Source organism: Phragmites australis, chromosome 13, assembly GCF_958298935.1.
Source record: "Phragmites australis chromosome 13, lpPhrAust1.1, whole genome shotgun sequence".
Taxonomy (NCBI): Eukaryota; Viridiplantae; Streptophyta; class Magnoliopsida; order Poales; family Poaceae; genus Phragmites; species Phragmites australis.
The window spans coordinates 29,608,177-29,728,764 of record NC_084933.1 but is presented as its reverse complement, the minus strand read 5'-3'; the positions used below and the strand labels follow the sequence as shown (position 1 = coordinate 29,728,764).

At 43.4% G+C, this 120,588-nt stretch overlaps 13 protein-coding genes, 1 non-coding gene and 1 pseudogene across 17 annotated transcripts; 5 read left to right on the top strand and 10 right to left on the bottom strand.

Moving 5' to 3' along the window:
• Positions 1 to 4,236: 4,236 nt before the first annotated feature.
• LOC133888647 (vacuolar cation/proton exchanger 3-like) lies at positions 4,237 to 9,100 on the bottom strand. 2 transcript variants are annotated; one of them, XM_062328963.1, is made up of 12 exons: positions 8,663 to 9,100; positions 8,153 to 8,374; positions 7,738 to 7,805; positions 7,640 to 7,668; positions 7,355 to 7,551; positions 7,068 to 7,280; positions 6,661 to 6,795; positions 6,252 to 6,368; positions 6,113 to 6,166; positions 5,706 to 5,822; positions 4,927 to 5,020; positions 4,237 to 4,637 (listed from the first exon to the last, which is right to left on the bottom strand). In XM_062328963.1, the coding sequence occupies exons 2-12, from the start codon at positions 8,369 to 8,371 to the stop codon at positions 4,627 to 4,629; spliced, it is 1,254 nt and encodes a 417-aa protein (XP_062184947.1). In that variant the 5' UTR covers positions 8,372 to 8,374; positions 8,663 to 9,100; the 3' UTR covers positions 4,237 to 4,626. The 2 variants fall into 2 exon arrangements, with proteins under 2 accessions (XP_062184947.1, XP_062184946.1); XM_062328962.1 differs by having other exon boundaries at positions 8,153 to 8,379; positions 8,663 to 9,099.
• A 7,300-nt stretch (positions 9,101 to 16,400) lies between these two features.
• LOC133889856 (U5 spliceosomal RNA) lies at positions 16,401 to 16,517 on the bottom strand. The gene has a single exon (XR_009903938.1). It is a non-coding gene; the product is annotated as a U5 spliceosomal RNA (small nuclear RNA).
• A 611-nt stretch (positions 16,518 to 17,128) lies between these two features.
• On the top strand, positions 17,129 to 22,054 carry LOC133888761 (protein FATTY ACID EXPORT 7-like). Its single transcript, XM_062329108.1, has 3 exons — positions 17,129 to 17,525; positions 21,425 to 21,559; positions 21,673 to 22,054. The coding sequence occupies exons 1-3, from the start codon at positions 17,183 to 17,185 to the stop codon at positions 21,813 to 21,815; spliced, it is 621 nt and encodes a 206-aa protein (XP_062185092.1). The 5' UTR covers positions 17,129 to 17,182; the 3' UTR covers positions 21,816 to 22,054.
• Positions 22,055 to 24,640: 2,586 nt separating this feature from the next.
• On the bottom strand, positions 24,641 to 28,897 carry LOC133888758 (protein TIFY 3-like). Of its 2 annotated transcripts, none has more exons than XM_062329104.1 (5): positions 28,659 to 28,897; positions 26,716 to 26,818; positions 26,399 to 26,621; positions 26,240 to 26,297; positions 24,641 to 25,020 (listed from the first exon to the last, which is right to left on the bottom strand). In XM_062329104.1, the coding sequence occupies exons 1-5, from the start codon at positions 28,799 to 28,801 to the stop codon at positions 24,924 to 24,926; spliced, it is 624 nt and encodes a 207-aa protein (XP_062185088.1). In that variant the 5' UTR covers positions 28,802 to 28,897; the 3' UTR covers positions 24,641 to 24,923. The 2 variants fall into 2 exon arrangements, with proteins under 2 accessions (XP_062185088.1, XP_062185089.1); XM_062329105.1 differs by having other exon boundaries at positions 24,641 to 25,017; positions 28,659 to 28,896.
• A 7,992-nt stretch (positions 28,898 to 36,889) lies between these two features.
• LOC133889730 (uncharacterized) lies at positions 36,890 to 40,139 on the top strand. The gene is made up of 7 exons (XM_062330191.1): positions 36,890 to 37,442; positions 37,551 to 37,609; positions 38,780 to 38,839; positions 38,962 to 39,031; positions 39,505 to 39,574; positions 39,666 to 39,692; positions 39,785 to 40,139. The coding sequence occupies exons 1-7, from the start codon at positions 37,047 to 37,049 to the stop codon at positions 39,832 to 39,834; spliced, it is 732 nt and encodes a 243-aa protein (XP_062186175.1). The 5' UTR covers positions 36,890 to 37,046; the 3' UTR covers positions 39,835 to 40,139.
• A 1,319-nt stretch (positions 40,140 to 41,458) lies between these two features.
• Positions 41,459 to 44,116, bottom strand: LOC133889065 (endonuclease 2-like). Its single transcript, XM_062329512.1, has 8 exons — positions 43,873 to 44,116; positions 43,609 to 43,780; positions 42,699 to 42,791; positions 42,456 to 42,595; positions 42,261 to 42,353; positions 42,084 to 42,151; positions 41,929 to 41,999; positions 41,459 to 41,826 (listed from the first exon to the last, which is right to left on the bottom strand). Exons 1-8 carry the CDS (start codon positions 43,981 to 43,983, stop codon positions 41,708 to 41,710), a joined length of 867 nt encoding a protein of 288 aa, XP_062185496.1. The 5' UTR covers positions 43,984 to 44,116; the 3' UTR covers positions 41,459 to 41,707.
• Positions 44,117 to 50,174: 6,058 nt separating this feature from the next.
• Positions 50,175 to 54,830, bottom strand: LOC133889064 (uncharacterized). Its single transcript, XM_062329511.1, has 13 exons — positions 54,620 to 54,830; positions 54,100 to 54,165; positions 53,903 to 53,974; positions 53,405 to 53,506; positions 53,210 to 53,296; positions 52,863 to 52,928; positions 52,711 to 52,794; positions 52,490 to 52,630; positions 51,342 to 51,376; positions 51,179 to 51,234; positions 51,004 to 51,104; positions 50,709 to 50,794; positions 50,175 to 50,534 (listed from the first exon to the last, which is right to left on the bottom strand). Exons 1-13 carry the CDS (start codon positions 54,761 to 54,763, stop codon positions 50,318 to 50,320), a joined length of 1,257 nt encoding a protein of 418 aa, XP_062185495.1. The 5' UTR covers positions 54,764 to 54,830; the 3' UTR covers positions 50,175 to 50,317.
• A 750-nt stretch (positions 54,831 to 55,580) lies between these two features.
• LOC133888553 (golgin candidate 2-like) lies at positions 55,581 to 59,896 on the top strand. 2 transcript variants are annotated; one of them, XM_062328835.1, is made up of 10 exons: positions 55,581 to 55,763; positions 55,856 to 56,416; positions 56,888 to 56,998; positions 57,153 to 57,212; positions 57,683 to 57,740; positions 58,032 to 58,087; positions 58,178 to 58,270; positions 58,723 to 58,848; positions 59,256 to 59,303; positions 59,388 to 59,896. In XM_062328835.1, the coding sequence occupies exons 1-10, from the start codon at positions 55,710 to 55,712 to the stop codon at positions 59,736 to 59,738; spliced, it is 1,518 nt and encodes a 505-aa protein (XP_062184819.1). In that variant the 5' UTR covers positions 55,581 to 55,709; the 3' UTR covers positions 59,739 to 59,896. The 2 variants fall into 2 exon arrangements, with proteins under 2 accessions (XP_062184819.1, XP_062184820.1); XM_062328836.1 differs by having other exon boundaries at positions 59,392 to 59,595.
• A 159-nt stretch (positions 59,897 to 60,055) lies between these two features.
• On the bottom strand, positions 60,056 to 61,309 carry LOC133889615 (uncharacterized). The gene has a single exon (XM_062330068.1). The coding sequence runs from the start codon at positions 61,307 to 61,309 to the stop codon at positions 60,056 to 60,058; it is 1,254 nt and encodes a 417-aa protein (XP_062186052.1).
• Positions 61,310 to 63,562: 2,253 nt separating this feature from the next.
• Positions 63,563 to 64,771, bottom strand: LOC133889614 (uncharacterized). Its single transcript, XM_062330067.1, has one exon. It carries the CDS (start codon positions 64,769 to 64,771, stop codon positions 63,563 to 63,565), a length of 1,209 nt encoding a protein of 402 aa, XP_062186051.1.
• An 11,767-nt stretch (positions 64,772 to 76,538) lies between these two features.
• LOC133888586 (probable sulfate transporter 3.3) lies at positions 76,539 to 82,573 on the top strand. Its single transcript, XM_062328882.1, has 13 exons — positions 76,539 to 77,100; positions 77,378 to 77,426; positions 77,535 to 77,742; positions 77,861 to 78,032; positions 78,183 to 78,248; positions 79,901 to 80,014; positions 80,113 to 80,229; positions 80,393 to 80,519; positions 80,631 to 80,917; positions 81,020 to 81,210; positions 81,339 to 81,418; positions 82,038 to 82,114; positions 82,205 to 82,573. The coding sequence occupies exons 1-13, from the start codon at positions 76,735 to 76,737 to the stop codon at positions 82,352 to 82,354; spliced, it is 2,004 nt and encodes a 667-aa protein (XP_062184866.1). The 5' UTR covers positions 76,539 to 76,734; the 3' UTR covers positions 82,355 to 82,573.
• Positions 82,574 to 94,005: 11,432 nt separating this feature from the next.
• Positions 94,006 to 95,845, bottom strand: LOC133889613 (wall-associated receptor kinase 3-like; annotated as a pseudogene).
• Positions 95,846 to 98,835: 2,990 nt separating this feature from the next.
• LOC133888599 (peroxidase 2-like) lies at positions 98,836 to 101,747 on the top strand. The gene is made up of 3 exons (XM_062328899.1): positions 98,836 to 99,147; positions 100,720 to 100,911; positions 100,995 to 101,747. The coding sequence occupies exons 1-3, from the start codon at positions 98,938 to 98,940 to the stop codon at positions 101,550 to 101,552; spliced, it is 960 nt and encodes a 319-aa protein (XP_062184883.1). The 5' UTR covers positions 98,836 to 98,937; the 3' UTR covers positions 101,553 to 101,747.
• Positions 101,748 to 103,567: 1,820 nt separating this feature from the next.
• LOC133888846 (D-3-phosphoglycerate dehydrogenase 3, chloroplastic-like) lies at positions 103,568 to 106,731 on the bottom strand. The gene is made up of 5 exons (XM_062329218.1): positions 106,042 to 106,731; positions 105,085 to 105,461; positions 104,851 to 104,961; positions 104,677 to 104,772; positions 103,568 to 104,598 (listed from the first exon to the last, which is right to left on the bottom strand). The coding sequence occupies exons 1-5, from the start codon at positions 106,631 to 106,633 to the stop codon at positions 103,927 to 103,929; spliced, it is 1,848 nt and encodes a 615-aa protein (XP_062185202.1). The 5' UTR covers positions 106,634 to 106,731; the 3' UTR covers positions 103,568 to 103,926.
• Positions 106,732 to 110,796: 4,065 nt separating this feature from the next.
• LOC133888938 (probable isoaspartyl peptidase/L-asparaginase 2) lies at positions 110,797 to 114,410 on the bottom strand. Its single transcript, XM_062329338.1, has 3 exons — positions 113,908 to 114,410; positions 111,644 to 111,730; positions 110,797 to 111,547 (listed from the first exon to the last, which is right to left on the bottom strand). The coding sequence occupies exons 1-3, from the start codon at positions 114,301 to 114,303 to the stop codon at positions 111,038 to 111,040; spliced, it is 993 nt and encodes a 330-aa protein (XP_062185322.1). The 5' UTR covers positions 114,304 to 114,410; the 3' UTR covers positions 110,797 to 111,037.
• Positions 114,411 to 120,588: the final 6,178 nt, after the last annotated feature.

Sequence of the window (120,588 nt, the reverse complement as noted above, 5' to 3'; positions counted from 1 at the left end):
TAGAGATGTTGCCCACAGCATGGCTTCTTGCCTTCTTGTGAGCGATCATGCCATGCTGGCCTGCTGGGCGCGAGGGGCGGCGGGGGCGGCGGCGCGAGGGGCGACGGCACGAGGATAGGACGATGAGGCGTCGGCTCTATCAGACTATCACATCCGAGAATATGCCCACAGTACCAGGCCATATATCAATCTATTAGTTACGATCTATTTAGACACTTTTAGAAATTAGGGCTATATCGAGGAGAACTGTATATGATTTGAATGGGCTCAGTCAAAAGTGGCACACGCCAAACGTCTGGATGACTTTCCTGTGTTTCCGTACACCCGTTGCCAGTATATTATTATATACCCCTGCTCCGTGTTAACGTTTAAGACATATTTGCAAGTAGAGATTTCAGAGCAAATACTTCGACTGTTAAGGAATTCCCGGATATTTTCACTGTATATACACTGAAACCCTTTCAAATTATTCAACGTTATCGCTTAAGAGCTAGCTGTTTGAAAGGCATTCTTTCAGGAAGAAAGCTGTTTGAAAGACATAGAGGTTGTGTTTGTTAGTCAGGCGAGATTTTATAGAACTATATTATATAAGTAGATTGAGAGCAATTAGATTGAGTGAAGTTATAAAAAGAAGAGTGATTAGTGGTATATGTTTAGATATGATGATCTGAATTTATATTTGGTTCACTAAATTTGAGATCACATAAATAGATGTAAAAGTCAAAATTTTGATTATTTATACGTATAAAAATAAATTTGTGATACTGATAAGTAGATCAGTCTGTATAAACAGATGCAGAGCTTGCATCCACCAAGCCAATCTACGGAATAAAGTTCTTGGACTAGAATAAAACTGTATATTTATATCTATCAAATTAGACATAATAGTGAATATAGAAGATAAATCTAGTTTTTTTAAATTCTATATATCTGGTAGACCTAGATGTAGATGCGAGAGATGCGGGAAACCAATATATGGAGTTCTCAGGACAGACATATCGAGCTGGACACTTGATTGAAATTAATATCCTAACCAAAGAGCAGTAGTAGGACGATTGCTTGCAAGTGAGAAAGAGAGCGATCGATCGACATAAGGCATACGCATAAACTAAGCTCAGATCAGCCATGGCCCGCGGCACAGTGCGAGGCATCGATGGCCGCGTGTTCTCATGGGGATTGGAGACGAGCGTGTGCGTGTGCCGGTTGAAAACCACCACCCCGGTAGCGAGAGAACGGATCGACGTAACAGCGCTCGAGGACGCGTGCAATTAATCTCGACTGCGCGATCCTAAGTTGTAGCTTGCAATCCATGCCAAAAGCCTACAGGATAGAACAGTGCAGCAGCAACACAAACTGTATAACGAAAGGAAAAATTCCACAATCTAGTACGTACGCGTATCTTTTATCTTAACCGTCTATTTATATAAAAATTATATTAAATTGTTAAATAAAAAATATAGAGTAAGTTAAAAAAATAACAAATAAATAAGAAAAAAAAGATCGAGATAAAAAGTGTGCCACTGTTTTACGGAGTTGCTTTTCCCACTGCACAACGATCTGTGCCTATCCCTCGTTACATGCCAAGGACGACCAAGGAACAGGTTCCACGGTGGTGCGCTACTACAATACGTAGTACCCAGCTTCGATCTTGAATTCGGGTTGACAGCTTGTATCGATGGTTCACGTACGTGCATCATAACGATCATAGTAGACATATATACTCGTACGTACGTACATGACAAAGAACAATGTCTATTCACCTTTTTTGTACAACAGACTGCATGTATACGTGTGAGGGTCGGTAGTCTTTGTCTTTAATTTTGGCTTGCTGCCTGCTCGAACAATTAAATTTCTGCATCACGGGATCCATGCACCGAAACAGTTATTTCCTGAAAACAACGACAGCAAAGTGTCCATGATACGCATGCTTCCACACGCCCGCGCATGTTTTCCTACACCGGTCGACGTGCGCTGCGCACATGCACATTCAACGAGCCGCCATTCCAAACAGGGACGGATCAGTGACCACTCTAGCATTTTCAATTTAAATATATATATTCGTCATATGCGTAGCAATATGCTTCCCATCTCGCTCATACCGCGTCACCGCTTCCCGCCTAGCTTGAGCCCACGTCCATACCACACCCTGCCACTATGACCCCTACCTCGCTCGCTCGCACCGTCGTCACCCTTTATCTCAGGAACGTGATCGTCATGTAGTCACATACATGGTCTCAGACTCTCAGTAATTGACGTACTCACGCAAGTGGTCGTCACTCGTGCCTCGAAGGCGCCTAGACCACTATGCATAGATGTGTGGGTAGTGGATCGTGAGATGTGGTCACGTCAATGTTGGTCAAGTCGTGACGATATGAGCTTGAGTCGTTGTGGACCGTAGTTACCAAGCACACTTACAGAACATAACACTAGATAAGTGTTTGCGCGTTGCAATAAAAATATAAATATTATTAGACACAGTAACATCAAGCATACACTTATGGTATGGAGATGTGGATGCATCATGGGAGCATCGCTGAATGAATATATCAGGATATTTTAGTTTAATTCAGATGATATTTGAAAAAAGAGTATGAGATTATTTGCTAATTTTCCTCCTAATTTCTTCAGTTATTTTTATTAGTAAAATGAGCTACATATCATACTTGTTAACGAGATGGTGAGGCTAGAGCACGAGAGTGGATAGCAAAAGTGGGTAAATTATTTGAATTTTAAAAAAATTTATTAGATGAGAGAAAAATGAGTGAACAGGTGACGCAAGAAACAACTCGTGTGTTTATACAGTTGACATATAGAAAAAAAATATACAAAATTTTAAATGTCCAATGGGATGGATATATGTTGCATGCATGAATTGTGGCAAATAAACTGCGATTACTAAGGAGGAGAATGCATGTATATTTGATGTAAAATTCGTTGTCTAGCTCATTACTTTTATATGGAACTGATCATACTTTTATTATTGCTATTATAAATTAAACCTTTAGTTTTATACGGAACAGTACTTCGATATTATCGTCAATGACTCCGATCACCCATCTCTAAAATTCTGCTTCCGCCACTGTTTCCAAAGTTACTGCTGTTACTTTCGTGCCAAATTTGATCATGCTAATTATACACGCTCTACTCATGATCAGTTCCTGACAAGTTGCCAAAAAGATGCACGGGTAAGAATAAAATTTCTTCCAAGTCGCACCAAGTACGTATGGGGCTGGGCGCTGGACGCTGGTTGTTCCACTGCGCTGCTGGACTTTGAAGCCGCCGAGTTAAAGTTCAGCTGGTACACGAGCAAGGCGAATGTTCCTCTGCGTGTACCCGAGCAATGCGGCGACCGGGCCGGCCGCCTCTCCCGGGCGAGCGCCCGACGAGGCGGACGCCGCGGGCCGCGCCACACACGCCGGTCGGCTTCATGCGTCGGTGTCTCGGCTCGCTGTCCGCCGCACGTGCAAGGGTTGCGTGCGTTGCTCGCCTGTCTGCTCCGGCGTCGGGAGGCGATCGACCTGGTAGGAGGAGTCTTCCGGTTGGGCGACTGTTGCCTATATTTTTCTCAAGTTCATGCACGGCTTGCTTCGACTTCACTGCTTTTTTTCTCGTCGTTGCTGATATATAGTAATGTTCGGCTGATTGAAGATCTCTTTTCTTCTTTGCTTTCCAACGTATTGGAGACTAGAAAACAAGTGAAAGGACAAGCTTTTGTCGGTGATGTTGACTAGGTTCAAAGATACTTTACCTTTCACTTTTGCTATTTGATTTGTCTGTGAAGCTATTTTTCTTTGCAAGTCTACCAAAATTTTTCACTAAACGGGGCTACAATATCGTTGAATTTTTGTTAGGTTGCCAACGAGTATTGGCAAAAACAACAAAAAACACGAAATTTGAGTGATATGGTTTACGTTTTGACTCGAAAGATTGTGCTAATAGGAGTGGCCTGTATGACCATAGCATGCCAGTGCCAATTGACAAAGAAACTGGACACCAGGATCGGCATCACAAGGTGCAGACACATGTTCAGGTGCAATCGTACATGCAATTTCCAAATATAATCAAGAAATTGCCAAATTGATTCGCTGTCTCATGTAATACCGAAGAAAAAAAGGCAACCATCTCGAGGGACCATGAGCCACACAAACTGATTTGCCATGACATTACACATGGCCACTAGGAAAAGCAACTTGAGTCCAGAACCATGAGTATGCAGACATCATAAACCATAGAGAGTGAAGAAAGATCTCGCTTCTGCCAGCATCAATCATACCCATATAAACGTATTCAGCATCTGCGGCCCAATAAATAAACCCGAGGGAAACAGGATAAAGAGCCGCATTCACTCAATTAATCGAATACAGCAGGCTTACTTGAACGTCATTTCTTGTTTTTGTATACCTTGTGACTACTGACTACCCCTAGCACCCCTCAAACCCTCAGTGTACACACAATACAGGAAATCCTGCTGCAGTTCATGAAGGAACCAACGATTTGTGATGTTCCCGTGTCCTCGTGTCAATGCTGCATCACACAGGCCGAACTTTGCTATGGAGGAGCACCTCAACAAAAAAGGATTAGCAGTCTTCAAAGGTATCAGGTACATTACTTACAACGTTTGTGGCATCAGTCATCACCTGAAAAAGAATTGCATGTTCATATTTATGGTAGCATATATGTTTGCTGTTCAAGCAGTCTCAAAATATAGCACAGAAAATAAGCAACAAGTTGGCAAGAAAGAATGAAACAACAACCAACACGCGCAAAAAAGAGATGATATATTGAATTAGTATAAATGAGCTGGAGAAGTATAAACTCGTCTCTTTTCATGAACAGTTCATTAGTTCCCAACAGGAAAATTATTTAAACTGACTGCAATGCGAACACTAGAGGAAAAACATGACTAACTGAGAGCATGCTACTCACTGGATTGTGGATCAACATGAACAAAGAAACTGGCAGCGACTATTAGATAACACAGGATCAGCATTAGTCCTTTCAAGTAGTTTGCAGTGCCATCCTGTGAAGAAACACATTGCACAGGTTCAGATATCAAAAGCAACTCTAGTTTGTAAAAGATAGATCTCAGTGAAAATGAAACAAGACAGCCGGCCAAGTGGCCAACCATATCCCTATTCAAGGAGAGAGACCATACAAATCCCCAGTTATAAATTGGGAATGGAGAGATGGTGAGGTGATTTTGTAAATAAAATACTCCTATGGCTATATGCAAACCTAAATAGATCAAAATGAGCTTATGGAACCCTAAAAAAACTCGGAAGGAACTTAGCTGCACCAACATTTATATGCATCACCGTTAACAAAAACATTTTCCTATGTACAACATGCTGTATCAGTGATTGCGGGGATGACGTTGTGCCTGGCATTTGACAGCCTTGGCTTGATGGCATTTACAAGAAAAAAAGGAGGAATCCAGATAATTTATATTGTTCAAAGTTACTGTTGATTTAAAGAGTTAACATAAACTTCGGTGGACAATATAACCACCAATGCACTGCAGCTAATAACAGCTACTTAACAAAAACGTGGTCAATGCTAAAATAGTGCACAGTGACACTTCAAACAAATCTACTCTATAATCTAGATGGATGACAAAATGTTCCCAAGATTTGCATCGTACCACTGCCCAAAGGGCAATGTCATGTTTATGAAAGTATTTCTTAATATCCACCTTAAGAACCTACCTGTAGCATAAATGCCACCACAAGTACTGTTATGAAGAGAGTTGCTGTCTCGAATAGTTGAAAATTCAAGTCCATCTTTTGTCCCATCATCCAACCAATAACAACGCAAAATGGAATCTGTATTAATGGAGAATATCATGTCAAACATCACAAAGAAAGAAAAAAAAAATTGAGGTAATTTCTGTAATCGGTAATGTACTTTTTGTTTCTTTAATGGAAATTTAGGTAAGGGTCTCCCCTCCTAATTGCTTCAAAGAAAAGAAGAAAATGATATGATAATCAAGTAGAAAGTGAAGATCAGTAATCTAAATAAGGCATGGGCCAATCTTTCAAAAGGTGTATACTTAACAAGTGAGAATGTGGAAGCACAGATCATAAAAAGGATAATAAGTTCAAAAGGAAATTACCGCAAACATTGATATCTGTGTTGATGAACCAATTGCAACACCTAGCGTTATGTCCTGCAGAAGAGACAATCACATGCATGAAAAGTTTAGAAGCGACAGAAGAACGAAAATTAAGCACATGAGAACAATGAGCACTTACAAGCTTATCTTTCATGGCAAACATTATTGCGCTAGCATGCTCAGCTGCATTGCCCACAATAGGAAGCAAAATAACACTGATAAAAGCCACCGGTAGGTTCAACGAATCAGATGCTCCCTGACAGCAATTGAGCAAAACAGTGACTAATTACATCCTTGCAGAGGTATACAGATGACCTGTAAGACTAACAATGTACACTATGGTAAGATTAGTTAGTATGTCCTATGGGCTAACTATAGATACCCATTCCCAAACTTAACACAAACATGTTCCCTGATAGTGATCGGTATCACCAAAATTTAATTTCTTGTCAACTGTATGAAGTTAGCTTTACCAAATTTCACTTGCCACAGATGAATAAAAGCTAATGTTTTTATTCTGTCTTGTTCTATTTGAAAAAAAAGAATACCTCAATGGCATTAACTAGGTATTGAGAAAGGACGGACACCCACAGTGTTATCACTGTAAGCCATGTAATGGCCTCCCACATACCAATCTCGGCTTCTTCATCTTCTTCAGTGGCATCTTCATTGGGTGCCTCTTCCTACAATATTGATGAATATGGTGAAAATATGAGCAAACGAAAAAGCATGAATTGCACCTTTTTGTTTTAAAGCATTGCAATATTGCAAGCAGTTCTTAATCAGATGTATTTGGTTTGTTACATGGAGTTCCGACTGAAAGCGCCAAGATAGTGTGCACTATACTTGGGCTAACGTAAACTATCATATCCATACCCATAATACAAATTCTAGCATCATGGTTACAGCCCATGTCACCAGCAAGAATGAAAATAAAATGAGACACTGAACTTACACTGCCAATTGGACTATAAACATTGCTCCGCCCACTTAGTTGGAAATAGAGATAGCTTGCATATGCCACGAGCATGATGCAACTACTGAACCTTGAAAGAGAAACCTCAGATGCTCCTTGCTGCACTTCTGAATGTGTGAAATGAAGGACAGCAGGAAACATCAAGCCCATGACAGCCATCAACAGTAAACCTGAGTTGACAACTGCAGTTGCCTGCAGTAATAAAAATATTAATCTCACTACAAGAGATTTCTGTGGAAGAACAATAAAGCTGTCACAAACATCACCTTACTGAAGACTTGGTCTTTGTTCCGATGAACAATACCACCAGCAAAGAAAGCACAGCCCATAACCAACAGCATATTTGATAATATGGAACCCAATAGTGACTGCTGCACTACTCGGATCATTCCATTTCTCAAAGCATATATTGCGATTATCATCTCAGTTGCATTTCCAAACGTAGCATTCAGAAGGCCCCCAACTGCAGTTCAAGGAAGATGAAATTGATCGTTGTTTGAGGACACTCCGATTTCTAGTTGGCTATTAGCAAAGAAGAAAAACAAACATACCTGTTGGGCCAGTGAATAGCGCAAGCTGCCTGTAGAACAATCATTGGCATCATTTTTCAATAAGGTGGGAAAAATAAGTAGAGAGTTTATCAACTTACTCAGTTGCATAACCCAAACGCTCTGCTAAAGGTGTTATTCCTAGCATGCTGAAAAGGAAAACCAAGCCCTGAAATTTTTATACCGTGGAAAGCATGTCAGCACTGAGCTGACAATAAGAGAATCACCGATAACACTACCATTGAACTGAATTGAAGAAGGTTTTTCAAAGATGAGAGATGTAGCATAACCAAGACTATTAAACCAACCATCTTATGGAGGAGCAGTGAGTAGAATCATTGGTGTGCAAAGATTGTCTACTCTTAATTTTTCTTGTACATGTTATTTGAACCCTATATTTATCGCAACTGAACAAACAGACCTCATACAGTAACTCCCCGCTACCCTGCAACTATCCAAACAAAGCCCAATTGGACAGCACCGCATTTGAGATCAGTTCTCACTTTCAACACTTACATGCCTCCTCGAAGTGAAGTGGAGAATGATCGATGCAGGCCCGAACGGCAGAAGCAAGTTGAGCTTTGAGGTGAAAATGACGATCCTGATGCTCTTGAGCGCCCTCTCGAATGTCCTCCGCGAGTTCCAGGACCCAGCCATGCTCGGCCGCAGCCCGCCGTTGGGCACCTGCGGGCTGTTGACCTTGAAACCCCCCATCTCGATTTGAGGACTCTCCATCTTCTAGTCTACCAACACAGGAAAAAATAGTATGGGTGAGCAAATATATATCAAAAATGGAAATTCTGGTTCAAGGAGAACCAAATTTGATTCCTTTTCTGTTAGATGAGCCTCAAGTCCTACTTCAATTTCGCTGCTTCTCGAATCTAGGAACTAACTAAGGTAGGCAGCTGAATCGGCCTCCCAGATCCACTACACAGCGAGCCTAGTATAACCCAACAGCGAATAACCACGCATCCACCCAAATTCCAAAACTTGGCAACCACTACGAATCCGAGCCAACCAACCGACCTGAACACTGCTAACGGAGAGGGCCGCTGCGATCGGCCGGGGAGCCGGGATGAATCAGGAGTCGGAGGTGGGCTCCGGCCGCCGCGGCCCCGAATGGATCGTCATTCGCCGCCACCGCCGTGCGAGAGCGGCCGCTTCGCTGCCGACGCCGAGGGGCGCGAGGGCCCGCAGATTGGTGGAGTGGTGAGCAGCGCGGAGTCGTCGTGCCCCCAGCGAAACTGCGGGGTTTCCGGGTGGGCGTCGGGTGTTTCACTGGTTTCCGCCGATGCGGAGTCGCTCGCTGCTCGCTGCTCGCTCACACCGCCCGCACCACCGAATACCCTGCTCTTCTCCTGCCTGCCTGCCTGCCTTCGTTGCTAATCAGGCGAGGGCTTGGGAGTTGAGAGGGCAGCGACCAGCCAGCACGTCGTCTATGCGTGCAGGGCGCTTCGCGTTATTTTCTACGGAACCTCTCTTTTTGTGAGACGATTTCTATCATTTTTTTAATATCAGAACAACACGCAGACGCAGACGAATGCACGTAGACATATAATAATACAATATCTACAGAAGATCAGAGATAAATTTAAAGATTAATAAAATTACTATATATATCTCGTTGCCGATAAAAACATCGTCTATTATAAAAAAAAATCTATCATAATAAGATAAACAAGTAATAAATCTAAATTAGATATGATGAGTATACGATACAACCATCTTCACTGATTGCAGATTCTCGTTTTCAATGTGAACTGTACCGCTTGTTTTTATACTTTCATCCCGTTTAGACTCGGTTAATAACGACTTGCGGAATGGTTGGCTTGATACGCGTTCGAGTTGGTAAACGTTCAGAGTCTTGAAACCATTTCCAGGCGGAAATTGACCAAAGGCATCGACGTGGGTAAATTCTACGTTTCTACTCAGTCCTCACGAAAGTGTAAATAAAATTGCCAAGCACAAGAACCTGCATTGTTGGTACTTGGTACAAGCAAGCAACATTTCTTGAAAGATGTCCGAGTGGGACGAGACGACGATTGTGTTTCTAGTGGTGCACTCGAGGTCAAATTGTCTGTGTGTCACTAATGGATGTGAACTTAAGTCGGCTAGACGGTTAGCTGTATTTTTTTCCCATGAGGGCACTACGATAGCACAATCTTCCAGAGTTCCAGTACACAATGTTACTATGTTTGTCTTTATTTTGTCAAGGAGAGTCAATGTTGGTGCCATATTTGGTAAATTTTTGAGTTTAAGCAGTTCTCTTTGGCCATTTCGAAGTTCATAAATTACTATATTTTAGAGCGGCGGGCGCTCGGCATCACGCCAGCCAAAAATCGCGCACGCTCCGATCCCACATCGTGCGGCTCCCAGCGCTTGCGAAGCGCTCTGGTCAGCGTGAGTCCGGAGCTGCTCGCTCTGCGCGGTAGCCCAGGTGGTACGGTGCTCATCCTGCGTTCCAAAGTCGTCCTTCAGAGGGCCTTTCGACGCGGAAGAAAATTTTATAGGAACTCTTTATAGAAAGACTTAAGATTTCGATTCATATAGTTTTTTTTAATTTAATGACTGACACATAAAAAAAATAAGTACATATATCAGATAAAGAAAATCTTTCAAAAATCTTATCCTATAAAATTTCTGCTGCTTGCATACACGTCGCCGCTGCTTGCATACACCTTCTCGCGAAGGCTCCCCAAGGCAAGGTTTCATTTACCGACTGGAGCTCGGTTACCAAGCTCCGGCGGTAACCGAAAATACGCGATAACCGCAGTTATCGGTCAAAAATTCAAAAAAAATCGGAGAAAATTCATTTGGCAAAATTTGAATTTTGGAAAAAAAATTGCGATTTTAGCTGTTCGGTAACCGCTCGGTTTTGGTCGGTTACCAAGCGGTTTGGGTCGGTTACCGAGCGATTTTCTCGCATTTTTGAATTGGTCGGTTACCGAGCGGTTTGGGTCGGTAACCGCTCGGTTTTCTCGATTTATCGAGCGGTTTTATCGAATTTCAGCGCAGTTCAACAAAAAACCTAAAAAAGGGTTCAATCTTGTAAAATCAATAACTAATTCATCCGAGCTTCAAATCAAGTGAAACAAATTTTGTTGGCTTTCTTGTAACATGATCTACATGATAAAAGTATTTCTATTCATAAAAAAGTTCAAAATTTTCTGTGAGAAATTTTATTTGTTAAACCAAGGTAAATGCATAGTTTACTCTTTGCTAATCCAAAAATCATGAAACTAATTTTGTTAGTCTTCTTACATGATCCTATGTCTTTTAAAAATATATGAACTCATTAATTAGTTATTGTAACATGCATGATTGTGTAAATGTGTTGCGACTAGATTAATTCATAACTGACCCATCACACCTTAAAAATTAGTGAAACCACTTTCATTAGCTTATTTATATTATGGTTTACGTAGAAAAAATAATAGTAGATATGAAAAAATTAATTACAGTGATGTTTCTTAACATATTCACTTTATGCTTATGAACTTTGTAAAAATCATAGAGAATTTAATAAAACTCTAAATAAAGTGAAATGAATTTTAAAGATTCTCTTAAAATACGTTTTATACAAGAAAAATATGTGTTTGCATGTTACATTTTTCGTTAACGTGAGTTAATAATTGAGCCGCACGCTTCAATTTTTTTTCATTTTTTTCAAACTTTCTCCCTATAGAATATGATGCAAACGACATTATTTTTGAATTTTTTTTCACATAAGTTCTTAGAATTATGTCTAGTTTTTTTAAAGATTTTTTTTGAATTTTTTTTGAATTGTTTTATTTTTTCGAATTTTTTAATTCAAATTTCGGTTACCGGCGGTTTTTGAAACCGGACCGGATCGGAAAGAGCGGTTTTTGAGCGGTTACCGACGGTTTTTTAACCCTGCCCGAAGGTCGCCGATTCTGCGGTCCTCCACACTATTGCTCGCTCGGTTCGTATCCCAAATCGTTCGCAACTCAAATCCCCCCACCGACAGCGGCCTCCGCGCGACTGCGCCATGGCCCACCCGTGTGCGTGCGCTGCAGTTGCCGTCCCCGCACGCGGCCCGGCTCGCCGTCGCGCCAAGACACCCCATGCTGTGGCAGGAGAAGAGGAGAAGCGGCAGGGAGACGAGTGCACGACCCGCCTAAACTTTCAATGTGACGACGGCCAAAATTAATTGCAAAGCACTGATGGTCATCAAACTGAATAGGTGTGGTGGCCTCTTTCTCCATTTAAATCCCATGCCCCTAAAGTATTCGATGAAATGCCAAGGTAACACAATATGAATGACGTACTTAACATTGCCTTTTATACCCTGTTTGAATTCTAATTGGGAGATAATTTTCCCAATTTTAAGTATGCTGAATTTTTTTTGCTCTTCTTTTTTGCAGAACATACCTGATGTTTTTGAAAAGTAAGCACTGTTGATTCTTCATGCTATTATCTCGAATAGGATGTTTTCTCAATGTATCTCTAATCTGGAATGGAATACTTTTTTATTATTAGGAATGTTTTGGACAACAAGGAGATTTGCAAAGGCGTGGCCTTTTAACTGTCTTAGGCAAAATCACCATTTCCAATTTATTGCCTACCAAGGCACAAGTTCTTTCCTTCATGAATTAGCAACCAGGTAAGTAGATCTTACTGTATATTGTCCATGCCAGCTTCTTTTGCGAGATTAAGTGGTGCTTATAGACTTTTAGTTATCTGACTGTATCTTTTGGTAATTTGTGTGAAGACAAGTGTTAATGCTTCCATCTAAGCATCCTAACTTATCTTGTTACTATGTTGAGAGTCTTACTGGGTGATTGCCATCTTCAGTGACTCCAATGACTCCAGTGAGAGAGCATCCACCTGCATTAGTACAATCCGTAGGTTAGAACAACATGATTTAGGAAATAGAAACCCATGTACATTTCTAAACGCACGTTTAAGCTCCATGTCGTGAATGGATGCTTTGATTTATTGTCAGAGGAATAAAATGATCTGAGAAATTCTTGTTCAGGGTACACATTTAATTTGATATTTATCGCTATTTATAAGCAAGCAATTCATTGGCATAAAAAAACTTAATGAGTTCATTTCGTCGGATTAATTCTAAAAATGTCTTTCTACATTGTTACCGATTAATTGATTAGCTCTCAAGTGCTAAACGTTACATGTCTAATCGTCTAGAGGCATTATAAACATCGATGTCTCCAGTTTTATGACTTTTCCTTTATTTCTCTCATGAGAAGTGAGGGCCAATCTGTCGGTCTGGAAGATTATGTTGTCGGTCTGGAAGATTATGTTTGTAACCCATAATCATTTGAGATTTTCGTCTTGTGTCTGACAACTTCATGCAATGATGTGTTTCACATTTTTCCTTTCTTCTATTGGGAATTCATATAGATCATTCCATTTAAACATGACTTCAAAGTTATGCCTGAGGGCACAACAAGAGATCCTGGTGAGGTTCTGTATGAAATTTCAATGAAGGAAGACCAGATGTTGTATGAAGAGTTTGTTCAACCCTTGGAGTTCAACAAGAATAAGGTAAGGGCTTCCATTGGCCTCCATCCTCTACCTCAGTGCATATGTGAGAAAACAGAAGGTGGCTTGGTAGGTCTGCTCCATCGTCCATTGTGACAAAAAGTGCCAGTAAAATTCTTCTTCTATGGTTAACTAGACAAGTTGAACAGAGATGCTGAAGCACTCATAACATCTCAAGATCTGGGTAAACATGTTCCAGAAAGACTCACTGATTTAGCCAGGTCTAATTTAAGTTGAAACAAAATAGAAAGAAATTTGTGCTTTTTCGATAGCTGAAGAAATTCAAGTAACCGCTAGATTACTGGTTAGTGATTGAGTAGTCAAGAGAACATGTAAGTACCAAATATCCATGATATTCAGGAGCGTGAGCATATGGACAACTCTCACCACTAAATAGGAAAACCTCACAACAATTACTATATATTCCAGGTTCTATTTGAAGTTTGAAAAGTCTTCGTGCTTATCAACTGTAATGTCAGATTGTACATATGGGTACATATAATGTTTAGGATGGGCATATTAGATTTTTAATGAAAGTCTGGATATTGTACTTTTTTATTGGGACATTATCACTTGCTATTGCAAATGTTGCCATTTTCACATTTCAAGAAACATTGCTTTGAGGTGCATTTTCCCATTGTTGGTAAAATAAAAAATCAATGCCCTCCATAATATACCTCTACGTGATAGCTCTCTAGGATGATGCCTAGCTCCACTTTGCAATTGACAGTACCTTCAGTGCACTTTAATCTCATTTTTAATTTGATACACCTCCTATTAATGCAATTTCCATGGCCTATAATTTCTTTAGTTATGTTGTAAATGCCTAGATAATATTCATGTCATAGCCCCTAAACGCAACTTATCCCCAAGACTAGAAAAAGATAATGCCAGATTCTTTATGGATGTATATGAGTCATCTGTTCAGAAAAGAATGTACGAAATTACGATCTTCAATGTGGATGTGCTTCTTAGTGATTTTGTTAAGTATAAAGAGATCTAGAAAGTGCAGTTGTGACTTGGTAACTTGGTGGGAGTGGTTGGTGACTGGAAATTTTGGCTGCCAGTCCGAAACCAGCTACTTGCCAGCAATTCTATGATTTACCCACTTTGTTGCCAAGTGATTAGGATTGTTTTAGAGTTGAAATATGTAATTTTTTAAAGAAAAAACAACATCAATATAAATTTAAGTGGTGGTTGCATGCAGAAGTACTAATTCATACCAATTGTATGAATATAAAGGCATGCCTTTATTGTCTTCTACTCTTATTTTCAGATTTTTAACGGATCGAAAGTGTATTACCATGATGCCTTCTGTCTAGAGGCCCGGGCTTAAACAGGTAAGAATACTAAATCAGGAAGCAACGTGGATTTAAATCTTAGTTTGATAGTTTTAACAATTCATCCAAGAGAGGCTTACCCTGTCATGATTATTATTCCATCCAATAAAAGTTTTGTGTGCTTTTCAAGGTTCAAAAGTAACGCAAGGGTTGGTGGTTGTATGACAGAAATAAGCTCTTCCTTTCTTCTTCTCTTCTCTCTCTTAGCTGGTCACATGATGTATCTTGCGTCGTACACGCTGTTGAGTGGCACTGAGTTATGCTTACAGCCTTACTTCAAATTGTACTGACAGCTTCCGAGGCTCTTCTGATGTATAGTTTGCTTCTAAAGTGCCTGAATGTGTTCCATTTTGCCACACCAAATAGTTTGTATTTACTACTATGAAAGATACATCATGTGGCTCCAAAACCAGCCACGATGTGGACGTCAGTGAAATTCTTCTTGGTCATCCGATTCGAATCGCCTGGTTCTGCTGCTGTGCAGCGCGCCCCGCGCGCGCAGGGGTGTGCGCAAGCCACTAGTATAGTGGTGCAGGTTTTGAGTTGCAGTCAGCTCACCACTAGTTCTTGCCAGTCGTAGCGCATCCTTTTAACGAAAAAATGCAAAAACCCCCTCAAAAGTTATCTGGATTTTAACTTTTCTCTTCAAAAGTTGTTTGGTTGTAAAAAACCTCTAAAGGTTTGATTTTGTTGAAAAAACCCCTAAAAATTAAAAAAATCTAAAAAAAACTATAGATAATTTTAAGACTTTGTGATTTTTTTTCAAAAATAATATCCTTTGTATAGAAAAGTTTGAAAAAAAAGAAAAATGTGTAGCTCATTTATTAATTCAAGTTAAATGCATAGTTAATTATTTAATAACCAAAAATCATGAAACTATTTTTTTTAAGTCTTCTTACGTGATTCTCTGTCTTCTAAAAATACATGAAATTTTAAAATAGTTATTGTAACGTGCAGGATTGAGTAAATGTGTTGTAGATAGATTAATTCATAACTAATCTATAATGCCTAAAATTAGTGAAACTATTTTTATTAGTTTACTTAAACAATTATTTGTGTAGGAAAAATAATGATAGATATGATAAAGTTAAAATAACATGAGTTAATAAATGAGCTGTACCTTTTTTTTACTTCCTCGACATTAAATATGATGTAAAGGATATTATTTAAAAAAAAATTCACAAAATGTCTTAGAATTATCTCTAGTTTTTTAATTGTTTTTTATTTTTTTAGTTTTTGGAGGTTTTTTCAACGAGGTCAAACTTTTAAGGTTTTTTTTGCAATAAAATAATTTCTGATGAGAAAGTTAAAATACAAGTGACTTTGGGGTTTTACATTTTTCCCTTCAAACAATGATGGTTCTGGTTATCCAAAGGTTCACAGCATCACTATCTGATGCTTACACGTGCTCACTCTGATGTGTTATAGATGTTATTAAGGACAACTCTCGTTACACCAGTAGCACTAGCTTATAAACATCTACCATTAGCACATCCAAATGAACTATTTTACACTAACAAAAATATGTTTTTTCTTCTATTTTTCCTGAATTTTCTGATTTCTTTTATTTTTCCTAATTTTAAATTTTTGGCACGCCCACCAGAAGGGTGGGACCTGGATACACAACGCCCAAAATCGAGAGTCGACCTAAATGACACAACAAGAAGTTCAGGACCTAAATGACATGTTTGAGAACTGCATTTTACTGAAAAAACAATGTAAAATGGTGAATAAATTTTACACCCTACAAATACTATAGATTTTTTTACAAAACATAAGTTCTGAAATTTGGTACAAGCTGACCGTGAACAAACGACATTAGTTCCACAGAAACGGCATGAGGGGAACGTATCTGATGCTAAAACTCGGGACTCATATATTTTGATTGAATTGTTGGGGCTCTCCTAAAGGAGAATCCCCTCCAAAAATAAGCGTATGCTGCTATTTGCGGCGCGCACACGGTATTCTTTAGTAAAAGGCGAAAGAATAGTTCGCTTTGTGCTCACCGCGCAGCTGCGTGAGTTTGAAACGCAGCCGTGGCCCTCTTTATATTCCTCGCCCTCGGTTGGCAGCGGTCTCCAAGCAGCGGTATGGTGCTAATCGCTCCAATGTTCTCACGCGCCCTGCCGCGCTGTTGTGCCAACCAAATTGGGCTAGGCCCGTGAGAGCTCTAATCAGGCCGACACGAACCATTACTGGGCGGGCCCGCTCAGGATAGCACGAGGCACAAGCATTTTGATTTTTATATTTTTAAATAAAAAATTACAAATATATATTTCCGTTTTAAAAATTATAAATAAAAAATAAAATGTTTTGTTCCAATACTCACAAAATTGAAAATATTTTCAAAATAATTATAAAAAATGGATAAAATTGTAATATAGGGAATGTTATTATCTAACTATTAAAAAAATTCAACTCAAACCATTACGTGTGAAATGAGAAATAAAAAAATTCATATTTACATTTTTTTTAATATGGACGTATATATTTGCACTTTCTTAATTTAAGAAATATAAATATAAAAAAATCCTAAGCGTTTTACTGCTCGAGAAAATAATCGAAAAATATTTTCCTGGACTGACCCCACTTGCAGTGTCACATAAGTTTTCGCCTGGAAAGATCCCCATCACCACCTCCTCCCCCAGTGAAGACGTCAAGTCAGCTCTAGCACAAAGCCATGGCCCTCGCCCTCGCAACAACCCCACTCGTGCCCCTCGCCCTGCCCCCGATCTCCGCCTCCCAGTCCTCGCTGCTGCTCCTGCCGCGCCGCCCGTCTCCCGTCCCCATCTCCCTGCCCCTCCGGTCCCGCCTCCTCGTGGCCGTCGCGGCGAAGGAACCCGAGCTCGGCGGCGGCGGATCGGAGGGCGGTGGTAGTGCAGGAGGGAGCGGCGGCGGAGGCGGTGGTAGTGATCCGCGAGGAGGAGGACAGGAGGGGGAAGGGGAAGAGGAGGGGAAGGAGATGGGTGAGGGGCTCTCCATGTCGCAGAAGCTCACACTCGCCTACGCCGCGCTCGTCGGAGGTAATCTCGCAAAGCTTCTCCCTTTTGTTTTTCCCGTAGTAGTCCGTTACAAATTCTCAGAATTGGAGTGAGGCATGCTGTTTTATTTACGATTTAAGATCAGTTCTTGCTCTTCCCAATATGAGCCAATCTGGTCCATATTATAACTGTTGTACGGAGGGTTAATTTGAGGAGACGGGCAAATGGGCAATCCTGCACTGCCCTGCGCTTCTTCTCCCATGAACCTTACGTACCTGAGTACCTGACTTCCTTAGAAATTGATGATTAGCCACTGTTGTTATTGTGCACATTCAGTCTTCTGCATACTGGGCCATTGCCAGATGCCACCTCTTTAGATGGCACATATTTCTTAGCTTCATCCTCTGCAAAATGAAATCTTGTTGCTCCTGAAGGTCAGTGAACGACTAATTTGATGGCATTGATCACAATTGGCTTGACACTGGCACAAATTCATAATAAAGATTCAGCAACGCTCTTGTGATTTATCAACTCCAGATAGTGTCATAAGACTAACAATGGTGGGACCGAAAATGATGACTAGAGGGCGGTAAATAGACACATCAATAATTTTCTTGCGAAATTGATGGTCTTTTCCTATTTAGATCACCTAACGCACCTCAACTTAAGCAGAAGTAAAAATAGAGAGAAGTTTTAACAAGAGAAAATCGATGCAACACGACTTCACGGATGATATATGAACCATATGTTTCATTTAAGATTAATCCATATGTCTTAGCACTTGAATGATCACAACTTTCAAAAAAACAAGAAAAGATAAATACCGAGCAACGAAACTCTCCAAGTTGATTGTCTAAAGGCAAGAGAATTCAAGATTCCATCACATAAGCGTGTGTATACGAATTTTATGTATATAGCAACAAGAAGAATGACCTTACAAGGTTCTGAAATTTTAGTCCAAAATTCAAAATGAAAATCAATTCCAGAAACCGAAAAACTTACAAACTTGCAAGAGAATCAATAAAAGGAAACTAGAAGGAGGTGAGCACAGTAACATGAAGAAAAATAAACTTCGTTGCAGCAGAGGTCAGTCATATTTTAGACAAATTAGAAAGATTTTTTCTCACAAAACTCTCACCTAATACATAGGCTAAGCATTTCTCTTCCTCTTCTCTAAAACCTTAGCATAAGGCTCTCATATGGATGACACAAGAGGTTTAAAATGGTTGGTTCATCTCCTCCTATAGTCATACCATTCTATTTATAAGCCTAGTAAACTTGATTCCTAAGTTTTTTAGTTTTTTTTCCTCTAAAATACAACTCTATTGTAGTACACTCTTACCTACTACCGAGGATATTTTGATCCATTTTCTTCTCGATTCATCGGACGGTCAAGACGTCTTTACGACTTAGTTTCGCCTCGACGCAAGCTTCGCGATGGTGCAATGTATTCCTCCAGTCCTCCCACGGTTTTAAGGCCAAACTGCGAAACCTTAGTATGCTTCTCAAAGCGTGACTCTCTACTTGTTTACACCTTAAGCAAGCGCTCCGATGTCGACTCGTGTACTCTGTCTTGCGATCCTTACCGCCGGCAAGTCTCTCCCGCTCCTAATCCCTCGGACTGTCTTGTCACTTGCACCGGTATCCCCTTCGCTTGATTTTGTCAACACGTTATCTCCATCCGTCTTCTATACTTTGCTTAGCCTCCACGTGTTCAGTTAGGATCACTCTTGACTCCGTTTAGTCTCCTTGATTGTTCGGCACCAAGCACCTCATTTGGTCTTAATCATCCCGCCGTTGTCCGCTAAGTTGCATCAATCACCTGCACATCATGAGACAAGTAAACACATATCTCTAACTCTAATTCCAATTAGTCCATGATCAATATACTCAAATGAAATCCCAAATCAATTCAAATCACATCAAAGCTCATGTAAAATCAAAGATCATCAAACCAAATAAATATCAATGTCAATCACTCATCATAAGTAAATCAATGTATATTTTAACTTGGTTTCTTAATAACAGTCATGAGATTGGGATGTCTTGGCAAAGTTAGATGTATGTTACCTCTCTGTGTGTCACATAACCCTCTTCTTGCTTATAGTAACTCTATTAATGGCTTACGAAAGATAAGAATGTGTCACAATCCTTCTTGACCAAACCATAGTCACCGGGAACGTGGTTGATGCCGCGATCCATGACCCCGGATTGATCGATCCAGATCAATCGATCACGGAACTAGTTTGTCGCCGGGACGCCGCTGGGACGAAGCCCCTGTTGCATCTTGGCGTCGCCCGCTGGGAGAGGATGGAGCGCCAAGCCGCCATTGCCTCTTGCCGTCGCCCATCGGGAGAGGATGGCGAGAGTGCTCGGAGCATCCCATGGCGAGCAAGCCATCATCCTCTCCCGTAGCAGCTCTCTCTCTCATGCAAAATGCTCCACCGGATAGCTGCCACGGGAGAGACAGTGAGAGGACTGCTATGTGTGGTGGAAACTGGAGAGTAGATAAGGTTCTGAGTGGGCTTGTGGAGATGCTAATGGGCCACTCAATGTCCTTTATCATCGGTCCATTATCATCTCTCTACAACATGGCCCACAGAATAATATACATCTGGGCCATCGAGTGGGCTATGGAAAATATGTATGTATGTATGTATATATATTCCTGATATATACATGTGTTGGTTAGCATCTATATTTATGGCATATGTTCTTTAGTCTTTACAATGAGGTATTGACCCGGATGAATTAGGGTCATGTTCCGCGTCGTTAGTTTGTCGTTCTGAAGAGGTATCCCCCTTTCGTACCATATTTTTGTTAAATGTCGACCCACGTCCCATGACCCTGTTCCTCGACCCGATCAACCCGAATTTCTAGCGACTATGGACCAAACCACCGAATCAGCACAAGAGCACTCAATTGTATCCAGTTCAGGGGGATTGTATTGCCACCAAATCAACACACAGCAGTTTAGTTACAGGTTTGAGGGAAAACAGAGAGCATAGAAAGGGACTAGCACAGCTGACTGGTAGAAGACAGAGATGGGGATTAGAATATGAGATCAGCAGGGGATCAGAGAGGAGATAGCTCTGGAGAGGGAAGCGAGAGCCCGAGGAGGAAGACGAGTATGGACTTTTTTCTTCAATGCTTGCTTCCGTTCCTGCCTTCCTTCCTCTGTAGATATTTTCTCACTGCTGGCTTGGCCCCACCCGACAGCGATGGCTGGGCCCACTTGACAGCCAGGTCCGTGACAGAATGTAGAATATTTCTTATAGGAAGAAGGATATCATGAGCATCCAAACAAGCTAGAGGTGGTTGAACTTTTATTCAACAAACGAGTGAGGGATGAGTTCCCCTCACAGCACATTAATTTGGTGCCTCCTAGCCTCGCACTCAATTAAGAAGAGGGTTCTGTGACACACAGAGAGGTAATACACATCTACATTTTATTCTACAAACGATTGAGGGATGAGTTCCCCTCACCACACAGGAATTTGGTGCCTCCTGACCTCGCACTTAAAACTGGGGATTTGTTCCCCAAATGTAGTTGAAAAAATAAAGGGGGGCTGGGATTTGTTCCCAAGTGCAAAAGGAGAGAGGGATGGAGATATCTTAGAAAAAAGGCGGGATGTTCCCAAGAAAAAAAAAAGAGGACTTTAGCAGTTGGGTTCAATCCTGACTTAACCAGGGGTGTAAAAAAATCACCCTAGGTCAGAAAAATTTCTACAAACGAGTGTTTTAATTCCATAACGAAGCTGTTGGTAATTCATTCTATTGCTACGTTTGATATTTGGAATTCCTCTACCCCACATCTATCTTGTTTACTAAAGTAGCAGAAGACTTTAGCTCTGTCAATCGAGTTCTACAATTTCTAATTAGTGTTTTGCTTTTAACTCCCGGCATATGGATACTATTTTTTTTCCTTTTAACCAATGTAGCTGGTGGTGTAATGGGATACATGAAGAGTGGAAGCCAGAAGTCCTTGGCTGCAGGAGGCCTATCAGCCCTGATCCTGTTCTTTGTCCACACTCAACTCCCAGTGAGACCCATCTTCGCATCATCGATCGGTTTAGGTACGGCGTTTTCTGATCCATCTTTGTTGTGGTCCTTTGGCCCTTCTCACCTTTGCTTGGGCAGTTTCACCAACCGGGGTTGTCACCTTATCTCGTTTGATTTTGCGTTCTAGGTATATCGGCTGCGCTACTGTCAGTGATGGGATCTCGCTTCAAGAAGTCTAGGAAGATATTCCCAGCGGGTGTTGTGTCTCTTGTATCCCTGGTCATGGTCGGAGGCTACTTCCATGGGATTCTGCGTAGCTCACATGCGTGATAGAATCAGCGGCGCGTCACCATATGCGCTTCCTACTTGAGCTTATGTACCATCTTTCTGTTTCATGCACTTTGGCATCATTTTGGTGTTTTTAGAGTCTGAAGGAGCTGTTCGCCTTCACCTTCTTTCTTATTGGACGTTTTAGCATACTCGTTCTCAAGTTTAGTTCATGCTATTTTCTGTGACTCTGGGTAAAAGCATGTGAGCTAATATCGATGGAGAATATGCATTTGGGAAAATCATGTCTGTAATCTAGATGCAGATTTTAAGTTTTAGATTGTTCACCAAGCTTATATAGATAGCTCTTGGTGTACAGGTGCAGTAGATAGAGAACGCTATCAGCATTCCGACTCATGTTTCTGTTGAATAATTTGTGATATATAGAGCATATATAATATTCCACAAGTATAATTACAAGAATGAAAATTTGAGCTAGCTAAACACATGATAAGGAAGGGTAACAGCTGAGTAAGAGCAAAAACAAAGCAACCCTCCATGTGTAGCTTCAATAGCCGAATAACAACATGAATTAAAAGAGACAGTACCTCAACATTAGGACAGCAAGTGAACAAAGATGTTGCTCTCATATTTAAGCTTAACAATTGGCCCCAAGCCTTTGAAGATTTGCTCCCAAATTGTTCTAATGATCTAATCAAATATTGGGCTATCCTTAAGATCTCAACTAACAAAAGGATCTTAGACAATATACCAAGCATGAGCACTGGATTGTGAGCTGTGCTAAACCAGAGGTATCCCAACAAATAATATTTGGTCATTACAAGAGTAATACTAGCAAACAGATGATGAAACCTACTGAATTTTACCAGTACAGAGCATATCCAGATATGAAAGAAACAAGCCATCACTGGAATCTGTGGCCAAAAGACCACCAACAGTGATGAAGATATCACTCAGATCAACACCTGAGACAAGTAAACTGCCGCACAGACCAACCACTAGTTCACAGCTCACACATCCACAATACCAAAGATCCTAATGCTATTGTTCTTAAGCAATAACCCAATATAAGATCAATTATATCATCACAGAGCATTTAGAATTCAGCATGCTGTACAGAATGTGAAAACAGGATAAAAACTCACAGTGAAAGGAGATGAAGGGATTGAATAATCGGGGCAAGGTATGACTCGTCGGTCGCAGTCCCAGAAATCCGATTGCCCGCCGTAGCGCCGACAATAAGGAAGACGGAGATACAATCCCCAAACCACACTGCAGCCGGCACGTGTGGGCGAACTTCCGGCGTATGCAACTCCGGACCAACACCGCTTACTTCCAAATCTCCGAAAACCAAGTCTAGCCGAGAAAGACTCGGATTCAATCGGCCAAAGATCACTGGGAAGAAGAGAAGATTGGGGAAAAACTCACAGAGAGAATCCTCTTCATTGGTCTGCTCTTCAGAGAGGGGAAGGAGGAGGATCTATATCGGGGAACCTGCACCGGCCGGCCGGATTCAAATCCAAACCGAATTGCAGCTCCTCCGGCTCCCAGGCGCACAAAGCGGACGACAGTTGCCGCCGCCGCACGCCCAGGTGCCCAGCCATCCCTTTTCTCCATCTCTCTACCGCAACCCTAGCAGCCAGCTGCCTTTTAAGGCTAAGAAGCCATGGGCTGGGCCAAACCACGAGCTCAAGCCCATATCAACTGCAAGATTCAGCCCAGAAGAGTTCCAGCACATTGAAAATTTCAGAAATATATGCAACAGTTTCTACCTTTGCTCACGAGGGCCGCAAGACTAGAAAGCCTGGAAAACGCTAGGCACGCACGCAACGACCACGCGGACTGGGTCGCGTGCGAGCCCGGGCGAATGGGCGTGGCTAGCCCAGCCAAATGCGTGCTTGCCGGACACGCCGCAGCGCAGCGTCACGGCTGGCTTTCAAGTCTGCATGGCACCACCCACGCTGCGGCCACGCATCGGCCGGCTGCATCCGGCGGGAGGCCGCGACATGATCGGTGCGCTTGCCGAGGGGTCGGACCGGGGAAGTTTGCGCAGCCGCGTGAGCGCGGGGAGTAGTGGTGTCAACGGTAAATTACCTGTCGGGGAATGGTTCCTTATTCTTATCCCCGAACAAAGAAAATTTTCCTCGTTCCTGCCCCGCTCGTGAAGACTATTTTCTCTCTATCTTCATCCCCGCGCGGGGAATAGGAACCCGACGAGAAATCCATTCCCACTAACAATTGAAGAGCCAATCATCCATCTAGGCCTTTTCTACGTCCCGACCTGGGCCACCTTGCCAGGCTCCCTCACGCACGTACACCTGAGCTAGGCGCTCCCGGTCACGCACGCCTGTGCCGCCTTTGATGAGCTAAAACAGGTCCCTGAGGAAACAGGGACCGAAAATAATTTTCCATACCCGTCCTCCTAGATCTGGTAGGATATAATTTTTACCATTCGTATCTTTACAGGGAATAAAATCTTTTTATCCTGTTCCTCTAATAGAGAAATTTCCCATGAGAAATCAGGGATCGGTCCCTATTAACATCCTGGCGGGGAGGTCGCCTGCACCGCGCCCTTAAATGGCAACTGACGCGTCATTTGGTCGACTCATGACAGGGGATCGGCGGAGCAAGCGCGCGACGCCGACGAGAAAACCGAGCCTCAAGCTGCAGGCCAGGCACCGTATAGCCGCGGCGTCAGTTCGCACAGGCACCGTGCCAGTCCTTGATTTCTAGTAGAATCACAGCCAGACACCGAGATCTTGGGCTGGTGGATCGCAAGGAAAACCATCCCTGAGCTCCATTCCAATGGACTAGAACCATAAAATGGAACAAACAAGTGAAGGCCAACCGTAAACAAAACAGGAGGATGACAATAGATGTTACTATATCATTACTAGACGAACATTGTAACATAGTCAGACAGATGACAGGCATGATATACATTGCCATATTATAGCGGTTCGGTATGCGGGTAAACAAATTCACTGCAGAATAAACTAGCGCATGACAACGGAACAAAGGTAATATAGGTTCCGGTCCCATTATTAGTAAGGTTCTGAGGTGTGACATAAGCTAACACACACATCTCCCTGCCTCCAAACATCAGCCTTCATCATTCATACTTCCTGGTTCGCGGCTCTGTCTTTCAAGTCACTCTGCCTTGCCTTCGGCAGTCACATCCATCCCAGCTGACTCCATGCCCTCATATGACTTCACGGGGCTGTATGGAGCTTTGTTCACAATCCTGCTTCATGTGATCATTTAATCAGTCGAACCCAGAACTCCAGAATAAACAAGGACATTGGAAAGTGGTTCCAAACTACAGATTCAATATAACTGAAAAAAGGTTTGCCATCTGAACCTGATGTCTAGTTTACTGCTGAGATGTTAGTATGCAAGTTAATAGATAGCACCTCGATTCCACATAGGCTGCTTTTCACATACTACCTCTGTTCTCCAACAAGCATGTTTGACCAATACTTTTGACAACTACCTCTTGGTAAAAATTGATACAAATTAGATGATGCCAAAGTATTTTTCATGACAAATCCGAAACTATCATTTTCATGTATCAAATCCTAAGAATTTTGTGTATATTAATGGTCAAAGGTTCTAAAGTTTGACTGCACACATTCTTGGACGACATCTATTTAAGAACGGAGGTAGTAGAATAAAAGAAGATACATTAATGCACAAATTCTAAAATTAACCCTAAGAAAAAAATTATGCAAGTAAATTAACTATAGTTTGGTGTCCTCTGTTGATCGGCTAGATGCAAAAATACCGATTACAAGCTATACATACCACCTAAAACAAAAGACTGAAGAGGCAAAAATATGAGCTATAAAATGCATGACTACTCAAAAAAAAAGTTTGCATATATTGCTAGTCCAGAACTAGCATCAAGTATTAGTCTTACTAATGATCATTTAAATTTGCAGATACTAAAAAACTCAGAAAGTTACATGATCCAAGGCTATTGGCTGCTATGTTTTGTATTATGGAAGCATGCTCTGTAGTGATCTAACTATAACCAAATTTCAGACATGTTACTAGAGATCTACGTACAACTCAAACTAAAGCGAAGATTCACTATTGTACAGGTCTGCTTGCAGTGGACTAGTCACATCTTCTATTCGTATGCAGTCATAGAGCAGTCGACTGAAAATAGAATGTACCACATGCCATAGCTGCCTTATCAATTTTTAACAACTTTTTCATGCTAGATCATTCCAGTTGAAATAGACAAATCTTTCAAATACAATTGTAAGGCCGAATGAATTTATTTGTTTACTCTATCTAGAGGAGAACACATAGACGGTGCAAATATCCTATTGATGACATGGCCTCATACAAAATATACCGTTGAATGCTGTGGTAGACTCAGAATAAGCTTAAAGCTGTAGAAGAAGGTGCCAAAGAATAAGCTTCAAAAGAACATGGGGTGCTATTGCAATCATGCTAACCTGTCACGGCGTTTCTCCAGGAAGCGCTGAAGAGAGTGCCTCCTGGCAATGGGGAGATCTGCTCAACGGATTGAAATTATTTAATGATATGTTAGACAAAACCAAGATTGAGAAAAGCATTCCATTTCTGGATCTCCCCAAAAGATGTAGTGGTCTAACCAGCCTGAAGCTTGCACATTGAGCTAGGGTCAGCAACAACCTGAGGCTGTCCAGTTGCTACTGAAGTGCTCTGCAGTGAGAGAGACCGTGTGAGCACCGGAGAGACCGCTGCTTGGGCAAAAGTGGCGGCAGGCACAATTGGAGGCTTAACAGCAGTGGCAGTATTGCTTTTGGTCGCCGCCGCAGCTGCAGCAGCTGCTGCAATAAGCATGATTGCTTGAGCCTGTCGATGCCAAATGTAGCAGGTCGCATATTAGCATAAGCACTTTTGGTCAAATAAAGAACATAATAAATGTAAAAGGTGCGGATAATATGACCTTCTCTGGAGGCACTGAGTCATACACACATACAGATCCACCAAAGAAAATTGTAAGCTGTGCAGGATTTGCTGGAGGGGTCGACATTGGCAGCATTCCAGACCTTATGATTAAAAAGGTAGAAAAATAAGACACACAAAGATAAAATAATATCACATAATTGCATAACTGAATTAGAAGGTAAGCAGATACATGGCACTCCAACTAAATGCAGATGATAGTATATAAGGACATGAAATGAGTTCAACACACTGGCATGAGATAGAATATGCGCGCGTACTTGTGCTATGAGTTTGGTTTCTACTTGGCAATCAAACGGTCTGTCACAAATTGCATGCTAATCTTGCCATTGGCCATGGGGGCAACCCACAACTGTCAGAACCTCAAAATTGTGACGTTCAATGCCTATAGCTACTTTATTAGTGCCCAAATTCTGTGTTAGCGCTTAGCAGCATCTATAGTTCTACACTGGAAGATCTGGGATCAAATAACAACAGACTAGGCCTGAAATTTTGTCATCCCGGGACTCCGGGAGTTTGAAGTAATCAACACAGGCAGCACTGGTAGCCCAGCCTTCACTCATTTACTAGTTCAAAGGTTGTCAAACATGGGTGCAATCTGCATCCAAAGAAGCTATTTTTTAAGTTGAATCCTAAGAATTAGAGCTATCCAATCATCTGTAGTGGTATAGATGTCCAAGGAAGCTGCTAAGGACAGCTTCACATAGTTTTATCAGAGCCTTGTCTAAAAATAATGTAGTGCAACCAACACATCAGCCGAAAAGCCCGAAACTGGTCTCAGGTCTAGTAAACCATGCCATTTGCACGTTTGCAGCAAACAGGGAAGGAAATTGGTATTTTGACATATCAAGGATTATCTGGAGGAGTGGTTCTATGTTTGGAATTGGTGGCCAGAACCTACGTCCATGGGTCCCCTGTCACAGGTCTAATCTTGAAGTACAGGAGGGAGTGAGTCCCCCCCCCCCCCTCGAATTATTGTTAAATGGCAGTGTTAAGAAGGTTGCATGTGTGCTAAACTCAACATCTAAAAGATCTATGCCTGTTTACCTTTTTTTTAATAAAGAAAAAAAGGATAGCCCGAGGTTTGCATCCCAGATAATAATAATGCAAGTGACTTAAAGAAGTTCTCCATTGCTAATTTAATCCTACAATTCAATTGATCCTTCAATTCAATTGAATAACTTTTCATAAAGTTTTTAATAATTTCTACAAGAAGAAACTGAGCCAACGAGGGGGGAAAGATTGCTTGGATCTGTACCCACTTGGCCACTTGGCCAAAGTTAATTCTTAAGTTCTAACCATAAGGAAGCCAATCATGTTGATGCTGACCTAGGGAGAAAAAAAATCTCACCTAGGGAAAAGAACCAAATCGTCTCTGCTAGATAAGGAAACCTTGTTTTCAGGGTGTCCAAGGGCAAAACAAGGAAATTGAGACGCCAAGTTTTTCAGCAAGTCATCAACGTCCTCCCAACAACTGGATAAGAACACGTGCCATGGTAACAGTAACACAGGTACACAACAACAGGGTTGCAAAGAGCAAAAGAGACCCAAGAACAGGGAAGGAAATTTGAGGACTTTGGCTGCAAGGAGATGATGAACAAGAACGAAGACGCGTTCCCGAGCCCACTCCGACTCTGCATCCGCGCTTAGAGCCTCTGCAACCAGATTTGATCCACCAAGACTACAGCCACCGCTCGTCCATGCTAACGCCAAAGCCCGGGGTGCCAGGTGCTAAAGCGCATGACGAACAGGCAAGGGGAAAGGCCTGGGAGAAGGGGGGAGGGGGGGGGGGGGGAGAAGGGATGAACACGAAGAGCACTCCAAATTTGATCCAACAAAGACCAAACAGCTAATTATCATCCCATATATGCAGAATCCTCGGAGAACCTTCTCTTGATTTCAAGTGGTGGGCAAGGAGGGTACCTGCTGCTGCTGCTGGCGAGTGAGAGGCTCAGGCCTTGGCCTTGCTGGGAGTCCTGGGTCGTCTTCTTCTCCTCCTCCTTCCTCTCCTGTTCCTTGCCCGTCACCTCCTCTCCCTTCTTAATGTTCCTCTCCAACAGATCCATCTCAACCAACTCGCGCCCTCTGCCCGGCGCTTGGGACTTGAAAATGAAAAAGGGGCAAACAGAGGGGCGAGAGAGCGACCGGGATCCTCACTTCACTGTTGGTCATTAATACTTAAATGTCAATGACAAATTCATCGTAATTTTGATGTCAGGGATCCAATCAGCAAACGGCGCATGTGAATGTCGTGATGGACTGCAAAAAAAATTGATTTTTTATTCTATTTCTCTATTTCCATTTTAATTATGATTTATTCAATAGTACTACCTCTAGTCATAAATACTCATCATTTTATCAAGGATCCGATTAAATTTTTAAAACTTTAATCATCAATAGTTTTCAAAATATTTAGTTTAAAACATAAAAATCACACGTGTAAATTTATCTTAAAATATATTTTATAATATTTAATTTTTTTAGTATATATTATAATTATATTTTTAATAAATAATAATAATTAAAGTTACATATTAAATATCATAAAATCAAAAGCAACAAATATTTATGGCCAGATGGACTATCGTACATGGCTCTCTAAAACGAGGCCCAAAGTACTCCCTCTGGTCGTATTTATCACCGTGGTTTTTTATTTTATGATAAAAAAAATTGCATAATATCATATGACAAGTGTTCTATCACACCCCATTTATGAAAAACAAATTAACATGATATCACATCCCATTTGTTCTGCTCTTCAGTTGTCAACTAAGCGCTTCGTGGTTTTTGAACGATGTAGGCAGGTGCTTCATTTTGAGTGCTCAAGAAATTCAGTTTTCGGATTCTCGAGAGATGACATACGAGGATGACTCTAGTCACATGACGTTTGACACCACAACTTACTTGACACGTAATGAGCGGCCCAAGCGATCGACGAAAACCGTAGCCAAAGACGTCCTCACTTGACTAAAATCACGTCGAGTGAGACGTGCCTCCTTATCTTATGACACAGAAAGGGAAAGGGGCACAGGCTCAGCCCTACTACCTCCAAAGCTTATTTATGAGCCCTGAATCCTCAATTATTTCATGTTTTTTGTTAGAGAAGAAGAGACAGATGAGGTGAAGAAGGAAGAAAAGAGCAACCTCCTAATGGGGAAAGGCTGAGGTTTGTTTACCCAAAATGAGCTCAAGTTGCTGTCCAATCAGATCCCACTGTCACACATACCGCTCACGTCCTGGAGTCGGAGCATGGTGTGGTCGCGTCTTTCGCCAGGATGCCACTTCGTCAGGCAACAGGAACAGGCCAAGAGGCTACCCACAGATTAAAGGAAGAATTGTTTCGGTAAACAAATAAATTTCATATGATTAAAGTATTAAACCACGTGCTCGGACCATTGGCGAGTATTTCTATGCCGTTTCCGATTGAATATTTTAAACTTTGCTGCGTGACAAGGTCGACATCCGTATGTGGTGATGGTACCTAATGCATGAGCAATATAAAAGGTACCTAACCACACCAAAACGAAGGATTGCGATCACAAAATAAAGGGTTATCTCCGCGGGAACAGTTCGACCGGCTAATCATTCGGGCAACCACCACCTCAGGGCCATTGTTGTTTGTGTTGTTTAGTTATCACAACGTACCGTGTTAGCATCAATAGTTATGATGTTGTAAAAAGAATCAATATTTATGCATTGTTTTCTCGTGAATCCATATGCAGAAAAAGATTTTGAAAAGTGCCGAACTCCAAAAAAAAAAAAATCCACGACCCGTCTCATCGATCCAGCCGTTCGGCAGCAACGTAGTGCTGTGTTGCCACGGCTGTCGACTCTCACATAAGCTGGGATGATGAGACAGAGATCGTGAGCCTCGATCGATGGCATCCAATGCCCAAACGTATGCACGCGACACCGCGTGAGGCAGCAGAGAAGAAAGACGTGCTGCAAACACTGGTGATCTCCTGCTCGTGGATGGTGCTGAACTGCTGATGGACAGGAGTAGCTGTGGTTAGTGGGGAAGATAAATAGGTAGTTTAATCATTTCACTTTTCCAGTGCGTCTAACGCACTCAAGAAATAATCTAAGACTCTATCTTCACGAGTTTTCTACCAAAGCAAATAAAAAATAAGCTCATTATACATATCACCACGCATTATTTTACTCTCAAAGTTTGGAGCGATTCAGGCGAGCTCTTGTCTGTATGCTTTCAGCTGGTTTACGAACCTTCAAAATTCAAGCATGTGTTTGGAGTTTCGACGACTTATATAGTACTCCTAAGTAGGAGTAGTTCGTAAACAAGGATTAGAAGAATCCGCCACACACGCTACCTCTAGGTGAAAAGATTCCTTGAAGTTATTAGGGAGACATTGGGAATCATTTGCCTCATTGCCGTCCACGCGAGTGTACGTACTCGCACGAGCCAAAATTATTTGGCTAAAGCACCTAGCCAGGGCACGCTCTCAATACACCTTTATTAGCCTCGGCCCTATGAGTTGTGCACGCCTAATCAATTGAGCTCTCTAATCTAAAACTAATTAAAGACGTGTCGTCAACCTTCCCTTAAAATTAGACAAGGTCTCCGCTGCATATGAATTTATGTTATTATGAAAGATTTTTTTCTAGATAAATCTCATATGATTTTAAGGTTTTCAAATAAAATACTTTGAAGTCTATTGCTAGTTAAAATATTAAAAGTTTGATCTAACATTTTTCAAAATTATATGTATTTATAATCAGAGAATGTACACACGTCTTTTGCTGAGTGAGAGATATAATATTTGAAAGCATGCAACTAGGTAGCTTTTGTTGCTTGTGGGATTGGAAAATGAAATGCGAGCTTTAGATTAGTTGCACGATCTCATCAAAAGGGCAGGAAACTGGCAAAGTTTCATCCAGGTGTGCCCAAATCCAATACATTCGAAAAAAATGTACTAAAATGAAAGAAAAAAGAAAGAAAAAGTACCCTAATACGCTGAAGAACCTGAGGGACTCAAAGTTTCAGAACCAAATGCTGACCACAGAAGTAGAGATAACAGAAGAACACAAGTCCCTCTCGCGAAACCAGGGACAAAAGGGTTACGGGCGACGAGGGAGGGCCCACCTGAAAGTGACATAGCGAGAGGCGACGCGACGACCAAGAGCATACTGACCGGGAAGGTTCCCATACTAAACGCACGTGCGGAATCCCGTGCCCGCATACTTTAACAACTACGCTCCGCTGTCAGGCGTGGGCCCACCATCTCCGCCTCGGGACCACGCGGACGCGTGCCTGGGAAATTTATTTAGGATTTAAATATAATTTAGTCTTATGTATTTAGGATATCATCACATGTGATAATTTTTTTTATTATGCATGATGTTTTATCTTTATTATAAATTTTATAGTAATTTTTATGAACTATATATTATGAATATTAGATCTAGTCTCTAAATGCATAACACGCATGACCGGTTTTATTGTTGTTTGGCGAGTTTCACGGGGAACCCGGTGTCTTTGTGAAATCATGGGATGAGAAAATAGACGGCGCAGAGGGGCCAAACTGCAAAAGAAACTCTCGTGAGTCGTGACTGTCTCGTCTCGTTGGTGAGATTGAGATCGAGAAAGCCTCTTCGTTACGGGGAAACCTGTTTGTTTGCCCGGCAGACAGGGACGTTACAGCGATGCTCCACTGACTGAACATGGTGAGCAGATGGACTACTGTTTCACTCACTTTAAAACACGCACGTTCCTTCGCGTGTGAAACATTCATTATGCCCTAAACCACGAACATAGGTTGGGTCACTAGGCGAATTAGGGTACGTAGCTAGTTAGTACAAATTATGGACCTAGGATTCTGTTTACAGGCGCTGCAGCTTTGCCAAAGCGAGAGAGTAAGCAACTTGAACAGAAGCTATGGATGATGGCTTAATGGTTTGTGGATGTGGTTCTATCTTCTAAGCTATAAGAGATCAAACTTCAAATTTATTTTTTATGTGTTTTATTAATATGATTTTTTTTTCAAGTATCACACGACGTGCAATATTCGGTGGATGTTGTGTGAATACATACATATAACATTATAAACGTATATGTATGTATACGAGTTGTATTGTTGTTGGAAAAAAATAGAAGTCATTGGTAGTTTCGCACTAAGCTAAGCCAGCTGGCTCTAGATTGTTTCGCTGTTCCGCGCCTGTCACATGCCAAAAGCATGTGAACTATTTTAAACGGTCGACGAACGTACATGATCATTGTTGTCGCTCTTGATGAGCAGTACACGGGCCCATCGATCCATCCACAACCACCAGCATGCGCCGGTCCCGTTTGAAATCAAGTGGTCCATCGAACTGCTACCGAAAGCGACGGTAGTCTCCCGTACTCCCCTCTCCTGGTCCCTAGCTTGGGGCGTATTGCAAAACAAAAGGATCCGATCAAAAAAAAAAAAACAAAAGGAGGGAGAGAAATGGAGTATTTGGCAATGACATTTGTGTAGTGGTGTACCAGTACGCTGTACTGTACATGCAAGTCTCGTCACACCAACTCACCAAGGATTGCAATTAAGTTAAATTAACCAAGAGGAGAGGTAGAGAAATTAATGCAGTACTGGCAAACTACCGCCCCACAATGAATTCCTTAATCCATGGCGTTTTGCTCATGCGCCTTTGATGCTCTTATGCTAAGTCTAGAACTCGGATCTATATGTGTATATATTACTAATCGTATCCATATGTGTATATATTACTATTCTCGAGATTTAATTAAAAAGATACAAGTACTTATGCTAAGTCTAGAACTCGGATCTAGATAGACATATTCTAGCACAAATTTTTTAACCAACTAAACTATGCTCAACCATACTATTGTAGACCTAATAATATAATTCATGAGTGCTACTGTATTGCAAGCAAAAGTTATTGTAGTAGCTACTTTTCTATGCTCGAAATTCCGATTTTGGGACATACGTGCGTACTTGCATCATTGCGGTTATTCGAACGTATTCCCTCCTAATAAAAATACATGATATCTTTTACTTTTCATGATATTTGACATACAACTCTGACTATTATTTTTTATAAAAATTTAGTTATATCTAATAAAAATATAATATTATAAAAGTATTTTTAAAAACAAATATGCACATGGGATTTTTATATTTCTAAATTAAATATTTTAAGAGCTATTAACTATTAAAATTTTACATTTTGATTAAAACAATGAACATTTATAACAGAATAACAAGAGTAATTGCCTTTGCTTCACGACCATGATCTGAATTTCTGATTAGGTCATTTTTAATAAATATTTTGAAAACCTATCTCTCATAATATTATTATAATATTCTCTAAGATCAACCGAGCAGTAGAGTTATCCAGTACTACTCTATAAGTACTGTAGCATGGAAATCGATCTCCAACGGCTTCATCATCCGATGCTACAGTGCCGCACAGTGGAGAGTTGATCCGTATTTTTGCGGTGACTGTAGCAGTACACAGTACTGTAGCCACACTGTAGAAGTACTGTTTGCAGAGTCTGACAGCAGGATCGGAGAGAAAAAAAAAGAAGAGTAAAAGGTAGGAAATAGGGTAGTTTCTGGAGATGAAAAAATAAGGATTGCTGTAATATTGATAGGGAATGTTATAATAGTATTTTTGATTATGAAAATTTGAGATAGCTGCTGGAGATGATCTAATACTATTACAGTATCATTTATTTTTTTATCTTCAACATCTACTCTATTTATTGCTTTTTATTATTTTTCTTATTCCTTTGAATTTATAGGCATATTTATAAACAGTGTAAAAAAAAAAGAGAACCTCATATTTGCCGATGCCAGCACTGGGCTGGTTGCCTCCCGCATCGCTCTAGCACTGAAAAAAGGGTTCTGGTTTGCGGGCCGGTCCGATCAGCAAAAAGGCGGCACAGTACACGTTCCTCGAAAACCGGGTGGTCATCGATGCGCCTTTCAAGACGAGTGCGGGTGTCCTATATATGATGTATAGGACATGTGCGTGAGATACGGATGGTCGTTTTAATGCTGAAGATTTCTCTCATGGGTAAAACATGGTCTAGATTCCTCACAGGATCACTGACAACGAGTTAAGTGGAGTATATTAGGGACACTCTACAGCGGATGAATTAGATCAATCGCTACGTGATACAGTACAAATTCAAGCAATGTTGCTACATTGTCAATGGTTAATTAATGCAAGGACTGTAGCATTAAACTCATATTACTGTTCACGCACAGCGATCTTTTGCATTAATTAATGCAGAGCATTTGTGTCCGAGCATGCATGCATTCCGATATGATAGATTGTTTAGATGTGCGTTGTAAGAGCGTACAGCCTACGCCAATTAGTTTGCTTTGCCCCGCTCCAAAAGCAAATTGGAGATCGACGGCAAGCCGGACATGCGCATCACGCGCGTTCATCGTAACGTACCGGACATGCGCATCACGCGCGTTCATCGTCCCGTACCGGACCTGTTGGTCCCAATGCAAGCACTTAACGTGCGCTCGGAGATGTGACCCGTCACGTACGTAGGGGGCATGGACCTCGCGCAAACGGATGGGTCGTGACACAGACACAGTGCACGTACTGAATGCCGAATATATCGTTTCACGCAACGGATCTCTCCCGTGATTCGGCCTGCAGCGACGTGGAGTGAATGATGATGTACCACCGGAAAGTAGGCGGCAGAGATAACCAATATCGATAGATCGGCATCATCAGCCAGCAGCAACTATCGGTCTGATGCCGGTGCCGCCTTGTACCGTGTACGGGCATACGTGCATGCCACGGTGCCGGCCTGTTCGTTTGTCACAACTTGTCACGGTTTTTTGGTGGTACACTGCGCCCGCGCTTGGCAGTTCAACTGAAACCGCCTTTTTTTCCGGCAATCACATGCGCTTTAATTTACTGAAAGCTTTTGTTTACCTTAACAGTGGTGTGCAGTTTCCTCGTGGTCGCTGGGCGTGCTCGATCGCGTCATGATCTCATTTGATCCCGACGAATATACCGGCACGGTTTTGGATTGTTCCTACCGGTGCCCTTTTAGTCCGTTTCAGCTAGTCTTCTCATGTTATGTTTGGTATAATATGTGCTTTTGTATAACCCGTTTTCGAAAGAATTCTATGAAAAACATAGTTTGTTTTTCTAAATTGTACAGTCCATTTTTATAATCCATTTATTGATAATTTACTATAAAATTCTACTGTTTGACATAGTTTTTGCAAAATTCTTCAGAATCCATCGGTAGAAGCTGTGTCAAATAAGATCTTAACGTGGTCCATCTATCTTCATTCCGTCCACAAAATAAGTAGTTTTGGTTCGTTGAGGTTAGCTTTTCTATGGCGCACAAGCTCGTCACGCAATTGTGGTGCTCGCAACATAAAGTCTATACTAGTAGTGGAGTACTAACTAGAGCTGTCAGATGACATGTGATTGGGTTGGGTCTATTCATGCAGAGCCGCACGCACTTGACACTAGGCACGCCGCATGCGACGTGAGTGCTGGCAACCGTGCCAACGAACAGGGCCAGTTCGTCAAAACGGGACCAGACCAGAAGTCTAGCTATCTTAGCGGTTGGCGCGCAATCTGTCTTTCTTTTCTGGTCTAGTCGCTTGGCATTGGGCTTTGCTCTCGGAAGAATGGAGATTCTCCAACTCGACGTGTCGTGTGCGTTTGCTTGCCATGCAGGTTACATTCGTACAACTCTTCCTGCAGCTGCGGGACCAAAGCTGTGGACGAATCACGGAACCTAGGAGCGGACGCAAAAGTCTTCTGCGCGCGTGGCTCGCCAACTTTGGACCTGCCGCCCCGCAGTTGGGCCAAACAACCCTGCTTCTTCTCCCACAACTCCCTCCACTTCTGAGCGCTCGCACCGTGGCTCGGCCCGAGGGCGCTCGCAGGCCACAAGCTCGGGGACACATGCCAGTGCCACCCTGGAAAAGCCCATGTAGGCATGCTGGCTGATTGCTGGATTTTTTAAATAATTTTTAAATAAAGAATTATAAATATATATGTCCGTTTTGAAAATTTGCAATTTTCTGGAACGAACGTATATTTGCAATTTTCGGATTTAAAAAATATAGAAATAAAATCTCTCGCCGTTAATTCTGGACGCTTGATTCCAATCGGACGATGTATCTCCCCGTGGAGCCTTGTGGCACCACTGACTAAGAGGCCACACCTGTCAGAGCCCCCCTTCCCCCACCCAAAAACCACTAGTGCCCAAGGCCCAAACCCCACGATACCGTGACACCCTAACCACCCCCGACTCGCTTTCTCCGTCGCCGCCGCCGCCGCCGGTGACCGGCGACGGCGATCCCGATGGGCGCGTCAGCCTCCGTGCTCTATCTCCCAATGGCCTCCACCCTCCCCGCGGCCGCTACCACCGTCGCCGGGGCTACCGGCTGCTTCGCGCTCGGCTACCTGCTCGCCCTCAGCCGCCTCCCGCGCCACGCCACCGCCCCCACTTCCGGAGGGCTCTCCGATGACGATTCCGAGGGTGACTCGGAAGAAGATGACGACGAAAATTCCAGCCGCAGACGGACGGCGAAGCGAGCGGTCGGGCGGAAGCGGACTGGGCTCCGGCTGCTCTTCTGGGCGCGGAACGTGGTAACTAAGTCCGACTCGGCCAGGGAGGCGGAGAGGACCCAGTTCCAGACCGCCGCCAGCCCCCTGGAGATCGAGAACCTGGCCGAGATAATAGAAGATTTCAAGATGGTATTGGAGATTTAGTTCATGATTCTACCATTTTAGATTGTTGGATGGTGCTTTAGTGCAGGAAGAGGATAAAAGGTTCAATTATGCTTGTCGTTGCTGTGATGGTAGGTGCTGGTCGTGAGGAATGATTTGAAGATGGGGAAGGGGAAGATCGCTGCACAATGCAGGTGAGCCATTTTTCATTTCATTGTAACTTCATGTCAATTGATGTGTGGAAACTGCAAGAAAGGAACCGAGCTCACTAATCAACACAAAATGGTTGACTAGTTAGTATACCGTGGTTTCAAAGGTTTTTAGTGGAGGAAGAATTCTTTGCCTTTGAGCCAAAGCCTGCCTGTCTCACCTTTAGCATAGGAGTTTTTGATATGTAATATCTGTTCGAGAGGCTGGGCTGCTGTTAATGGCTTATTGCTGCTGCTGATGTACTTTCATGGGTGTATCATGAATTAAACTAGGAGTTTATAATTAACAAACATTGGCTCTTGTATTGATACCACTGTTGGTACAGAAGAAGAGTAGTAGCAAAAACAAATTGGTTGTGTCAGGGGCACATGGTGCCACTCTCTTGTTTCCCTTTCTGCTGATGATTGTTCTCTATTTTCAGCTAAAGAGTACCATTATGTCCTTGTCGTTTGGTCTATTTTGTGGCTCTGGTGTAGTCGGCGAATGTGCATAATCTAATGTAGATTACTTTTATGTCAAAAGTCAAGAGAGATGGAGGGAGTGATAGAGAATATTAGTCTGATGCCTAAACAGGATGGCTCCCTCATCTGATTCAAATTGGAATTTTATTTTTCTTGGCTAAAATATGAAATTATTTGCTCTAATAGCTATACCAGCTACCTGCCTTTCCAAGGCAATTTTATCAATTGCATCTGGCTAGCGAAATCCCAGGCACTTTTTTTTATCTTGGTTGCTTCATGTGGTAGGACTTGTGCGATGTCCAAATGTTGCTGCCTGTCACAAAGTGAAAACCAGCTTATATATATCAACCAGAAATATTTGGCCAGACCTAGACAGACAGATGCAACTTTAGTTGTCAAAACAAATGCATTGTTCATGTCTATGGTGCATTTCTCAATGTCACCAGGTGCAATGCTCCTAACACAATATGGCTTCCTTAAATCAGCATTTCGTTGGTCAATTACGAATTTATGATATATATTTGGCAATTAAACATGTGGAACATTTTATTGTCTCTACATCCAGAACTTCAGTCATTACCTTCAGTAGTGGAGTAATCATGATTGCAATGCATTTCTTTTATTTATGTTTATTTATTTCTTGAAATATGAGTGCTGTGTTGATTATGTTGGCTTACTTTTCTGTTCTTGTAGTCATGCAACACTCGGCCTGTTTAAAAAACTCCAACAGAGAGCACCAAAATCACTAAGAAGGTATTTCCAAAGCATTTTCTAATTATGTTTGAAGTTTCTTCCAAATGTTCAACTTCTTATTGCACATAGATTACAAAACGGATGCTCAATTTCCTTTGTTCTATATTTTGCATCTTTTGCAGATGGGAGTGGTGTGGGCAAGTTAAGGTGGTTGTGAAAATAGAAAGCGAGGAAGATGTGCTTGTTTTACAAGTAAATGTTCTTCCTTGTTGCATATAATAGACTCGCTAGTCTTTGAAACGCTTTCCAGAGATGGAAAAAAGAAGTTAACACAGCAAATGAATAATACATGTAGATCAACATGATCAGATAGACATGAGGTAGAGTACAAAGAGTATTAAAGAGATTTCATTGCTTGAGGCAACTAAAAATTTCAAATGGAAAACAATAGATCATTTAAATCAGTTCCAGGAATTTGATGGCTTTATTTTCTTAAGAGAAAGAAAAGGAGCATTTGATTCTTTCATTGTATGATGTTTTATGCTGTTCATTTAGATTAAACTTTACTCGTCTACATCAAACTTTTACCTTGTTCAAAACAAAATGAATGACAGTTGTTAATTCCCTATTGCATGATTAGAACCTGGTAGATTTTTCTTTTGTTACGTTTAATACTTATATATATTCTTTATCTCACAATGTCTAAATTTGCTTTTGTTATACAGGGAAGAGCAAAGTCTTTGAATCTGCCAACTCACATAACCATAGATGCTGGAAGAACACAGATTGCACCAAGTGAGTTTTTCAAGATTAAATTAACAGTTCTCTTAGTCTCTTTTTTTTAATGTTGGATTGACTGATCTTTTTGTCTTTGTTTTTTTTGTAGATTCGAGAACAGTTATGGCTATTCTTGGTATGTAACATTCAATTCATAGTACCATGATATTCAGTACTGCTATATGCTAACTGATATTTGTTGCTGGTTCTACTGTTTAAATCGAGCAGGGCCGGCTGATATGGTCGATGATGTCACCGGTGGTCTGAAGCTTTTGTAAACATCACCTTCTCAGCGTTCTCAAACGTTGGGGATGTTCAAAGAGCAAAGCTCGAATTTTACAATCCACATTGGGATTTCACTTTCACTGATCTGCTGCTGAAGGATGAACCTTGGCCACGTTGGTTGACCGAAGCATGTTGTTCGAGGATTTATATGAAAGGAGGTTGCATTCTTTCTTGTATCGACTGTTGTCATTGGAGCTCTGATTTCACTTGTTCCAATGCTTTTTGGTGATGAGAACTTATGAACACTTGTTTCCTCTGTAACATAGATAAGGAAAAAAAAAATGCTAGCGTATCCCCATTCTGTGTTGACTTTCCAAAAAAAATCTAGCGTATTCCCTTTCTGTGTTAACTTTTAACTTAAGGGTACCGACATAATATCAGAAACATGTCAGAAGTCTAGTTTGATTGCTTCTGTATGTGGGAAAATTCAGAGTTTCAATAGGTCTTCTAAGTAGATAGTGTGGTTTTGCACTATTGACACGGCCTTTGGATTAATACCACGAAATGCTGGCTTGCACAGAGGTTGGCTGGGTGAATATGGAAAATACTGTCGCAAAGATCATCTAATTTAGAAAATATCATCGATGTGATAATTTATGTTACCATGATTCACATGTTATTCTCACATCTGGTGATAATTTTTAATATAAGCATCTTTGCAAACAATTCAGCAGCCTTCGCCTCGGGGAGGTTAGCGGTGAATGGACGACTATGACCTCCCAAAGCTTTACATGCATCGCTCGCGCTGAATTAACCGATGGAAGGAACGCGAGATCTGTGAAAATGCCGGTGAACGAATGCCGACCCCGACCTGGGTACTTGCTCGGTAGCGCCGCGGCCGCTCGGCGTCCTCGCCGGCGCCGCATCCCGGTTCCCCGCCGTCGTTGCGGTCGGCGTCACAGCACCGTGTTCGGCGTCCTCGAGTTGCGCTCGGAGGCGGCCTCTAACTTCTTCGCCGCATCCTCCCTTGACGCCACCTTGTTGGCCGGCAGCACTACAACCAGCGACCGCGTTGCCCACCACGTCCCCGAGCCTCAGTGTCTCCTCCCCGCCGTGCGCCACCGGCTTCATGTCAGACTCCGCTGCCTGCTGCGCCGCCGGGGAAAAACTTGAATGTAAAACCGGACTATTCACATAAAAATCTTGAGAATGCGCTGAGTATGAAACTCTGGTGTCTAGTGAATAGCGATGGAATTGTGGCATATTTAGTTCAGAGTTCAGTCTGTAAAGCATCCTCTGGTCTCTGGAGAGTTCCTTCGATACCATCTTGCACCAACATTGTTGCCATTCAACATCGCATGGATCCGCAAGATTGAACAGCAGCGCTAGGAACAAACAAAGCTGGTGCGTTCTACATCGTTGCCATCGCCCGACGATTTTTCGCCTGTATCAGATTAAGAGGCATTCAGGCATGGCCTGAAAATTTGATGGTTAGAGACTTAGTAAGGTTTCTTGCAGAAGGCATGTACTAGTAACGGTGATGTAAATGGTGCGATTTAACAAGATCATTTATGGTTAACTATGAAGTTATATGTTCTCAGGTATTCGATGCATATATTATACTTCTAGTTGAATTCTTCTCTTCACAATTCGCTTGTCTTGACATTTGTTCATACCTCAGTCTCAAAGATACTTTTGTTTGAAACCAACAATCTGAAAGATATGGGGATACACATATCAATACATCATCATCTACTGCATAGTGCTTCAATTTTCTAACAAATCGTGAGATACTTCTGACGAATAGAAAATGCATCTAGTCGTGATCCTGATTGCTGAAGTTACATTGTCAGACAAGAGAATATTATTCTAATTTCGGAATGACGGCCAATTTCTCCCCCTTTCTCCTGTTTAATTTCTATCGGATCAACTGCTCTGCAGCCTGCTGTTCCCACCGAAGATCCCGTTGAGTATAGCAGCAAGCCTCACGCCTCCTTGAGCAATTCTCTTCTGAACAACCGGCAGCGCAGAGAAGAAATAGTCGTCTGCAGTTTAATTCCAAGAGCATCATCAATCGCATTTCCTCCAAGGAAATCATAAATTAAATTGACTACTAATTCACAAATGTTTTAGTCTTCAGAACCTACCTTCTAAGGTGGAGTCTTGATCAACGCCCTCGTACGCGTGGCACGCAAGTTCTGCACTCTCCATGGCGTACCTGCAGTTGCTTTCAGATGTTAGCCTCTGAAGATTAAGTTTACTTCTGAAGAACTATGCCACTTCAAGCAGATCACTAGCTTACTTGTCAGCGCAAGTCTTTGTGCGACTACGGCACGTCTCCCACTGCTTCTCTTCGTTGGACCACTCCTCCTGCACGACAAGAACTCAATCAACACTACTTGCTACTGCTAATACGGCGAAAAAGTTGAAGTGATGGACTCAAAGCACTGCAGCAGAGTACTTGACTACTTGTACTTACAGTGATGTTCTGCTTGATGGCCTCTATCATGGTGCTCAGGTCGTCATCGTAGAAGTCTTTCATGGCTGTCTCAATGACGTTCACATCCCATACCTGGAAAAACCACAAGTTACGGTACTGAATGTGTGAAATACCAGCCCAAAATTTGAAGCAGTTGGTCTATTTCATTCGCTTGTGTTACTGAATTTAACGTACATGGTGAAGGTTGCTCTTCCTTGTGTACCAGTGGACGATGATGGTGTTGCCGCCGAGATCGTAGGAGTGGCCGCAGTGGAGGGGCTGGTGGACGTCGCCGACGAAGTGCGCCAGGAACATCAGGCTCTCGGTCGGATCAACTGACGGCAGCGTAGATAAAGATGTAAGATGCTGTGGCCAGAGCTCAACTCATACAGTGCTTGATAGGGTGGTACATATGGTTGAGAGTCAGTTGATTCTTACATGGACTTGATGAGTCCTTCAGCGCCGCGGTGTAGTTGTTGATTGCTCCGACCACACACATGTTCTCCTCTCCATTCGTGTTGTGGCAGTCCCCTGCTCAAGACAAGACAACACAATACCATGAGGCTGCGTCTCATCTTCCAGGCAACACGCACTATCTAGCAATTGCCAAGGATGAGATAAACTCTGAACTTCTGATACAGCTTCTGCTGTCACTAGGATTTCTGTAGCTACCTTTCGTCTGCTCTTGTTTTAGTTCTGATTCTTCAGGCTTTAACTCGTAAACAGTTTTCATTTTCTAAAAAAAAAAGGCTTTAACTCGTATGATTAATAATTATACAACGATGCACGAAACCTGCTACGGTTCATCAAATTAAGCTGTGAGTTCGTAAGAAACATGACATCTGTGGCTGTGAGTGACGCATGCCTAACTTGCTTGCCCAACCAAACAAGCAATGCAACCCATGCTCCGACGCAGAAGGCTATCGATTGGCAGGCAGGTCGCGAGCCAATCCAATCCGGCCCCGCCGAACTACGTATGTAACTCCTGCCCGAATAATAATATTCCTCGGAGATCCTGAAAAGATGGCAGCTTGCCCAAAGCCTTTTTCGTCTGAAGCCTGAACTCCAACCACCTGGAAGACCTCGGTCGCTTCTGTAGCGAGTAGACGTACGCACGAGGCATGACAGCAACGTGTCATCGAAAGCCTCTGGTGGTTAGCCAGATCAAAACAAGTCCGCATCATTGTTTTTCTTGAAGCAAAGTTCGCGCTAATGTACTATCGCGACATGATTAAGAGGTCAGCTAGCTAAGATTTCTATGCGTTAATGGAGGAGAGTAGGAGAGGATCGAACTGGAGACTCTGAAACAGCAAGATTGCATAGAAAGTTCAGAGTCGGAGAGCCTTACTGTCGTAGTCGAACTTGCAGTCCCCGGGCGTGTCGGCGAAGTGCAGGGGGCTCGACCACCGGTACCGGAACCGCTGGGTGTCCGCCCACGAGCACGTCTCCGCGAGGTCGCCTTCGGCCCACCCCGGCAGGAGGTCCTTCACCGCCGTCGAGGCCATTTCCGTCAGAAAGCTCTGCAGAATAGTTCGGTCCAGTTATAAATTCAGCTTCTCCAACGCTGCTGGTAACGAAACAGCCAAGCAATGAAGCAAATTAGCTCGTTCACCTCGGCGATCTTGCAGACCATGTAGTGTCCTTCCTTGCCCCATGCCTGAGCAGCAGGAGCCCTCGCGGCCACCGCGACGAGGAGGACATGAAGGAGCAGGAGCAGGCCCATCCTAGCTCAGCTTTACCTGGCGCGCTTTGCTCTCTTTCTCTGTTGTCTTGCAATGAGAGATTCCTTTTCTCACCTCAACTACCTCCTGTCCTGGTACTGCTCCCCTATTTATACTCCGGCTAGCCGATGTGATCCGTAATTTGATCCCTTTTTATGATCCATGATGCTTTTTGATGCGACCAACTGGAGGACTATAAAAATTCTCTAAATGAACCGGATACGTGCATGGTTTTTTAAGTCACTAGTACAATTTGTAGATAAACGCAAGTATTTACATCACTAAACACGTAGCTCACAACATCATACGTACATACTCACCCAACGCCTACTGAAGACTAGAGATGTGATTTTTTTCTCGAATACGCAGAAGAGATACGTATCGTTGTATTAAGAAGGAGAAACGAACAGAATACAGCAGTTAGAGTACAACGACCACTATATGGATTACACAGGCCGCTAGAGCAAACAAACAAGCCGACAGGAAACTAGGATTTGCGGTTTACTCCGGAGGAAACGGCAAGGTTAAAACAGCAACTGCATACCGGATGGCTCACAGGACCGAACCATTGGCGTGCAGCCAAGCCATGGTGACCGCTAGATGTTTGGCGCCGACTTGGCACCAACTAGCGATTTCTTCTCTGATTAAATCGATCAAAGCGTCTGACGGAAGGCGGCGATTGCTGAAAATGATGGCATTCCGCGATAACCAAAGCCTCCAACAAATCAGGAGAACAAGCGAGTCCAGTCCCCTTCAAAGATCCGCATTGATGCGTCCCCGTAAATCGGACCACCAATCGAAGATTTTGGTCTCGGCCACTGGTGTTTGAACCCTAAGGAGCTGCCACCACACCTCTCTAGCCAAACTGCAATGAAGAAACAAGTGATCGGTGGACTCTGGTAGCTGCAGACAGTGGGCGCAGGAGTCGTCGCCCTGAAGACCCAGACGATGTCTACGCACAGCCATCCAGAGCCGATTATGGAGCCCAAGCCACGCAAATAATTTGACCTTGACCGGCGCCCATGCTTTCCATACCAAAGAAGCTCCCTCGAGACGGACTGAACCCAGAAACATGGCAGCATATGCAGATTTGGTAGTGTAATTTCCTGACGTCGTCCATTTCCAGACCACACGGTCGATGGCAGAGCTCAAGACGACGGAATTGGTGTGCTGCCAAATTTGCATGAACTGGACAAACGTTGTCGCGGACAAAGGCGCAGTGATGTTGCGCACCCACCGCCTGTTGCACAACGCCTCCTTCAGAGTCCTCTTCTTAGCGACCGAAGTAGAAACATAGTGAGAGAGAGCAGGCGCCAGCGAAGTGATGGACTGTCCATTGATCCAATAGCCAGACCAAAATAGAATTAAGTCGCCAGAACCAATTTTGAACCTGGTAGAAGCTTGAAAAAACTCTACAACCTCCTTCTCATGCTGGATTGGGAGAGCGACCCAAGTTTTGGAAGGGACTGATCGCTGATACCATAGCCATTTGAGACGAAGTGCGATCCCAAATAAACGGAGGTCCTGAATACCGAGGCCCCCAAATTCCAGAGGTCGACAAACTCGTCTCCAGGAGAGGGTGGCATGCCCTCTGGCCGATGAACTATGGCCGGCCCAAAAGAAGGCCTTGCGAATCCTATCAATTTCGTTAATGACCCAAGGTGGAATCACGATGGACATAAGAGTATGCAACGGAGTGGAAGAAAGCACCGACCGAACCAAAGTAGCGCGCCCTGGCCTGGAGATCAGCTTGTCCTACCAAGTTGGCAGCTTAGCAGCGACTCGATCAACCAATGGCTGCATGTCACAACGGCGGAGGCGACCGGTGGACAGAGGAATATCGAGGTATTGGATGGGAAAGGAAGAACATCCGCAAGGAAGCAGTTCGCTGGCGCAAATGGGCACCGCAACACTTTTGTTTAAATTGGAACGCAACCCAGAAGCCATGCCAAAGAATTCAAGAATGGCTAGATGGGCTAGAATGTCCTGACGAGACGACGACAAGAAAACAACCGTGTCATCGGCATATAAAGAGCAACGGTGAAGGATCGAGGCATGTCCTGTTGGCTCGATGACGGCCTCATTTCCTGCCAAGGTTAGCAGGCGGTCCAAAATGTCCATAACCAGGACGAAAAGGAATGGGGAAAGAGAGTCCCCCTGCCGTAAACCCCTGGCATGAACAATCGTTGGACCCGGCACTGAGTTTAGGAGGATTTTGGTTGTCGAAGAACTGAAGACCGATTCAATCCAATCACACCAACACGGTTCGAAACCCCAAGCTTGTAAGACCTCTAAGAGGAAGGCCCAATTGATCGAATCAAAAGCTTTGGAGACGTCGAGCTTGAGAAGGATCTTCGGATGTTTGATTCTTTTAAGCAACCTTGCTATGGCATGGACAAGTTTGAAGCTGTCATGGATGGAGCGGCCAGCGATGAACGTGCTCTAGCAGGCCGACACCATCGAGCGCAGCCGCGGAGCGAGGCGAATGGCCATGGCTTTGGTAACAATCTTGCCAAAGCTGTGAATAAGACTGATGGGTCGGAAATCAGAGGCTGCTGCCGCCAGCTCCTTCTTTGGCAACAGGGTGATGAAGGCATAATTAAGGCAAGGAAGCCCCCGGCGGTCACCAGAACAGAAGGCGCTGATCGCCTGAAGGACATCGCACTTGATGATTGGCCAGGCGGCACGGTAGAAATCCACGATGAAACCGTCTGGCCCCGGCACCTTGTTAAGAGGCATGGACTTGATAGCAGCCTCAATTTACTCCGCAAAGAAAGGAGAATCAAGCGAACTCAGGTCTATGGGTGTAAGTCCGAGCTCCGGGAGATTGATGGGGACCTCCCTGACAGGAACCTCCCCGAAGACTGAATTGAAGTGCGCGAACAACTCGTCCTCCATAGCCGGATGAGAGGAAACCGGACCCGACGGCAAGGACATGGAAGTGATAAGTTTATTCCGAGCGCGGAATTTGGCGAAAGAATGAAACATCCGAGAGTCAGCATCCCCATCCCGCAACCAGGCGATTCAAGCCCAACTCCTCGCGATGGTGCGTTCGAGGGAGGACAAGCCAAGGCAGAGAAGCTTGAGATGCTTACAAAGGTCAGCCTCAGCCAGCGAGAGTGGCCTGCATTCCAAGGCGGAGTCTAGACGCGCGACCACCTCACGAGCCAGGAGAAGCTGCTCCTTAATGTTACCAATACATCAGCTGTTCCAACGCGATAGCTCTCTTGCCACGCGCGAGAGCAGAATATGCAACCGAGTCAGCGGAGGCAAAGCAAGTTTGTTCGGTTTCAGTGACCACCCTAATTCCACCGCCTGGAGGAACCCCAGCATCTTAACCCAAAAGGATTCAAAGTGGAAGCAGGGCCGGCTTCGAGAAGACACTGAGGTGGAGAGGAGCAACGAACAGTGATCTGAACAATCGGAAGCCAACGCCTGCAGGAGGCAGTCCGGGAAGGCCAAGTCCCAATCCGTGGATGCTAGGGCGCGGTCCAGGCGGACGAGAGTGGGAAAGGCCCTTTCATTAGACCACGTGAAACACCTCCCGACGAGATGCAAGTCCTTCAATTCGTGAGTAGAAATGAAACGCTGAAACCGAGAGATAGACCGCACGTTAATGTTGTTGTTACTCTTGTCCGCGACCGAGGAGATCATATTGAAGTCTCCGATCAGCAAGGAAGGGTCGGGGCAACACGACAGAACCCCACCGAGCTCAGCTAGGAAGGATTCCCTTAAATTGTCTTCGTTAGGACCATAGACTGCGGTAACATGAAACTCGCCGGCGTCCCCATAGATTCGAGCGGTGACTAAGAACCTCTGCACCTGGACCGCAGACAGGGAACATGGGTGACGACAGGCGATCAGAATGCCATCCCGAGTATTACTTGCAGGAAAGAAAGTGTAGCCTGAAACCGCAGGGCCGCAAATATCATTAACGACAAATGGGGAGAAGTCAGCAAGCTTGGTCTCCACCAAGCATACAACCGAAGCATTATGATCCCTGCACAATGATCGAACATACGCTCCTACAGGCCTGACAGTTAAGACCGCGAACGTTCCAACACAAGATGTTGATATTATCCATAGGCCAAAACGACAGAACACAGACACCCCTCAAGCAGAAGGTGCATGGCTCTGTGCCGTGACGCTGGCAAGGAAGCCTTGGAAAGGAAAAAGATCTCTGATAGCCTGAATATGATTATCCGTCAGAGGCTGCTCAAAGATGCGAAGGTAGCTCTGGTGGAGTTGCGGTGAAATGCCCTCGCCATCCTTGATGAGACCCAGTCGACGCATCAACAGGTACTCACCCCGCATGGACGGACGCACTGCAGCGAGACGGGGCTGGGATGCTAGACGAGAGCTCCTTCTGAGAGTCCGCTCAGGAGTGCACGCGTGCCTGCGGGGAGGAACTGCAAGGGGGGAGGGGATCTCCCTGGTGAGCCCCAGAAGGAAGGACTGCACCGTTAGCCCCGTGGTGGTCGTGTGGCCAGTCACACCGCTCGCGCCGTCAGCCTGGGATACACCAGAGAAGTAGGGTGGGTGGAGCGGCCACTGCTACTCGCCCGACAACGCGACATGGAGCATCGCCTGAGGCCCGAACGCGACAATGAGCCACTAACGTTGCTGGGCCCATGCGAACGAACGGGCTGACCGCCACGGCCTGCAACGGATGGGCCAACTGGAGGTGGACTGGCAGCGTCGCGTGGAAATGCAGTCGATGTGGCGGACACGATGGTCCCCGGAGACCTGGGCAACCTTAACTCCCTACGACGCCTGGAGTAGACCAGACCAATGGGTCGCCTGCACATGGGGGGGGGGTCTGGCGTTGGGTGCCAGACCATCTTGGGAAGGGGGCTTCACGGCCTCGAGCCCGGGATCAAGCCTCACGGACGTGCACCTAGAGGCCAGCTCTTCAGCCATAGGGTCAGGACCTCGGACTGCGGCATCGTCACAGGAAGGAACGAGTAGGGCAGCAGGGTCAGAGGCTGCAGGCGTTGAAAAACCGAATCGCGCCGACACGTGACCTTGCCCCACTGCCACCGTAGGGGGCGAAGTCAGAGACTTGGAAGAAGAGCCACCGAAAGTACCGAAGGAACTGAAGGGGATGTACACGGACGCCGAGGACGCAGGGAGGACGCCGACCGCCCAACGAACACCACGCACACGGCCGCCAGAGGACGAGGAAGGAGGCGACGGCGGTGGAATGCATTCAGATTGGCAACCCGCGCCTTGAGAACGACCGCCTGCCACAAAAGTGATTCTCCACGCCAGAGCAGACAGAGGCAACAACGTGAACTGTGGCCCTCGGGGCAAACCATCATAGCCCATACCACTGGCGAACCCCCCGTCGGAGTCCCTCTCACCATCCTCAGAAGGCAACGAATCATCGCCACTCGAGGAAGAAGGAACACGAAACTCAGCAAGCGAGACGACGCGGATGGAGACGTTGTACCGTAGGGTTCTGGTCTCCATGAGATACGTCGGAAGATTGTCCGAGGACTGCAGCATAGGCTCTGCCACCTCCATCACAACATCGCGAGGGAAGCCCTGATGCTGGTCACACCAAGCGACAACACGCAAGTCCGCAAGGTCAGGCCGCTCCGCTAAGGTGGGTGCGCCGTCAAGCCTCTCAACCCAACAATGGCCACCTAGCAGCTGTTGAGCAGTGTGCACGGACCATGTGTGGGGCGGAACGCCACGCAGAGAGACAACCACGTGGAAGGCCAGCACATTCCCGGCCGTGTAAGCCATTCTAGTCCATGGTCGGAAAAACCAGCGACCCTCTGAGCCTATATTATTTGAAGATGGACAAAATCATTATATATATATATTTCGTTATTGATGATTACGTCATCAGAAATTTTTGACTTAATGAAGGAGAGAGATAGAAGCATATATTATTTCCCGAAACTTCCTCTGACAGTAGAGTTAGAGTAAGCTGTTCACATGTACACTGCGTAACCAACTACTCTACTGTCCTGCAGTCGTAATCTGCTCCATCTCCGTGCAATCCGAAAGCTCAGATGTCGCTTCTTGTCCAATCGACGTTCCCAATCCCAACCACCGGGGTGGTTTCTGATTGCCGCACGACTGATCCAACTGCAGGATGCCGATCACGCTTTCATTGCTTACACAGAAGGAGCATTGACTTTCAGATTCTTTAGAAAGAATTTAGGAAGCATCGCTGCTCGTATGGACAAGCATATGCTGATGCGCTCACCTTAAACAAAAAATCCTATGACAAAGCATATACCTTATTGTGTTTCCATATACCTTTACTGTATGCGAGAGGAATTAAATAGAAAAAGAGAAAAATAGAAAGGGGATCGATCCCAACTAAACTCCTCTCAAGCAAAAGATCCATCTATCCGCAACATGGAAATCGATGCTTGGAGTCCAGCTCCTAATTCCTTCGACATGGCTCTCTCGGAAGGCGCTCCCAAATCTTCGGGATGGCCGGCTTGGCTTGCGGGTCTGCACGCGAGGACAACGTCGATGGTACTGGCGGCGCTGCGCGCGACTCCGAGCCGGCGACGACGGGCCGCAGCGAGGCCTATTAAGAATATAACATTCTTGTTAAAAGATTCATCAATATAACATCTTCCCTCTAGTCCAAAACCTTGTTGGGTAATGGAACTTCTAAAAGTAAAAAAATAAAGATCTAGGAAGCTGTTAACTAGCACATTAAGAATATCTAAAAAACAACAAACAACAAAAAATATTTTACCTGCAGTCTGAAACATCAAATGAACTTGCAATAAATCTTTGCTTAGCCACGATAATCACTTTTGGTGAACTAAAGAAATCCAAGCACTGTGAAGATATTTTACCATATCATATGTGAAAAAGCAAAAATCAACTAGTAGCTTCTGGTAACAAGATTCAAACATTATTACGAATTTGCAACAACCATCTAAAGTACAAAAATAAGCACACTGCAAAGTGACGACAGTAACTTATATTGTGGCTACTCTTAAACAAGGTATTTTCTTTTCTGGGTGGAAGATGGCAATTGTTCTAACCTCACGAACAGATCCATATTCTCCAGAGCTAAGAAAAGGATTGTAAAAGTCCTCCTGTGTGCAGAGCTCAATCTCAATCAGCAACTTAAGGGATGGCAAAACTGAACAGCAAAATATGTCATGCTCTGAAAGAAATAGGTAGCGAGACATAACAACAATCATTAACTATCCTTACTGCTTGAGATGATTTTGTCCGTCTTGTCTACTAAATATAGTTGTCCAGCAGAGAGGCTACAAAATCAGAAAGTTTTAGTTGTTGAAAACTTAAATAGAATAATAGCTTCATGTCATTTTTTTAAAAATAACTTGAGAACTCTCAGGATGGTAATTAGGCATACCCGCTTTGAATTAAGTCTACCAAATATTCAAAACCCTGCAAGAAGACATTAAGGAAATGCTGTGATTCTTTAACATATCTTACAAAGGAAATCAAATTCATGAAACAAGTTGTAAAAAATTACTGTGCATAACAAACTCAACTACTAGTCAGTAACCGATTGCTCTTAAAGGATCGCCAAACAGGGAATGGTTAGCTAGCAGTGTTGTAAATGGCAATCTTATTAACCATCCATGTGTGATCATAACTTCACTGCATTTGGTCTACTAATTTAGCATAGTCCATAAACTAATAAACAGCATGCAAAGTAGCCAAAGTAATCCTACGGTGCGATAAGTCTTGTGTTGCTGCACGTGTGAGAGTAAAAATTTTACCTACTTAACTTAACTTACATAAAGCTGCTTATAAGTTATTCCATGTCTTCACACATCAAGGCTCACATAGAAAACTAGAAAAGACAAAAGAATACAGTAAACTACTGCACAATCCTTGTAGAGAGTCCAGGCAATAGGCAAACTAGCCATTCAATGAACAGATTAAAAACGTACCCATGTAAGGATGTTCAACTCCTGTTTTTGGTTTAATCTGAAGTTTATTAATAGGCCAATTTTGAATATCTTAGCATTTGCCAACGCAAACTTCTATGTCAGACTCATGTAATCATTCTTCCAAGACAGAGATTCATCTTTCTTCATGGAAAATGCCTTGGAAATTTCAACCAAGAAGAACAGTACAAATAGAATCCCCAAGGTAATGACATCAATAGCCTGACACAGCTATGAAGAATTTAAATGTGCATTTTTATGTGTTGGAAGAAAAATACAGATTTTCACAAGAAAAGTTAAAGCTGGTATGGTTTTATTTGATATAATTTTCAGAGATGAAAAGCATACAAATATTTTACAGGCACAGCTGAGGTAAACTCAGCACGTGTGATGTCTTTATTCATCAACTACAACAAAACCTTTTTTTTCTTCGAATATGGGCTGAGCGAAGTCCCACTAATGAATGACAAGATAACCAAAAGAATTAAATGAGACCAAAGCCAACATCAGCATCTAGAACAAGAGATGTGCATTTACAAGTTCATAATAACAAAAATGTGATCATAAAATAGATAATGTAAGCTGATAATGGAGAAAAACGTACATCAAAAGTAGACCACTGTGCATCAAACATCAGGGCAGAACCAAGACTTCCATAAGCTTCCTTAGCCTTTTCGATACATTGCCTAAGATGTTTAACTTCACTTCTGCGTTCAGCGTCATCCTGGATTTCTAAAACATGCTCCTGTGCGTAAACCTATTAGTTTCAATATCCACACAGAAAAGAACGAAACATACTATAAACAAGTGGACTGAGATAGTTACCAAGTAACTGAAAATGAAAGCTCGGTAGAAACAATTTCCATCTCTGGCAGCTCTTCTAAAGAATTCATACTTTTCACTGAGAAGCTGTGGGAATATTTTCAAGTTAGCAGGACTGGATCTAACAGTATAAAATACACCATAAATGAACACACCGTGATCTTTTGCCAGAAGATATCATATCCTCTGTCAAAGTCTGGAAACAAAGCCGTAAGAAGTTCCTATAATACAAATAAAATCACAATTAAAGCTTTAAGGCTCACATATTTACACCTTCCACTACTCTAGGGAAATATCTAGTCCCAGGAGATTAAAAAGGTTTTATGAGGTGCTGCTGATGAGAAGCACCTGATTTTTTTAAATGCATATTATAGAAACAGTGCCGACAGGAAGCACATGAACTCTGCTCATACCACTGTTTGATCTAATTGAGAAGTTGAAAGAACTCAGGAGAAATAATTATGCAACCTAATTAACCAAGAGGGAGTGGCAGAGTTCACACCTTATCCCCCATCTCTGTAGCAGAATCACTGCAGTTATCACCATTATCACTCAACAAATCTAGTGATATCTGAGAGAGTTCATGGCCCTATCACGGTTTGAATATGAATGAACACAGGAAAAAATTAGCTCCAAAATTGCAAATTAGGCAAGTGAACAAGTTTAAAAATAAGAGAGGGGGATAACATATTCATACAAGAAATAGGTCACCAATATTGTGGTCCCAGTAAATTTTGTAGTCGTCGTAGTTCTCATAATCCATCCTCTCTTTTCTCTGCTCCTCTTCCCTTACTTTTTCCTGTAATCCACAGTATTAGAATCACATGATCTAGATCTTGAAGTAATACTTCTAAGCATTTTCCCAAAACTTAGCAGCATGCCATGCCAACCAAAAATGCCATTTCGATCAGAACAATGAATCGACTACGATAATCAATAGACAAGGGGAATGATCATAATGCTAAACTGGCACGCTACTGCCAGGACGAAGTAACAAGGTGTAGGCCACCAGGTAAATAAAAAACTATTTGAACAAGCCCCATCAAAGTATGCAAGGGCAGGCTAATGCGACGGGGGAAGTATAGCACATGAACTTGTGCTCATGCCACTGTTTGATCTGATTGAACAGTCGAAATAACTCAGGAGAAATAGTTATGCAAAGTGATTTCGTTGAAAGGGAGTAGAAGAGAAAAACCTTATGTCCCAGCCTTTTCCCAGCAGAATCACCACTGTTATCACCATTCTCACCCCACATATCTGGTGATATCTGTGAGAGTTGGCATCATAGTTTCAATATGAACAAAACACAGGGAAAAAAAGATTCAAAATTGCGGATTAGGCAAGTCTAGACAACGAGTTTAAAACTATGAGAAGGGACCAGGATATTCATACCTGATATTCTGAGTAGTTCTCATAGTAAAACTTATTTTTTCTTCGCTCCCGTTCCCTTGCTTCTTCCTGTAATCCTCAGTATTAAACCACATAGAACCAAGAATCCAGAAGAAAAAAAAAAGCACTTCACCAAAAGCTACCAAGAATCAATAAGGCACAAGAAAACGACACAACGAGCAATTCAAGGCTCGAGGTTAAAGAAAGAAGTACCCCTTTTCTTGCCTATCCTAGCCAATGCAACCCGCCGTAAATCAAGAACTTTCTGAACGAGACCCATCAAAGTGTGCAAGGGCAAGCTAATGCGACGGGGAAGTATAGCAAAGCAGCAATGAAATCCCAGAAAGAAATGGAAGAAGAATTAAGAAACCTTACAAATACAACAACCCACCAGTTCAACAGCTCGGTGATGCAACGATCACCGGAAAACCAAACAATGTCAGGGAAAAGGCTTCGCCCAAGACGGCCATAACAAGAAGGTGGAGAGGAGTGTCGCGGTTTAGAAGTTGGAAATCGCCCTAACCTCATCAGTAGTTGATGCTGATGACCGCACCGACAGCGACACCGGCGACTGCGACTGCGGCCGCGGCGGCGATGGCGGCGGAGTTGCGCCACCGTCCTGAGAGCTCCCCGCATCGGGGTTGGGGGCGTTCTCCCCACGACACATGTCTTTCTTCTGGACCCTTTTACCCCTCTTCTGAGGTGATCTCACGATGCGACCCCTCGCTTTGTGAGAATTTCTTCGTGCGGGTGTTTTTCTGGGCTGGGGAGTACGACTTTTATAGCTTGAGGGGTGGACCGGAAACTTTATAAGCGTGAGGGGTTCTTTGGAGCAACTCATCACCGTCTAAATCAGATCCAACGGTGGCTACGCACATCCTGTGGCCAAGCAACCCCTTTGTCGTTGGCCGGCTGCAGGGATGGCAATGGCCACGGATCAGGAAAAAAATTTGGTATATCCGATACCGAGTCTATCGATGAACCTCGGTTGAAAAAAATGTAATATGTTTATTAATATTTTTTAAAATTTGATTTAAATTTATTAGAATTTTGGCTCAGCGTATTTGATATATCCAATAAATCATATTTACTAGTGTCTTTTGATAAATTTTATTTACGGTGAAAAAAACCTGACACATATTATCCATATGTCTACGGGTAAAAACCGTAATGTGGGTAAATATGGATGGTATTATTTACCTATAGATCTAGGTGCGTGTTTATATCTAAATCCAACTGGCACACATATATAGACATAAAAAAAAGATTACCCGTGTTTACTTTACCCTGTACCTACCCCCAAGCATTACCAGATGTGGTCAAATACATCTACGTTATTTTATTTTTGTTTTATTCTTTACTCTCGATTTCTTGCTATCCTAATTTTTCTAAACACAATTAATAACTAATACAACTTTAATAGATGCTTCTATATTCCTTAAGTATGAATATGAGACGTAATATTTGAAGAGGTGATCGTCGAAGACGTATGAGGTGCAACCCGCGGCAGTTGGGCGGGGGCGGCCCATAGCGTCGGTCATCGACCAGCCCCTGGCGCGGCCTCCATCCAATTCCGACGCGTTGCGCGGCGCCTCCGCTCGCCAGGCCGCGCCATGGCGGGGTGGATCTCCTCCAAGCTCAAAGCCGCCGAGACCCTCCTCCACCAAGCAAGCCCGCCTGTCCTTCCTCCCTCGCCGCCCCATCCCCTCCTCACTCCAGCTCTTCTGACTCTTCACTCCTCTTGCGTTTCCCTCTCCAGATCGACCAGCAGGCGGCGGAGTCCCTCGGCAAGTCCTCCTCCGCCTCTGACCTCGCCGCGCTCCAGCCCTCCTCTGACCCGCTCCTCGACGTGCCCCAGCGCAGGCCGCCGCCTGCCGGCCCTCCTCCCTCCCTCGGCCTCCGCTTCGTCGTGAAGCACCCCTCCCCATCTCAACCTCCGCCATCCCCCGGCCCCCGCCGCTCCGCGTCCGCGGCGGCGGTGCTCTCGGTGCAGGATCAAGCCGGTGGTGGGCCGGTGGGGGTGGTGACCGAGGCGAGGGCGGAGGGAGATCGGAAGGATCGCGAGGACGAGAAGGGCGGCGCGTCCGAGAGTGGGAGCGGGAGTGACGAGGACTCGGATGGGTCGGGGAGCGACGATTCGGAGGATTCGGAGGAGGAGAGGCGGAGGGAGGAGGAGAGGAGACAACGGCGGGTTGAGCGGCTTGCGGCTATAGCTGCGCGTGCGATCGCCGAGCGAGAGGAGGCCGTTGCGAGGCTCGAGGGGGAGAAGGCCGGGCTTGAGAAGTTACTCGCCGAGCGTGAGAAGGAGCAGGCGCAGGAGGTGAGGCTGGTTCATCTCATGGTGATTTTACGAATTTGCTTGTGTAGTTTGAGAGGTTGCTCAATATGATGAGACACTTTGTGCCGCTGTGAGCAGAGTGAGATATTGCTCGTATAACTTCGCATAATGTTAACTCTTCGTTGGTGGTTTACTGGTTCACATGACATTTGGGTTAGTACATCATTGCGTGTTTTTTGTTTGTTATGTGGGATACATTCTGCTTAGGATGGGTGATCTAGCTACACTGCATTTGAGCACAAATCGTACAGCTCGATATTTCACTGGTCATGGAACTGTATGTTGATCTGAACAATGTAGTCCACAACTGTTTCTTGTATCTATAAGGCAGAGTCGACTGCTCAGTGTTCATATGCAAAAGCATTTCTATTTCATCTTATATAAGTTATCCTGGTGAGATTAAATTTCAGAAAGTGATGATTCCTTATCAGCATTTCGTTCAACATTTTTCAGGCTTCAGAGCTGCAGACTAGTATGATTGAAACCATGGAAGCAATGGAGGTAGAGAAACAGCGACATCACAGCACTAGAATGGAAGCCCTTGCACGGCTGGCTAGACTTGAGGTATCTCCCTGTTTACAAACTCTGCTCCCCTTGCCATCCTTTATGTCTTGCTTTGCAAATAGTGCAATATATATAGCCCTTGACTTTTGTGGCAGACAATGTTTTTGTCTCAACTCCCAAGTCTTAGCGATGCTCTTACCAAAGATTTTCACAGGTTACGAACGCAGAGCTTTCGAAGTTGCTTGCCAGGGAACAATGGAATCTGGAAGTTCAAGTATGTTTTCTTTCCCTTTCCTGTTTGTTTCTTTAGGTCAGTTGTTCACTGTATAGTTACTATTTGTGGTCTTGTGGATTGTTGTTTTTAGGCTTAAGCAAGAAGGAAAAAATATGTAGATAGCCCTGTTGTATGGTAACGATAGTTGTGGGGGGCAAACCATAGATGTAACTGTGCGTGACTAGATGAACATTGAATTGTTTTATGCATTTATCTTAGATTTGGAGAATGCTGGCACTTGGTACCTACACCATGCATTATACTCATGACAACATCTGTTCTATTTCCTAAATTTTACCATTAATTGGGATTTAGTTGAGACAGTCTGGAATGGAATTAATGGGTTAGCCTAAAATGGCCATACCCTGCAGCTTTTGTTTGCTTTCCTGTTGCTGGATGGGGTTCATACTTCATAAATGCTGCACAGGTAATGAAATTTGAAAATAAACTTGTTCGTGGTATTTGACTAGGTTGATCAAGTGGCCCAACTTCGAGATGAGGTTGAATTGAAGACATTTGCTCAAGATAGTAAGTTGACCATGACTTTCTTTTCGGGGGCCCTCTTTTTTTAAACTTTACAGTGACATTTAAGCACTCTTTTGAGACGGATATATATAAAGACTCTTATTTCATTGTTAGGCCAATGCTATATTACTATATTATGCTGCCTCACTTTTATTTTGTTGGGCTCACTTAAGTATGAGATTTTTTTTTTTTGTATTGTTGAACTGGCTTAAGTATGGCGTGTCATTCTTTTTTGCCTCAACATCTTGCACTTGTTTTTCAGTATGTGACCCCTTTTTATCATTCCATGAACAGAATATAAAAGAAAGATAGCAAAGATACAGAAGATAAATGCTCCTCTGGTTGATGAAGTAAGCAATGCCTTTCAGTTAGAACAATTTAATTTAAGAAAATTTCTCTTTGCCCTACCTATTTGGAACTTGACTGAACTTTTTGTCTAGATAGAATCCTTGAGAAAGTTCAAGCTGCACGAAGAAATTATTGATGCAGAATACACTCTGACATGTGATAGAATTGTCAGCTTGAAGGACAAGGTAGGTTCTCCTGAGTATAATTATAGCCATTAGTTCATTTATGTTAAATGTTATCTTGATTCAGGAATTCCTTTATAATTATATGCGCAGTTGGATCTTATCAGTACTTCTCTGGCATATATTTGTGGTTTATTGATCTTCCCTTAGTGTTTTAGGCAATATAACTCTTCTGTGCTACTCTTCTGTGCTACACAGCATAGAACTGAGCCTCAATTGGGTCACTGTTTTTTGCCCCATTTTGTTTAGTCTGGGACAAACATGTCATTATCTTATTTCATTATTGCCTTTGCACAATGCACATATGTTTCTTCTATGCACTATATCATTGATGAAATGGATAGGGAAATAAAGTGCAACATGTAAGTAAGACAGTTGAGTATTTTACATTCTGTGCTGCAACAAATAGTCATGTTAACCAATTATCCTGACTGAGATCCCGTTTTTATTCATAGGCAAGGAAGATTGAAGAAAACATTGAGCTGACTAGAAGAGATACAATGCATCCTACGGAGGTGGAAATTGAACTCAAGAAGAGGCTTGATCAACTAACCGATCGGTTAATTCAGAAACAAATGCAGGTTAGCCCCTTATGTGTGCTCAGTTGTTTCATCACATCCTGTGTTAAATTTCGTTTTATATCATGTCTTGGGACTTTGTTACCTGCTTTTTGGATCAGCATGGCTCTTTACAGCACAAACATGGTTGAGTTATTTTGCTGGGATAGAATTTGGATTGCCTTATTTTTCTACTACCAAGAACTGGCGATATTCCCTTACCTCCTTCATTGGTATTATCAATCTAGCTAGGGAACTTATGAACTCCCTGTGATCAGTAACAAAGAATTATCCAGAACAGAAAAACTGATTGCCATCTGAGAGTAAATGCTGTTATTCACATGGTGAAACTTTTCGTTGCTATATGCTCGCTACAATATGCTGTATGCCTATGATGCGACAAGATACAAATGTTCTCTTTTTCTTTTCAGGTTGAGTCTCTATCATCAGAGAAGGCAGCTTTTTCGATGAGAATCGAGGTTTGTCTATGTAGTCCCACTGTATTCAATTCAGCATAGAAAATATGTTAGCACAAGGGGAATAATATTGTCCATCATCTATAGGCAGTTTCGAGATTGCTCGACAATAATGCCTCATCGCTGGGTTCTTGGAGCTCATCATCAAGAATAGATATTGAAGCTGGTGCATGGCAAGAATCAAATTCGCCAAGGCTGCACGACAGGATACGGGCTGGACAGCAGCAACTGGGATCCGCAATCCGACAGCTCGATTCCATATTCTCAGCTGGGCATATCTTCTTGAGGCGGAATCCAAAGGCGCAGGTCTGGGCCTTGGTGTACCTAGTATCCTTCCACTTATGGGTACTATACATACTGACATCACACCCAACGGTATCAGAGACTCGCTCTGGCGCTGTTTTTTCTTTGGAGTCAATAAACAAGACTAGTATTTGATCTTATTTCTGATCTTAATTACTGCTCTCTTTTTTTCTTTTTCGGTTGAGTAAAGTGCGGGTGTCTTTTCTTGTTCGCACTAATTTAAGTATAGGAGTTTTAACTCTGAACATCCATCGAAATGTTGAGATTATATCACATTTTATTTTCATGGACAATTGGGTGCAGTTTTTTCTTTTTGTTCCCATTTCGCAATCAGAAATTAAAAGGAAAAAAAACAACCAGAACGATTTCATACATGAAGTTGGAATTGCTTCTGGAGGTACATTTATCCACGCCACTTGATACGTTCCGTCTGAATTTTCATAAAGTTGTAGCTAAAGATTAAAAGTTTGCTTGCTCCCGCTCTGTTTTACGGGCATCTGTCCTTCCAAGCGGGCAGTTGGCCGGAACCACATCGGCGACTGCAACGGACCACCCACGACGGGATACACGAGCGGCTCAAAGCCGCAAACAGATCCCTGCTCTAGATTAAAGACGACTGCGTCGTAGCCGGACATGTCCGCGACGTAGACGCAGTTGGCCTTGAGATACTTGGACCCGCGTGGCACGGAGACGTAGAACGGGTAGCTCGCCCCCACGCTCGCCCCCAAGAAGAGCGCGTGGTCGCCGCCGAGGTCCGAGACGCGCCGCCACGCGCCGATGTCAGTGTCTAGCTCGTGGAGCAAAATGCCGTACGCGTCGAAGTTGAGCTGTTCGGTGTAGATCAGCCTCGTGATGTCCTTGCCGCTGATTCTGCCGCCATACGTGAGAACCAGCAGAAGCTGGCCGCTACTCGACGGGGCTAGGTTGAACCTGTACCGCCCACGCAAGTGGGTGAGCTGAATCTCCGGTGCACGCACCACTGCTGGATCTTTAGTTTCACTGTCCATGTCCCAAACATAGATCCTCCCGTATCGGCTCACAGCGAACAACTTTCCCTTGTGGAAAATGGCATCCTTGTAAATCATGTATCCTTCGATGTGGTTCTCCAATGTCGTCCAGCACTCGTCTCCGGCCGCCGTGAACGCCAAAAAAGCATAGCTAAATCGTGCAACGGCCAAGTAGCCGTTCCGGTGCGCCGGTGTCTGGCACAATATGACTTGCTGGAAACGGTAAACGGACCTTGGTTCCACAAGGAGGTCGAGCTTGTCCACTTCCGCTCCCGGGATGGTGTTGAAGGAGGGTAGGCGGATCCGGTCGCCGGTGACAGGGTTGACAAGCTCGAGGTTGAACCTCGTGTCCATAGTCACGAGCCAGTCGTCCTTGCCGCCGACCCAGCATTTGCACCTCAACCCCTCGGCCTCACCGCGGAAGGATTTGCCAGTGGACACATCGTGGAGCCCGAATGTGCCCGTTTTAATGTCGTTAATGCGGTAGCGGTAGCCGTAGCCGTCCAGGCCAGACGTGAGCAACGTGGGGGCGCCCGACCGCAGGAGACGTGGTGTCTCCTTGCATGCGGCGGCCCAGGACTTGCAGACAGCCGGGAAGCAGAGGACGCTGAAGGCGTCGAGGCGGTCCACAACGAGACCACACAGCTCCGGCGGGAGATCGGCCCATGGGACGGTCCTGTCGATCGAGGTCAGCGGCATTGTCGTCGATATATGCCGACTGCAATCACGAGTTCACGGCGAGATCGAGACCAACTGCTTCTTGGACGCATGTCGCTGCTCTTGTGATCGCTGCGTGCGCCTTATATAACGCGCCTCTGAAAGCCTCTTCCGACTAGTAGTAGTAATCGGTCACGTAAGCGCCGCTTCATCTAGCGTATCACGCACTCCGGTAGTTCGAGTACAAGTTCGGCTCGGACATGCAAAAGTGTATATCGCTGTGATCCGCTGTAGCCGGCCGGAGGCATCGATCGCGGTGATCGGCACCTTTGCTGGCCGCGGGCTTGACATCGTACGTCCGGCGGGAGCATTCTAGCGCGTCGTGCGTGCGCGTGTATGCCCGACGCGGCCCATCTGTCCGCCGCTGCGCGCAGTGCACGCACGCGCCCAGTGATGTGCTTCCTGTGGGCTGGACCATTGCTTCCCGTCTCCTACTCTGAGCCTGTGAACGTGTGAACGTGTTGCTCCTGCACACGGACACACGGTTATTGCCTGCAGCTAGTAATAGGCGACCATGCTTGTTTCTGAACTACTACCATGCATCTTAATATGTTGTATGCTTGCGATGTGACGAGGTTCGAACATTCATTTTCTTTTTTCCAGCTTGAGTCCTTCCATTGTCCATCTCCAGCCAGTTTCTAGATGTTACCAATAACAGCTCATCAAATGGCTTCTTCCGTTCTTCGAGCTCATCATCAAAGATTGATATTGAAGCTGGTGCCTGGCAAGAATCATATTTGCTAAGGCTGCGCGACAGCATAGGCTGCGGGCTGGACAACAGCAATTGTATTCGCAATTGGTTCCATCAAGTTTGGTACTGTACATCGGTATAACTCCACTTTTGGGAGCCGTACAATTGTACATATATACTAACATCACACCTAACAGGCCAACAGTATTAGAAACTAGGCTTGGTGCTTAATTTTCTTTAGAGTGAATAAATTAACATGACTAGTATACATTTTATTTCTACTCAATTGGTGAAATAACGGAAGATTTTATCTACTGCACTAATTCAAGTATAGAAGTTTGAATTCCCATCAATTTATTTCTGGGAAAAAGGAATTTTATTTAATTCCCGACTTAAAAAAAAACTGGTATACTCGGTTCACATCACACACAAACAGAAAATAACTGAAAAGCACACGCCATGGTATCAACCATAAACGAGGCAAATCAAACCTCACCAGCAGAACTTTATCTGCTGTTCTGAAAAAACAGAATTTTATCTGCTACACAAGCATAAACTTTCATAAAAGTGAGATTTTCTACTACAGAACCGTCAAAGATTATGAAAACCAATACATACAATTATTTAGATATAGATTGGTGCATACCCTTCAGATATCTTGATTCACAATGCCGAAATAATGGGGGAATGGTTCACGGGAGATGGAGCTAAACAAAAGAAAAATATTGTAGTCAGGGCGACTGCTCTGCTCTATGTTGAGCTATATATGCCGAAATGATATTGCTTTTGACAAACATAAATACTCAACTTTTATGTAGGTTATATTCAAGGGAGTTTATTGGTTGTGACACTTGGCAGTTGGCATTGCAATAAAAGAAGGAAGAAAGGAGATATATAAGGCGTGCCGAGCATCGAAGGTAATGGTCGTGGAATTATTTGCCTAACATAGCTGGGGGGTTTATTACTAATAGGATATGTGTTGCTTGAATTTCAAACATTATGTGGCATTGTGTGGCATATGATGTAATAAGATACAATGGTGTATGTATCGAGCGACGCAAAAGGCCGGAATATTTTTATGCACATATCTTGCAGAAAATATTATCTATCGGAAATTTGTACTTTATCACACGGTAATTTTATTGATAATTGGTTTATTTGTAAACTAACGAAGATGAAGTTGCCTTAATTTGCAAAAAAAAAAAAGATACAAACTATAAAGGCACTTTTTGCTATCTAGGAGTAAGCTCTTCAACAAGCACTTAGGGTCTGTTTGATAGGGTTTTCAGATCAGCTTCTTGACTGGAATCAGGGGAGCTCTATTAAATAGTAGCTTTTAACTCTCTGAGTGGAATCCATGGGAATAATTCTCTAAAATAAACTAGAAGCTGGTAAGCTAAAAAAATAACTTCTCCTGATTTACTTCCTCTGCAGAATAACTTCCTCTGTATATTTTATTCTAAAGAATTACCAAAGAACCACTTTCAACAAAATCACTCTTTACAAAAAATTTAAATCAGAAAATTTTTTACTACACAGACCCTTTATCTTTCCAAGTAATAGGCAGTTGGCCGAAACCACATCGGCGTCTGCAACGCGGTAGAGTCTCCGGGATACACGAGCGGCTCAAAGCTGTAGTCCCCTCCCCGCTCCAGATCAAAGACGGCCGCGTCACAGCTTGTCATGTCCGCGACGTAGACGCAGTTTGCCTTGAGATCTTTAGACCCTGGCGGCACGGTGACGTAGAACGGGTAGCTCGCCCCCAAGAAGAGCGAGCGCTCGCCACCGAGGCCAGAGACGTGCCGCCACGTGCGGTTGTAGGCATCAAGCTCGTGAAGTGAAATGCGCCGCGCGTGGAAGATGCCCTGTTCGTTGTAGACCATCCTGCTCATGATGATGCGCCTGTCCCAGATACTTTGGCCGTACATGCAAACCAATATGATCTGGCCGCCGATCGACGTGGCCAAGTTGAACCTGCACTCCAGCGGGTAGCTTATCTGAATCTCTGGTCCCCGTTGCACCACGGGATCTGTAGTTTTGCCGTCCATCTCCCAGAAAAAGATGTCTCCATTTTCGCTCACAGCGACCACCTTTCCCTCGTGGACAATACAGTCCGTATACCTGAGCCGTCCTCCTGTGGGGTTCTTCAACGCTGTCCAACACTCATCTCCAGCCGCCGTGAACGCTAGGAAATTCGGAGAGAATAGAGCGACAGCCAGGTAGCCCTTCCGGTGTGAAGGCGTTTGGCATAAAACGACCCGCTGGATTTGGCAAGAGTGCAATTCGTGTGGGACATGGAGGTGAAATCTGCCCTCCACTTCGACTCCTGGGATGGTGGCGAAGGAGGGCAGGCCGACCCGGGCTCCGGTGATGGGATTCAGTAACTCGGCGTTGCACTCATCGTCTGTGGTCACGAGCCAGTCGTCCTTGCCACCAATCCAGCACCTGCCCCTCAGCCCGTCAGCCTCGGCGCGGAAGGTCTTGCCGGTGGACACGTCGTGGACAGCGAAGATGCCCGCATCGTAGTAGAAAATGTTGTAGGCGTTACCATACTCGTCCAGGCCAGACGTGACCATCGTTGGGGCGCCCGACCGCAGGCGAGGAGACTCCTTGCACACGGCGGCCCAGGACGTGCAGGTGGCAGGGAAGCTGAGGACGCCGAAGGCGTCGAGGCGGTCGACGACGAGGTCGCACAGCTCCGGCAGAAGATCAGCCCATTGGACGGCGGCGGAGTTCTGCGAAGCCGGAGACATAGTCAATATCTCGGGAGCCTGCAATCACGATTCACGACTGTGAGCAACTTCTTGGAGGCCAACGCGGATTTATAAAGCACATCGAATTAAAAGCCTCTTCCGAGTGGGAATCGGGTGGCGAACGTGCCGCTTCTGACATAGTACGTACTCCGGCCCTCCGGGAGTTCAAGTACGAGGCGAGACATGCAATACCTGGGCTGGGCTCGGAACGACGTTTGGAACGGACGAGAAACGCACGGGGTCTCGCTACGTGAAAAATCGATCGAAGAGACATGATTTAATCATTATATATTATATAATATGTCACTTATATAATGTTAGTTAGGACCGGATATAGATTCATCATTAATATTAAGTTATAATTGACAGGTTATAATACTACTCATTTCTGATGATATCGGTAGCGAGTTATAACTATACTTCACTTATGATCTGATTATAAATAATAGGTATCTCCACATCAGTCATAAGTGATGGATCATATTACGACATATCACTTATAATTTAGCATAGGTGATGGATCTTCCTACATAAATAATAAGTGATTGATCATATTATAATATGTCACTTATAAAAAATCATAAGTGACGAATAATATTATGACACGTCACTTATGACTTAGATCTGTTATAAGATCTGACTCGCTACTGTGCGTATCCAGACTAGTCAATACTGTGCGCGTATAGTAGATCAACGATTTTCTCTAGTATTTTTTAAGATTCTCTAATATTTTATTAATTTAAAGTTTGAATTAATGCTAGATCTTTAAAGGTTTGCATCTTCCTATTTGCACCTCATATAATCCATATTTGGTAGATTTGTTATGTTTTGAGTTGTAATTGGCTATTTTGCATCTTTATCTAAAATATTAGTATAAGTGAGTTGTATTTATATTAGTACTAGGTTTGCCTGTTCTATCGTGATGTGCCACATATCTAGTGTGATTGTATGGAATTTCACGTGCTTAACCATAAAATTAAGATAATTGTTAATGAAGAATGAATATTTTTACATTAATTATAGATGACAGACAGAAGTTGAATGTACCTTTAGATCTAGACTTATCCGGAGTACATGAGTAAGGTGGAGCATTTCATGAGTAATGCCTTAGCTGATATGAAAGATCGTGGTAAAACGTCAATATATTGTCTATGTCGCGACCACATGAATGATAAGAAGTTCACGAAATCAAACAATATCCATATACACTTGGTCATACGTGGATTTAAAGAGAATTATACATGTTAGAACAAATATGGCGAGGAAGACCTTAATGAGGGAGAGATGGATTGGGCCCTACATGCCGATAGTGTGGAAGGACTTACACCCAGTGAAATTGATCATGATCTTAGGGACGAGGACATATTATATTTCAATGATAATGATTTCGAGGATTTTATGGAGAATATGTACTAAATGGTATGAGATGTTGAGTGACACGATGAGTATAACAATGGTGAGTTTGCTAAATTTCATAAATTTATACGGGATTCTAAGATACCCATTTATCCCGATTGTAAGGAGAAGTACACTCGGATATTTAGGAACATAAAGCTTCTACAGCTGAAGACAACCCATGGTTGGGCTGACAAGAGTTTCGAAGCATTGCTGGATCTACTAAGGGACATGCTACCAGAGAGTAACTTGGTGTCAGAGAGCGTCTATGACACGAAGAAGATAATTTATCATTTAGAACTGGAAATAAAAAAAAATACATGCATGTAAGCAGGATTATATCTTGTTTCGTGAAGAATATGAAGAGCTGGATCAATATCCCGTGTGTGAAACCCATCGATATAAGTGTAGAAATGACAGTGGTGATGGGGACGGAGGCAAGAAAATAAAAGGCATATGTAGGGATCGGTGACGTCCTAAGAGGAAGGTGAATTAAGACACTTAAAACTATTTTGGCTTAAAAAACAATATAAGATAAACCTATATCAATTTATATTTAAAGTGCTCTAGGTTTATCTAGTGTGTCTTCTCTACCGATCAAAGCGCTTGTAACCTATCTAAAAAGGTAAATTGCAAGTAAGTAGATGCGAAAACGTAAATAAGGTAGAGAGAGCAAACTCGGTACAAAGGTTTTTTTCCCGTGGTATCGATGGCACGAATACCACCCCTAGTCCACGTTGGATCTTCACAAAAGATATACTCCCGGTCGACACCCGGTCACGGCTCTTGAGCCACTAAGTTACAAAGGCAAGGCCCCCACCCGGATAAGCCACCAAGCCACCAAGGCAAGGTCTCACCACTAGCCTCTCTTCTGTTTCCTTGCCGCCATGATCACTTTGGAACTTGAGCTACCAAGGCAAGGGTATCCGTGTGCCTGTAAACGCTTCTCGTCGCCACTCCACACCAAGTCAAAATGTCAACAAGCTTGAGCAACTCCGGCTCAAGTTGCCGACGAGTCAGCAAGACTCCAAAGCATCGGTGTATCAAGATGTACAAGTTTGGATCACTCATTGATCCACTCTCTTGGCAGCAATCACCTAGCAACACACTCTCTAGCCCTATAAGCACTAATCACTCTCTAATCTTATGCTTAATTGACTTGGATGATCACTTTAAGCACTTTGGTGGTTTGTATATTTTCTCATGTATATATGAACTTCTCTAGACTCTAGCAACCTCAAATGATTGAATGGAGAGGTATTTATATCCTTAAACCCGCGTACTAGCCGTTAATCCAGCGGCTCAGAAAAGCTATTAACATCGGATGATCTGGTGAGAACAATAGTACTAACACCGGATCATCCGGTGAGTACACTCTCACAAACTAAGCCGTTGGAACCCCAATCAAGCCACTATGAACACCGAACACTCCGGTGTATACTGCAATATCATCACTGGACATTCTGGTGAGTATACTTTAGTCATCCAAGCCAACATCTTCTCTGTGTAAATTGCTCCGGTGCCTTCTCTAGTGCTTATCAATTCATCACCAGACTATCCGGTGAGCAATCCTCAGTCATCCGAGCCAAATACAACTCTCTCTGGAAAATATGCTATGGTGTACACATGACTTCATCGCCGGACCATCCGATGGCTTGAGCTTTGCCTGTCTCTTTGTACTGTTAATTGTCCAGTGTATTTGTCTGATGTACTCTTGCTTCATCACCGGACTATCTGGTACCTTCAAAATCTTATGCCCATACCCAAATGCTCCGGTGTGTATTGCCTGTTGAACATCGGATCATCCGGTCAGTTGATCTTCAACTTCAACTCTTGAAACTACCTCTGCTGGAATTGCTCCAATGCTTCTGCCCATTTGACACTGGATGATCTGGTGAGGTAAAATTGCATCTGTCTGTATGCACTATTTATTATCCGGTGTGTGCAACACATTCAACACTAGACCATCCGGTGAGAACAAAACTCCTGAGACTTCTTCAATTGAACCAAACTTTATCCCTACTTCGGTGGCTTCTTCATGTATTACATCTGTAAGACCTACTAACATATATTCTTGATAAACATGTTAATCTTATTAACTATGTTGTCATTAATCATTAAAATCACAAATATGACGTAATGGGGTCATTTTCACTACAACATCTTTGGAAGGTGGTGTAGTATTTTACTGTAATTCTCCATCTGAAATATCTGTTTGCTAGCAGAAAGGAGGTTTACTTGACGTGTTGGTATAAGGAGGGTCGTAAGAATGATGCAATGATATGGCACCTGACAAATTACGCTTAGTGAAGAATTGTTGATTCTACATTTGATCGGTTCGCTGAAGAATTAAGAAATACTAAGTTTACTATGAGCACAGATGATATGAATTCATTCGGTAACATGAGTGACTCACATAGTACTTGACCTGTTTTATTGTTGATCTATAACCTTCCACCCTGGCATTGTAATAAGCAGAAATATATTATGTTGTCGATCTTGATATTAGGACAGAAACAATCTGTCAACGTTATCGATGTGTACTTCAGACCTTTAGTCGATGATCTTAAGAAACTCTGGTTGGAAGGCATCGAGGTTTGGGATCAGTATAAGCAAGAGTACTTTACCTTGCACACCATGTTGTTCGTTACCATCAATGATCTGCCAGCACTTCATAACTTGTCAGGTCAGAACAAAAGAAAAGGTGAAGTTTGCCCCCATCGCTTAGATGACATATGCAGTTTGAGGTTGAGCAACTAAAAAAATAGTGTACATGAGACATTGACGTTTCCTTCACAGGAAGCACCCGTACCGAAACATGGACAATCAATTTGATGACATAAGGAAGAAAGCGTTACCTCCAAGGTATTTCAGTAGGGAAGATGTCCACAATCAAGTTAAAAATATTAGTGTTGTCCTTGACATGCAAAAATGATCCTCCAAGGATGATAAACAATTAAGAATATGGAACAAGAAATCAATACTATTCGAGCTAGAGAATTGGAAAAAATTAAATGTTTGTCACTCTATTGACAACATGCATATAAAGAAGAATATTTACGAGAGTCTGATCGGTACATTGATCCAAATGAAGGGGAAAGAAAAGGATAATGAGAACGCACGAACTGACCTTAAAGAAATGGGCTTAAAGCCAAAGCTCCATACATATGATACGGACAAAAAAAAACCTACCCTAGCAACTATCACTCTCTCCAAGAATGAAAAAAGAATTTTACGAGATTCTTGCACAGTGTGAAAGTTCCCTTCAGTTACTCGTCTAACATCGAAAACTTATTTCGGTGAAAGAGTTGAAAATGAATTTCACCATGATGAAGTCCCATGATCATCATCACTGCTTACGGTACTTATTAGGAACATCATCTTAATTAAGGTTCGCGAGACTATCCTGAGCCTACATTTTTTCTTCAATACAGTTGAATAAAAGGTGCTCGATCCAGACGTGTTGGAGGAGCTAAAAAAACATTTTGAGACTCGCGGATTTATGTGAGTCAAGTTTGCGAAACCTGTGCTTGGATATAGTTGTTGGTTTTATTTGTGTGAAGGTGTCATCCTAAGGGTAGATGTGGTCAGTGACAGAACCGAAACTAGGTTAAAAATAGAACTAAGTTCAAAATAGTCAGAAGTCACATGAGACGTTCAGACTAAGAATGATATATATAAAGATGATCATACTACGAAACATATATAAAAGTTATACGGATTATGGTGTAACTGTGATGGTTCACATCCAGAGACGACAAGATATAGATGCAGAGCGTTATGTGATGGTACGGAGTTTTTATTCCATATGTATGTATGCGTGCGTGCAATGGAGTAAAGGAAGCTGCTACTGTGCTGTGAGCACTGTGGTGGTGCACAGTAGTGCGCGGCTATGCTGTTGGCGCGGAGCCCTGCAGAGGAGAGTGGCTGCGGCTCAGCTGATCAGTGGCGCGCGGGCTACTGGATCAGGCGGCTGGGCTGACCGAGCTTCTGTTGGCGCACAGGCTCAGGCGGCAGAGTCGGCTCAGGAGCTTGGGTGCAGGAGGCGGCCCAGCTTGGCAGTCCACATGGAGCTGCCAGACAGGCCGGAGTGCAGGCCTTGTGGGCCGGTCCAAGCAGGCCGACAGCAGGGACGTTGGTCCAGTAGGGTGAGCAGCTGGGTCCGAGGGAGCAGCAGAGGAGGCTGCTCGGTTCGGTGTTGGCCGTCCTAACGGGCGAACAAGGTCCAGGTGCACCGACGAGCTGGAATAAGGATCCAGGTTACTGTACCGATCCCTGCAGTATGAAAAACAGAAAAAGGGAGTGCCGGACCGAGCACAGTACCGAGGAAAAAGGAAACAGAGAATATATTAGAAACTTTTGAGAGTTTCATCTAGGGTTTCGTGGGAGAAACTTTTAAGGATGCTTTGTAATGCAGCTTGTGAACCCATCCATACGATGGAGATTAAATTCTAGTAAATTTTTCTCCGTGTTCATTTGCTTGTTCGTTGCGATTTGTGTTGATTTAATTCATCCAAAATCATCCTAGAGCGTTAAGGTAATCCTACAAGAAGTTAGATCGGTCAGATTTTAGTAATTCTTGCAATATTTATGTTTGATATATTTTCGTCACAATCTGCTTACGAATTTTATATCTTTAAATCAGATATATGATTGACCTAATTCTTATAGTAATAGTTTCATATAATAGTCTAGTTTCTACAGTAAATTTTTGAGAGCAATCTAATGATTGGTTCTTTCTGTACATCGCTTTTAGTGACGTTATAACTGTTTGTCCGAACTGAATTTAGCGAATAAATTGATATTTGATTAAGGTAATTTAAAATTTGAATTTAGCTCCTGTAATTATTTACCCATCTAATTATGTATTTTGCGCATATTCGATCGCCATTGTTGCCAAACGCACCGTAGTATTGCTCTTCTGGTTTAGCGGATCCCTCTGATCTCTGCTGATCCTATAATCACGGCTACTATGACAATGCTGTAGTACATCCACCAAATACATGAATGCGATTCCGCAGGGATCATTGCGGCAAACACAAGCATATCTTTCTGCTTATAGAGGCCAGATTTTTCTCTCGAATTATTTATGTGCTAATCATGCGTACGTGCGGTGGGAGCATTGTAGCGCGTCGAATGCTTCAACAAGCAACTCGAGGCTTAGCGACAACAATGAACGATCACGGCGGCATCTGTGCAAGCAATCTGGATCATTGCGTGAGGTAGACCAGACTGGCCTGGGCCGAACACCCAGGATCCTAAAAGCCAGACTCGAGACTGTCCTAGGCCGTAAGGCTATTACTAGGCCGGACCACCCATGGGCCTAAAAGCCATGCTCGAGACTGTCAATGGACCCAAAGGGCTAATTCTGGACCGGATCACTATTAAAACCCAGACCTTGGCCCGGAAAAAACAGGCCGAGCTGCCCATGAACAGCAGCAGAGCACCGTGTGCTGTACTGCTGTGTTGTCCCCTGCAGTTTAGGCCTGAGATAATTGCAAATTTGCAGCTGCATTTTTGTCTCGACGACGACGAGTGCATGCGTCGATGGGAACCAAATGGCAGCAAAGGAAAAAAAAAAAGGGAAAGAAAGGCAACGATAGGCGGCGAGTCGCGGGCAAATCTGCCGCCTTATCTTCAACCTTGGCCATCTCTCCCATGGCTCTACTTCGAAAGGCGACGTTGGCCTGGCAAGTGGCAGCGGCATCTATGGATCACCGCCTTTCACCGGGGAGAGGAGACCAAATCGTTCTGCTGTTCCTGCGCACTCCGCACTGTGGCGCACCTGTACATTGTGCTTCGTGTGGACTGGACCACTGCTCCCGCCGCTAACTTCGAGCTCTGAACGTGTTGCTCGAACAGGTCCCGACTGCCACCGGTAGCCACGATTCACGCTTCTGAGCTCTAACCTGCCACCCAGCTGAAGTTCGGAGGTGGTGGTACCATGTCGAGTTATTGCACGCTTCCAGCTACAACAGTGTTGTCACTACTACAGAAAGTATTATCTGTGTCATCCTTTAACTATCGATCCGATAATAACTAGCAGTGGTAATTTATTATTGTTGATTCGTAAGTTTAAGACGTCCATAAAAAGTTAAGCTGGTAAGAACCGACAGTGAGAATCAATTTATTACTATCGGTTCGTAACACGAATTGGTAGTAATAACAGTTTATAAAAAAATATATCTTTAATAACTGGCAGCGATAGCCTAAAAACTGTACGAATTCTTGTGTCTGTCTGCTCGGCTTCTCTCAAACGCTTTTAAAATTCACTCGATCGTTCGCAGGTGTCACTCTCGCTCTCGCTTTCACACTCGATCCCTTTCCCCCACCGCCCTCACTGCTGCCGCCTATGTTGCCGCCGCTCTCACACGTGATGGATTACCCACCATCTTCTCCCGCTCCGGCCACTTCACCGTCGCCTTCCCTACCACCTTCTTTGGCCACCCCTCCCACACTCATGCTATCGTCCGACGACGCCCGCTAGAGACCTCAGATGAGGCGTAGTCCTTGGACTCTGGCGAATCGGCGGGGTCCCCCTGTGTGGACGAGCTTAGTACTACTTTCTCGACGAGCCGAAGTCAAAGAAGCCCCCGAGCTCGTCGAGTGAGGAGGAGGAGGAGGCTGACACGTGGGAGGAAGCAGCGAAAGACGACAATGATGACTTTTTCATCGTTGTGGCCAACCCCAAGTGGTAGACGCGCGCGACGGTTTAGGGCTTAATTTGCACATGTGGCCATATCTTTTGTTTTTTGTGAACAGTGATGGAGTTATGAATTATTAGTAATTTAATTATATATTAGTGTGCTATGAACTATTAATTCTGGAGATTAGTAATTTAAAGCTTGGCTAAATTATTGCTTGCTTGTTTAAATTTTATTTTTCTTTAGATTGAGTATCACTGCTGGTTCGTAGTTGGAACCGACAGTAATAAGTATATCAATTGGTAGAATCAGCTCCAGACACAATAATGATAGTTTGTATCACTGCCGGTTCGTAACATATATATTATCAATGCCAGTTATATATCTGATAATGATAATTTATGATTATCAATATTAGTTCAATAATCAGTAATAATGTAGTTTTTGAACCGACAGCGATGATTTTTTTTTATAGTAGTGTGCGCAAAATATAGGAAACTACCAACATGTTTTCCTTTATGATAAACCGCATATTAAAAAAGACACAGAAATGGTTAGAAAATGATTTATCATATGGTGTGGTATATACATATTAATATCAGCAGCTGGTATCAATCGGCGATTATTAAAGCATCATACAGAATCTACTCACCTGGACACGCGATAGACTCACTGGCCACCGACGACCACACATCTGCAAAGCTAAAGCTCTTTGCACAAAAGGCACCTTGACGTTTCTGCCTTTCTATCTCTCTCGCTCGCCGTGGATCAGGTATCCTATGATTCTATCCATTTTAGCTGTTCTCATCAATATTTTAGTTCTCTCGTGTTTATCTCATGTTCTTGTCATCTTCTTCAGACGAAGATGCAATGGGATGCCGGAATCCGGTCGACGGCGCCTGCGGTCATGTCGAGCCGGCCGCCCCACCCACGAAATATACCGGCGAGGAGCCCACAGTCAATGCCCCGCCGCTTAACGCTTTGCGTAAAGCTCGGCATGCATGTATATTCGAATCCTCCCCATCCATCACTTATTCCCCTTGCTCGAATCTTGGAAAGATTGACAAGGGTCATAAGGCAGTAGTGTCTCCACCAATGGCATATGAACACACATATGATCGAGATACATTCGGTAGACAGCACTGGAGAAGATTCGGCACAACCTTGATGCTTCATTCTAGGATGAGATGATCATTGGAGCTAACACGCATTTTTCCCGAGCGACGAGCGAAATGCTCAATGCACACACCTTACCATTAGTCAAGCTAGCTATTTTTTTTGTTCTCTTCAATTTTATTTGATTTACGTGCAATTCTCGTTTGCCTCTAAATTCTGGATTTTTTTTTTGGTCTATATATGTTGTAAAATTTAGGCTCGACAGATTGAGGAGAGGTTTCCACTGCTATTTAACTAATTAATTATGTTCGTACGAAGATGTACGGAAAATAACATATATAGATGGTGGTTTTGACAAACTCCCGAATCATATATATTTTTTGTATTTGTAATTGCCATAAGTTTAACGGGGCCAAAAGAATATTGGCATTATTTTATGTGGTTATAGCATCAATTTTTTCAGACGAAAGTGTTTATATCATCATGACTTCAATGTACCAATACGACCGTGCTAGGTTGTTTCAATGCAAAATATTTTTTCTATCTTTATTGGGTTAAATTTCACAATGCTTTCATGACAAAGTCTAAGGCCCATGAATATAGCTCATTGCTACCGTTGATTTCGATGAAGGGTGGCTATCCTCTGGTTGCAAAAGAGCGGAAAAAAACCCTACACATAGTATGAAGCAACCAAGAGAGAGAAACGCTGCCGCACAGACTCATGGGCATAACACAACAAGAGAAAAGGGAGGGAACCAAAGGAAAATAAACTTTAATCTGATTCAAGTGTTCCTCCATGGTCCTCGTCGACATTAAGTCGCCGATCAGAGGGTCACATGTGGTCTGGATCATGTTGATTTGGTTAGTATTGTTGATCTATGTTATTGGAGTTATGATAGGTCTAGAGCAACGTTTGACTTTAAGGGGATCGACCTATTTTGTTAGTAGCGTGTTTAGTAATATGTTATTTTTATTATAGATATATCTGAAGGGTGAAAATAGTGTTTGATCAAACTGAACTCTGTAAGTGATAGGTAGGAGAATTACTTCTATATTTCTTATTTTTAGTTTAATTTATTATCGCCGATGTATGTTGTATGGAGGGTCTGTTTCAATTATCTTGATGCTTCTTCATTGTACTATACATGAGGTACCGGGGTGGTGTGGCGAGTGAGGAATCTACGAAAAAAACTTCCTTATTTAGTGAATACTCATTACAGTCGGATCAAAACAGTTTCTATGTCTAGTAGTATTATTTAAAATCAGAATTAAGTTAATAAACAATCTTTTCTGAAAGAAGGAAATAAAGAATTATGGATCATAAAACTGATTGGACGACCAACCTAGCTAGTTTCTGCCAACAATGGAAGGTTTAAAGGCAATCCGTCTTGCCCCCCTGGTTTCTGCTCCTCACCGTGAGAGGGCTTTGCTAAGTGTGCCACTGTATTTGTACTACTATTGAATTCTTGATTCTTTCCAATGTGTATTTGTTGGTCTGACCCTATGTTGGAACTTAATTCGTCGTGGTTTTCAGTCAGAGAACTTGTTGTAGCTAGCGCTGGTTTCGAGCCACCCACCGCGACAGGTGCAACCTAACTCAACTACAAGGTGATTAAAGTTTCGACACAAGTCGAGCAAAGCTTGAAGGCTGAATGAAGCCTGAAGTGACTTATCTAGGCCCACCTTTAGCCTTTCTTAGCCCGTGCATCAATACTTTGACAGTCTATTTCATCAAGATACTAATAAAAAAAAAATCCTCCTTATCTCTAGCTAGTCTCTGTGGTACCATCCGTACATTTCACATGGTTACTGGATACTGGAATATGTTTTTTCAACGCAACACATTTTCTTTTTTGTGAGGATACCATCACCTTCTATAACCATATGGTCACCACTGTTAAAATTTAACGAGTATTTTTATGATAAGTCTACAAGCACCATTGTGATGATCGAATTACTCTATGTCCAGCCGCATGTATAGTTTGACCCTTGGCACACACCCCTATGGCCCTATACAACATGCTAGCATACGTATACGCATGTAGCATGACAAGCGTGAAATTTCCTCATTCTTTGTAAATAGGTTAGGCCGCTAGAGTGTCACGATACATTACTGAATACTTCGAATATAACCCATTTGTATAACTCTATTACAACCAAGTGTATTCTGGAGACTTTGATTCCCGAGTGAACCACTAACCAAGTGATTTGAGCTCTTGTTACAGCTGTCTTATTGCAGCTAATTGAGTACCTACATGCCATATATGAGATCACACACTAGCGGCCTAACCTATTTTTCATGCCAAACATGAATGTGTACATTACAGCAGGCTTATTACAGCTAATTGGGTACCTACACGCCATATATGAGATCACACACTAGCGGCCTAACCTATTTTTCATGCCAAACATGAATGTGTACATTACAGCAGGCTTATTACAGCTAATTGGGTACCTACATATGCCATATATGAGATGACACAATTGTGATGTTAAAGCAAAAGTGGTGTGGGTTTCTCTGTCACAAGGATGGTGCGGTGGTATCAAATCTAAGGATCCCATCCATGAGGAGAACTGCCAATTTATATGTGCCTCTGTCTAATTATTGGACACCCACCCTACCCCCTTGGTGTCACCTTTGATTCTTCTCTCCCTTTCTCAAGTTGCGTACAACTTTTTTTCTTTTCTTTTGTAGCTACTATAGCCTCTCCTTATCTACCTTGGAGAGGAGCCAGGCCGGCCCATCTCATAGATCGACACACGCTCCCTTTAGCTCTTGTAAGTTGCAAGCAATCACCTCGCTCACACATGGTGGGTATGAGAGGTGCCTATGGTGGTAGTTACAATGGCAATGAGAGCCGGCCGCTTGGAGGTGTAGCGGCGGCGGCGGCTTCGGCGCCAGCGATGGAGACGGAGATCGCGGCGATGGCGGTGCACAAGGTGGCGCCGCCGCCGCCTCAGAGCACGGCGAGCAAGTTGAAGGCGAGGGTGAAGGAGACGTTCTTCCCGGACGACCCGTTCCGGGGCTTCAAGGGTCAGCCTCGGAGGGTGCAATGGCTCATGGCGGTCAAGTACCTCTTCCCCATCCTGGACTGGGTGCCCGGCTACTCCTTCTCGCTCTTCAAGTCCGACCTCGTCTCCGGCCTCACCATTGCCAGTCTCGCCATCCCTCAGGCATGCATCCAGCAATCCCTTACTTTCTCCGAACTGTATACTTCCAATCATTTTTTTCCCGAATCACTTCGTTTCACACGATGCACAAAAGAATATGCTAGCGTTTTTTAGTTGTACACTTATCAGTGATTTCCTTTTCTGTGTACATGGAGTAGGTTTCTTTACTGCACCTTCTGTATCTGGAAGCTTAATTATTTGCACGAATTTGACACCTCTGAGGCCAAGTATATTCTTACTGTATGCCTGCATGTACACATATATGGTTTCTTTGCTGCAGGGAATTAGCTACGCGAAGCTGGCAAGCCTGCCTCCCATAATTGGCCTATGTACGTGCGTCTCGCTGTCTTGCATGCGCCTCTCTTCCAATTCAGACGCATTTTTAGCTCCTACCTGCAACTTGAACTCGTGATACGATCGGTGTACTGTATACGCAGATTCGAGCTTCGTGCCGCCGATGGTGTACGCGGTGCTGGGGAGCTCGAGGGACCTGGCGGTGGGCCCGGTTTCCATCGCGTCGCTGATCATGGGGTCCATGCTGCGTCAGGCCGTCAGCCCCTCCGCCGAGCCTCTGCTGTTCCTGCAGCTCGCCTTCACCTCCACCTTCTTCGCCGGCCTCGTCCAGGCCTCCCTCGGCATCCTAAGGTATACACGACAACTCATACAGCATGCATACTTGCCAGCATCTGTGCACACATGCATGCATGCACCTGATCATGAACCTCCTGTGATACCTCCGCTCTTCTGCATGACGCGTGCGCAGGCTGGGTTTCATCATCGACTTTTTGTCGAAGGCGACGCTGGTGGGGTTCATGGCCGGCGCGGCGATCATCGTGTCGCTGCAGCAGCTGAAGGCGCTGCTGGGCATCGTCCACTTCACCACCGAGATGGGGCTCGTCCCCGTCATGGCCTCCGTGCTCCACCACACCAAGGAGGTGCGTAGAGCGCGCGTAACCTCGTACGCCCACGCACGTACACGTGCATGCAGCGCCCGGCCGTTCGTCGGCGTCGCGGGCGCCTGCATGCGGTCGGCTAGCTAGCTGTGGCTGGCTAATTAACAGGGCCGTGTTTTCGTGTGCGCGCAGTGGTCGTGGCAGACGATACTGATGGGCGTGTGCTTCCTGGTGTTTCTGTTGTCGGCGAGGCATGTGGTACGTACGTATATCCATACTCCTCTTCAATTCCCGTTGTCGTACGTGTACCCTTGACCACGGTCAATTATACTATAGTTCAGTTTTGCTCCAAACTTCTTGTGTGAACTCATCATCTTTAAGCAAGTACTAAGATGTTTTCGATTCATGCTGACACAGTGGGCATATGGGATTATGAGATCATCCTCGAGTCGCCAGATTGTCTACTGTTAAGATCTCACTACGTAGTAGGATCAAGTAAAAATTATTGCTTTCGGCTCGGCCTGGACTCGCGTTTGCTTTTCTGCTCTAGTACTTTGTCTGTTGCACGTACGTATTACTTGCATGTCCTCACTCGGCAGCGAACGGCAAGTCGTAAGCTAGCTTGTCGACGTTAGCTCGAATTGCCAGCTTCTTGTCACTCATGGCGGAAGAAGATTCTGGGAACAACGAGTAAGCGCCAGGTGCCAGGGGAGATAATCATGCATGCTGGTGAAGTGTGAAATGATCAGGGTACAACTGTACATTGATCAGACCATCCATGGAAGGACTCCAATTTTGGTCCACGGAATCTGGTTAATGGTCCTGGCTGAGCAGTACTATCGCCAGCAACACACATATGTCAACAAAAAAAAAAACTGATGGTCAAAAAATAGTTTGGTTTAAGGACGTCACAAGGTTATACAGTATGATACTTAGACACTGATGGTCAAAAACTTTATGTCCAAAAAACACCAAAAAAAGAGTGAGCGAAGAGTCAGATCGTTTGGACCAGAGTTCCAGAGAGGGTTGTTGTGTATCGGTGGATCCAAACCAAAGTTTGCTATGTATTGAACATTGGAAACCACAAGCTAGTATTCTGATGTCAGACCTGGTATCCAATGTTCAAAGCGTAGTGTACTGTTGCCAAGTGAAGAACAGACGGCACTGGGAATTGGCCGTGTCAGCTCCACATGAGAACAACTATGGCGTGTAGATATGTCAAGAACCTTGTGACGTCCTTAAACCAAATTATTTTTTTGAATTGCTGGTGCTTAATCAGCTGAACCTGCTTTGCTGATACAATGGAGCCCACAGACAGCTGAATCTAGCATTAGGTGCTGTCAGGTGGAGTAAGGCGCCCCAAGGCGAAACAATGCAACTGTTGCTCTGTCCTTGGTAGGGGGTAGTGTTGTGCCTCTCAAGGCCACATTGATTTTGATTCCTGTTTAATACGTGATTATATGACTCCTCCAAGTAGCAAATCACTCCCCTGCATCCTACATGTAGTACATAGTATGATCTCTGTTCTGTAACATGTGCCTGGCTGTGAAGTGCATAGTATGATCTCTGTTCTGTAACATGTGTCTGGCTGTGAAGTTGAACTGAATATTTGCAGAACATTGTTCATATTCGGAATGAAATTTTGCTAGCAATATGTACCGGTTGTGACTTGTGACCAAGATTTTTAAGGTACAAGTGGTTTCACATTTCTCATATTTTGATTATTGAATGTGCATGCTGCAAGCCTGGAACTGTGTTAGCACAATGCATGAGCGACATAACTGTCATCTGTAGCGCTGTTCTAAAATGATTGTGGTGTCAGATGAAAGTTCCTTTCAGAACCTAATTTACATTCTTGGTATAATCCATCTAAGCTAACACATTTTGCATATTATTGTCGCTATATGCAGAGCATGAGATGGCCAAAGCTTTTCTGGGTTTCAGCATGTGCGCCCTTGGCATCCGTCATCATCTCGACCCTGCTTGTTTTCCTGTTCAAAGCTCAGAATCATGGCATCAGCATTGTAAGGACCAAAAAGACTGAAAAGTATTTTAGATTTGCTAGCTACTCGTATTTTCAACAAGGTGACAATCAAAACATTTCTGAATCTTTTCGCCGCAGATTGGGCAGCTCAAGTGTGGCCTGAACCGCCCCTCATGGGACAAACTACTCTTCGATACCACATATTTAGGCCTTACCATGAAGACTGGGCTTGTCACCGGAATCATCTCCCTCACGGTATTATTTATCATCGATTTTGCCATCATAAACGTACATCGTGCTTGACATGTCTAAGGCAAATATATTCCATGATGGTGTTTCACTAGGAGTAAGTAGTTTCACTGTATCTTCCAAGTATTACTACTGCTAATGGGATGTGGATTTGATTTCACTAAGTCAGGAAGGAATAGCAGTTGGTAGAACATTTGCTTCACTCAAGGACTACCAAGTAGATGGAAACAAAGAAATGATGGCCATAGGGTTGATGAACGTTGTGGGCTCATGTACATCATGCTATGTAACAACAGGTACAGTTTTTTAACCCAAACGATGTCCAATCTTTGCACATATTTATCGTGAAATCCTAAAGATCACACCAAGACAAGAGTGATCACCAGTTTTCTCTTGTTTTTAATCAGGAGCATTCTCTCGCTCCGCCGTAAACCACAATGCCGGCTGCAAGACTGCCATGTCCAATGTGATCATGGCACTAACTGTAATGGTCACGCTGCTGTTCCTCATGCCATTGTTCGTGTACACACCGAATGTTGTTCTTGGAGCAATCATAATCGCTGCGGTTATCGGCCTAATCGATTTCCCTGCTGTGTACCACATCTGGAAGATGGACAAGATGGATTTTCTCGTGTGTGTTTGTGCATTTGTCGGCGTCATCTTCATTTCAGTCCAAGAAGGCCTCGCGATAGCGGTAAGCGACACACCATTCTTGGCATCTGGCAATAATAGATCTTCTTCAATGTTGCTATATTAATTGTTTGGTAGTTACATTCTTTTTTTAAAAAAATTGCAGGTTGGTATATCTGTATTTAGGGTATTGTTGCAAATCACAAGGCCAAAAATGCTGATTCAAGGAAACATTATGGGAACTGACATTTACCGAAACCTGCATCAGTACAAGGAGGCTCAAAGAGTGCCTGGGTTCTTAATCCTGACTATTGAAGCACCAATAAACTTTGCCAACAGTAACTACCTGAATGAAAGGTAAAAGCAACTTACCCCTCTCATCTTCCAGATTTTTTCCATCGGAATCCCTTATAGCTTCTACCATATCATTTGAACAATAGCATGCGAACAAGTAGGTAAATATCTATGCACCTTTTCCATTGCAGGATGAAAAGATGGATAGAGGAAGAAAATTCCGCACAAAGTAAACAAAATGAACTCCATTTCATAATCTTGGACCTGTCAGGTTTGTGACTTCGAAGAAACTTATCATTTACTTCTATTTTCTAACCAACCATAGTGTGAAAATAATGGCAGCAAGTTGCCTAGTGCTATGTGAAAGTAAGTGATATGATACTAGATCATAATAGGGCTAAACATCCAACCGGAGAATAGTCACATGACATCAGCTGTTAGGGATAAGAGATTAGATTATAAATGAGAGAGATTTAAAATATTAGAAAAGACTAAATTAATTCTTATTGCTTGCTTGCCAAGAGGTGTCGACTACTCTTGATATATAGAGGCCAACTGTACAATTCCATAACCTATTCCGACTCTAACTCTATCTGCTATCCGAATACAACTCTTTTATTCCTTTTTTAAACCGAACTGTATCTAACTCTTTCCAATCTTAACTAATCCGGACTCCCTAACTTATCTCAATCTAAACTTGACTTCTAATTCTAATTTATTTCCTTTCTAATTTATCTAATACTTAACTCTCGCCCACCTGAAACGGAGAAAATGTGATGTCTGCGATGTATTGGAAATGCCATGTCTGAATTAGTTGCATCTGCTTTGTAATAAGTTTTAGTATTTTCCGTAGCTTTGTCGCTAATACATGGGAGAAAATTATTCCTCAGCTGTCCCTGCGATTGACACAAGTGGCATAGCATTCCTCATTGACATAAAGAAATCGATAGATAAACGTGGCCTGGAGGTATACTCATCAGATATTGAAAAAGTTCATTTCATCTTTCACGAGATGTAAGCATATTTATGTGGCAGAGCAACTTTTTATTTCTTGCAGCTTGTACTTGTGAATCCAACCGGAGAGGTCATGGAGAAAATACAGCGAACGAACGAGGCTCAGAACCATTTCAGGTCAGATTGCATGTATTTGACCACCGGGGAAGCAGTCGCTTCACTGTCTGCACTTGCCAAGATGACAACACCATAGAGTTGATTGCCGAATTGTCACTGTGTTCATACAATTGCACTGCTAATATTCTCGGTGCAAAGTTTTCCATCACAGGAAGTGCCTCAAACGAAGGAGTATGTCACACTATGTTTGTATCTAATCTTCACAATTCTTCAGATCTATGTGATCCAAAATCAGCATTCAAATGTGAAGTATTGGGAATATATACATCCATGGTTAACCGTCGTTATTTGTCAACCTGGGAAAATACAACAGCACAATAGTAGTTCTTAGTTTTACAGAACTTTTCTATTGCGTGCTAAATACTAGATATTTTAACAGAGATTATAACTGAATTCATGTTGAGGAATGCCTCAGCCTATAGATAATGTATGGGGTCACCGTCAAAGACCCCTCCAGAACCCCTTTGCTATGGACCCTCTGCCAAGATCACGGCCTCAAGAGCTCTAAGCCTTCTCAACGCCATTGACTCTCGAAGCCCATGGGAGGCAGCTGACCCTCGCCAGAAAGATTAGCAAGAGGAGGACCCACCGGTCGCTATCATCCTAACAGGAAGTGACCGGTGTTTAATGCCGATGTAAGTGGTGGTCACCTTGACACTTGGGGCAGTGTGGCACCGTAATGGGCGACCTACCAAGCTTTACAACCACTCGCTTCCCCTGTATCTGCCCGGTTAGATAATATCTCCTGAGTAAGGGTAAAACTATTTTACCTACGCCCGGATCATGTAATTTGATCGGTCCTAGGTCCCTGATGTATGATAATATTTGTATACTTACATCCTGAATGACACTATAAATACAGAACCATAGCCATCAGGCCAGGAAGAGATCCATTCACCATCATCACATTGAGTACTCATTTCCTGACCACTTCTTCTCCAAGCTTGAGCCGTTCTTGTGAGTGAGCTCTCATCGCACTTTATTCATGGAAGACATTTCTTTCACCAACAGCTGGCGTCGTCCATGAGGAGAGAATAAGCGTAGAAACACTAGGAGGGGTAGGACGCAACTAAAGAAGAAGACCACTAAGGCGCTAGCCCAAGCGGCTGGCTCCACCAATGCACCTATGCGAAGGTCTGCGCTACGGTTACAACCAAGCACACGATGTGACACCACCAGCTCCACAGCCGGGTGGAATGGGGACCCGATGGCCACCACCAATTCGGCAACAACCTTAGTGTTAGTTGGCATGGCGACTCTGGCCGACTCGAAGGTTTTCCAACAGTCGTATCGCATGGACCTCGCCACACCTCAAGGGGCTATGACTGAGGTTCCGGCTATTCAGGCCGCCCTCCAATGGTTCTGGGCGCTCGAACCCAAGGGCACTCATATCTGGGTCCAGCTCCGGGACGCTCCCGTGATAATGTCCAGGGCACCTTTGTCGAGCCGGTGTCTTCCGAGAGTCGGTTCGCCCGGCAGCCTCCCCAGCCTCCTTTGGTGAGAAGGAGCTTTGAGGGTGCCCAATGCTCTACTTGGTTTGTGCACGCCGGATTATAGCACTGGAGCATTTCTTGCAAAGACGACTACAAGTGTTGAAGAATGAAAAATAACCCACCAGAAGGTCTGGTGCTTTGAGGATGAATACACAAGAGTATTTTATACACATAGACTGCAAATGCTCAGATGACTCAGGATAACTCATTGGAAGGTCCGGTGATAGATTTGAAGGTACATCGGAGTGTCCGGTGTTCATAGATGTATTGAGTGGAGTTCTAACGGCTAGTTTCTGATGTTGTACTCACCGAATGATCCGGTGTTAGTACTACTGTTCTCATCGGATCATCTAGTGTTAATAGTTTTTCTGAGTCATTGAGAAAACAGTTAGTTGGTGGGTTTGAGTAGCGATGAAAATGGAAACAATATATATCGGTTTTTCGGAGCTCGTTTTCGAAAAGTTCCGATCGTAGCAGTTAGAAATGATATACCGAAGAAATGGAAATGGAAATGGTATTACGTCCCAGAAATGGAAATGGAAATGATTTTGGGCACTTCCGATCGTTTTCGGGTTTTTCCGTATTTAGTCAGTAATTATCGTATTTTAAGCCCGGTAATTACCGTTTTCCACCCTCATATCTGAAGGCCCACATCCACAAGCAGCCCAACCTATATAAATCTATGTCAAGTCTAAACTATTATGTGTCTATGTTAAATCTAAACTAAAAACTATATATAATATGTCTATCTCGTTGGATGTTAGCATGTTGCGATGTTCTAGTGTCTGGTTGTATACTTTAGTACTTGTGTGTTTGTTTGGTCTGTCATAAGTCGAACATGTATGGTATTATTACTTAAGTTAAATATTTGATATTATCCTTATAGTGTGTAATCATCGATCAATTGACTTGATCCTATACATGGTGCATGGACGTAATTGCGAGTAGCGTTACGTCAATGTTTATCGTTCTATAATTTTGAATCCTGATCGATATCGGCTTGTTTCCGTTCCGACAATATCGTTATCGATGTTCCCGTAATATCGACGCCGTATTCGTTTCCGACACTATCGTTTTCGATTTCGCTTTCGAGAAGAAATGTGAAAGTGGAAATGGTGAAAGCTTTTTCCGATCGTTTCCGACCGTTTTCATCCCTAGGTTTGAGGCTATAAATACTCCTCAACTCAACCATTTGAATGTGTGGCATGCTGCTAGAGTTTAGAGCAAACTTATACACACTTAAGAAGACATCCAAACTACTAAAGTGCTTAAAGTGATCATCCAATACGATTAAGTATAAGATTAAAGAGTGTTTAATGCTTATAAGCCTAAAATGAGTTGTAGATAGGTGTTGCAGCTTGAAGAAGGGATCAAGAAGTGATCCTAGCTTATACCGAGAGGTACGTCGGCACCTTAAAGTCTTGTTGACTCGCCGTCATCTTGGGTCTTGGTGGCTCAAGCTAGTTGACTCTTTGACTTGGTGTAGAGCAGTGGCAAGACACGTGTACGGAAAGACGGAGACACTTGCCTTGGTGGCTCAAGTTACGAAGTGATTATGATAGTAAGTGATCGAAAGAGAAGCTAATGGTGAGACCTTACCTTGGTGGTTTGGTGGCTCATCCAGCTTGAGATCTTGCCTTGGTGGCTTGATGGCTCAAGAGTCATGATCAGGTACCGACCAGGAGCATATCCTTGGTAGAGCTCCAACGTGGATTAGGAGTGGCATTCATGCCATCGATACCACTGGATAAAAATCCCTTATACCGAGTTTGTCTCTCTACATTATTTACGTTTCTATATTTACATATTTGCAATTTATCTTGCTAGAGTTGGTTGCAATCCTCTTGAGCGGTAGAGTAGACACACTATATAAACCTAGAGCACATTTAGATATAAATTGAGATAGATTTATTTTATGTAGTTTTTTAAGCCAATTTAGTTTAGGTTTCTAAGCGTCTTAATTCACTCCTTTCTTAGGACGTCAACGTTCCTCACACTAGAGCTAGTTCCCTTTACATTCGCTCACCCCTCCAAACCTCGCAACCAACAGATGAGGAGTGTTGTTGGGGGAATGCTGAAGGGTTGCGGGTAGGCTACCCTAGCACAAAATAAATTTTCTCTACCGCATTCAACCAGGAAGCCATGCGAGTAGGGGATCATGAATCGTTACCGCTTGATGAGCAGTGCAGCGGAAGAAGAGTTGGAGCAGACCAATCCAACGTCGTGCGCGTCAAGTAGTCGATCGTCAACCTCGTCCCGAGCACGTCCCGAGCACGTCCCGAGCACCTTCCGAGTACTCGCGGGTACGTCCCGAGTACTCCCGAGCAGATCAGCACCGCAATAGCAGCAGCGCCTCCACGGTATCCACACGTACAAGGATGGAATCGCCGTGCGCCGGTGTGCTAGCACCGCGCGCCCGGCTAGGGTTTCGAAGGGAGTTCGGGAATAGGAGGCGGCTAGGGTTTCTGAAGAACTCTATGCGCCTTGGCCCCTGCCTATTCTTATATAGAGCACGCTAATGGGCCTTTAATCAATATTAAAGCCCATTATGACTCTAAACCCTAATGGTCCTTTAATCAACATTAAAGCCCATTAGCAGATCCAATCCGCAAACTCGATCGCCTCTAGGGCATATTACCAACAATCTCCCACTTGCACTAGAGTCAGCACAAGTTTTATATTCCATCCCCTTAAGTGTGTGACCCGTTAGGTTCATGTGTAAACGGCCGCTATCCGGAAACCCTTTTCCGAATTGCAAGTCAATAGCGGTACCTAGCAGAACATATTGACTCCCGAATGCACACAAAGATCATATCGGCTGAACCTTGATATACTCATGCACCAATCCCTTTACCACACGATACCAGTCAAGCTCAAGGCGAGATTCGTGCCACCCTTGTGATAGCTCGACCATTCACTCGATCAAGTAGTGGATTCACCATGATTAACTCTTTAATCACATTGGCATGGCCATGCACTTTCCAATCCAACTACCTCGAGGGGCCCAGAGATATCTCTCCCGTTATTTAGGAGGGGTAAATTCCATCTTGATCACTCACATCCCACGACATGTTTCATAATATACCCGAAAGCAACCTTTATAACTACCCAGTTACGGAATAGCGTTTGAAAGCCCCTAAGTGTGTTACTACACATTCTGGAATCAATGATGATCTCAGGTCAAAGGATTCTGTAGGTACACCATTTGAGATAACAACTGATGGCACATTAAAAATAACAATCCCAGCAGTATCTCAGGGTGGGTCTATCCAACATCATGTTCTCTAACATGTGTCCACATTACTGATTTGATATCTCCATATCTATGATCCGTGAAACATGATCATCATTCAGTCAAATGTGCTAATCTATAAATCATTATTGTCCCACACAATGATATGAGATTAGGGACTATTTAGAATAACATCATAAAAACAAAGAGTTTCACAAACAAGTCACATACTTGCTGATCAATGTAAATGATAATTATTCATGGAACCAGATAACAATTATCCAAAAGTACATTAGCATAGACAGAACACATTCTCTCACATGCACTAGAGTCTATCCCGCAAGTATCTAATACCCATAGAGCTCAAGTGTGCCTCATGCTTGGGCTGTGGGAGAGGCTTCGTCAACAGATCAGCAATATTCGAATCCGTGTGCACCTTGCATATCTTTACATCACCTCTATCAATAATCTCTCGAATGAGGTGATAGCGCCGAAGTATGTGCTTGGACTTCTGGTGCGACCTAGGCTCCTTGGCTTGTGCAATGGCACCACTATTGTCACAATAGAGGTCCATTGGACTGGACGCACTAGGGACCACACCCAACTCAGAAACAAATTTTCTGATCCAAACAGCCTCTTTTGCAGCTTCCGAAGCTGCGATATACTCGGCCTCCGTTGTGGAATCAGCAACCGTTTCTTGCTTGGAACTCTTCCAACTCACCGCACCTCCATTGAGGCAGAACACAAAACCAGACTGCGATCTCGAGTCGTCCTTGTCGGTTTGGAAGCTAGCATCGGTGTAACCATTTACAACGAGCTCCTCCTCACCTCCATAGACTAGGAACATATCCTTAGTTCTTCTCATGTACTTGAGGATACTCTTTACTATAGCCCAGTGACATTCACCTGGGTTAGATTGATATCTGCTCGTAACACTTAGAGCATAGGAGACATCTGGGCGTGTACAAAACATAGCATACATGATGGACCCGATAGCAGAAGTATACGGGATCGCACTCATCCTCTCGAGCTCATCAGATGTCTTAGGACATTGATTCTTGCTGAGAGTGATGCCATGTGACATTGGCAAGAAACCTTTCTTGGAATCTTGCATATTGAACCGATTCAATACCTTGTCAATGTACGTGCTCTGGCTTAATCCGATTAGTCTTTTCGACCTATCTCTATAGATCTTTATGCCCAATATGTATGCTGCATCTCCTAAATCTTTCATTGAAAAACTCTTTTGCAATGAAGATTTGACAGCATCGAGCATTGGAATATTATTTCCGATCAATAATATGTCATCCACATATAAGACCAGAAACACAAGTGCGCTCCCGCTAGTCCTTTTGTAAACACAAGGCTCTTCTTCATTCTTGATGAAACCAAACCCTTTGATCACTTCATCAAAACGAAGATTCCAACTCCGAGAAGCTTGCTTTAGTCCATAGATGGACTTTTGCAGCTTGCAAATCTTCCTAGCATTTTTCGAATTGACAAAACCTTCAGGATGTGTCATGTACACATCCTCACTTAGGTTTCCATTAAGGAAAGCAGTTTTGACATCCATTTGCCATATCTCATAGTCGAAATATGCAGCAATTGCTAGGAGAATCCGAATAGACTTTAGCATTGCGACGGGCGAAAATGTTTCATCATAATCAACACCTTGAATTTGCCTGAAACCTTTCGCCACCAATCGTGCCTTATAGATGTGAACATTTCCATCAACGTCTATCTTTTTCTTAAAAACCCATTTACACTCGATAGTTTTCACACCATCAGGTGGATCGACCAAGTTCCAAACTTGGTTTTCTCTCATGGATTCTAACTCGGATCTCATGGCTCCAAGCCATTTTTCGGAGTCTTGTCCCACCATTGCTTCCGAGTAAGTCTTAGGTTCATCATTGTCCAACAATAATATGTCGTGCTGCCCCGTGGTTAGGAACATAAACCTCTCGGGTGCACGACTGAACCTTTCCGACCGACGTGGGGCTGGTGTCTCGACAACAGGTTCTGCAACATCTTGCATACCGAGTTGTGGTTCAATAGGAGCTGAAACACTTTCAAGTGGTTCCCGAATTTCTTCGAGTTGCACCGTGCTCCCACTAACTCTCTTCGCGAGAAACTCTTTCTCAAGAAAGACACCATTCCGGGCGACAAACACTTTGCCTTCTTCCCGGTTATAGAAATAATATCCTTTGGTTTCCCTAGGATACCCCACAAAGAAGCATTTATCAGATTTGGGAGTGAGCTTATCAGACGACAAACGTTTTACATAAGCCTCACAACCCCATATCTTAAGGAAAGACAATCCGGGACGCTTCCCGGTCCATATCTCATATGGTGTCCTCTCTACAGCCTTAGATGGAACCCTGTTTAACGTGAAAGCAGCAGTTTCTAGAGCGTATCCCCAGAAGGACAATGGAAGATCAGATTGGCTCATCATCGACCGGACCATGTCTAACAAAGTTCGGTTCCTCCACTCGGACACCCCATTCCATTGTGGCGTACCCGGTGGAGTCAATTGTGGAACGATTCCACATTGCCTTAGATGATCACCAAATTCATGGCTCAAATATTCACCTCCACGATCTGATCGCAGAAATTTAATTGTCTTGCCTATATGATTTTGTACTTCATTCTGGAACTCCTTGAACTTTTCAAAGGATTCAGACTTGTGCCTCATTAGGTAGATGTAACCATATCTACTAAAGTCATCGGTGAAAGTAATAAAATACTGAAAACCACCTCTAGCTGTAGAACTCATCGGTCCACATACATCTGTATGTACTAGGGCCAATAATTCATTTGTCCTCTCACTTCGACCAGTGAAAGGCGTCTTAGTCATCTTGCCAAGTAAACAAGACTCGCATGTATCAAATGATTCGAAATCAAATGAATGTAGAAGACCATCTTTATGGAGCTTCTGCATACGCTTCTCATTTATATGACCTAATCGACAATGCCAAACAAAAGTGGGATTCAAATCATTAAGCCGAGGCTTCTTTGTATCAATGTTATAGATAGTTATATCCTCAAGATCCAATATATATAATCCATTTACTAATGGACAATTACCATAGAGCATACCATTCAAAAATATCGAACAACACTTGTTCTTTATTATGAATTCATAACCATCTTCTTCCAAACATGAAGAAGAGATAATGTTTTTGCCCAAGGCAGGAATATAATAACAATTATTTAATTCCAAAACTAATCCTGAGGGTAGCGATAAGGAGTAAACGCCAACGGCCAACGCAGCAACTTTTGCACCATTACCGACGCGAGCATCCAATTCGCCTCTTGCACACTTCCTAGTCCTTTTCAGTCCCTGCAACGATTTGCAAGTATGAATCATTGATCCGGTATCAAATACCCATGAATCATCAGGACGAGTAGCAAGATTAATTTCAATAACATTTATACCTGAAGAGGAAGTCTTACTTCCCTTCTTCTTTTTGAGTTCTTCCAAGTACAATTTGCAGTTCCTCCGCCAATGACCAGTCTTATGGCAGTGGTGGCAAGTGTCAGAAGCGGCAGGGCTAGCCTTGGGCTTTCCAACAGGTTTAGGCTTAGAACTCGAGATCTCATCCGAAGTTTTAGCCTTGTCCTTGCGTTTTCTCTTCTTGCTATCCTTTTAAACCATCATCACATGACTAGAGCTCTTCTTAATGCTTTCCTCAGCAGTTTTTAGCATCCCATGCAATTCAGCCATGCTTTTCTCCATGCTGTTCATATGAAAGTTCAAAATGAACGGCTCGAAGCTCGCAGGGAGCGACTGAAGAATTACATCCGTAGCCAACTCAGGGCTAAGGGAAAAACCAAGTTTTTCCAGGCTTTCAATGTAACCAATCATTTTGATCACATGAGGACTGACTGGACTGCCTTCTGTTAACCTGCACGCAAACAAGGACTTTGAGGTGTTGTACCTCTCGGCCCGAGCTTGGTTCTCAAACATGCCTCGGAGTCCCACAATCATATCATGGGCATCCCTGTTCTCATATTGCTTCTGAAGCTCAGATGACATACAGGCAAGCATGAGGCAGCTAACATCCAGTGAATCGTTGGTGTGCTTCTCATAAGCCCTCCGATCCGCGGCAGGAGCATTATCAGCTGGTTCATCAGGATAGGGGACCTCTAGAACATATTCCTTTTTCTCTTGTTTGAGAACAATTCTCAGATTTCTATACCAATCAATAAAGTTTGTTCTAGAAAGCTTCTCTTTTTCAAGAATCGATCGCAAATTAAAACTGGAAGTGTTACTAGCGGCCGGTGCCATGATCTACAACAGAAAATGCAGGTTCAGCACTATGCCTATGTGAATCTTCTATTAAACAATTTAACAAAAGATACTCCACTATATGTGTTTTCCCTCTAACAACATATAGAGGATCAAGATCCATATTCAACTAAGTTCTAGTGAGCTTTGGCATCACTGCTAGAAACTTAGTGACATAGGTAAGCAACGCCTTGCTAATCACATCCATATGTGACTCTTGTTTGTTGGGTGGCATCGAATGCCCCGGCGCCCAACACCATGCCCCAAAGTCCAAAACCGTTTTGATAGCTTTATCAAGTAAACCAATACTATGCGTGTGGATGTCCGACATCCACTCTAACTGGTTAAGATAAATGATGGCACCCTGCTTTGGCAGACCTACCACACAATGATCAAAACCTTTGTAGGTGCAGCTATTGGAAGGGCATCAATTACTCTTGATTTTTCTGAGGGAAACTACTCAATCATGAAAATCATATCCACCACATATAAAACATGAAAGAATAGTATGACAGGAACATAAAAACATCACAGGCAATCATATTAACTGTGACATAGTATGGCCCCTTCACATGGTGATCTCCATCGCCACGGTTCCTGTCCTCCGGGTCATCATGCTTCAAATCTCCATGATCTTGTTCTAGTCTATTACACCTAATAGCACTAGATAAATTACATGAGAAGAAGCATCACAAGTCGACACGCAGGCCGTTATACAATAACATGACAGCCTTGGGCTGCAATTAACCATGACTCGCAGGCCATGAAAAATTACACACATGCATCACATATCACAAGGCCATACCAGTCACAACATTCTCTGCAAAAACGAGTTAAGCGTAGAATCGAATTCTAATGTCGTGATGGGATCATGTTATTACAACAATCTATGCGTGTACGCGACGGCGGTCCCCGCGGGTTTCAGGGCAGCGCCCTGAAAACCTCTCGGAAATACATAGATCGCATCTATGAAATCGCTATGAAAATCTCATCGGATCGATCGTATCGAGCCAATTCCGAGTCATTCATAATGCCTCAATTTCCATTAGATCAATCCCATTGATCATCGCGTGAGGTTTTTCCAGAAACGATGACAGCACACACGACCTCGATCTGCTGTTCTCCCGACCATGTCGCGATGCACGCAGTTAGCCCCGATGGTGATTCCAGCCGGTAGGGGCAAGTCGCACGCAAAAACAGGTGGGAGATCGAGCTAATCTTTTTGGCTATGTGGTTTCATCGACTGGCATCTCATCCGATCTCTAATTCACCTAACCAACCGTGCATTGATCAATCCATCATATGAATTGATCAAAAACAATAGATCTAATCTATTTCTATCACATATCTTCTATATGTGACTGATCCAGATCGAAAACTACGCAGGATGGCTCTGTTACCACTGAAGGGTTGCGGGTAGGCTACGCTAGCACAAAATAAATTTTCTCTACCGCATTCAACCAGGAAGCCATGCGAGTAGGGGATCATGAATCGTTACCACTTGACGAGCAGTGCAGCGGAAGAAGAGTTGGAGCAGACCAATCCAACGTCGTGCGCGTCAAGTAGTCGATCGTCAACCTCGTCCCGAGCACGTCCCGAGCACCTTCCGAGTACTCGCGGGTACGTCCCGAGTACTCCCGAGCAGATCAGCACCGCAATAGCAGCAGCGCCTCCACGGTATCCACACGTACAAGGATGGAATCGCCGTGCGCCGGTGTGCTAGCACCGCGCGCCCGGCTAGGGTTTCGAAGGGAGTTCAGGAATAGGAGGCGGCTAGGGTTTCTGAAGAACTCTATGCGCCTTGGCCCCTGCCTATTCTTATATAGAGCACGCTAATGGGCCTTTAATCAACATTAAAGCCCATTATGACTCTAAACCCTAATGGTCCTTTAATCAACATTAAAGCCCATTAGCAGATCCAATCCGCAAACTCGATCGCCTCTAGGGCATATTACCAACAAATGCCCCAGCCCACAGACATTGTATGGGGTTGCTGTCAAAGACCCCTCCGGAACCCTTTGGCTTCGGACCCTCTGCCAAGATCACGGTCTCCGGAGCCCGTAAGCCTCCTCAATGCCACTGACTCTCAAAACCTAGGGGAGACAGTTGGCCCTTGCTAGAAAGATCAGCAAGAGGAGGACCCACCGGTCGCTATCACCTTGATATGAAGTGACTGGTGTTTAATGCCGATATGGTGGCCACCCTGACACTTGGGCAGTGCGGCGCCGCAATGGACGACCAACCAAGCTTTACAGCCACTCGCTCACCCTGTATCTGTCCGGTTAGATAATATCTCCCGAGTAAGGGTAAAAGTATTTTACCTAGACTCGAACCATGTAATTCGAGCGGTCCTAGGTCCCTAATGCATGATGATGATTATATACTTACATTCTGAATAGCACTATAAATACAGAACTATGACAATCAAATAGGAAGAGATCTTTTTACCATCATCACATTGGGTACTCCTTTCCTCTTCACTTCTTTTCCAAACTTGAGTTATTCTTGTAAGTGAGCTCTCCTCGCACTTTATTTGTTGGAAGATATTTATTTCACCAACAATTCATTTATTTACTACTAAAGCCTTGGTTCTACATCAACCATTAGTATTGAGGAGGTGCACAAGGCTATATCTGAGACTTCCTAATTGACACAGAGTTTGCACTATGGCACTCAAAACTGCTAAATAACCTATACAATAAATGGAAGAAGAATCACCTTAGGATTTCAGATGATTCTATGAACTGTTTCTCCAAGCTCTACTGTCTAGTTCCTTCAACACCATTGTTTCCATTGTATAACCGATCTATTGTAACGTTTTGACTCACTCTTGGGATCCGAGAATTGAGCTTTGTACATCTTCAAGAGTTGTCTTCACTTGCTTTTATTGTAGTCTTTTCTTCACCTTTTAACGTTAGCTACTGTTTGGCAGGACTTTCAGAGCAGCTTCCCGGCTGGAATCAGTGGAGCTCTGCCAAACAACAGCTGAAAGCTCCCTGAGTGAAATTCGTATGGGTGATTCTCCGAAATGAACTAGAAGCTGGGGAGCTGAAAAAACAGTTTCCCGTGATTCACTTTCCGTACAGAATCACTTCTTCCATATAGTTTATTCTAGATAATCACTTCACCCAGAGAATCACTCTCCGCAGAGAATTTGAATCAGAAAGAGTTTTACCAAACAGACCCTTATACATGCTTCTGCGAGCCTGGCAACCACCTCAACAATTTGTGGATCCAAAATATCTAACAAGCGGTTGTTTATTATCAGCGACACAAAGTATGATGCAAGGCTTGTGCCTTCTCCTAATGAATGAGGAGAGAAAATTCGTTTAACACTTGTTAGTAGTTCTGCTAAGATGACACCAGACCTGTAAACATCACTCTTCTCTTTGAGCCGACTAGTGTAGTAGCATTCAGGATCAAGGAAACCATGAGTTCCTTGGATGGCTGTAAGTATTCCTGTCTCATCTATTGAATTTGACATTGAAGCTCCAAAATCTGATACTTTTGCTGTTAAAGTATCAGTAAGTAGTATATTTGCACATTTGATATCTCTATGGAACACAGACACGGAAGCTGCAAAGTGTAAATATGCAATGGCCCTTGCAGTTTCCAGTGCAATCCTCAGTCTCATTCCGTGAAAAACGATTTTCATTTTATCCATGAAGATGATATGACAAGGTTCCATTTGATATGAACTCATTAACTAGTCAAGGAACTTCCGTCTCGAGGCAGCATCCAAAGAGCTTCACCAAATTTCTATGGTTAGTCTGTGAAAGTATGACAACCTCATTTATGAACTGATTAATTTCCTTTTGAACCACAATGTTAGACCGCTCTGAACCCCGGGGACGAACTGCCTGAACTCTGGGTGGCCAAATCACTGAGCTGGAGGCTGCGATGGCAATGGCGGCCGGCGAGCGTTCATCTATTTTTACAAATTTTCTATTAAATATTTTTTTATTTTTCTAATAAAATGATATTATCTTAAAAAATCTTCTTTGGGCGAACATCTTAAAATTCAAAATGGTAACTGTTGGTTTCGACAGTTTGGGTTTTATGTAGCCTAAGTTTGTCTGGGGCTGCCCTCTTATTTTGGAAGGAAATTCTATGAGAATCGGTCTCATAGAAAGATTCTCTTTTGTGTATGTCACGTATCTCACTTATTTCTCTCAGTTACATGTACTAGTCATTAAATAAAAAAATCTTATAAAATTTTCTTCCTCTTGTTTCTGCAAGGATCGTGCAGGAATTAGACCGGTACCCGAACACACTCCGTCCGTTGGTCCGGCTCTGTACGTACAAAAAACTCTGGTTTGGGGCAGGTTTCCGTGCTGGGCCCAACCCTGTTCGCCTGAGCGTTGGAAGTAGCGTGACACTTGCAGACTCGCTGTGCTTGTGCTGATGCGGCGAGCGCGAGTGAGTGATGGACGCATGAAAGACGCAGCCATGGAATATTGGAACATCCTTTTTCTAGAACTTGGAGTGCCGCACTGACGACCACTCCATTAACGTCCACGATGGCACGATACATTTGGACGGCCGGTGCGTCATCAGCCAGACAAACAAGCAACGGTAATACTACGACATACTTCTTCAGTCTTCACTGCTCTACGGCTTACGGGGTTAGTTTGATTAGCAAGTAAATGCTATCTTGATAACAGTGGAAACTCTCATTTAACATTGGTGTATCATGTATGTGTTATCCTTATTCATATCACAAATTGACTAGTGCACACTGAAATGTGCTATGCTTAGGTAAATTCCGGCTTGATCCTGATTGCAACTAGTGGTTTTTCTTTACCCGCCTTTGGTACTCCATCTGACATGTGGCTGCTCAATCACTCGCAGCTACACAGATCTTCACGGCAGCTTATAGTACGCATGAAGCTTCTCTATACTAGGATAAAAGTGTTACGAGAATATCCCGTCTGGTTCCGTGGTCATTTTCCTATTTTTTCTGACCGTTCTGTTTTTTCTCTTACGTGGGGATGGGACCGGGACGGTGATGTTCAGAAATAGGGCTGAAAACAGGTGAGGTCTCATCTTTTCTCGAAATCCTGTTTTTATTTAGGAAAACTCAATTTTATACAGTCTCGAACTCCCACTGATTAGAGTTACTATCCTGCAAGTATGTGCGCAGTACAATAATACATGTTTCGTATCATTTTCATGTCCGTTGTCTTATATCCATGTAACTTAGCATATTTCTGATCTTCGAGTGAGCAAGGGCTTTGCCTTTAACATCGGTTTACAGCATAAAAACAAATTATGAGTAACTGGAATGCTTATTCAATCTTTATTTTTGGATCGGTCAACAAATCAGAGCCGGTGCCAATCCATTGTTCTCGGAGCAAATCATATCGATTGCACTTGCAGAGGTTCGGTCTTCCTAATTTTAATCATCGATTTCTGTTTTATAGCCAGTATTCCTGTGTTCGATTGTGTTTTCGGTTTTTCTATTTTTGTTCCTATTCAGATGATAAAATATAAAAATAAAAACGGTAAGAGATTTTCTCAACTTTTTGTATCCATTTTCATCCCTACTCTACACATATCCGATTCTTATCCGGAGTTTTACCATCGCTGCTAGCTGAACATAGACTCTAAAGTTCATGATGCAAAAGCAGTCATACGTGCGCACGAGAATAAAAGGGCCGCAGGCAAAAAGAGTCATGCTAACTTCCAAGTGATTTGACCATTCCCTGCTCTTTTGACGCAACTTGCACGTACAAAACCTGCCTCTCATCTGAATCAACCACTCACCAGTCACCACTGCCGCCCGTATATAAACTTAGATAACACCGCAATCAGAAATTTCCACTGGTCCTTATTTAGATTCGAATTATTAGAACCGTTCATTAATATTAAGATTAGAGTAGAAAAGATAAATAAAAAAATTATAAAGTATAGAAAGATAATCAACGGTTAAATAAATATAAGATACGATAGATATACGGATAAAATAAAAATATGTTTACCAGTTTATATAGACTTGCATTTCCCCACCGGTCGTGATCGTGCGCCACTGGCATGCACGTCGGTTGCGGCAGAGGATGAACCGGAGTTGCAGCATGCTAGAGCCAAAAGTTTGGCAAGTGCCTGTGCAAGACGTCGCCGTGATCAGTGCGAGGATAATTCTACATCAGGACTTTTCAGCTTCCTAATCCAGTATCATTTAGATAAAAAGGCACATAGTATGTTTACATTATTTGATTCCATGGTAATTCCCCTATGGAAAGCATAAATGACAGGATCCACTGGAAGAGGATTTAGCCGAGTGTCGGTTAATTGCCAAACTCCTTCTAGTGAACACTAGAGCATGTACAAGTACTTAGCAATAGACCGGAAGTAAAAAAACAAGTTTTGGTATACCATTTACTTTCAAAGAACAATCTCCAGAACCCAGGTAGTTTAAGGTAGCGGAAGTGAAGACAAAGAAACGAAATTGGCAAAAGGTCACAAAGTTTGGGAGATCCGCAACCATGCATGCAAGGGTTCCAAAAAGTATGGCCAAGCACGCCTTTCTTTGCTTGGAGTTTATGCTTAAATCTTAATACTGCTCGCCGTAAAGCAAACATGCTGCACGCCTAAATTTGCTGACCTTGGCCATACTGCCAACGACCAGCCGCGCCGCTGTTCACACCTGAGCTTAAGACTAAACAGCGATTTAGGTCTTAGTTATTTCTTGATTGGTTTCTAAGGTTGATTGCAAAGTCAAATTAAGAGTATGTTTGGCAGGGCTTTAGATTTAAGAATTTTTTAGTTAGTTATTTCTAGCTTTAGATATTTATAGAGTTGTAGTTGTGTGTACACCCATGATGTTTGAGTGAGATATTTTATTTTTATTTTATATAAAAAATAGGACTTAAAACTATATTACTTTAATTTATAAACTTAAGATCTAATATGTAGTTAGGATCTGAAGTTCTGTCCGATAGTAACTAAGCTCCACTAGCTCGACGAACCTGTCCCACGTTTTGGCTAGCTCTAGCGTTGAAATCGTGTCCCGAGCTGAAGTACAAAAATGCAACTGGCTGGATCTCGCTTGATCCTCATCCAAGATACTACTACCAGCAAGCAAGACGAATTTGTCAGCAATAATTACATCCATCATCTCTGCATGCATGGTACAAATCCTTTTTTTTCGTTTGCCTCTGGTACGGTGCCAAGTCTATAATGTTCAACTAGTTAGGAACCAGAGCAGCGCAACCTCAAAGGGGTAAATATAAATAAAAATTCAGTGATGAAATTAGAAAAACCTGTGTGCTCATTTTCAGGGGCTTTGAGTTGTGCTTTAGTCTAACAAGATTATAGAAGTTTATTGCATGGTATCTACCGAACTATTCTAATAGGAGACGGAACAAATTAACCACAGGTAATCGTACTCGCACAATACAGAGCAGAGCATGCAAAAATATCTGCCCTACATTTCTTGCTTTCTGGCTGTAGACCACTAACTAAGTTAAACAATGGAAGCAAAGAGCAAAGAGGATCTACCCTCCGACGTCCAAAAATACACTAACAGCTCAGTAAGCATGCATATAAATACCAGGTCGCATGAAGCTATACTTGCAGGCGCACTACGCACTGACCATTGAAGTCACAGAATTCTCTGAGTGCTTAGCCAGCTCTAGCTACCAGCAATGGCGTCAAGGCAAACCTTCGCTTGCTATACCATGGCCTTGCTCTTCTCCGCTGCTGTTGCTTCGGCGCAGCTTTCCACTGACTTCTACGACGAAACATGCACCGACGCGCTCGACATCATCGAATCCGCCGTGAGGGCTGCTGTCTCCAAGGAGTCCCGCATGGGGGCGTCCCTGCTCCGCCTCCATTTCCACGACTGCTTTGTCAATGCAAGTGCCATAAGCCACCTTCATAAGCTCTCCTTTCGTTCCAGTTTTAGCTTTTCGATTTATCTTTACGAACTGCAGAATGTCACGGTGGTTATTATCTAGCTTGCCCTCGATAGCAAAATGCTTGCAGATTAAATTGCCAAGTGAATTTTAAATCCGAATAGTTGCTAGATGCTGAAGAATTAGATGTTCTTGGGGTTGTACTTTGAGTATACGTAGCAGAGCCAAGGTTCACAAAACCGTTCAGACCCCAAAAACCGCTCACTAGTGGTTACCGAAAAATCACGGTTATCCGTGCAAAATTTGGTGAAAATTCGCTCAAAATTCACTCGATCAAATTTAAAATTTGAAGAGAATTCAGACCGAATCAACCGAATGATAACTGGTCGGTTTGCTAAGGTTATCGACCGTATTTAGCGATTTATCGAATAGTTTTTCTACATTTTTTGAATTATTAGTAATCATTCGAATTCGTTGTTAACCGTTCAGTTTTAGCAATTTATCGAGTTTTATCGAATTTTAGTGAAGTTCAACCAAAAAAACCAAAAAATGGCTCAACCATGTAAAATCAATAACCAATTCATATAAGCTTCAAATCAAGTGAAACAAATTTTATTGGTTTCCTTGTAACAAGATCTATATGATAAAAGTATTTATGCTCATGAAAAAATTAAATATTTTCTGTGAGAAAATGTATTTGCTAAACCTAGTTAAATGAATAGTTTACTCTCTACTAATCCAAAAATTATGAAACAATTTTGTTAGTCTATTACATGATCCCATGTCTTTTAAAAATACATGAACTCATGAAATAATTATTGTTACATGCAGGATTTTGTAAATATGTTGCAACTATATTAATTCATAACTAACCCATTACACCTCCAAAATTAATGAAATCACTTTTATTAGTTTACTTATACTATGCTTTATGTAGGAAAATAATTTTAGACATAAAAAAGTTAATTACAGTGTTGTTTCTTAACCTATTCACTTTATGCTTGTGAACTTTGTAAAAATTATGGAGAAAATAATAAAACTCTAAATGAAGTGAAACCAATTATAAAGATCATCTAAAGATATTTCTTACACAAGAAAAATATGTGTTTATATTTTAAGCTTTTTCTTAAAATAAGTTAATAAATGAGGTGCACGTTTCAACTTTTTTTTTTCAAACTTCCTCCCGATAAAATATAATATAAACGACATTATTTTTATTTTTATTTTTTGCACAGAAGGTCTTAGAATAGTTTTTAATTTGTTTGGATTTGTTTGATTTTTTAATTTAAATTCAAAAACTGGTCAATTTCTATTATCAATACAAAACGGTAAACTCGATTACCGCGATTTTTGATCGGTAACCCTGAGCAGAGAGGGTACCAGGATACGCAGGTTCAGTGCTGTTACCCTGCTACCTCGGGTGCTGTACAAGTCAGTTAAAAAGTGGCGCGCACTCTGCAGCGTGGTTCAATCAAACCAAGTCTTTGTCCTTTCTAGCAGATTGATTAGTCTCTGAGTACAATTATGAAGTGTCTTTTTTCGAGGACAAACCGTTGACTGCAAACTTTACAGGGCTGTGACGGGTCAGTGCTGCTCGACGACGCCCCGGGCTTCACCGGCGAGAAGACCGCGAAGCCGAACAAGAACTCCCTTCGCGGGTTCGAAGTGGTTGACGACATCAAGGCGCAGCTCGAGGACGCCTGCAAGCAGACGGTCTCCTGCGCCGACATCCTCGCCGTCGCTGCGCGCGATTCCGTGGTCGCCGTAAGCGCGCTTCACATGCACACAGTTCAGACAGAAATTAGTTACTTCTTCCTACGGTTACAAGCTAACTGCTGCGTCTGCAGCTTGGCGGACCTACGTGGGACGTGGAGCTCGGCCGGCGGGACTCGACGACGGCGAGCCTGGACGACGCGAACAACGACCTCCCGGCACCGACCTTCAATCTCAGCGACCTGATCAAGGCCTTCTCCAAGAAGGGCCTCAACGCGAACGACATGATCGCGCTCTCGGGCGGGCACACGATCGGCCAGGCGCGGTGCGTCAACTTCCGGGGCCGCCTGTACAGCGAGACCAACCTGGACGCGTCGCTGGCGTCGTCGCTGAAGCCGCGGTGCCCGAGCTCGACCGGCACCGGCGACGACAACACCTCGCCGCTGGACCCGTCCACGTCCTACGTCTTCGACAACTTCTACTACAAGAACCTGCTGCGGAACAAGGGCCTGCTGCACTCGGACCAGCAGCTGTTCAGCGGCGGCTCCGCGGACGCGCAGACCACCGCGTACGCGTCGGACATGGCCAGGTTCTTCGACGACTTCCGCGGCGCCATGGTGAAGATGGGCGGCATCGGCGTGGTCACTGGATCCAGCGGGCAGGTCAGAGTGAACTGCCGGAAGGCGAACTGAAGTTGCAGCGAATGTATCGCTGCAGTGTCAGACTACCGTGGTGGCGTGATCAGTGCGTGTAGTGTGGTGTGGTGTGCAGAAATGTTCCTTCTATGATGATGTAGTCTGCTTCGAACGGTTGTAGTACTACTCTGCAGAAATAACACGAAGGAATGAGACCGGTGTTCGATCATGGCCGACGCCTCGATTGCTTGCAAAATTTGATCAGATGAACAAGAATTACATTGTGAGTTCAGACTTCAGAATCTTCAGATAATAACGTCTTTGCGGTCATTCCTCGAGAAGAAAAAGAGCAAGCCACATTATTATTGGGCCAAAAACATATAGCCCAGGTGCTTTTGGTCGAGGATCTGGGTCTCTAGGCCGAAATTTTGTTTCCGGCCGTTGGGCAACTATGTGCGTTATATGTGATGTGATGTGAAGGTTTACAGTTGACAGCAATCCAAGGTGGTGTTGCACATATCTTCTTGATGCACATAAAGGAAGATTGGTAATAGGGAAAGACCGTGCTGGAATCTAGGACGTCGGATCGATTTGGACGGCAGATGGCGAAGGGAAGTCAGAGTAGCCGCCTCCCTGGGATAAAGACAAACTGCGTCTACTTCGTGCTCTCTGCACTGGTTGCCGTTTATGTGGTTTTGCCCTCGGAGGTCGTTCTTGGATCTGCGAGCTTCATGGCAATACTATGAAAAGGCCAATGCACTTTTAGCACATGACTAGGAAATAGGAAGATCTTTCTTGCTCCGTATGAATTGGTTTTGATCCTGGTGCTTAAATACTTTTTTTTTAAATGAAGAAACAAGGGTTACAGTTTTTTTTTTTAAAGAAAGTGAAACAATCCTATGAAGGAAAAACAACTTAGCAATATAACACATACTAATAGCGTGACTAGCCTCGCTACAATATTTTTATCATGATAATCTTTGATTGAAAATTAGTCTCTTTAACTTTTTTAATGAAGTTGCTGTCATTTAGTTACAAAACACATAAAAAAATTTATGTTAGAAGAAGACAAAATTATGTTTGACCAGCGTGTTTACTCGGCTACTTTTGTGTATTCAATAGTTTTACGTACTCACCTTGATTGTAAATTCGTATTTATATGATCAATTAATAAATTTATTGTTTAATTGCTGAATTTATGTAACATTTCAATCAAACATAATTGTATAGGTATGTCTCGATCATACAAAGATATAGATCATGCTCTTCACCCGCTTGCTACTATGATCGTAAGCTGTCTGCCTTAACCCTAACTCTTATCGGTTGCATTTTGTCTTATTAATCCTCGACTTTGTAGGTCCTTTGTAGCCGTCATAAGTTGCATCTCCACCAATATGCAATATGTGGTTGTGCCTTGCTCTACTGTTTACCTAACATTATTATCTCTTTCTGTGCAACAGATTTATTATTAGTTTTTTTTTAACTTTCTCAAACGAATTAAGTGTAACTCTTTGTCTCCTTGTGTCTGCAATCATGAGGTACACAACCTAAGTCTATCTCCAGTGTCCTTAATGCCCTTTGTTGATCATTTATAGTATGTGAATTGTGGCTTGCTTTCATGCCTATCTAACACCATGATCTTGTGCATACATGAACTCTTTATTTAGGTGTTTGATTTTTATATTAATTTGATTTTTTTAAGGCTATATTTGATATGGGTCATTTTTTTCTATTATAACCCAAATTTCAATTATTATTTATTTTATTTTATTTAGACTTGTTTTTAGATATTTTACTTCCCGAACAGTATGAAAATTAAGCTGCTAATTTAACATAATTTTTAATTTCGAATTTAACTATTTATTAATTATATTTTATATGAATTCTTAGTTTAATTTAGATCATTAGATGTTCATAACAATAAATAGTCTAGATTTTTTTTTCTGATTAATGTGATAATTTTATGACCTGAGAGCGAAGTAGGTGCTCATTTTAACACTCAAATAATAAGATAATAGAAGATGCAGCCACAGAAAAAAAAAACATACGAACGACTGCACGTAGCATTGCAATTACAGAATAAAACAGAGCATCGAAATTTGAATTCAAGATATAGCACATCGAACACCGAAAGTTGTCTTATGAGTTGGGTAACAATAACAAAAAACGCATCAGATGCAGTCCTTTCTTTCTACATTCCGGAGTCACATGTTCAGACTTCAGAGGAAGCAGCGAAGTATTGACAAGCACGCTCCTTATTAATAAGCACCATGTTATAAAAAAAGCCATAATCATACTGCACCAAATCCAGAAGAACCACCATAAAGATAAGCTTATTCCCACGAGAACCATCCGTCCTCTAGATCCAAATTAAACAGCTAGCTACAACAAAAATGCACACCATGCTTGCAACTTCAAACTACATCGGCGCCTAGAGCTTGAGGAAAACAAACTCTTCAATTGCCGGAATCTCCCCAATCTTTGTCAGTGTGCTCTTGCTTGGTTCATCATCAACACCAATGGCCATGACAGCATGCTTGCGAGGAGCAATTCTTCCGACACTCATGAAACTGACATTGACATTCTCCTCACCCAGGACACTTCCTACTGACCCAATCATACCTGGTTGATCAACCTGCCTGCAAAGGATCAGGCTTCCTTCCAAGCTCACATCCACCTGGAATGCTCCAACCTTTGTTAGATGAGGGACACCATCCTTCACCTTCCCCTCCACAGTGATCTCTCCAGTCTCGGATATAGCACTGGGAAATTTGGACTCAACATTGGCGATCTGAACTTGAATGTAATCAATCGGTGTCTCAGGGGAGCCATCCAACAAGATTCTCTCCTCAGTGATGCGAACCCCCCTCTGCTTCGCAGTGAAGTCAGCATTTACCAGATTGACAAAAACACTGGAGATTGGTTCAATCAACCCCTTTGTGATCATTGCACGGAGAAGTCTTGTGTCAAGATCATCAGGAGCACGTGCCGATGCATAGGTCACTTTCACAGACTTGATACCACCACCACCAGCCACTAGTTGCACAGCCAGACGCCCAAGCTTTTCTGCAAGCACAACAAAAGGTGCAAGCTCTGACAGCACCTGCATGAAACATAAGATTTAGTGCATAAATTTTCAGGAGTAATTAGTAGGATTAAGCAGAGAAGAGAAGACCCATACCTCAGCAGGAACCATTGGCGCGTTGACTGCAGAAGCTGCAAGCTCCCCTTTCAGAGCTCCAATGACAGCTTCAGCTATTTCAATAGCTACTCCTTCCTATGAAACCTGAGATGTTCAGCAATTTGATAGCTAGAACAGAACATGGATGGACATTTCTGAGCTAATTCACCATACCTGTGCTTCCACTGTGCTGGCACCAAGGTGTGGCGTCACAGTAACATTCTCATGCAGCACCAATTTGTTGTCAGGTGTTGGGGGCTCTTTAGTGAACACATCAAGAGCAGCCTAGCACAGCAACATTAAAAAAAAATAAGCACGGTTCTGGGCGAACAACAGTTCAAACATATTTCACTGAATTTAATGAGAGCATGAAGTGGGACAAGGATGTAAATAGATAACAAGGCAAACCTGTGCAACTATTCCTGAATCAAGAGCCCTGACTAGAGCTTCTTCGTCAATTACTCCACCACGTGCAACATTTATAATCCGAACTCCCTTCTTCATCTTAGCGAAGGCTTCATCGTTGAGCATCTTGTTTGTTGCAGGGGTAAGAGGCATATGCAATGAGATAAAGTCAGCAGTTGTCATAGCCTCTTCCATGCTGACTAGCTCAACTCCAATTGCACGAGCCCGATCAGCAGAAGCATACGGATCATGTGCAATCACATGCATTCCTAAACCTTTAGCGCGGCGTGCAACTTCTGATCCCACCTTTCCAAATCCAAGAATAGCAAGAGTTTTACCAACAAGTGATACACCAACATACTTGTTGCGCAGCCATTTACCTATATAAGATTCAAGTCAGCAAATGAGCTTGATGAAACAGTAGTCCTGGGTAAACATAAGGCATCGTACCCTTCTAAGCAATTGAAAAAAGGGTGTATTTCTAACGTGAAGAAAGACTCATTATGACTTCAACAATTGTGTTACCTACACTCCACAGATGTCATGAGAACATTACTGCCACCTAGCACTGTACTAGTGTTGCTTGTATTTCTTAATAAATAGACATGCATAATTGAAAGTGAGAGACTGAGTATCATCTAATCATCTCCATACTATTGTTCACCAGTTGCACATTGTCCTTGCATCTAACTTGAAATACATAGCTAAAATTTTGGGAATTATTATTCGAATAACATCGTCTCCATTTTATCTGAATAAGAAACAGCTATATACTGAACATGCCTGCACGATCCTAGAACAGGTCTACTCTGAACGTGCCAGCATGATAGTAGATAGCTAGGACTAGGAGTGTAGCGTCCATGCGAGATTTGTTAACGCTTTAGGCCACACCGCGCAGAGACGAAGACAATTACAGTTGTCAAAAGAGGCAGCCATTTCAGACTTGTGGGATACACTCACCAGCCTTGAGGGAAGCATCAGCCTGAGCGATGTTCCTGGCCATGGCGGCGAGCAGCGCGATGCCATGCTCCGCGGCGGCGACGGTGTTCGCCGTGGGCGCGTTGACGACGAGGCACCCGTGCTCGGTGGCGGCGGCGAGGTCGACGTTGTCGATCCCGACGCCCGCGCGTCCCACCACGCGGAGCCTCCCGCCGGAGGCCTCGAACACGTCGCGCCCGACCTTGGTCCCCGACCGCACGATGAGCGCGTCGCAGAGCGAGATCTTGGCGCGGAGCTCCTCGGGGGAGAGGCCGTAGGAGCAGTCGACGTTTGCGAACTCCCGCAGAAGCTCGAGCCCCGCGGCACCGAGCTTCTCGGCCACGAGGACGGTGGGCTTCCCCGGGACGGTGCCGGAGGCGGGCGCGTCGGGGGAGGCGGTCGAGGCAACGGGGGCGGCGGCCGCCACCGAGACGGAGAGGCGCGCGCGATGGGTCTGAGCTCGGAGCGGGAGGCGGAGGGACGAGGGCGCGGCGGCACGGCGGTGGGACGGGGCGGGGGAGGGGAGGAGGAGGCGGTGGTGGGTGGTGGCGGTGGTCGGGGACGGCGCCGCCATGGGCTTGTCGGGCTCGAGTCGGAGTCGAGGGGTTCGGGGTTTTGGTCTGGCTGAGCTGTCGAGCGGTGTTGGTGGAGTGGTTCGATGGGAGTGCGGTGCGGCGTCTACTTATAGCGAGGTGGGGAAATGGTGTGCGCCCATGAACGGCCCCGCCTACACACCTTGAAGAGCCCGATTTGGTCACTTAACTTTGGGTAAAATTAGGGATGCACGTGGATGATTTGTTGGGTAAAGTTAGTAGTCTAATATTTTGATTAAATTAAAATAACTAATTAGTTAATTACATTATAATAACGTTGATTTATGAATATCCATTAGTGCTCCACACCATCCCTACGCAAAATGACAAATTACATCTAGTTAGTTGATCTTGTGATGAACAATTAGGTTGTTGGGTGTCTAGGTTATTATGGATTTAGATTTGAACCGTAAGTTGCTAGGTGACTATCAAAACGAAATGGGTAGTAAATAAGCTAGAACGCGAAATGACAAATTACATCTAGTTGATCTTTTGATGAATAATTAGGTTGCTAGGTGTATGGGTTATTATGGATTTAGGTTTGAACCGTAAGTTGCCAGTGACTGTTCTAACTATCACATTTACCTACCAGTTGTGCGACTTTTAGTTTATTTAAACTGGTGAACGAATCGCATTCGGTTTACCCCGTAGATCATAATGAAGGTGCAGTCAGTCCTACGTAGTCAATGAGCTTACATAGGTAGTGATCCGAGTTTGAACCGTATTAATTCTTCAAGACAGTCTCTATGCCTATTAGGACGTCCTTGTTTTCTAAAAGTGTTTAACTGAGAAACCATAGTTCTAAAAACCGGAGCCACATAATATCACTCTTTAGGAAAAAGAAGTCTTAAAGTGTAGTTTCTAGAACTCTAAAAAGATCACACTTTTGGCATACGATAGTTTTCGAAACTACAATATATGCTACTCCAAATATCTCCATTTTTTAAAACCAAATTATTTTATAAAATCAAAGTAATTTTTTTCAAAACTTGAAAAACAAAGTTGGCACGCAAATCCTAGTACTACTTCCGTTCTTAAGTAAACTAACGTATCAAACCGTGCGACTGCACATGCTAGAAATTTAGTTTACAGCTCAATTATAGATATTTATGCTAATAATGGTTGTATGCTAAGATATATTTATATTTAAATATTAGAATGTAAAATATAAATATAATTTTTATTCATAATATTAGAATCATGTTAATTATTTGTGAATAGATCTAACTTATAATTTTCATTTTATGTGTTATGCAAATTGATTTTTATTTGTTTCTTGATTTTTTTGAAATTATTATTATTATTAATCTCGCCATCGTATCTCATATTATTTTTTAAAATATATTATAAATTCTTTGATATTATTTTTATGTGATAATCCGTAATATGTTTGCGTTCTGTTATTTTAATTTTGTAATGTTTGATTACACGCATATTTAATTAGTATATTTTAATTGATTTGGAAATATATGTTGATTACTAACGTAACTAAGTTGGAGTTTGCTAACGTAAATTTGTTGGACAAATGATATCTACAACTAAAAAAAGGAAGAAAAGGTAAGGGAAGAAGTAGGGTTGTGGTTGAACTTTATGATTTATTTTTTAATCTTCTATGTTATTTCGTCTGGTTGTTGATCTATAGTTACAGTTAATCAATCAATCAATTCGACGGTTGGATGCTTTACTTTTTTATGGGAATTTTTTGGATTTTTCTAGGATTAACGTGGAGGCACCAAAAGGAGCCTCCAATTAGTAAATATAAGATAAGATAAGATGCTTTTTTAGAAACTTTATTTTGTTCTAAAATATATATCATTTTAGATTTTTAAAGTGATATTTTACTAAAACGTCTATATTAAAGGCTATTAAAAAGTAGAATTTCAATTTAATGAGTACGGTGAATTAGTGACTTATATATAATTAATTAAATACAGAAAAAATCGAAAAAGGTAAATATATCATATATATATATAAGAATTTATTATAACTTTATTTTATGTATTTAAAGCTAAAATAATATTAAAACACAACAGAGATAGTACTGTAGTAGTATGTTACTCATGAGCGTGAGTTCGTGAGCAATGGCCCCGGTGAACAAATCTTGCACCCGCCTCTGCTGGTACCTGAAGGTGCGGTCGCCGGTAGGAGGTGGCTCTGTGGGGCCGGGGCGAATGCCGAAACCCGAAAAGACGTGCCCTCCGCGCACGGGTGGGCCGCTCTGGCCAACCGAGGTGATGCTCTGTTTACTACTCCGCAAAAGCCACTCGCCCTCGCCCTCGGTCCGCCTTCTTTATGGCAGGTGGTCCTCCGGGGACACGGCGTCAGCCTGGTCCCGTGGTTCAGCCTGTGCGCGGGGAGAACGCAGGCGCAGCCCAGCACGGCGGCGATCGGCAGTGAAGTCTGGGCAGGCACCCATGCCCATGGCAAGTTACCAAGGCCGAGCGGCACACAAGCCAATGGATCTCGCGCACCGCGTTTGGTGACGCGGTCAAAAGCTCCGGGCCAGGTGGGCTTCAATTCGTTGCAAGTTGCACGAACCGTTGGAAGACGGGAATCTGACGGCTCCGGGCTCCGTTCGTTGCAATTAGCAATGCAAGTTTTATATTATTATTTTGTTATTGGCTCGATTCAAAATTCAAAAAAATAAACTAAAATTTACTCCTGTCTAACTAAGTTAAGGAAAAAATAAATTAAATAACAACATAGAACTATTAATTTGGTACACACTTGCATCTCTTGTTGCAATCGCTGTTACAACTGCATGGGGCAAAGTTTTTGATTAGGAGGAGTAATCGACTGAATAGTGAGTGCTCCTGGTTGGGTGCACATGCATAAGAGACGGGATTATATTGTAAAGCTCCCAAGTGGCATTAGATTTTGAATATCGTTCGAGTCTTCGCTTCGCGTTCTTTTGTTGGGTTGCGGCAATTGCCAAGCCTGAATTGCATTGCAGCCTCACTCCCTAGTGGACTAATTAGCCACCTGTGCTGATGCCTGATGGCTTCTAAAGTTGGTAGTACATTCGCCGACACACGCTTCATCAGTACACGCACGACCAACCACTGAAGTGTGTTGTGTTAGTTTCCTCGCCACCTAAGGAATGACGTCAAGTGTGTTGTGTCCGTTCCCTCGCCACCTAAGGGATGACCTCACTCCGAAACAACTTGAAGTTAGTTTTTCATCTTGTCCAACAGCAAACGTTTGGTGAACTGAATTTGAACAGGTGAAATTGGCGGCGGACACAGGAGCAAAAGTGCGGGAGGTTCTCATCTTCTTTTCCCTCATCTAACTCCTATCCTTTTCTTCCTCCCCTCCACCTCTTTTTTTCAACGGCGTTCCAGCCGGTAGGAGGACTTGAGCCTACTCAGCATCTCTGTGGATCCGACCCTAGTGAAATGGTACATATCCTTCTATGAATCCTTTAATTTTAATGTCACCGTAACTTTATCACTAACATGTGAGACAGATGATTTATGACCTCGTATGTCATACGATGACATTGAAATTAAAGAAACCTGATGTCTACTTCTTATACTTTTCTTCCTCTCCTTCGTCTCTTTTTTTCAATGGCGTTCCAGCCGGTAGGAGGATTTGAGCCTCCTTAGTGCGTCCTGTGGATCCGACCTGGGTGAAATGGTACACATCCTACGCATGAAACCAAAGAGGTCATCTTGCAAGTTGCAACGCTCCGCGCGCGTAGCAAAGCGTCCAAAAAAAAAGTGAAGCGTGCAAAACTGTTATGGACAGGTCCTACTGATTGGGCCTCAGAAGGAAGGCCTCGTTTTCTATATATGAATACTATTGCGGGCCCAAACTGTTGGGTTGGGCCTAGGCCACAATTCTTTGACTGGACATTACATTTCAGCCCAGGCCTCAATGAACAGTTTAACCCGTGCATCTCTTTCCAGAAATGATTCGTGTGTCAAACACAGGGCAGTTGCTAGTTCAAAACAATTCTTTTATTTTTTGTTTGTTAACGTAGTTCAAGACAATTTGATCGCACCAGTGTGGCGAGCAAAGTGGACATGTGTTCAGGTACTACTCCGGTAGCGGCAAATGCAATGGAATGATGGATCCTCGTATCGGCGACAGCTTTGCAGTCCAAGAGCAAACACGCACGAAACTTAAAAAGGACGCTGAGAAAGAGAGGAAGAAGCCATATAGCTTTTCACATTATTATTTCCCAGGACATTATTTCACAAGCCATATAACTTTTCACATTATTATTTCCCAGGACATTTACCATCACGATCATCATCCTTATTAATCCTCTCTCCAATCTCCAATCACTACTGGCCAACACTAGTCCACAGCTACAAACCCAATACCCAAGCTAACCACATGGCTATCGCAGGATGGCCACAGGCACACACGTCTAGCTCTGCTCACTCCCAGATGCCGACCTCCATGAACCCGTCCTCGGTGGCGCAGCCCCTGAACATGCCGTTGCAGTTGAACCTGTACGCCACCTCGCCGGTCTTGGACACGGCGATGAGGCCCGCGAAGCCCTCGTCGAGGCGCTCCATGACGCAGTAGTCCACGGCCTCCTGCAGGGGGAGGCCCTTGTACTCCATCACGGCCGCCACGTCCCGCGCCAGCGTGGACCGGATGATGGCCTCGCCCTCGCCCGTGCACGACACCGCGCACGCGTCGCACGCGTAGGTCCCCGACCCGATCAGGGGCGAGTCGCCGATGCGGCCCGTCATCTTGTTCATCAGCCCACCCGTGGAGGTGGCCGCCGCGCAGATGCCGTTGGAGTCCACCACCGCGCAGCCCACCGTCTCCGGCGCGTAGAGTCTGATGGGCAGGCCATTCATCGTCATGTCGTTGTGGTTGTCGGCACCCGCCAGCGCGCTGCAAGTGTTCGACCCCGCCAGTGGGATCCGGTAATCAAACTGCGCGAGAAAATTAATGGAAAACACGATCAGTTCACCGGAAAAGGAGTGAAATACTCAGAAAATAACCAGGTATGATCAGAGGAATGACCGAACCAGGATGCTGTTGGCCTCCTTGGCGAGCTTGAGCATGCCGACGTTGTCCTCAGTGATGAAGTAGCTGTTGTCCACGGTCTCAAGGCCCTGCAAAAGCATCAAATCGAGAATCAGAATCAGATTAAAGGTTTCCAAGAAAACTGTTTAATCCCCACTAATTAATCCTTTCTTGCGACATTTGTAGTTTTTTTCTTCTTCTAATAAAGGCGCTCGTGGCACAGTACAGCAGCACAAGATCTGCAGGATTGGGTACGAATAGGATCTAGCTGTTGTGCATGGTCGGGTGGATCACGCCGGGCCACGGATTCGAGCGTGGGACGGACAGCGGCAAGTGGACTACTGGCCTGGTCCCGTCCGCGCGCGATTCGGCCGAGCCCGCCTGGATTCCGTGGTGCGCCTCGGCGGCTGCCCCACACAAACAACACCCGCCATGCACATGATTTCCGAGCACATACAGAGGGCCACGACGCGCGAGAGGCAGAGCCGCACAGGCGGAGCAGAGCTGTGCACAGTTACCATCCTGGTTCATGAAGCGTGACAACTTGACAAGCCGCCCCTACTGTTCGACGGCAGCAGGGGCGGATCCACAAGGGAGCTGAGGGGGCTCAAGCTCTCCCTATTGGCTCCAACGCCATTGAAAGAAAGATGTGGATGAGGAGGAAGAAAGAAGAAGACAGAGAGGAGGTAGGAAGAGAAAGAAGACGAGAGCCCCTCCTACATTTTCTGGTGCGTCCACCACCGGACATCAGACATCAGTGCAGTGCATACTTGTTTAACGAAAAGGATGTAAGGCCACGAGAAAAAGCACATGAATGCGGCAAAAATATTATTTCTGCTCCCGGGAGAAAGTAGAATTCCTAGTCTCTGCTTCTGCTGGGTGGGTGTTGCTCTTTTCTTAGTATTAAAAGGACTTGGGGAGTAGTCAGTAGTAGAACTCATTTTTTATTTTTGGAAGGACAATATAAGTTGGAAACTTGGAATGGCAAGCAAATATCGTAGCAAAGCTTCCTGTGTACAGCAGAAAAAAAGTTTGGTGGGTGCAAGGCGTCAACTGAGTACTGGCACCACGCGACCCATGTTTTGTTGCCACTTTTCTTCCTATTCTCCTGGACTTTTGGGGGTTTTGCTTCGTACGCTCCACTTTGTCAAAACAAAAAGGTTTGACATATATAAATCACTATTAAAAAAAAGAGAAGGCATGTTTTTCAAAACGAACAGAACAAAATCGTGCTTTTCCCACTTATAATTAAGAAATGACCAACTAAAAGACGGGTTCTTTAGCAACAAATAGAACAAAATACGCCGCAGTTGCTTTCGAGTGATTTGAAAAGAACTCTTTTATGGTCCACAGCTTTCTCCAAAAACCAGGGGACCAAAAGGCGAAAGGCACGTGCAGGTGTAGTACAAACAAAAAAGAGGATTCCTATAACTATAGAAAAAAATTGAATAAAAAATAAAGAGATTTACTCGACTAGTGGTAAATGGTAAAAATGAACAACAAACAAAAGAGAAAACAAGTGATTTTTTTACGCAACAATCAAAAGAGTATTAAGTTTTGAGATGTAGGGCAGTCTGCATGCAGGCAAAGTAAGTTGCTTACCTTGTCGACCTACACAAAACCAAGTTAGATAAGCATCATCCGTGTATCTCATGTTTACCAAAATTGTGTATACAACACAAAAGTAGGTGAAAAGAATCCAAATTTCGTATACGTTTTCCATAAACCAACAAAAAGAAGTGATGGAAGTTTTCTACCTTTTCTCATACCAACATATAGATGACGATGAGCTATTCAGCTCGAAAGCATAACCAGTGAGTATGAGTTGCCTTGTGGGAACGTAATATTGCTGGCTTTACACGGACAATGAAGATTCACCTGTGCAAGGCACAGTCTTCCAGCCGCAATATTGTTGCTCTCCTGCTACTGTTTTTTACCTGAAAAGTTCTAGCTGGACACATGCTTGCAGCGGTTGTACAGCACCCACGTCATTCATACGTGTCGAGCTAAGTAGTGCAATTTTTAATTACATTCTTCACAAAACTTCGTGTTGGTATACTAATCCGTCCATTCTCTCGTGTATGCTAAGTCCACAGAATTATTTTCCCGTTAAAACGTTACTTAATCGTCATGCAGCATGTTTCTTTCCTTATTTGTTCATGGTTTTGCGTTAGCGAAACCATGCAAGATTCATGCAGGGAGCATTAACGGAATGAGAGATTAATCAGGGGATGAATAGGGAGTAGTTGAGGCGACCGGCGGTCACCTGCTCACGGGCGAACTCCTCGGCGCCGTCGAAGGCGAGGTACGAGTGCGGGGACTTGTCCATGACCAGGCGCGCGAGGGAGACGGGGTTCTTGACGGTGGAGACGCCGGAAACGGCGCCGCACCGGCGGCCACGGCCGTCCATGATGCTGGCCTCCATCTCGACGGTGCCGCGGCGGGTGAGCGCGGATCCACGACCCGAGTTGAAGAACGGGTCCGTCTCGAGCTCGCGCACCACGGCCTCGACGACGTCTATGGCCGGCGCGCCGGCGAGCAGCAGGTCCACGCCGGCCTGCAGGCACCGGACCAGCACGCGCTTCGCCTCTTCCTGGCGGTGCTCCGGCAGGTTTGGGTCCACGCCAGCGCCGCCGTGGATGGCAATGGCCCAGCGCGCCATGTCTCCTAGCTTGGTGATCGGTTCTTCTCTGTGCCGCTGCTTACAAATGGCTCTCTGCTCTTCTTCCTGGCTACCGTACAATGCGTGCAATGTGATGGAGGATGTGAGGGTGGAGATTGCAGAATGGAAGGGGCGGGGTATTTATAGGGGCCGGGAGGGAGGATGGCGACGGATTCACCGGACGCGAGGGGAATTTCGCTGCGCGAGTTTTGCGAATCTCGAGTCCGGGAGCGGCCGCCTGGCCTGCCTGGACTAGGCTGCCTGGGCGCGAGGTGGCCTGGCTTCGCGCGTGCAGGCCACGCGCTGCACGCGTGTTTGGTTGTCTCGGGGCTCCCCGCGACTGTCCCGAGGGATGCAAGTGAGCGGCGCGAGTCTGGCCTCGCGGAAACAGATTTCATCCGTGTTTTCACCGGGGCAAACCAGCGGGAGCTGCACTAATAATGCTGTTTAACGTATAATTAGTAAATATTAACTCATATTACTATATTTTAAATTTAATTAAGACTTAATATGATAAATTAAACACTATATAGTGTATTTATGTAAAATAAATATTATGTTAACATTTTTTTATTTTAATCTTATGCAACATATATACTTATATAAATAATCAAACATAATCTTTTGTCAACCAAACTAAACATATGAGTCCACCAAATAGATCCTATTGCACCTCTCCACCTCTCCAGCCTTACTCAACCCTAGATACGAGTCAGACTGAACTATACGTGCAACCAAATAGGTCCTAGGAGTCGGTGTGTGGATTCTCGGGTAATGGTAGACCGGTGTGGGGTGGGTAGGAAATATTCTCACGGCAAGCAGAATTAAATGTAAAACATGTTTTATGTTTTTAAGGAATGTATATTCTTTTTGAATAAATAAGTAGAACTAGAGAAATGGCCCCCACAATACACGGCTAGAGTTTGATATTATTATAATTTATAAAAGTAAAACACTATTGCCAGATTCCACCTTACTGTTTTAGTTCTTCTTACCGGCAATTTTTTATGTCGTGGGACTAAGCAAACTAATGTGAAGATTATTGTTTCGGTCTAATACTGTACCATTATTCAGCTATGTTGTTGCTAGATTTTATATTGTTCTCTGCCCAGGAAGCTGGTGTGTCATAGGCACATCATTATTGTTGTCTGTTCTTCTCATTTGCATTGTATGATGGCTGCTATTTTTCACATAACAATGTAAGTGGCTTCATTCTTGATTCCAAGCCGTCCATTGCTAAATCATTGTATAACTAATAAAAAAACAACCGATGCATCTTCTTCTACGTCATTTCCTCCCTGTTTCTCTCTCGTAGTTGCACCATCGTTGCCGTGATCCTCCTCCACCCAATAGTCGCCAGAACCACCACTCGCACCGGTGTTGCCTCCTTGGATCATGCCACCTTCACCAACGTCTCTACGCGAAGTAGACCAAGCACTGGCACTGCCTCCAGTTGTCGGACAAAGTATTAGATGGAACGACGACATCGTCTTCCCCCCACCTTGCAGTCCCTTCAAGTCTCTTGCCTTCTTCACCTTCACCGATCCGTTTTGTCACTTTGCACCCGGTCTAGCATCTTTCTTACCCTCCGGTGTCGTCGTGTTCAGTTCTCCGATCTGTTTTTGCCCGCTTCGCAACGTTGTTTTCTCCCGCGAAGCTTCTTCCTCGCCCCTGGCCCGTCGTAGCTTTGTTCCTGTCTCGTCATTTTCTCCTGCTATGAATTGACTCATGCCTCCTTACATTGCTCTCCCTTTCACAGATTTGTTCTGACACTTCGTCTCCGGTCTCATCGTTTTCTCCCGCGATGCAGCTTCCAAGCCATCGCCTCTCGTTGCTTCACCCTCTATCTCGTTGTTTTCTCCCACGATAAATTGTGATAGTTGTATGTATGTACGTTTCTTATCTTATGTCTTCTATCTCTTATTCTATTTAAATATGCATACTTACTAAATTTAGTATCTGAGTTGTAGTCCCGTATCTCCAATTTCTTTTTATTTGACTTGCCTTGCTAGGAAACGGATGCAAACTTGTTTCGTTATAATGGTGTAGAGTGTTTTTTTTCTTTGATTATAGATTTCTCATGGGTTTATTTTTTCGTAATGGTAGTTGTGGGGTAATAGAGAAGCAGACATAGGTAATTGATGCAATCTTGTTTCATTATAGTTGTGTAGAGTTTTTTTCTTTGGTTATAGACTTCTCACGGGTTTATTTTTTTTCGTAATGGTAGTGATAGGTAATTTATAAATATGTATAGGGATATTTATTTTCTTTTTTCTTTAGATAATTTTTAGACCTTCAGAGTGAAAGAGGAGACTTTTTTGGTTAATTAGTAATATAATAGATTTGTGATTAAGCAAGTGAGTTACTAGCATGCTAGGTATGATATATAAGTGAGAATCAAACCAACTCTGGGAAATCTTTGTGAAAATCTTTGTGAAAACTAACAAATTGGTTCAAACGTGTAAATAGTGTCCGATCCACATTCTTGTATGTGTTCCCTAAGAAAAGTAATTTGTCCATGTTTCGATGTCTCAAAAACTAGAAGAATTATTTCATGATATTTTATAGCCACACGGGAGGATTTTTACAAATCAACCCCTCCACTGGTGGGATGATGAGATCAACCACAACCTTCGGATGAAGATCGGACGGATAATATTTACTGTTTGCACGTTTACTCCTATTTACTTGTTTGCACGAGAGATTTTTTATTAACTATTCTTCTAGTATTTTTTTTCAAGCCTAGCCTACCATTCGTCTCAATCACGTACCGGGTAAATTGATACTGGTTTAGCATTTCTCGTAAGAGAGAGCTACTAATGTTTGAAGTGGAAAAAAAAAACACTAGAAGTCAAGATAATGAATCAGTGCCCGAGGTATACAGTCTACTCATGTTATTCACATGAATTTCCCTTATTTCGATCGTTGTCCAAATATGAAACTAGTGATTAGGGAGACAATAAAATAATGCTGACGAAATACTCCAGTCGTCAACTATTTTATACTAAATGGTCAATACACTCTTCGTTTCACCTCACCTCCTCATGACGTGTTTTAAACACAAACACGTGAACATGTCACCCAAGTCTATGATCAAAATTGACTAATGATAGTAACGCGCTCCAACTGTAGTCAGCAGCTGCAGCAGACCGGAAGCCGGAGCACACTCTACCAACCTGCACGAGCAAAAGCTCTTCGGGGCCTTGTTGGTGCAGAAGATCCGGGGTGCGTGTGATTCTGAGGTGATGGAGCTTGTGGTCTTGTGGAATCCATCAAGACACCGCACAAGTTGGATGGAATGGGCACGGATGCGCACTGAGGTCACGCGCGGGGGCAGTGGAATCTTTGCTCGCTAATTAGGATCGCTTGAATCGCTCTCAGTTTCCTCGGCTTGCCGGCAGATTCCTCTGCTTGAATCGCTCTCAGTTTCATATTTAATTAGGATTGAGCTTCCTTTTAACACGATCCCGTAAACTTGGACGCCCTGAAATTGGTGCTGATGCATCTAAACGTTAACCCATCCACCTCAGCTTCACGTTCAATTGGATGCCAGCACTGCGGACATACGCGGTGGTGAGGCAAGCATGCTGAGAAAGCAGTGTGCAGGTGGAGAGATTAGAGGAGCGGTGGTGTATGACGACGGGCAGCGACGCCACAGGATACAAAGCTAACCAGGAGTAGGCTGATGTGCCTAAACCTCTCCGAGCACCCTGATTTGGGTCAAGTGGTGACGGCAAAATGAGCTCAGGCGGAGAAGCAGTAGGCAAACAATAATGGTTAGGAAGAAGGCTTTAGTAAAAAGTAGTAGTTCATGTCTAGCCCGATCATTATGGGGATTTTTTTTTTAGGTTAGGCTTACAGGGGTTGATGATTTGGGTTGGCTTTGATCTATATGCAATCTCCCAATACTCATTGTGATCTAGTTTGTTCATCGCCTTCTGTTCCTGTCTCAATTCGTAGCAACAACAACGAGCGAAGGCATGATGAGTGACAAGAATATGTTTGCAACAATATGTGGTGCTGAAGTGGATAGATTTGCTGACCACGTGAGCAAGGTTAAATGCCTATTGCTTAGACATGGTGTAAATTAAATGATTAGTGTAAATTATATGATTTAAAGTGATAGTTATTGTTAAAGATAGTTCAAAGTGCACCAAGTACACTAATACATGCTTCAAAATGAAATTTACTCTTAAAACTTTTTATATAGCAATTGGTGCACCCTTGAAAGGAACTGTTGGATTCTACTATACAAGCCCTCAAAGGACGGGTAGTCCCTATGTATTTTTAGCAATTTTTTCAAGAGATTCTTGTACTTATGGTCTTATGCGAACGAACTTCCGCGATCTGCGAGTAATCTCAGCTACAGTCTTGAATCCTTTCATCACTCGACACTTGGAGGTTCGTTTTACCCTTCATTATCAGATGCTAAGATGATTTCAGGCCAAAAGACTCTCTGACGCAGTAGTATCCCTTTTGACCCAACCAAGGACGTGACATGCACAGTCACCTCAAGATTGCAATTACCGCCTTAATTTTCTAGGGCCAACCAAGCGCTAAGACGTCATTCCATCAGGCATCAGCCAATCAGAATTAACCCAACATGTGAGGCCTTTTTTCATCGTAAGTATACTATCAGAATCAACAAGTTGCAGGCAAAGCACAGAAACTAGCTAGCTAACGTGCTTTCTGATAACGCAGTCTTTCCATATTTTAATTTTCTTTACAAATAAACATTCAGTCTAGTGCTGGTCCGTCAGCAAATGCGAAATTGCACCCTCTAGAAACACACAAAAGGGACGCTGAAACGAAAGAAGAGCAAAAGGTAACTGCACGATGATGCCCTCTCTCTTTCCTCGAACGACGCCATGCATACTTTGAATATTCCATGTGTTTTATGATCCAGCGGGTGTATTATATTTAGCACGCCAGAGAATATACTCGTCAAGGATTAAGTTGGCATGTTTCATTGGAAGTTGGGGATCAAGTGCGTGCTAAAATAGCCCCAACAATCGTTAAGGTTAGGCACGAGACAAACTAATTGGGAACAGTTGCTATCTATCTTTCAATCTCCTTCCGGGGCGAAGCTACGTTGGTGTAGCATGGTGCACTGGCACCGGTGTGAGTAAAAAAATTACTATTAACTTGCTCTTATTGATTATATAAATTTATGTATATTATTAGATGTATAAATGAGTGGCACCACCATTATTTTGGCTCAAGCTTCGCCCACTACCGAGTGTTAGAATTACTTTAACCTACGGTGGCCCATGTAAATCATCAAAATGATTGCTAGACTAAAAGATTAAGAATTATATGTTGAAATACCCTCTCCCCTCCCTTCCAATCAAATTTGCATGGGCTTTAAGAAATAAGAATTGACCCTAAACGTACATGTACTAAAAACACTGTGTGTACTGAAGCTTCGTGCATGAGTACGTGACATGCAGCAAAGGAAATTAGTAATCCACTAGCATTGCCATGTGAACGTTTGCATGCATAATGCGTTGGAAATTTGGTGGCTGCAGCTTCGTGCTTCAGTTTAGTGCCAAAGCACTGTTACTTGGTGATGCATGCGTTAGCTTAGTCGAAATGGCTGGTTGAGTTCGTCGCAAAAAAAAAAATGGCTGGTTGAGTGCAGGGTTCACCTTACCGAAAATGCGCGATAACCGTAGTTACCAGTCAAAAATTCAAAAAAAATCGGAGAAATTCATTTGACAAAATTTGAAATTTGGAAAAAAAATCACGATTTTAGCCGTTCAGTAACCGCTCGGTTTTGGTCAGTTACCGAGCGATTTCTGTGAGAAATTGTATTTGTTAAACCAAGTTAAATGCATAGTTTACTCTTTGCTAATCCAAAAATCATGAAACTAATTTTGTTAGTCTTCTTACATGATCCTATGTCTTTTAAAAATACATGAACTCATGAATTAGTTATTGTAACATGCATGATTGTGTAAATATGTTGCGACTAGATTAATTCATAACTAACCCATCACACCTCAAAAATTAGTGAAACCACTTTCATTAGCTTATTTATACTATGATTTACGTAGGAAAAATAATAGTAGACATGAAAAAGTTAATTACAGTGTTGTTTCTTAACATATTCACTTTATGCTTGTGAACTTTGTAAAAATCATAGAGAATTTAATAAAACTCTAAATAAAGTGAAATCAATTTTAAAGATTCTCTTAAAATACGTTTTACACAAGAAAAATATGTGTTTGCATGTTACACTTTTCCTTAACGTGAGTTAATAACTAAGCCGCATGCTTCAATTTT

Bases quoted from the DNA above. Each gene is read 5' to 3' on its own strand.
- LOC133888647 (XM_062328963.1), bottom strand. From the start codon at position 8,371: ATGGAGAGTCCTCAAATCGAGATGGGGGGTTTCAAGGTCAACAGCCCG. The intron at 7,669-7,737 runs GTAAGTTGATAA...ATTGTTCTACAG, and splicing joins CGTTTGGGTTATGCAACTGA to GCAGCTTGCGCTATTCACTG. The intron at 7,552-7,639 runs GTATGTTTGTTT...CTTGAACTGCAG, and splicing joins GCTATTCACTGGCCCAACAG to TTGGGGGCCTTCTGAATGCT.
- LOC133888761 (XM_062329108.1), top strand. From the start codon at position 17,183: ATGGCCCTCGCCCTCGCAACAACCCCACTCGTGCCCCTCGCCCTGCCC. The intron at 17,526-21,424 runs GTAATCTCGCAA...TAACCAATGTAG, and splicing joins CTACGCCGCGCTCGTCGGAG to CTGGTGGTGTAATGGGATAC. The intron at 21,560-21,672 runs GTACGGCGTTTT...TTTGCGTTCTAG, and splicing joins CGCATCATCGATCGGTTTAG to GTATATCGGCTGCGCTACTG.
- LOC133888758 (XM_062329104.1), bottom strand. From the start codon at position 28,801: ATGGATCTGTTGGAGAGGAACATTAAGAAGGGAGAGGAGGTGACGGGC. The intron at 26,622-26,715 runs GTCATATTATCC...TGGCATCGACAG, and splicing joins ACTCAGTGCCTCCAGAGAAG to GCTCAAGCAATCATGCTTAT. The intron at 25,021-26,239 runs GTTAGCATGATT...GATCACATGAAG, and splicing joins CTGGAGAAACGCCGTGACAG to CAGGATTGTGAACAAAGCTC.
- LOC133889730 (XM_062330191.1), top strand. From the start codon at position 37,047: ATGGGCGCGTCAGCCTCCGTGCTCTATCTCCCAATGGCCTCCACCCTC. The intron at 37,443-37,550 runs GTATTGGAGATT...CTGTGATGGTAG, and splicing joins TAATAGAAGATTTCAAGATG to GTGCTGGTCGTGAGGAATGA. The intron at 39,575-39,665 runs GTGAGTTTTTCA...TTTTTTTTGTAG, and splicing joins AAGAACACAGATTGCACCAA to ATTCGAGAACAGTTATGGCT.
- LOC133889065 (XM_062329512.1), bottom strand. From the start codon at position 43,983: ATGGGCCTGCTCCTGCTCCTTCATGTCCTCCTCGTCGCGGTGGCCGCG. The intron at 42,000-42,083 runs GTAAGCTAGTGA...AAGCAACTGCAG, and splicing joins ACAAAGACTTGCGCTGACAA to GTACGCCATGGAGAGTGCAG. The intron at 41,827-41,928 runs GTAGGTTCTGAA...ATTAAACTGCAG, and splicing joins TCAAGACTCCACCTTAGAAG to ACGACTATTTCTTCTCTGCG.
- LOC133889064 (XM_062329511.1), bottom strand. From the start codon at position 54,763: ATGTGTCGTGGGGAGAACGCCCCCAACCCCGATGCGGGGAGCTCTCAG. The intron at 52,631-52,710 runs GTAACTATCTCA...GTTTACGCACAG, and splicing joins CTTTCATTTTCAGTTACTTG to GAGCATGTTTTAGAAATCCA. The intron at 50,535-50,708 runs GTAAAATATTTT...TATTCTTAATAG, and splicing joins TTTGATGTTTCAGACTGCAG to GCCTCGCTGCGGCCCGTCGT.
- LOC133888553 (XM_062328835.1), top strand. From the start codon at position 55,710: ATGGCGGGGTGGATCTCCTCCAAGCTCAAAGCCGCCGAGACCCTCCTC. The intron at 58,088-58,177 runs GTAAGCAATGCC...CTTTTTGTCTAG, and splicing joins ATGCTCCTCTGGTTGATGAA to ATAGAATCCTTGAGAAAGTT. The intron at 58,849-59,255 runs GTTAGCCCCTTA...TTTTCTTTTCAG, and splicing joins TAATTCAGAAACAAATGCAG to GTTGAGTCTCTATCATCAGA.
- LOC133889615 (XM_062330068.1), bottom strand. From the start codon at position 61,309: ATGCCGCTGACCTCGATCGACAGGACCGTCCCATGGGCCGATCTCCCG.
- LOC133889614 (XM_062330067.1), bottom strand. From the start codon at position 64,771: ATGTCTCCGGCTTCGCAGAACTCCGCCGCCGTCCAATGGGCTGATCTT.
- LOC133888586 (XM_062328882.1), top strand. From the start codon at position 76,735: ATGGTGGGTATGAGAGGTGCCTATGGTGGTAGTTACAATGGCAATGAG. The intron at 77,101-77,377 runs GCATGCATCCAG...TCTTTGCTGCAG, and splicing joins CCAGTCTCGCCATCCCTCAG to GGAATTAGCTACGCGAAGCT. The intron at 77,427-77,534 runs GTACGTGCGTCT...CTGTATACGCAG, and splicing joins GCCTCCCATAATTGGCCTAT to ATTCGAGCTTCGTGCCGCCG.
- LOC133888599 (XM_062328899.1), top strand. From the start codon at position 98,938: ATGGCGTCAAGGCAAACCTTCGCTTGCTATACCATGGCCTTGCTCTTC. The intron at 99,148-100,719 runs GCAAGTGCCATA...CAAACTTTACAG, and splicing joins TCCACGACTGCTTTGTCAAT to GGCTGTGACGGGTCAGTGCT. The intron at 100,912-100,994 runs GTAAGCGCGCTT...CTGCGTCTGCAG, and splicing joins CGCGCGATTCCGTGGTCGCC to CTTGGCGGACCTACGTGGGA.
- LOC133888846 (XM_062329218.1), bottom strand. From the start codon at position 106,633: ATGGCGGCGCCGTCCCCGACCACCGCCACCACCCACCACCGCCTCCTC. The intron at 104,962-105,084 runs GTTTGCCTTGTT...TTGCTGTGCTAG, and splicing joins ATTCAGGAATAGTTGCACAG to GCTGCTCTTGATGTGTTCAC. The intron at 104,599-104,676 runs GTATGGGTCTTC...TGTTTCATGCAG, and splicing joins CGCCAATGGTTCCTGCTGAG to GTGCTGTCAGAGCTTGCACC.
- LOC133888938 (XM_062329338.1), bottom strand. From the start codon at position 114,303: ATGGCGCGCTGGGCCATTGCCATCCACGGCGGCGCTGGCGTGGACCCA. The intron at 111,731-113,907 runs GTGACCGCCGGT...ATGCTTTTGCAG, and splicing joins AGGAGTTCGCCCGTGAGCAG to GGCCTTGAGACCGTGGACAA. The intron at 111,548-111,643 runs GTTCGGTCATTC...TTTCTCGCGCAG, and splicing joins AGGAGGCCAACAGCATCCTG to TTTGATTACCGGATCCCACT.